Source organism: Grampus griseus (assembly GCF_964374135.1).
Source record: "Grampus griseus genome assembly, chromosome: 9".
NCBI lineage: Eukaryota > Metazoa > Chordata > Mammalia > Artiodactyla > Delphinidae > Grampus > Grampus griseus.
The window spans coordinates 23,439,493-23,582,181 of record NC_139003.1 but is presented as its reverse complement, the minus strand read 5'-3'; the positions used below and the strand labels follow the sequence as shown (position 1 = coordinate 23,582,181).

The 142,689-nt window shown below is 49.6% G+C and overlaps 3 protein-coding genes and 1 pseudogene across 5 annotated transcripts; 1 reads left to right on the top strand and 3 right to left on the bottom strand.

Moving 5' to 3' along the window:
* Positions 1-40,655: 40,655 nt before the first annotated feature.
* On the bottom strand, positions 40,656-72,316 carry RBM28 (RNA binding motif protein 28). Its single transcript, XM_082661899.1, has 20 exons — positions 72,122-72,316; positions 68,422-68,580; positions 68,027-68,121; positions 67,530-67,605; positions 67,007-67,099; positions 65,713-65,784; positions 64,896-65,079; positions 64,582-64,724; positions 60,961-61,030; positions 58,552-58,661; positions 55,846-55,919; positions 54,921-55,056; positions 53,874-53,938; positions 51,879-52,037; positions 49,858-50,007; positions 49,471-49,545; positions 46,043-46,302; positions 45,370-45,469; positions 42,707-42,858; positions 40,656-42,033 (listed from the first exon to the last, which is right to left on the bottom strand). Exons 1-19 carry the CDS (start codon positions 72,237-72,239, stop codon positions 42,724-42,726), a joined length of 2,274 nt encoding a protein of 757 aa, XP_082518025.1. The 5' UTR covers positions 72,240-72,316; the 3' UTR covers positions 40,656-42,033; positions 42,707-42,723.
* An 876-nt stretch (positions 72,317-73,192) lies between these two features.
* On the top strand, positions 73,193-73,747 carry LOC309827068 (chromobox protein homolog 1-like; annotated as a pseudogene). The gene has a single exon. The product of its transcript is annotated as a chromobox protein homolog 1-like (transcript).
* Positions 73,748-79,696: 5,949 nt separating this feature from the next.
* On the bottom strand, positions 79,697-88,216 carry PRRT4 (proline rich transmembrane protein 4; the record flags this gene model as incomplete). Its single annotated transcript, XM_082661436.1, has 4 exons — positions 79,697-81,937; positions 86,930-87,049; positions 87,375-87,479; positions 87,565-88,216. 4 exons carry the CDS (start codon positions 88,214-88,216, stop codon positions 80,112-80,114), a joined length of 2,703 nt encoding a protein of 900 aa, XP_082517562.1. The 3' UTR covers positions 79,697-80,111.
* A 20,249-nt stretch (positions 88,217-108,465) lies between these two features.
* IMPDH1 (inosine monophosphate dehydrogenase 1) lies at positions 108,466-125,375 on the bottom strand (the record flags this gene model as incomplete). Of its 2 annotated transcripts, XM_082662187.1 has the most annotated exons (16): positions 108,466-109,283; positions 109,955-109,971; positions 110,541-110,624; positions 110,766-110,909; positions 111,209-111,353; positions 111,449-111,592; positions 112,581-112,676; positions 112,903-112,993; positions 113,638-113,837; positions 114,669-114,756; positions 114,908-115,114; positions 115,422-115,496; positions 115,640-115,741; positions 118,870-118,918; positions 121,011-121,109; positions 125,206-125,375. In XM_082662187.1, the coding sequence occupies 16 exons, from the start codon at positions 125,373-125,375 to the stop codon at positions 109,183-109,185; spliced, it is 1,812 nt and encodes a 603-aa protein (XP_082518313.1). In that variant the 3' UTR covers positions 108,466-109,182. The 2 variants fall into 2 exon arrangements, with proteins under 2 accessions (XP_082518313.1, XP_082518314.1); XM_082662188.1 differs by lacking the exon at positions 109,955-109,971.
* Positions 125,376-142,689: the final 17,314 nt, after the last annotated feature.

Below are 142,689 nucleotides of genomic sequence, written 5' to 3'. Positions count from 1 at the left end.
GGGTTCTCTGGGGTCTCTTATAAGGGCACTGATCCCATTTATGAACTGTCATGACCTAATCACCTGCCAAAGGCCCTAGCTTTTAACACCATCACATTGGTTGTTAGGATTTAACATATGAATTTGGGGGGAACACAAACATTCAATCTGTGGCCTCACCTTACGATAACTGACTGGAGGAAAGGTCAGGCCAAATCAAAGGAGTCTGAATTATTGAATATTTTCTGCGTAAAAAGTCTTCTTACAAAACTGGGACCTAATGTTGGCATTTCTTCCTTTCACTGAACTCCCACAGCCTCTGTTTGCTCCCGTGCACTAGCTCACAGGGAATCATTTTCGCACAGGTTTCACTGACACATCCCTCCTGCTCTGGGCCGTGAGCCTCTGTGGGCAGGTCACCCCGCTTGTTGTCTGGCTATAGTGTCTGGCACAATGCAGACCCTCCGTTCTTACCTGGTGACCAAAGGAATTGAGACTCTTGTATAACAAGTCCACTATGTACATGTAAACCAATTCTGCAAAACACTTGAAAACAGTCCTGGCCGTTACAGGTTAAACTTCTTATTAGATTCCTGCTCACTCTTAATTTGCTCAGCAAACTTCTTTTTGAGTTCAAAGATATAGATCCAAACCAACTGTGAAAGACAGCTTTGAGGCAAGGACAGAAATTTGAATACGACTTCTGTTTTAGATTATGACAAGGAATTATTGTTAATTTTCTTAGCTTTGATTATGGCATGGTGATTATTTTTAAAAGCTTTCTTATTCATTAGAGAGTCAAACTGAAGTAGTTTAGGGGGAAATACAATGATATCTGAGATTTATTTTTAAATACTTCAGGAAGAAATATATTCTTTTATATGTTATGTGTATGTATACATATATATGTGTGCATATATATATATATATACATATATATATGAATTTAAATTAAAAAATCAGCAAAATATTGATCATTGTTAAAGCTGGGTGGTGAGTACCTAAGCGTGCATTATACCAGGCTCTCTACTTTGGGATAAAATTTCCAGAATAAATATTTTGGGGGAAGGGTCACTCAGCTCAGCCCCTCCACTGTGTGGGCATCTGCATTCTTGGAAGGAAGGAGGTGGTGGAGGGAGGACGGAGAGTCAGGATACGACGTGCAGCTGAGCTGCATTTAACTTCACGTTTGATGTCACTGGCTGGCAGATGTCCTAGGGTCTGGGGAGGGGGGGAACAGTAGACTGTCAGAGCGGGTGTGAAACACCGAACTAAAACAGATATTTAGCAAATCAAACAAGGAGAACGTGGTAAGAGCCAGCTGAAGATGCTGGGAAGGCAAGTCCTGATGCTGGTTAAAAAAAAAAAAAAAGCAAAGGAGTAGAAATCAGGGCCGAGAGCTCTGCCTCATCCCTGCTGGGCCCCAGGGTGACCCGTGGAAGCCATGGACCTTCCCTTCCCCTTCCCAAGGAAAATCGAGGTGCTCCCTCCATGCAGTTTCTCCTGCATATTAAACATACTGTATATAGAGAGAAGCCCTCAGCCCGTTTGTGAAGGAAAATGGGATTCTTGTCTCTTTTCCCCACTTAAGTTATCGTTAAAAAAAAAAGAGGGCTTCCCTGGTGGCGCAGTGGTTGAGAGTCTGCCTGCCGATGCAGGGGACACGGGTTCGTGCCCTGGTCCGGGAAGATCCCACATGCTGCGGAGCAGCTGGGCCCGTGAGCCATGGCCGCTGAGCCTGCGCGTCCGGAGCCTGTGCTCCGCAGCGAGAGAGGCCACAACAGTGAGAGGCCCGCGTACCGCAGGAAAAAAAAAAGATACTTCATGCCTACCTTCAGAACCTTGTCCCTGGGACTCCGGATCAGGCCACAGCCAGGGGCAGGCTCATCCCTTTTCCTTCAGATCCCTCCCTGCGCAGGGGCACTACTCACCCCACCACCTCCCCACACCCTCCATATGAGCTTCAGGAGGTTCAAGGCGTGCAGAACTGGGCAGGCTGAGGGCCCGGTTTGGAAGGTACACGAGGCTTCCTTCCCCCATTGGGCCAAAGCCAGGCCCTGGGCACTGAGTGCCGCTGAACCCCGGACAGGGCCTTCCTGTCTCAGGCCAGCATTTCATCCCAGGCAGATGTCCCCCAGAAATATCACAGGTCAGAAAACCAAGCCTGAATTTGCTCTGACTTCCCCACCCTTTCTTGGCCATAAGTCCTGAGGAAATGCCAACCCTCACAGCTTCACCTTTTCTGTTCATAAAATGTGTGTGTTTATCTGAGGGAGAACCAGCAGGTGCAGCTGCAGTCACAGGAAGCAGAGCCTTCCCACCCCCAGTCGGGAGAGAGTCACGGAAAGGGAAACCCCTCCCTTCCTCACGTGGGCTCGGACCTTGCATCTGACACAAAATCTGGAACTGGTCTTCACAACCGGTAATTATTTGGAGATCATGGACACAGCCCAGGAAACGCCCTCCATACTTGAGGAAGGAGGGATCGATGACCTTCCTACCCTTGGGGGAGCGTGGCAGGGTGTTCATTATTTATCCCATGTATTGGATGATGCAGCCGAGGCTTGAAGGTCTCACAAGACTTGCCCAAAGGCTCCCACCTGAAGATTAGAACCTGAGCCTTCAGACTTGCAACACCCAGGCTGGATATACATACAGCACTCCCCCCTTAGCCGCAGTTTCCCGAGGTTTCAGTTACTTTCAGTCAACTGGGGTCTGAAAATACTACATGGAAAATTCCAGAAATAAACAATTCATGAGTTTCAAATTGCTCACCATTCTGAATAGTGGGATGAAATCTCTCGCCCAGGACGTGAATCATCCCCTTTGTCCAGTGCATCCCACCAATTACTTAGTAGCCATCTCAGTCATCAGATCCACTGTCTCAGTATCGCCGTGCTTGTGTTCAAGTAACCCTTGTTTTACTTAATAATGGCCCCAAATCACAAGAGTAGTGATGCTGGTAATTCAGATATGCCAAAGAGAAGACATATGGTGCCTTTAGGTGAAAAGGTTGAAAGTTCTGGACTTAATAAGGAAAAGAAAAAAATCGTACGCTGAGGTTGCTAAGGTCCACAGGAAGAACGAATCTTCTACCCATGAAATTGTGAAGAAGGAAAAAGAAACTTGTTATAGCTTTGCTGACATACCTCAAACTGCAAAAGTTATGGCCACAATGAGTGGTCACTGCTTAGATAAGACGGAAAAGGCATTAAATTTGTACAATAAGATATTTTGATGGTGAGAGAGACCACATTCACATAACTTTTATTACACTATACTGTTAAAATTGTTTCATTTTATTATAATCATTGTTGTTAATCTCTTACTATGCCTAACTTATAAATTAAATTTTGCCATAGGTAGGCATGTATAGGAAAAAGCATAGTGTATACAGGGTCCTGTACTATCTGTGGTTCCTGTGGGCGGTGGAATGTATTCCCCCCCACCCTGCCCTGCCTTACCTTTCCTGTGCGGCTAAACGAGTGCTCAAACCATGTCAAAAGGAATCATTCTCTATCTCTCAGCTCTACTTTCTTCAACATTGGCATCATTCTTAGATGGTAGCAAAGGTGACCACAAAAACTCCAGGCTTCCACCTTCCAGCTTGGCAACTACGCGGGAAAGAGAACATCTCCTTCCTAATTGTTCTAACAAAAGTCCCAGGACTGACTCTTCTGGGACCTGGCTTGGGTCACATGCCTATTGCCGAACTAATCACTGTGGCCAGGAGCATGTAGTATTCTGATTGGTCAAATTTGAGTCTTTCCAGAAACTGGGGAAGAAGGCAATGCTACTTGGAATGAGAATAGGGAAGGGGTAGTCTCCCCCCAAAAAAGAGGGTTCTGGTACCAAAAAGAGAGACAGGAATGGACTTTAGGAAGACAGAAGGAATAGCTGATCCCCTCCAGGAATGCTCTGAGCATCTCTGTCCTGGCTCCTCTGATTCCTGACAGCCTTCCAGAGCATTATTCCAGTTAGGGTTTCTTTCTGAGAAAGGGAAGAGAAGAAACTCACTTTGACCCCTTACTTTTTTGTACAAAGATCTAAAACCAGCTCCGACTGGCCCTTAACTTCAACTACACAGCATCAAATTTAAAAATAGCCTTTGACCCTGGACTTAGAAAAGGGTGGAATGATTGTCCTGGGTGCTAAGAACTTCTCCTGATAAGAATGGGGATCATTTTGTTATTGGTTATCCTGGACTGGGCCTTGGTATGAAGTCATCCAAGTTGTCATTGCTCTTATTTGGGTTATATTATTGGTCTCTCCGCTTTGTCTGGGGTCATGCTTTTTCCACTGGGAAAATTGCTTCCTTTTTTCCTCCCTTATAGTGGAATACCTGCTGCTGACACTTTACACTGTCAGGCACGGTGGTTCTGGGCACGTTACCATAAGCATGATGATCTTAATGACTCCTTACAGGAGAATAGCACCTTGACATCTAGAAAAGACTTTCACACACATTATTCCATTTGATCCCCACAATAGCCAGGGCAAGGGGGTATAGTATTACACTCATTTTCTTTAGATACAGAAATGACTCAGAGAGGTTAAGTGACTGGCTGAAGGTCACAGAGCTACGTTGCCTTGGGCAGCAGGAAAATATGGGCAGGAATAAGCAGGCCTTTATTCATGGGTTCATTTATTTAACAAGATTAGACTTTATTGCTGCAGAGTTAATCAGAGCTAACTCCCCAGTGGAATTAGTTTGCGGTATGCAAACTGCAGGAGCTCAGAAGGACCGAAGTACAAACACTGGGCCATGGTGACCCCAGCAGCAATGACTAGAGTGCTGCCCAGCATGTCGGCACTTGGGGGTCACCCACAAGCAGCTTCAGCCCTGCTATGGGACTCCTCCTCGCCTATCCAGCTCCTTCTCTCCTCACAGGGGCTGGTAGCTGGTCCAGGGATGGGACTGGGGCTTTGGTCACAGAGAGGGAGGGGACAAGTCTAGCCAGGCCCGGAGTGCTGGCGAAGTCTCAGGTTGAGTGGAAACTCCAGCCTGATATGCTGGGGGCTTCCAGTCCAAGGCCTCTCTTCTCCCGCACCCACCTCACTGCCTTTTCCCCAGGGCTCGAACTCCTCGCTGACAAGCCCCGTCAGAGAGACAGCTGGCGGCCGTCCTCGGCCTCCTCACAACTCACAGATTCGGCTCATCACCAAAGAAAGGAAGGCGGCAGGGTGGCCAGAGGAGACAGTGCCTCCTGTCATGGGAGGAAGAGCCTCTGGGGAACTGGGGACCCCCCCATTCTTTTGTCCTACCCCTAGAAACCTCCAGGGAGCCTCTCACCCAGACCCTCTGCCTGCGTCCTGAGCAAAGCATAGGTGGCTGAGGTAAATGGCGCCCCCTGCAAAAGTGGGCCCTGACCCCCCCCTTCCAGCCCCGCCCCTGGGGCTCATTGGCAAAGTCCTGGGCCGGCTGGCAGGAGAGGAAGTGACCCGGCCTCAGAAGCATCCGGGAAACCCACTCTGTGTTGGCCCCAGACTTCACAGTGGGGCTTAGTAGATCAGAGAGCTTTCCCAGCGTTGTTTGAGGTGAACAGGGCAGGGCTTTTCAAAGTCTGCGCGGGCCGGAAGAGAAAGGAGCCAGTCAGCTCAGCCTGCCCTCCCCGGCTTGAGCGAAGTTTTCCCTGGGCCATCAGGCTGCATGCTGCTGGGAGACTTCTATTCTAGAAGGTTCGCCAAGCGTCAGAGAAAAACAGCGGATGCCAGAAACTCACCCACGTGAAAGGATTTGTTTTCCCCTATAGGAGAAAAATCCAATCACACCTTCTCCCAGTTGGAATATCTGCAATTACCTCCCCGCCCATAAGTGGGAAAAGAAAGTCAGGATTAATCAAATGACATCACTCTGGGAACCCAGTGCATCCCAGCACCAATCTTTTTGAAAGGCCCCATATGGGAAGACAAATTCAATTTGTCTTGTCTAGGGGAAAAATGAGTTTTAAATATGTTGAATCAAAAATGATATCTTACATACCAGACATTAGTGATCCAGAATGAACGCCCTGGGAGAAAAATTACCCTGAAAATTGCAAGTAGTCAGGTTGCTGAAGAACTGGGAATTTATGCTGCAGTCCAAGCATGGAAAGTCCACTCGGGACACCCTCATGTCCTGGGCTGGGCCCTGGAGGACTGGGTGCCTCAGACAGAGCCCTGGTTCCCAAGGGCCGGCCTGGGCAGCTTCCCTCGGGGACACCTCCCACCCACCTCCCAGAGACCTGAAGCCTCAATGTCTTCCAGCTGGGCTGGGATGCCATGGCCTGAAGAACCCTAGAGAGCCAGCCTGGCCAGAGCCAGGTGTTGAGGGAAGGCTGAGGAGAGAGAGAAAATGTCCGGTTTCCACTGTTTTCCCAAGCCTACTGGACACTGATGCTATTAAAAATCTAGTTTACAAACCCTGGAGGGTACTGGTTGTTCTCTTCCAAGACAAGCTGGTGGAGTAGAAGGCTCCAGCCGGGAGATCTGGGTTCTAATCCTGGCTCTGCCAATAGCTGGCTAGTGCAAGTCTCTTCCGCTTTCTAATCCTTAATTGATAAAACAAAGAGCTTGGTTTAAATGATATCCAGGATCTCTTTCAATTTCCTAAGATATTTTTCTTTCTTTTTGCTCTCCTTTTAAGAGTGTAGAGCATGGTGAGTATGAGCAGTCTTTCAAATCAGTCTGCTTGGCTCTAAATCCCAACGCTGCTGCTTTTTAACTGTGTGACCTTGAGCAAGTAACTAAACCTCTCTGCGCTTCCATTTTCTCTTCTGTTAAATGAGGATAACAGTAGCCATCTCATAACCTTGTGAAAGGTTAAGGTGAATTTACATGTGCAAAAGGCTTTGCGTAGCTCCTAGCACACAGCTATTATTTACTGAGCAACTACTGTATGCCAGGCTCTGTACTAGGCATTGTAGATGCAGAAATGAGCCAGAGAGACATGGTCCCTGCCCTCCAGGATGTTACTGTCTCCTATCAAATGCTGCCCAGGAAGCCCCTCTGTCACAGGCACCTGTGTGTAGCCCCAAGGGTGGGGTGACTCCTGGCATTCTGCCTTTGGCGTGGGGTTGAGCATGGAGGAAGCCCCCCATTGGTCCCCAAAGCACACATCAGCTATCTGACCTCTCAACTTTTCCCTTCCCTGCTTCTTTGTTGCTTTTGCACTCCTGATTCCATTTGAAGTCTAACTTCAAAGATAATAGAAGTAAATAAAATCTGCAAGAGGGGACTTCCCCGGTGGCACAGTGGTGAAGAATCTGCCTGCCAATGCAGGAGACATGGGTTTGAGCCCTGGTCCGGGAAGATCCCACACGCCGCAGAGCAACTAAGCTCGTGTGCCACAACTACTGAAGCCTGCGTGCCTAGAGCCCATGCTCCGCAGCAAGAGAAGCCACTGCAATGAGACGTCCATGTACCATGCACCGCAACGAAGAGTAGGCCCTGCTCACCCCAACTAGAGAAAGCCTGCGCACAGCAACGAAGACCCAACGCAACCAAAAATAAACAAATAAAAAATAAATTTATTAAAAAAAAGAAATCTGCAAGAGACGTTCCCCCTCCTCCCCTATCCCTTTCTCTCTCTGATTTTCCTCTTGTTCATGTTGCATCACTTGGTCTCACAGCCTCGCTCCACTTGCCCCATTTGGGGAGCTTCGAGATTCCTTCGTGACTTTCTGCCCTCCTAAGAACACACTCTGGCCTCGCTCTTCCTAGAACCGGACACGGCCATAATCTCCTTGGTTAGTGAGGACACTGGCTGCGGGAACATCCAGCTTTGTTTTCCCAGGGGACAGGGTTGGAGGCTGCAGAAAACGCTCTGCTCCTGCACAGTCAGCAGGGCGGGTAATAGGGATCAATCTGGGCACTGTCCGATGCAGATGTGTCCCCAGCCCAGGAGGGAGGATGAGCAGCTGCTGTCTCAGGGCCCAGCTGCGGCCCACAGGCGGGCCCAGGGAGAGGGCGGCGCTGGCCCAGAACAGGCAGCCCCAAGGGGTTCTGTGCAGCATCCTGGAGGTCTGGAGCTCCCTGCCCAGCCCTGCCTGGCCAGGAGGACTGCTTGATGGATGCCTTTAATAGACATGTTGGGGAGCTGGCAGGCCAAGCGTTTATGCCCAAATGCACACTGGCTGTTTAAGGAATTCCCAAATCCCTCGCTGGAGCCTAGCTTATGAAAAACATTTTTAGAGGAATCCTGTGGCCTCTCTTGCCACTGTGCTCATCCTTGGGCTGCCGGGGGGTGGGAGGGTTGGGGGAGAAGTGTGAAGGGCAGCCCTTTGGCCAATCCTGGCAGGTTCTGGGTCAGGCCAATTAAATGACGGCAAGTGAGGAGCTGGGGCACAGAAAGTTGTTTGGCAAACATTTCCTGAGCATCTACTATGTGCCACGCACTGTACAGGCTCAGGAGAAACAAGAGCAAATAATAGCAAATAGAGGAGCTCATTCTCCAGCTGGGCAGACAGCTGCACAGAGGCAGAAGAGGCTGGCAAAGTTGTGAGAAACACACGAAGGTGATCTTTGGGGTCCCGGTGTCCCTGCCATACCCCCCCACACACTCCCTCACTTCTGCAGGTGCCAGAATCCTTTTACAAGTAATAGTGACCAATGAAGTGTTCTTTCCAGCATGATTTGTTTAGAGAGGAAATTCTTGAAACCTCCAAACTCTCCAGCAGTACATAGAGTTAGGGACCTATAACAGCAAAGTTTTAGGAATCTTGACAGATGTGGGGAGGGGAGGAATTTGGGGGTGGCCCTCAATAAACCACATGCAGGCCTGAGTCAGGGGATCTGGGGTCTTGTTCGTGGCGTCCTGTCACTTTAGCTGGGTTAGCTGGGGCAAGTCACAGCAGCTCTCCAGCCTGCCTCTCTGGTTTTCTGTGCTGTTTAGATGGAAGAAAGAGGAAAGCACAGAACCTGGGGCACCACCGGCGAGTTCCACCTGCGGGAGCCTTCCTGTTCTCACCCCATAGCGGAGATGCACCCCGTCCTCACATATCCAGGTGTGTGTGTTCTGCTGAGTTTTATGCAGAGTACTGTTCATGTTTCTTTATATGTAAATAGTTGTTGAAATAATCCAATATTTAATGAGGATAAACAGCAGAGAAAGGGCCTTTATGTTGAAGTGTGTGTGGAGGGGGATGTCTGTGACAACCACATTTTGTAATCCTGTGTCAAGCGTCTGAGAAGGCAGCTTCAGGGCCATCTAACACTGGCTAGACGGGAACCAGGTTGCCCTGGGACCTGGGCTGGGGACGCCGTGGTTGCCAATCCTTTAAGCTGATTTAACCCTGATTTTTGCCCAGCGCCTAGTGGCTGCCCAACAAACGCTGGCCCACCCTCCTCTCCCAGACATGCCATGCTGGGTCCCGGCAAGGCCTCGCGCCCTCTCCCGGCTTCCACCGCCAGGTGGCGTTTGGCCAGGGAGGCCCAGTCTGGTCCTGCGCGCCCAGGGCTTGGGATCGTGAACTTCTCCACCACCTCTGCCGCCTGCCTGTGCCCCGCCCAGAAACCGCTCCGCCGCGGGACAGAAGCCGTGGGTTCCAGCTCTGCCTGTGGACTCCCAAACTCCGCTGAAAGGGGCAGGCCAGAAGCGAGGTCTGCGCTCCCAGAGAGCAGTGCAGCCATGGGGAGGGTTAACAAGGGCCCCTCCCACTGGGATGCCAGATGCCGGATTCTAATCCTGATGCTGGGTGGCCCTGGGCAAGCGTGTTCACTTCTCCGGGCCTCAGCTTCCTCATCTGAAAAACCCACATGCTGGACTGCATTTTTTAGGTCTATTCTAGATTAATTATTCTATGATTCCACACATAAATGTATCAGGTGGGAGGTGAGGCCCTTCTACAGCCCCAGCCAAATCATCCAGCGGCCGCAATAATTTGCATCTGAGCCAACGCACCAATATAACACGTTTGGAAAACAGTTTTATTCCTTGTGCCAACTTAGGTCTGTGGGTAGTGGCCATCCCCAGTTCTGTGTTGAGAAGGAATCTGAAGCCTTATCTGGGTCCAGCAGGAAACAGGATGGTTCAGGGTTAAAAGCTGGGCTCAGAGGCTGCCACCTTTACCAGTTGTGTGATTTGGGCAAGTTACTCAATCTCTCCCAGCCCAGGGGATGGTAATGTGCCTGCCTCCCGGGTTGGCTGTGATGATGAATGAGATAATGCATGTAAAACTGCTCGCAGGGGTCTGGTGCATAGTCAACGCTCTGCTAGAAGAGCCAGGGCTGCCTGTGGTGGGCGTGCCAGGGGTGCTTTACCGACCGCATTATCTTTTTCCCCTCTTCCCAGGGCTCATTTCTGGCTGATCAGGGGCGCTGTTTCTCTTAGAGGGCGATTAGGAATCCCACAGTATGAGAGTGGAATCGGAGGAGACAGCCCACCCCCAAATCCTCATGAAACCTTTGAGTTGCTCCTTTCCTTTCCCTTTTGTCCTGGACGGGGTTTATTTCCAGAAACGCCTTTGCGACCCCACCCCCTGCTCTTCAGGGAACCCACCCTGTGCCCCTTTCTCGGGCCGAAGGGGCGAGCCGGGTCTCAGTCGCCCCTCCTCCGACCCGGTCCCGGAGGGTCTCAGGCTTGCCTCCGGTAGGGGTCTTCATCCTAGATTCCTGCCCCCGGCCTCGGGAGGCACGGGAACGGCCAGGTTTACCGTGCATCCCGGGCAGGGGCGCAAAATGCGCTGCCGCTGGCCCCGCTGGCGCCCAGCCGCGTGCGCAACTTGCTGGGTCTCCGGAGAGAATTCCACTCGATCAGCAAATTTCGTTTTATTGTTGGTTTTGTCTGCTGGCTTTTCCCCAGTTTCTCTTTAACCTTCTTCCCTTGAGTCAGCAATGCTTAGCCCAGCAACGCAGATGGGGCAAAGAGGAAGCGACGGGCCCGGGGCGCCCCCAGGTCCCTTTGCCGCGTCCCCCAGGCCAGCCTGGCGCTGCGGCGACCCGCGCTTCTGGCCCGTTTTTCCGCTCACACAACTGAACTCTGCCCCGCCGCCCGGGGCTGGTGCAAGGGCACTGGCCGGGGAGGGCAGGCGCCGGTCACCTGTGGTCTCGTGGGTGCCCCGCCTGCCGGCCTGCCTGCTCGGCAGCTCCCTTCTCTGAAGCTCTTTCCCAGTGCTCTGGACTCGGATGACTTCGGACCCTTCAACACAATGCTTTGTATTTAATGCACTTGTTCTCAGTGAAACTCTAAGTCCTATTATCCCACACTGTTACTGTCAGCAGCCGAACTGAGCACTAGTAATATAATCATAATGGGAATAATTTTTCAAACCAGTAATTTTTCATCTGAGCTTTAAGATCTGAAGGGACATTTGAAAGGATCCCTCACAAAAATACTAGGTTGGCCAAAAAAGTTCGTTCGGGTTTTTCCTGTAACGGCTTACAAAAACCCGAACGAACTTTTTGGCCAACCCAGTATTACCCTACACTCAGGGCTAAAAGTCTATCGGTAAATGTATTTAGTATAAGTACGCCCCATGCAATATTTGGGACATATTCATACTAAAAATGTATCTGTTGTTTATCTGGGGTATACTTATACTAAAAAATGATCCACTGGTTTTTTGGGGTTTTTTAATAATAAATTTATTTATTTATTTTTGGCTGCATTGGGTCTTCGTTGCGGTGTGAGGGCTTCTCACTGTGGTGGCCTCTCTTGCTGCAGAGCACAGGCTCTAGGCGTGCAGGCTTCAGTAGTTGTGGCTCATGGGCTCAGTAGTTGTAGCTCACGGCTCCAGAGCACAGGCTCAGTAGTTGTGGCGCACGGGCTTATGTGCTCCGCGGCATGTGGGATCTTCCCGGACCAGGACTCGAACCCATGTCCCTTGCATTGGCAGGTGGACTCTTAACCACTGTACCACCAGGGAAGCCCTGATCCACTGTTTATCTGAAATTCACATTTAACTGGGTGCCCTGGTTTTTTATTTGCTATATTTGGTATATAATCCTAGCCCCATGGGCCCTGAACTGATGCTGTAGAAGGACTTCACCCACCAAGAAATCCCCACTCCAGGCACAACCATAAAACCCCTAGCTGTGGGGGACCTCCCCGCCACCAGGTGGCCTTTGTTTCTCCCCCATTTTACTGAGTGTGCTCACCCGGGATCGCTTCTTCCTCCTCCTCCAATGCTGCAGCCTCTTCCTAGGCTCACAAAACCCCAGCCCACCCGTGCCCAGGTGAGCAACTTGCCCCCCAGCAGGCAATCCAGGATGCTGCAAAGGCCAGGGGTAGGGGGCTCTGCTGAGTAAGCCAATCCCGCCAGCTGGGACTTATGCAGCTCGGGCTTCTTCCCAAGGCCTCCACTAGAGACAAGGGGGTCCCTCCCTCATAGCAACATTGGGATGGGGGTGCTAGAGAGCAGTGAAAAGGACTTGGAGTCTAGAGACTTTGATTCCGCCCCAGCTGAATACCGGTCCCAGCGTTCTCAGACAATTCCAGACATCTGGAGCCTCCATTGCCTCATCTGCAACAGGGCTAATAATACCTAGCTGACCCCACTGGGGTGAGAGTGAGAGGATGTAAAAGCCTCAAGAATGAATAATGGATGAAACGTGCAGATCTTCAACATTCCTGCTCCCTCACTCCCACCCTCCAATTCAGGCACTGCTTGGGCAGCATTTAAACTTTTATCTTTTTTTAAATTTATTTTTGGGTCTTCATTGCTGCGTGTGGCCTTCCTCTAGCTGCGTAGAGCAGGGGCTACTCTTTGTTGCGGTGCATCGGCTTCTTATTACGGTGGCTTCTCTTGTTGCAGAGCACAGGCTCTATCTGCACAGGCTTCAGTAGTTGTGGCACTTGGGCTCAGTAGTTGTGGCTCGTGGGCTCTAGAGCACAGGCTCAGTAGTTGTGGCACGGGGGGTTAGTTGTTCCGCAGCATGTGGGATCTTCCTGGACTAGGGCTTGAAGCTGTGTGCCCTGCATTGGCAGGAGGATTCTTAACCACTGTGCCACCAGGGAAGTCCCAGTATTTACATCTTTTTAAGAAATATCCCCCAGTGATTATTTGACAGAGCCCTAAATGACAATGATCAAGGTCCAAATGGGCCACAGAACTGAACCTTCTGGAAACAAGGCCCCCAGCACTTTTGTTTTTTTGGCTGTGTTTGGTCTTCGTTGCTGCGTGCAGGCTTTCTCTAGTTGGGATGAGCACGGGCTACTCTTTGTTGCGGTGCACGGGCTTCTCATTGCGGTGGCTTCTCTTGTTGTAGAGCACGGGCTCTAGGCACGCGGGGCTTTAGTAGTTGTGGCTCGTGTGCTCTAGAGCACAGGATCAGTAGTTGTGGCACACGGGCTTAGTTGCTCGGCGACATGTGGGATCTTCCCGGACCAGGGCTCGAACCCGTGTCCCCTGCATTGGCATGAGATTCTTTTTTTTTTTTTTTTTTTTTGTAGTATGCGGGCCTCTCACTGTTGTGGCCTCTCCCGTTGCGGAGCACAGCCTCCCGACGCGCAGGCTCAGAGGCCATGGCTCACGGGCGCAGCTGCTCCGCGGCAAGTGGGATCTTCCCGGACCGGGGCACGAACCCGCGTCCCCTGCATCGGCAGGCAGACTCTCAACCACTGCGCCACCAGGGAAGCCCCTGGCGTGCGATTCTTAACCACTGTGCCACCAGGGAAGCCCCCGGGTCCCCAGCTTTGCTTTCTGACCTATTGCTGACTCGGAGGACAGATGCCCAGCCTGTAGGGGAGCTCTTGGCATTGACGCATCCTGCAAACCTCCCCAAGGTGACAGCTGCCTTTTTGGCAGAGGACCGGGGAGTCCTTAGCCCAGCCTCTAGGATTCCATCCTCTCCTCCTTGGGCCCCAGCACGGCTCTCGGAGCACAGCTCTCTCATGGGGCACAGCCCCCTCCTGGGGCACAGCCATGAGGCCCCACCGTGCCAGCATGGACAGGAAGGGCAGAAACTGTGCAATATGCCAGGCTCTGGGGAGAACCTCATCCTGGCTCTGCAGAAACACAGCGGGAGTCGGGGTGCTCTGAGCTGCAAACCTGAAAGCTGAGACCTGTCTGTCTCCATTAACTCATTCAGCAGACACATTTTGGGCACTTCCTTCTCCCCCAGCACTGCGGATGGGGAGGCAAAGACAAACACAGGAGCTTAGAGCCTGGTCCCTCATGCTTTGTCTCTCCTGAACGTCTCTCCACAAAACCTCCACCACAGCTCTGGGCTGGCAGCTTTCCCTCCTAATGTGCCAGTTTCTCTGAGATACAGGGTCTTGTCCAAAGCCCTTTCCTGCACACCCCTAATTCCATCCAGCTGTCAGAGAGGAGAAAGACAGGGAAAGAATAAGCGGCTGCGCAGTGAGGCTGACTTACCAGTGGACTCTGACAAAGGCCCAAGAGACCTGGATTGACTTTTTACATGTAGCGTATGTCTATTGAGGGCTTTTATGTGCTGAGCCCTAGGGATACAGGCGTAAACAGGAAAATGGGTCCCTGCCCTGATGGAGCTTATGGTCTGGCAGGAGAACAAATTAGGTAAGTCATAACAATCTAATAATAAATTAGTAATAATAACAATATAGGTCATAACAATGAGATAAATAATAACAGTGTAATGAGGGTTAGGCTGAGAGAGGTGAAATTGCTGTGGCATAAAGCAAGGGTCTCAGCCAAACCTAGGGGTCAGGAGTCTGGGTCAGAAAAGGGCTCCCCAAAGAAGAGGAGAGTGAGAGCTGAAGGCTGAGCAGGGGATCTCCAGGTAGAGAAAGAGACAGAGTAACAGTGTTTTTGAAATTCCCAGGGCAAGAGAGAGGCTCTGGAACCTTGGAAATGTTATGCTTGTATGATTCTATTTATATAAAATGTTCAGAATTGACAAATCCATGGAGAAAGAAGGTATATTCGTGGTTGAGTGTGAGGGGGTTATAAAGAGACTGCTAACGGATTCAGGTTTCTTTCCGGGGCGATAAAAATGTTGCAAAATTAGGGGGCTTCCCTGGTGGCGCAGTGGTTAAGAATCCACCTGCCAATGCAGGGGACACAGGTTCGAGCCCTGGTCCGGGAAGATCCCACATGCCGTGGAAACTAGGCCCGTGCACCACAACTACTGAGCCAGTGCTCTAGAGCCCGCGAGCCACAACTACTGAGCCCGTGTGCCACAACTACGGAAGCCTGTGCGCCTGGAGCCCGTGCTCTGCAACAAGAGAAGCCACCACAATGAGAAGCCTGTGCCCCACAACAAAGAGTAGCCCCTGCTCACTGCAACTAGAGAAAGCTCGCATGCAGCAGCGAAGACCCAATGCAGCCAAAAATTAAATAAATGAATAAATAAATAAATTTATTTTTTAAAAAAAGAGTAGGGGCAGTATCTTACAAACAACCCAGTAATTGCACTTTTGGGCATTTATCCCAAAGAAATTAAACTTATGTCAAAAACCCGAGCAGGAATGTTCATAGCAGCTTTATTCTTAATAGTCAAAAACTTGAGACAACCCAGATGTCCTTTGATGGGTGAATGGATGAACGAACCACTGTGCATCCACACTGTAGAATGCTACTCAACAATACAAAGGAACGAACTAGTGACACAGGCAGAGACTCGCATAGATCTCCAGGGCATTATGCTGAGTGACAAAAATTCAGTCCCAAGAGATCACCTGCTGTATGATTCCATTTATATAATATTCTCAATATGACAAAAATCATAGAAAAGGAGAACAGATTAGTGGTTGCCAGGTGTTGGGGATGGAAAGAGGGAAGAAAGTGGGTGTGGCTTTGAAAGGGCAGCAGGAGTGATCCTTGTGGTGATGGAAATGTTTTGTATCTTGACTGTTATCATCCTCAGTATCCTGGTTGTGATACCGACTATGGTTTGTAAGATGTTACCATTGGGGGAAACTGGGTAAAGGTACAGAAATCCTTCTGTATCATCTCTTACAACTCCATGTGAATCTACAGTCATCTAAGAACGAAAAGTTTACTTTAAGACATACATTTTAAAAAGGTGACACACTGTATGATTCCATTTATATAGCACAGCTGAAATGACCAAATTATAAAATGAACAGATTGCCAGGTGCCAGGGTTTGGAGGGCGGGTGGAGGAAGGGCTGTAGCTTTTAAAGTTTAGCAGAAAGGATCCTTGTGATGGAGCTGTTCTGTATCTTGAGTGTGGTGATCCCACAAATCTACACATGCAATAAAACTGCTTAGAATTAATATACACACACCTGCACAAATGAGTTCATGTAAAACTGGTGAAATCTGAGCAAGACCAATGGATTGCATGAATGTCAATTTCCTTGTGATCTGGTACCATAAGATGTTATCATTGGGTATAAGGGGTCTCTCTGTATTATTTCCTACAGCTGTATGTGAATGTACAATTATCACAAAATAAAATATTTTTTAAATTACAATCAAATAAATTATATTTTAAAAGACAAACATGGACTTCCCTGGTGGCACAGCGGTTAAGAATCTGCTTGCCAATGCAGGGGACACGGGTTTGATCCCTGGTCCGGGAAGATCCTACATGCCACGGAACAACTAAGCCCGTCAGCCACAACTACTGAGCCTGCACTCTAGAGCACGTGAGCCACAACTACTGAGCCCATGTGCTGCAACTACTGAAGCCCGTGCGCCTAGAGCCCATGTTCCGCGACGAGAGCAGCCCCCGCTCACCGCAACTAGAGAAAGCCCGCGCGCAGCAACGAAGACCCAACGCAGCCAATAAATAAATAAATAAAAGATAAACACTAAAAACCCATCACTTCCTAATGATTTCACTCCATCTCACTACTACTCTGATCTTAAGGGTATTATATCTGTGGTATCTATGTGGTGGCTAAGTAATGTCTTGGTAGCTTGAAATGGGCCACAGTGGGAGTACTTATACCATGAGAATCAGCAAACACTACAGATCAGGGCTTTCCCCATCCCCTGTTGGAGCCTGTTGTAAGACATCTCCCAGCACACCGCTGGGCTGGCCGACTTATCAGAGTCTGAGGGGGTGGAGTAGTCTTTGTGGAGGACAGAAGCAGGAGCTGACTGGAGGCACAGACTAGTGAGACTTCTGGGCGCCGTTGTGGGTCCAGCTGAAGGTAGAGACCGGGACTTCACGGGGCCCCAGCCTGCCCAGCATTATGGAAAGTCGTTGGGTGCATTTGTTGAGGGTTGGATTTTTGCCAGTTGCTTTCAAGGGAAGGGCAAGAGAGAGAAGGATTTTAAGATATAGACAACTAGTGCTTGGAGCTGGAGCATGGAATCTGAGCTGGGAAGGGAGGCATGTGAAGGCAGTGGGGACTGGGGGATGGGGACAGTGTGGAGGCATCCTGGGCCGGCGGTCTCGAAGGACCTGATGAGCAGGGTGTTATGGGCGACCAAGCAGGTGAGCCGAAAGAGTGGGGCTGCAGTCAGGGGGCGCAATGACTGCAGGTGTTATCTCAGGGGGCAGGGTCCTGGGCACAACTAAAGCCCACAGCATGGGCTGCAACGGAAGAGAGGGCCCTGAGGATGAGACGCCAAGGATGTGAGAGGCTGGCTGGACAGGTCATTTCCATGGAGGCTGGTGTCTCCAGGGATTATGGCAGGACTTGGAGCAGAGAAAACATCAGAAGAGGGAAAAGTGAAAATGCAGAGGGAGGGAGGGAGAAAAGGACCCAAGAGAAAAAAGCCTGTTCTTCAGGGAGGCCAGAAAGGGAGACTCATGTGTAAAGCTGGAGGATGTTTGGGGGCATCATTTAATGATATTAAATGTCTCTATTTTAATCAAAAAGGCTAAAAGGCTTAATTGAGAATCTAAATTACCCCAGGGACCAAACTAAATTCCTGCCTTTGCACTTCTTAAATTGTCATAAAAGTCTGAAATTATCAGAGTGCATCCCAAATTACAGGACAAAGGGTAACCAAGAAAATAAAGAGTGGCCGGGACCACCCTCCTATTGCCCTGGGACCAGCCCTGCCGGGAGCTGACCACAGCTCCCAGACATGAGTGTCTACTCGCTGGGCTAGTCTGAGGGAGGAGGCTTCAAAGGGGGCATCAACCAGAAGGCGGGAGCTGGGGCCAGATCTCAACTAGACAAGTCTGACTTCTCCCAGGACCCAAACGGGGACCCAGGAAAAGCTCCGCTCAAGCTCCGGGAGTGAAAGCATGGTGGGAAGTTCTGTCGAGTTGCAGAAACCATATCTTTCTTACTCATGTTTATAGTGCCTGGTCCAGTGTCTTGCACATAGTATGTCAGCAGGTGCTCAGTCAGTGTTTATAGAATTAAGGAAATTTTATTTAAAAAGAGAGAGAGAGTTTCAATCGATGGATTGGGAATGCGATGTGTTTCCCAGCCAGCCAGATTTTAAATTTAAGATGGGAAAGGGAAGGAGATATTAGCATAACTAACTCTTCACTAGTGGACTTCCAGCTCTCCATGAAAGGTTTTCTTGTCGGTGGAGAAAAGATGGGAAGAGCCTTTCTTCTTTCTTCTTTCCTTTCCTTTCTTCTCAATTACCCCAAGGGGCACCGGTCAGTTCGGCGAGCCGTGCTTGTGTCACCTCTCAGTTAACCCCTCAGCTAGGTGTGCAGGGCACTGAACTGTGCACTTTCCAAGGACCCAAGCCCGTTTCAACTTCACCACAGCCCTTGGAGGCAGGGATGCTGTTATGTCCACTGTATCAACCAGGACCTTCAGGTTCAGAGAGGCCCCTGGATGATGCCACTGGCCAAGGGTGGGCCTGGGACACCAACCCACCTTCTGCCCTCAAAGCCTGAACCCATCACCCCACACCTGCCCCCCACACACACACCTGCCCCCCCATGGACCCTGAAACTGAAGCAACAGCAAGAGGCCCTCTTCTCACTGACTCAGAGCTCGCTCCCTGTGACCCCTTTGGACAAACACCTGCCCCATCTTGTCCCAGAACTTGCGCCAAATCACGTTCTTGTTCTACAGGTAGAGGCAGGAGATGGAAACATCCGGATTCCGCTGCCAAAAGAACTTCAACCTGGGGGCAAGGGAGGGGTGGAAGGAGGAGAGAAGTATAGGAAATGACTCAAAAAGAGCTGAACTTGGAAAAACGGCAGAAAAATCTCTCCGGTGCCACAGAGAAGTAGATTTTTTAACGAAGCTGTGCTAAAGGACTGAAAAATTGCTTATGAGCAGAGGGCAGCGGCCTAGGGAGCAGTTTGACCTGACAGGGCAGACAGAAGAACTGCCGGGTAGGCAGTGAGAGAGTGGCATGGACATATATACACTACCAAACGTAAAACAGATAGCTAGTGGGAAGCAGCCGCATAGCACAGGGAGATCAGCCTGGTGCTTTGTGACCACCTAGAGGGGTGGGATAGGGAGGGTGGGAGGGAGGGAGACGCAAGAGGGAAGAGATATGGGAACATATGTGTATGTATAACTGATTCACTTTGTTATAAAGCAGAAACTAACACACCACTGTAAAGCAATTATACTCCAATAAAGATGTTTAAAAAAAAGAATAACAGTCTTGGGGCTCCTGAATTCACCTGTGGGCCCCATTGTCTGGGGAGTCAGAGTAGAGTGACAACAGCCTGATGGCAGTTCGGGACTGGAGGGAGGGGAAGGGCGGAAGGTATTCATTCATTTGTACATGAGTCCAGAAGCCTCCCTCTCTTTCCTGGGAGGAAGTGCTATTTCTTTCCCATTTGGCTGGCCCTTTGGCACACAAAGCCGTCTCTGCACTTACTCACTCGTCTGGACTGGGGATCAGGTAACTTCATGAATTATTTTTGTCGATGTGGATGTTGTCGCCAAGGAGTGTTTGCTTTTTAACTGAGTTTGGGGATTTAGAAAGGAGTGAGTATGGGGTTCTATTTCATTTGGGTTTTACCTGTGGCCTTGCTCCTGGGCAGCCAGGGAGTCCTGTGGCCTGTGGTTTTCCCCGGCAGCTCCCCTTGGCCATCAGAGGGGCTGCAGGAGGCAGAGGAAGCCTGGCCTTGACATGGCGGCCACAGGAACCCACCCACAGGCAAGGGCCTCCCCTGCTGCACGGGCTCCCCTGCGGAGTCAGCCTCCTCCACACACCCCAGCCTCCATGCCTCTCTCTGCTTCTCCCCCAGCTTGCACAGGAGCACGGGATGGGGCCGTGTCCCCAGGTGCGCTCACAGAAAGGACCCGGCAGCTCCCGGCGCCCGCCTCGGCTGTGTGGAGAGACGGAGGGCCAAGGAGCGGTGGCACAGAGGGAACCAAGGCCCCGTTCTCAGGTGCCTGTCCTTTCCCCCCGCTGCCTCCTTTTTGTCTCACCCAGTGCTCCTACGGTGGGGGACGCTATAGGAGTCCCCAGCAGCCCCGCCTGGCCCCGCAGCAGTTTGACTCTCCCGTTTGCAGGGGCTGCTCCACATTGAGGAGGGGAAGGCGGCCGCTGGCCCAGCTGAGGGTCAAGCGGGTGATTGAGGCTTGAGGCGCCCAGGCGCCCTACACTGACTTTTCTGGGAGCCAGGAGATCCCAGTACTGTCTGAGCCCTCATGGTTTACTTTCTCAAGTCTTTTCCTTATCACAATGACACACGCTCATTGTAGAAAATATGAAAAATGCAGAAAACTATAAAGATGTTGAAAAACGATTACTAAGCGTCCATTCCCTTGGAAGCAACCACTAGTAAAACGTCAGCGTGTCGTCTTCCAATCTTCTCTGCTGTTTCTTCTCCTTCACGTGGTTGAGCTCATACTGTACTCCTAATTTTGTGCAGTGCTTGTTTCTCTTAACAGTAGGTGATAAGCCATTCTCGATGACATTAAACATTTCGTAATGTTATTTTAAAGGCCAGCTGTGACGGTTCATTTACTTCCATGTGTCCGCTTGACCGGCCATGGGTGCCCAGGTTAAACGTTATGTCTGTGTGTGTCTGTGAAGGTGTTTCTGGATGAGGTTAGCGTTCGAATCAGCGGACTCAGTAAAGGACATGAATAGAACAAAAAGTGGAAGAAAGAGGAATTTGACCCTGTTTTCTGCCTTACTACTTGAGCTGGAGCATCTCATTTCATCTTCTTCTGCCCTCAGACTGGGATTTACACCAGTGGCTCCCCTGGGTCTCAGGCCTTCGGACTCGGACTAAATTACACCACTAGCTTTCCTGGGTCTCCACCTTGCAGACTACAGACTGTGGGGCTTCTCAGCCTCCATCATCACATGAGCCAATTCTCCATCATATATCTTGATGACAGATAGATAGATAGATAGATCAATCGATCCATCTCTTGTCTGGAGAACCCTGACTAATGCAAAAGCTGTCACTGAGCCACCTCATATATAAGAAAGGAGAAATACTTTCCACCTCTCCATGGATGGATTAGCAAAGAATTTGCAGCCACCTTTAATCCACCACAGCAGGTGTGTGAATGCTATGGTGCACCACTGTGTTCACCAGAGAAACAGAACCAATAGGAGATACAGATATAGATACAAATACAGTTATAGATCTCATTTACAATTACTATAAGGAATTGGCTCATACAATTATGGGGGTGAGAAGTCCAAGATTTGAAGTTAGCATGCTGGAGACCCAGTGGTGTAAGTTCCAGTCCTGGTCTGAGTCTGAAGGCAGAAGTCTGATGCCCCAGCTCAGAGACAGTCAGGCAGAGAGAAAGAATCCTTTACTACGCAACATTTTATTTTATTCCCACTTTCAACAGATTGGATGAGGTCCACCCCCACTGGGGAGGGCAATCTGCTTTACTCAGTCTACTTGGATTCAAACGTTAATCTCATGCAGAAACACCACACTCACAGACACACCCAGAATAATAGATAAATAAATACCTGGGCACCCCGCGAGTGAGTCAAGCTGACACGTAAAATGAAGCATCAGTCATCCAGCGCCTCCTTCCAGATGAAGGCATTTGTTTCCCTGCTGGCAGTGTTGGCTGCTCACAGCTGGGTGTCTCCGCAGAAACAGTCCTCTCCCAAAGTTCCACCCCCCTCAAAGCACAGCTCCCTCCCAAAGCACAGCTGGTCATGTGAGGGGTTCCAGAGCCCAGCCCCCTTACCTCTATTTGGGACAACTCTGAAGAGCCATCCCAGCTTTAGATCTCCTCATGGGATCAGCTGGTGACTCTGTTGTGATTACATCACAGTTCAACTCTCCTGCTGCCCAATCCTCTTCCCTCACTCCCTGACAGATGCTGCTTTCAAAGTCCTCCCTAATAACCAGACACAGATCTCTGCCTCAGAGTGTTTCCCACCAACCTGACCTAGTCAGAGAAAGAGGAGGCCGAGCTCTGACTGGGGCAAGTAGCCATGCAGGCAGACTCTGAAATAAAATCAGAGCCTTCTGCAGGCAGTGGGATTTGGGACGCTGCAATCTGAGGGAGAAGTCGAGGCCCGGGGTGGAGTGGGTAGAATGAGAGGATCAGGAAACAGGTGAAAACAGAGTAAACATTGACCTAACCAATCTGCTAATGTTAATCACTTAGGCTGTCTCCAATGTTCACTGTTCTAAATAAAAAGCATTGCAATACATGCCTTGATTCCTAAGTTCTTTTGTTCACAGTTCTGATCACTTTCTTAGGACAGATTTTGAACAATTATGAATGAAAGACTGCAAGTTTTTTGGAGGCTACCAGAACTTTCCAAGACCCCTATTCACACTGCATTTACACAGCATTCTCCTTCAGCCAAACTCCTAAGAGACCTGATTTAGGGAAGGTCATTGACTCAGCTGGAGAATTAATTATTCATCTGAACTGGTCTGTGCAAAAGGCTCCAGAGAGCCAACAAGAATAAATTGAAATGCTATTAGAACTCACAGGCGAATTTAATAAAGTGTCTGCATGCAAAATTCAATAGCTTCCTCATCAACTACCAATAACCAATTAGAAAATACAATGAGTGTGGGTGGATGGGAAGGTGGAGAACATAGTCAAAAAACAATTAACAGTAACAAAAATACCCAGGATTGATTTTACCAACAAGTGTGGGAAACAGGAAAACTAGATCTTAAAAATGTACAAACTTTTCTAACACACATGAAATAATTAATTAGACAGAAAGGCATGGCATATTCCTAGGAAAAATGAATGTACTGTAGGGTTAAACTGTAAAAAAAGTGAATGTACTGTAGGGTTAAACTATAGATTAAACACAGTTCAGTCAAAAGTCCAAAGGGGTTTGTCATTTTCTTGTTAAACATGCCACAGTTGTACTAAAGTTTACTCAGAAGAAATACATATGCAAGAGTAGCTAAGAAAAAACTTGAAGAGGAATGAAAAGGAATTTTGCTCCAAAATAATCAAATGCTATGCAGCCATGAAAAAGAATGGAATATTTCCAAGAGATGTCATAGGCCCTGTTTGTTAGCAAACATGAGGAGAATGGCGTCCCTGAGCTCGTCTTCTGCCAGCATCCTCATGAGCTCCTCTCGGGCCTCATTCACACGCTCTCTGTCGTTGCTGTCAACCACGAAGATGAGGGCTTGTGTGTTCTGGAAGTAGTGGCGCCACAGAGGCCGGATCTTGTCCTGGCCACCCACACAGTGAAGCTGATGTTCTTGTATTCCACAGTCTCCACGTTGAAGCCTGTAGTGGGAATGGTGGTCACGATTTCACCCAGCTTCAGTTTGTACAGGATGGTGGTCTTTCCCGCAGCATCTAGGCCCACCATGAGTATGCTCGTTTCTTTTATGCTAAAAAGGCCCTTGAAGAGGTTTGCAAAGATATGCCCCACGCCGTAGACCCGTGGGAGCAACTCTGGCCAGAGAAACCCTGGTCGGCCGCAGCGCAGCTGCTGCTGCGAGGCAGGTGCTGGTTTCGCTCTGCGAGAAGTTTTAAAATGTTTCACTGCCATCCAAAGACCACGTGAGGATGAAAATGCCCTTCCTTTTCTTACGTAATGTGAAAAAGAGAAACCTTTCTTTACCCTAAAAACACTTGGTGTACCTGGCAAAAAGCGGGTTCAAATAAAAGTTCCATAAAAGGCCCCAGAGATAGAGCCCTGGGCCAGGTCGGAGCCCTGCCCTGGTCCTAGCTCAGCGGCCAAGGGATCCTAGGAGTATCATCCTGTTTCCATCAGCTGTGAGACAGGGTGGGAACAATTGCCCCTCAATGATCTAAGCCAGGATTGTTATGAAGATCACCTGAGATGACAGGAAAGCCCTGCCCAGCCAGTCTTCATAAGAAAGGAGCAATGTCCAAACCCAGAGGCCCCCAAGGAGGCACCACGATCACAATGCTGCAAAACTGGATTGAAAACCTGTCACAGCCAGACCACCTTCCCTCAGGTAAGCTTCATCCACTTCTCAAATGACCGGGCTGTCGCCACCCTGCCTGGGAAAGGTCAGGAAGGGAAATGAGAAGGGGAGAGATGTTTTTCTTCATTCTGTCTCTCCCATCCTGAGAAAAGCTTCAAGCCAGGAGGGGATGGAGGAGCCCACCATCCCTCCCCCTACTCACCCCTATGGGTCTTGGCTCCCGTTTCCCATGGGGTGGACGGCCCCAGGAACCCCAGGCTGAAGTTGATTGGCAGCCCCTCAGCCCTGCCTTTGCCCACACTCCGCTATTTTGATCCAGAGGCCATGGCTGTGGCTCTGACTCTCTAGGCCATAACATCGCGGAGCTGGTGACAGGCAGGGCAAAGGAAGCCCATACTCCTTCAGGGAACTGTCTTTTTTTGTTTGTTTTTTTTTTGTTTTTTTTTGCGGTACGCGGGCCTCTCACTGTTGTGGCCTCTCCCGCCGCGGAGAAACAGGCTCCGGACGCGCAGGCCCAGCGGCCATGGCTCACGGGCCCAGCCGCTCTGCGGCATGTGGGATCCTCCCGGACAGGGGCACGAACCCGCGTCCCCTGCATCGGCAGGCGGACTCTCAACCACTGCGCCACCAGGGAAGCCCAGGGAACAGTCTTTTGTGCAAAGGGGGAAACAGGCCCTGAGGGGGGCAGGCCAGGTGGCAGCGGAGATCAGATGAGGACAGAGCACTGGCCCAGGTGTCAAAAGACCTGGGCTTGTATCCCAGCCTCATCCCGTGCCATCTTCCTTGTCTGGACCTCAATTTGCCATGTCTCTGAAAGAGATCGTGGTCTCTGACCCGCGTAACACATAAGTGTAATGTCGGATCTTAAGAAACGGCACTGCGAAACAGAGGAAAGCTTCAAGTGAGCTTTATTAGGGAGCGCTCCCGGGCGAGGTTCACTGATCCGAGAGAAAGGGGCCAGAGAAGTCGCACCTGGGCGAGGATTGGGCAAGATTTTATAGGGGAAGAATGGAAAGGGGTGTGGTGAATCTGGGAGGGCGTAGGGTATTCCTTATTTGGTGGTCTTTTCGGGTATCCTGGGGGACCGTTGGTCCCGCCCCTCGAAAGGCAGGAAGGCTGGGCCGGGTTCAAAGTCCCCAGGTCAGTTCCTGGAACTGGGTGGTCCGGAGAGTTTCGGTCTGATGCAACCTGTGAATCTGATTGTGTTCCCCTGCCTCGGGCCAGTTGGCCTTACATCCCGACAGACATCTTTGGTGTAATGGGGTGGCGTTCTGATCTCTGGCTACTTCTTGCTGAATGGGGGCGTCGAAAGGGGAGTCGGGCGACCAGAGGTCCGAGGCTTAGGGGAGGCCAGTGGGGGGGTTCTGTCGGAAGCAAGGTGTAAGGGCCGAGGAGCATTTGGGTTGTGGCCACCCGAGAGACTTCCTCCATGCGCCTGCGAAGGAACCTAAGAAAACAGGGAGCAAGCATGAGCAAGATACAGATGATTGGTGTTAAGATGATTGGCCTAAGATTGGTGTTAGCCAGGTATAGAGGGTGGATCGCCACCAGTCGGGAATTGGGGAGGCAGACTGTTGGTGTTTGCGTTGGAGTTCTTCTCTTAAGCGATGGAGGGTTTTACGTTGTCTTCAACGAGTCCTGTTTCATTGATGTAATAGCCGCATTCCTCCTGTAGGAAGAGGCAGGTACCTCCTTTGTCGGCCGTCAGGAGATCCAGGGCTCGTCGATTTTGGACGGCAACTCGGGCTACTGAGGTGATCTGGCGCTGGAGAGAGGAGATGGAGCCGGCGGAGGCTTCAATGGCTAGCTGGAGTTTATGTTCTAAGTCGCGGGCTGTTGAAACACTATGTGTTAGAGCTCCCCCGCGCCCCGCCGAGGCCTGCAGCGACCAGGGAGGAGGCGAGAGAGATGCCTGCGACCAGAGGAAGAAAGATGGCTCTTTTTCGTCAGGTAAAGGGCGGCATGATTAGCAAAGAAAATTCGGCTTGGCTATACAGTGTGAGTTGTGGGACGAGAGTAACAGGGATACATGGGAAGGGGGAGGAAGAATTGATCTCTTTTGTGAGGGAACCATTGCACCACAAAAACATGCCTGGTGGTGCTTCAACTGCTGTGTTTACCGTGAGGGATGAGTTGCAAAGAAACCCAGTATCAGCTAGATTTGGGCGGCTGCCGTAACAGATGGTGAGAGTTTTTCAATCAAGGAGGCAGGAGGGAAATCGGGTTAAGGCGAGGGGAGAGATCAAGAGAAATAGCTGGGTTTTCAATGAACAGCAGGTGGAACTCCTGGATGTGGGAGGGGCCCAGGAGGGAGAGAGACTTGTGGCCTAGGAGGTCGGCCAGCCGGTGGGAGGAAAACACGGTTAGTGGGTGGGCCAGAGTCAGTTTGAGTGTTTGTGTGGTCCGAAGGCATGGTTGCCATCCCCGAATTGTTGGCTCTAGCTGTTTGGAGAGGTAAGCCACGGGGCGGTAGGAAGGCCCTACAGGCCGGGCAAGGAGTCCAGTGGCTATTCCGGCTCGTTCATCCACAAAAAGGTGAAAAGGTCGGTTTGGGTTGGGCAGAGAAAGGGGAGAAGATATCAGAGCGTTAAGGAGGGTGAGAAAGGCCTGTCGGAACGGCGGAAGGAGAGGTGAGGGGTCCTTGAGGGGTTTCTTTAGCGGCTAGATATAAGGGTTTAGCGAGGAGAGCAAAGTTAGGGACCCAGTGCCGGAAAAATCCTATAAGGCCCAAAAAGGAGAGAATTTGTTCCGCTATTTCCGGAGGCTGGAGTTCACGGGTAATCCGGGTGCGGTCGGCTGTTAGACCTTTTGTGTTAGGGGTAAGGTGGAACCCCGGGTAGGTTACAGAAGATACAGATAACTGAGCCTTGGCTGGGGAGACCCGATAACCGCGAGAGCCAAGGTAATTGAGGAGATCTGCAGTATGTTGTCTTGAGAGGCTGAGAGATGGGCTACAAAGGAGGAGGTCATCTACATATTGAAGGAGTGTGCTGGGGGTAAGGGAGCAGGAAGTGAGGTCCCGTGCCAGCGCCTGACCGAAGAGGCGAGGACTGTCGTGGAAGCCCTGGGGAAGAACTGTCCAGGTGAGCTGACTGGAAGTATGAGTATCCGGATCCGTCCAGGTAAAGGCAAAGAGGAAATAGGAGTCGGGATGTAGGGGGATAGTGAAAAAGGCATCTTTGAGATCCAGAACCGTAAAGTGGGCTGTGGATGGGGGGATATGGGAGAGCAAGGTGTATGGGTTTGGTACTACTGGGTGGAGAGGAATTATGGCCTCATTGATTAGTCGGAGGTCCTGGACCAGGCGATAATCCCCAGAGGCCTTGCAGACAGGCAGGATGGGGGTGCTGCAGGGAGAGTCCGTGGGGATAAGGAGTCCCTGGTTTAGGAGTCTGGTGATGATCGGTTGTAGGCCCCTAAGGTGAGTCTCAGAGATAGGAAATTGGGGCCTTGATGGAAATCTGGAGGGGTCCTTTAGGCGGATGAGGACAGGGGAATGGTGTATTGCTATTATGGGCTTAGAAGTATCCCAGACTTGGGGATTGATTGGGTTCAGTGTGATTGGAAGAGGGGGATAGGAGGGGGAGGGTTCTAGAGACAGGCTGAGAAGAGGAAGCAGGAGTTGGGAGGAGGGGACCTTAGGGTCAAGTCTAACCAGCTGGAGGGAGGCCCCTAAGTGGAAAAGGACATCTTGGCCTAGCAAGGGAACTGGGCAGGGTGGTATGACTAAGAAGGAATGAGTAAAAGGGAGTCCTTCGATATGACATGGGAGTGGACCGGTCTGGAGTGGGAAGGATGATTTGCCATCAATACCCATGACCGAGATCTGGGAAGGAGAAACTGGCCCGGAATAGGTAGGCAGGACCGAATAGGTAGCCCCCGTGTCCACCAGAAATGAGATGGACTTACCTGCTACCTGTAGCGTTACCCTGGGCTCGGCGAGGGTGATGGGGGTCTTCGAGTCCAGGCGCCGTCAGTCATCAGCCAATCCCAGCAGCTCGAGTGGTAATGCCGTTGGGTCAGCCTGCCCCCCGCGTGGAGACGCTGAGGGAGGGCCAGCGTCTTCTCGTCTTATTGTGTTATCCCCGCCTCTTCACGGGGAGGTCAATTTCACTGATTAAAAGTAAGAGACAGTAAAACCCTCGTGTGGCCATTCATACAAGTCCTTTGTAGAGAACAAGTGATTATGCTACCTTTCCACGGTCAAGATACCGCGGCTTTTTAACGATTATCACTGGGCAGGCAGTGCCTCTAATACTGGTTATGCTAGAGGTGATGTTTTTGGTAAACAGGCGGGGTTTGTGTTTGCCGAGTTCCTTTTACTTTTTTAATCTTTCCTTGGTGCACACCTGTGTTGGGTTAACAGTATGTTTAATAAATAGTTTAGTGTTGGGTTATATTTATTGGCTGTTAACTATCAGTATATTATCAGTCACTGATATAAGCTTGTGCGAGGAGAAAATTTTTCTTGTTACTCATGTTAACAGTATTTCTTCTATAATTAAATAGATTAGTCCAATAGTCAGGCTAGGAGTTATTTTATTTATTGTTGAAATTAAAACTTATTTTTGTTGTTGAGCTTGAACGCTTTCTTAATTGGTGGCTGCTTTTAGGCCAACTATGGTTTAAGTTTTATATTACTCTCTAGTAAAGGTTGTATCCATTTCTAAAAAGCTGTACCTTTTTAGACTAACAATTAAACATACGTTGAAACTTGATATGGTTTTTAGTATTGTTTAATGTTGAACTGAAATTCCTTTCTTGGACAACCAGCTATCGCCAGGCTCGTTAGGCTTTTCACCTCTACTTACAAGTCTTCTCACTATTTTGCCACATAGATGAGTTTGTTCTAGTTACTGCTTATAAGTAGCTCGTCTGGTTTCGGGTAATTTAACTTAAGGTCTCTTTGCTAAATTATTACTAGTTAAGTCATTATGCAAAAGGTACAAGGGGTAAGCTTTGCTTTTTTCTACTTTTAATAATTCTTTCATCTTTCCCTTACGGTACTTTCTCTATAGCGCCATTGATATTTAAATTTCTATCTCCTATACTTTAAATGTGTGGTAAATGTTTTATTTGATTAACTTATAGTAGTAGTGATGGGGAGGGGTATGGGCTAGATATAGTTCAAGATGTGCACAAGTTGTGAAATCTTCTAGGTGTAAACTAGATGCTTTATTTAAGCTACATCTTGTTTATCCAAGCACACCTTCCGGTATGCTTACCTTGTTACGACTTGTCTCCTCTCGTACGCTTGCTTAGCATGGGTTAGTGATCTGGGGCTTTTCTATGGTACTTGAGGAGGGTGACGGGTGGTGTGTGCATGCTTCATGGCCTTATTCAATTAAGCATTCTATTCTTAATTTACTGCTAAATCCTCCTTTAGTTTTTAGGTTTCATAAAAACTTTCGTGTGGGTTTAAGGGGTGTTCTTATTATAGAAAATGTAGCCCATTTCTTCCCAATCCATAGGTTACACCTTGACCTAACGTTTTTATGTGCAATAGTTGTGCTTACTTTCGTTCCTTTTTCAGGGTTTGCTGAAGATGGCGGTATATAGACTGAAGTAGCAAGGATTGGTGAGGTTGATCGTGGTTTATCGTTTACAGAACAGGCTCCTCTAGAGGGATATGAAGCACCGCCAAGTCCTTTGAGTTTTGGGCTGTTGCCGATAGTACTCTGGCGAATAGTCTTGTTTTAGGACTATTTAAGTTTACGACTAAGCATAGTGGGGTATCTAATCCCAGTTTGGGTCTTAGTTGTCATGTACTCAGTTTATGGTAAAGTTACTTTCGTAGTTTAACTTAATTTTAATTATGGCTTTTTACAGCTTAATTAAGGTTTGGCTTTATTTTTGTATTGCTCCTTGACACTCTTTACGCCGGGTGTCTATTAATTTGGGTCAGTCGTATGACCGCGGTGGCTGGCACGAAATTTACCAACCCTAGTTAGCATGGCTAGGTCAAACTTTCGTTCATAGCCTAATTCTTGTCACTGCTGTATCCCGTGGGGGTGTGGCTAAGCAAGGCGTTATGAGCTACTAGCGTAGTGTGCTTGATACCCGCTCCTTTTAGTCTTTAATGATTTGGAGGGCATTCTCAACTGGGATGCGGATGCTTGCATGTGTAATTCTGCTAAGAACTAATAGAAAGGCTAGGACCAAACCTTTGTGTTGATGGGGCAGTAATGCCCATCTAGACATTTTCAGTGTCTTGCTTTATAAAAATTTAAGCTACATTAACCCGTGGAGTAGAAAATTATTTGTATAATTTCATTATGGGGCTTGTGTCAGATTTAGTATTGATTTATTTAAAAAAGTGCGCGTAGATCTAGGGACGAAGCAGTGTAGGGGGGTGGTGAATATTAAAGCAGACGATCAGTTTTGTGAGGGGTAAGGGGGGTTTAAACCCCTATGAGATAGAGTTTTTTGAGCCCGGGGGGAATAATAGAGTACTATGTCCTGTAACCATTAATTAAATAACACCTGTTGGTTGTGCTAGTCCAATCACAAATACACACAGGCCCAGCTACAATTTATCTGACTGTGACAGGGCCTTTCTAAGGCCATAGCTGAGTCGATGCAGGCCCCCCCCCCCCAAAAATAAAAGATACCAAATGTATGAAACCTCAGTTATGTGTGAGCATGGGCTGATTAGTCATTAGTCCATCGAGATGTCTTATTTAAGGGGAACAAGTGGGCGATTTTAAGTTAAGATGGTCCTGAAGTAAGAACCAGATGTCTTATAAAGATCACCGTTAGCTACCCCCACGAAGTATGGGCCCGGTGCGAGAAGAGGGATCGCTGCTGAGCGGGTTGCTGGTTTCACGCGGCATGGTGATTAAGCTCGTGATCTAATGGAGCGGCCATAGGATATAATGGAAATAAAATTGTTAGGGGACATATAATATGTACGAGTATGCATATTATGTAATATGTAAAAGTAATGAAATTTAATACGAGCTTTAACTTACCGTATGGAAAATAAATGAATGCACAATAATACATAGCATGTACATATGAATATTTACAAGGAGAGACTAAAATATTAATATGCATGTGTATATGTGTATGTGATATGTACAATAAAATGTTTTTAAAACAAATTACTTTTAATACTGACATAGTACTATAATGTTATGGTAACTCTACAATAAGCTTTTTCAAGGAATAGTTTATGTAGAATTCCAGCTTTGGGTGTTGGTGGTGAGGTTTAATGTCTCTTCCTTGAGTCTTAGGGAGGAATGGGGTTCTCCTTTTCCGGTTTACAAGACCGGGGTATTTTGTTATACTACAAAGACTCTTCATTTTAAGAGTTTATTTTCAATAAGGCTGATTGTTGGTATTAGCACTAAGATTAGGAGAAAGTATGGGATAGTTGCTAATTGGCCTACGATGATGTATGGGTGTTCTACAGGTTGGCCTCCGATTCATGTTAAGGTTAGGAGGTCTGCGATTAGAGTTCAAAATAAGAGTTGGCTAAAGGGTCGGAATATTATGCTTCGTTGTTTGGATGTTTGAAGTATTGGAATAAAGATTAGGATGAGGATGGAAAGTAGTAGTGCTAGTCCTCCTCCTAGTTTATTGGGAATTGATCGTAAGATTGCATATGCAAATAGGAAATATCATTCTGGTTTGATGTGTGCAGGGGTGCTTAGTGGATTTGCTGGAGTATAGTTATCGGGGTCTCCTAGTAGGTCAGGTGTGAATAGAGTTAGTGCTAGCAGGGTTAGGATCAATAGTAAAGCACCTAGGATATCTTTGATTGTGTAGTAGGGGTGGAATGGGATTATATCTATGTTGGATGGGATTCCTGTGGGGTTATTGGATCCTGTTTCGTGTAGGAATAGCAGGTGAACAGCTACTAATGCTGTGATGATGAATGGGAGGATAAAGTGGAAAGCGAAGAAACGTGTTAGTGTTGCTTTATCTACAGAAAACCCACCTCAGATTCATTCTACCAAGGTAGTGCCAATATAAGGGATTGCTGATAGGAGATTAGTGATAACGGTTGCGCCTCAGAATGATATTTGTCCTCAGGGTAGGACATAGCCTACGAATGCAGTGGCTATAACTATTAATAGTAGGAGTACGCCAATGTTTCATGTTTCTTGGAATATATGAGAGCCATAGTATAGGCCGCGTCCGATGTGGGCGTAAAGGCAGATGAAGAATATAGAGGCTCCATTTGCATGTAAATAGCGAATGAGTCAACCGTAGTTAACGTCTCGACAGATGTGTGCGACTGATGAAAAGGCAGTTGAGGTGTCTGGCGTGTAGTGTATTGCTAGGAATAAACCTGTTAGGATTTGTATGATTAGGCAGAGGCCTAGTAGGGGAGCCAAAGTTTCATCATGAGGAGATGTTAGATGGAGTGGGAAGATCAATGAATGCGTCATTGAGAATTTTTATTAGTGGGTGTGTTTTTCGGATGTTGGTCATTAAGGTTCTTGTAGTTGAATTACAACAATGATTTTTCATGTCATTGGTCGTGGTTGGAGTCCATGTGAGAATAATGGCAATATATATTGTTTTTATTATGAGCACTATTTTTGTAATTAGTCTTGTGGGGGTTTCTTCAAAGCCTTCACCAATTTATGGTGGTTTAGGGTTGATTGTGGGTGGCGCTATGGGATGTGGAATTGTTTTTAGTTTTGGGGGTTCGTTTTTAGGTCTAATAGTATTTTTGATTTATTTAGGAGGAATGTTAGTTGTGTTTGGTTATACAACGGCTATAGCTACTGAGCAGTATCCTGAGGTTTGGGTTTCTAATAAAGTCGTACTAGGGGGATTTCTTTTAGGTTTGGTGGTAGAACTTTTAGTGGTGGTGTATGTTTTAGAGGGTGGAAAAGTGAATGTTGTGTTTGAGTTTAATGGGCTAGGGGATTGAGTCATTTATGATACAGGGGATTCTGGATTTTTTAGTGAGGAAGCTATAGGGATTGCTGCGTTGTATAGTTACGGCACTTGGTTGTTGTTACTGGATGGTCTTTGTTTATTGGTGTAGTGGTTATTATGGAGATTACTCGGGGTAATTAAATAGTAGCATACAAAGGGTTATAGTGATGAGGAAAGATAGGAAGTAGAGTTTGATAAGCCCTTTTTGGTTTGAAGTTAGTGTGGAGGCCTTTAGTTGAATGACAGCTATAGTTTTTGGTAGAATGGTTTCTGTTCAGGCCAGGTCTAGCAAGGAGGTTGCGAATTTCTGGCTTATTGTTAGGACTAGGTGAGGGGGTAAGCGGTGTATAATTGTAGGGAAGTAACCTAGCAGGGTAGAGAATTTAGTAGAGTCTGATGGATAGGGATATTTTAGGTTTTTTGAGTAGGTGTTAATTTCGAATGCGAGAATAAAGCCTAGAGTTGTTACTATAAGGGCTGTTAGTTTTAGGTATAAAGGTATAGTTATTAGAGGGGTAGTTATTGGGGGTATGCTGTTGGAGAGGATGAATCCGGCGAAGATGCTTCCGATTAATAGGCGTGTCACGCTTCCAGTGGCCCGTTAGCCCGCAGCTGGGCCAGGGCTTAGAAGGAGGTCGGGGATTGGGACATTGGCGAGCCCAGTGGCCTTCTTTTCCGCATTTGAAGCAGGCCCCCGGCGGGGTTGCCTTTTGCGGACCCCGTGGATGCTGTGATCCATGGGAGATGGCCGGCCTTAGGGTGGCTACAAGAGCTTGGGTTTGGAGGGCCACCGTCTGGTGCATCCGAGCCTGTCGGCTGGATTCTGCCAAATCCTCACGACCATTATAGACTTTAAAGGCCATTTTTACCAGATCTCGAATAGGGGTTTGAGGGCCGTCTTCTGCCCGTTTTAATTTCTTTCGGATGTCCGGGGCTGATTGGGTGATAAAATGGGTGGCTAGGACCGCTGCCCCTGCCGGGGTGTCGGGATCCAGCCGGGTGTAGAGAGTTAAGGCCTCTGTAAGGCGATTGAGAAAGATAGCTGGATTTTCGTTAGGCTCTTGGGTTATCTCTTTTAGTTTTTCAAAATTGACCACCTTATGAGCGGCAGCCTGCATGCCAGCCAGGAGGCATTGGCTCATGAGGTCGCGTTTACGACGGCCATCTTGGCCATCCTGAGAAGTCCAGCCTGGATCGGTGCCAGGTACGGCAGTCGCTCCGACAGGCTTGGAGTTGTCGGTAAGGTGAACCTGATCTGCATGGTTTCGGGCAGCAGTTTGAATTCTTTCCCTTTCGTCAGGGGTTAAGGTAGAGGACAGAACCACAAAGATTTCGTGCCTGGTTAGATCGTAAGCTTGAGATAGGTAGCGAAATTCTTTGATGTAGTGGGAGGAGTCGGCAGAGAAGGAGCCTAATCGTTTTTTCAATTTGAGAGAGGTCCTGGAGAGAGAGAAAGGGACATGGACTCTGACCAGTCCTTCCGCTCCTGCTACCTCCCTCAGAGGGCAGAGGAGATTTGAATCTTGGGAGTCGTGAGAGCGTGTATGTGCACTAATTGGCGAAGCAAGGGGCGTGGGAGGAGAAACCGTCGAGGGAGGAGGTGGGGGAACGGTTGGAGGGGCCGGAGCGGGTTCGGGAGGAGGAGGGACCGCTTCAGGGTAGGGGGGAGAGGCGAGAGATTTGGGAGGGTCGGTTAGTGGGGAGGAATCCAAGGGGATTGAGGTTTTGGATGGAGGATTTGAGAGGTAAAACAATTGACGTAAACGGAGGGGCGGGAGCGCAAATACCAGAGGGCCTGAACATTGGGGACCTCGGACCATTTGCCCGTCCTGCGGCAGTAATTATCTAGATCACGGAGGATGTTAAAATCGAAAGTCCCTTCAGGATTGATTTTCTAGAGGATATTGTGGCCAGGCCACAGTGGAATAGAAAATAAGCCGTCAGCAATGGAGATCTTGGGAAAAACCGAGGGCTGTAAATTTGGCTAGGAGGCACCCCAGGGGCGTCTTGGGATCTGGTTTCGATTGTGAGGTTCCCATGACCCCCAGTCTGTCCCTGAGTGAATGGAGAGGGAGAGAGGCGTCCCTGGTCTCAGTCTCCAATTCACGACAGGTCGGAGGGCGGTCAGGCTATTGGGACGTCTCCACAGTTGCCCGAGGCCCGGAGAGAGGACGGAGGAGTCCCTGACTCGGCCGCGATTAGGGACAGGGAGTCCGGTGGGCAGGGACTCTGGCGGTCGGGTGGATAAGTAGAGGTTCCCTGGTTGTCTCCTGGGGGAGGGGAGGAGCGGCCCGCGCCGTAACCCAAGGGGCTTGGTACCCCTCCCGGGTTTCGGCACCAAATGTAAGGTCGGATCTTAAGAAACGGCACCGCGAAACAGAGGAAAGCTTCAAGTGAGCTTTATTAGGGAGCGCTCCCGGGCGAGGTTCACTGGTCCGAGAGAAAGGGGCCAGAGAAGTCGCACCCGGGCGAGGGTTGGGCAAGATTTTATAGGGGAAGAAGGGAAAGGGGTGTGGTGAATCTGGGAGGGCGCAGGGTATTCCTTATTTGGTGGTCTTTTCGGGTATCCTGGGGGACCGTTTGTCCCGCCCCTCGAAAGGCGGGAAGGCTGGGCCGGGTGCAAAGTCCCCAGGTCAGTTCCTGGAACTGGGTGGTCCGGAATGTCTCCAGGGTAGTTTCTGGAACTGGGTGGTCCGGAGAATTTCAGTCTGATGCAACCTGTGAATCTGATTGTGTTTCCCTGCCTCGGGCCAGTTGGCCTTACAATAAGGTGGGTCTGGGGTCTGATCTGACGAGGGAGGTTGCTTTCGGACTGCCAGCAGACCCCGCTGGCTTGGAAGGAGCCGGAACACTCTGCCTCTAAGTTGCTGTTCCTTTCATTTGTGGCGTTACCCACCTCTGAAGTAACACAGGCCTACTTTGCTCCCTAGGGCCCTGAGGCGGAGCTGGTGGCAGCGCCATGAGGGCTGGACAAACTCACATAGTCTGGCAACTGATGGCCACCACACTACTGGAGGAAGGATGTTTGTTGGGGCGCTTTTAAAAGAATATTATCTATAATTCTGACACCAATTACAATTTTGCATCCAACCCCAATGTGTGTGTTTTTCCCCACGCTACACAATTCTCCAACTGGGTGTCCTATGTTCCAACTCAATGCTGACACTATCTACCTGGATATAGTGTCAGATTCCACAGGTTAAGGGCTGGGTCCCCCATGACTGACCCCCACCCCCCAAATTCAGAAGCCAACCACAAGTTCAGGTTGTTACCTGTGCTCCTGACCAATCAGAGGTTCCAGTGACCCCCTTCTAATTTGCTAGAGCAGCTCACAGAACCCAGAGGAACATTTTACTTACTAGATTACCCATTAACTATAACTCAGGACCAGCCAGATGGAAGAGGTGCACAGGGAAAAGTATGGAGAATGGGCAGGAAGCTTCCATGTTCTCTCCAAGTGAGCTACTCCCCCAGATCTCCTTCCACATGCTCACCAACCCAGAAGCTCTTGGAACCCTGTTCTTTCTGGGGTTTGTGGAGGTTTCCTCAAATAGGTGATTGATTAAATCATTGGCCACTGATGACTGAACTCAATCTCTAGCCCCTTTCCCTGCATGGGAGATGGGGTGGGGGGCTGGGAGGGCCATAAATTCCAACCGTCTAATCGCTGGGTTGGCTCCAATGGCATCCTTAGGGGCTTTCCAAAAGTCACCTTATTTAACATAACAAAAGAGACCCCTATTACTCTGCACAGGAAATTCCAAGTGCTTTAGGAGCTCTGTTCCAGGAACAGGGACAAAGGCCATATATATATTTCTTATTGTAAATCACGATATTACATTATCTTATAAGAAGGGTGCATCTAAATCCCGTCCTTTCATTGCAAGTAGTATAGGAACAATGTTCTGGACTTCTTCCTCCATCTGAGGTGCCAACTGCCATGATAGGGTCTTTCCCAGTGTGGGCTAGAATACAAAGCATCTTTCCTGCAGTAGCTTCCAAAGGGAAAACCCCATCAAAAGCCCAGTATTTGAGTATCTTTTTGTTGAAAAGTGCATGCAGACAATGGAGTGTCAGACCGAGGAGAGAGGAGAGGGAAAAATGGAGAGAAGTTGAGAGTGAGAAGGCAACGCTTGAAAATGAGCTGCTTTTACTAGGGTTTTTGCACATACAGCCTTTAACGTCCAGCCCTGTGCATAAGGGCTGGGAGTCCCTCGGGCAGAGGGGGACAGGAATGCGATGGGTTCTGGCCACAAGGCAGATTAAGCAATATATGAGGGGAGCTGCTGGTAGCCTGAGGCCCAGACAGTAGTGATGGGAAGATGAAAAGAAAAGGAGTGACAGGAACTGACATTAACTGAGCACCTACTATGAGGAACGAGGCTGAACTAGACAGAAAAAAGAAAATACATTAAATGATAGGCTGTGTAAGGTCGGATCTTAACAAACGGCACCGCGAAACAGAGAAAAGCTTCAAGTGAGCTTTATTAGGGAGCGCTCCCGGGCGAGGTTCACTGGTCCGAGAGAAAGGGGCCAGAGAAGTCGCACCCGGGCGAGGGTTGGGCAAGATTTTATAGGGGAAGAAGGGAAAGGGGTGTGGTGAATCTGGGAGGGCGCAGGGTATTCCTTATTTGGTGGTCTTTTCGGGTATCCTGGGGGACCGTTTGTCCCGCCCCTCGAAAGGCGGGAAGGCTGGGCCGGGTGCAAAGTCCCCAGGTCAGTTCCTGGAACTAGGTGGTCCGGAATGTCTCCAGGGCAGTTTCTGGAACTGGGTGGTCCGGAGAATTTCGGTCTGATGCAACCTGTGAATCTGATTGTGTTCCTCTGCCTCGGGCCAGTTGGCCTTACAGGCTGGGGAGAATTCACTGCAGCAGGTGACTGTCTGCTACACCCCTCATCTTCATCATCCTCAACAGCCAATCACTAAGGACACCATCGGCCACACCCTGGGGCTGGGATTGCCATCACGGGGCTCCATCTACTTGCGGAAGTAAGATCTAAAGAAATGACAAGTAAGCCACAGTCGCATATGCTGTCAAGTGAGTAGACGTCAACCAGAAAGGGTCAGGGACCAAGGGAGGGACCACAATGCCCTGGGTTGGATGAGGTTCCCAGGGAGAAATGCTGGATAGCACGTGAGTGGAGAAGGACAGATTGGTGTGGACAAGGCACAGCAAAAAGAACACAGGTGGTGTGCTCAAGGGATTGTGACCAGCAGTTTATTATTCTTTTTCTATCACTTTGTATTTTGGGACCCTTTCACATACATCACCTCAGGAAATGACTCTGTTGTCCTTCACAAACGCAGCTCCCTGGACCAGATGGCCTTCTGTTCCAGTGAGTTCAGTGGAATTAAACGAACTCCTACTATGTGTAAATCATTGTTCAGTATTGCAGGGTACATAGAAAAGTGTAAAATATAGTCCCTGCCCTCAAGGACAGAAAGGATTTTCCTTCCATCAAACGGCCAGGGAAGGAGATGCCGGGGTGACTCTGCAGCAGTGAAGTATTCGTCTGACAAAAGGCAGCAGGCTCTGGACAGCATGGACGAGCCTAAGGAAAACTGGATTTGCCATCTATCAAGATGCTCCATTTGGGGGTTGTCCAAAAGGTATTCTGGTGACTCTGCAGTTTCCTTCTCAGAATTGGTTACCAGGCTCAATCAGTCTGTGCCCTTCACGTTCTTCCCACTATATTACTTCATAAGCACAGAAGCCTGTCTGCAGCCAAACACCAGCTCAGAATCAAAAGCTAAAGTAACTGCAGATGTACCTATAACTCATCCATGTCTAGACCACTGAATAACACCCCAATCAATGAGCAGTCTCAGACTCTGCAATTAATCCTGGAAAGGACGAGACATCGGGACAAGAAAGAAAGAACCAAAATAAGACAATGCATGCATGCAACTTCTAAATCAGTCAACCTTGGGCAAAGGGAGGTCTGGAAATTTTCACTCTGCCTGAGAGAAACAAAGCAACCTCATCCTGGCCCTTTAAGCGCCAGTTAGGACTGAGTGAGAGAAAGCACAGTTGAGCAACATCTGAGACAACCTGAACTACAAACTTATCTTGGGCATCCTCAGTCTGATGATGTGGCTACTACCATGATGGAGCAGTCCATGGAGAAGTTTCAGGAACTTTCCAAGTTGAGTGGGCAGAGTTGCCACTTATATGACAGAATTGGCAGATGCCTGTCAGTCACTTCTCAAAAAGTGAGTGGGAGGAATATTAAGCAAAGAACTAGCTACGTGGATCAGCCAAAGGGCCTATGACTGATGATTCTGGGTGGCCAGCACTCACAGAGGCATATTTGACCTCCTGCTTCCTCAGATGACTGAAGATTAAATACATGGTGAGAAGGGGATCTCTGGAACCTTGAGGTTCTGCACTCTGAATTTTTAGCTGGAAAACCTCTTTTCAAGGCAAAAACATAGCAAAGGACATTTGGAAGTATTTCGAAGAACGAATTCACATGCACTAACTTTGTAACAGGAAGCTGCAGATCTCACTTCAAGACAGCTGAAGCAGAATCCTCGCTGCAGGTGAAGTCTAGAGCAAGGGACTGTACACCCTGGATCAAAGTAGTCTTCAAAACTACCAAGTCTCCCATCTACCCCCCTCCACACCCCACCCCCCCACCAAAAAAGCAAAGAAACAGCCAGGACACAATCTTAAGACTCTTTATTTAAAATAAGTATCTCTGGGCTTCCCTGGTGGCGCAGTGGTTGAGAGTCCGCCTGCCGATGCAGGGGACACGGTTTCGTGCCCCGGTCCGGGAAGATCCCTCATGCCGCGTGAGCGGCTGGGCCCGTGAGCCATGGCCGCTGAGCCTGCGCGTCCGGAGCCTGTGCTCCGCAGCGGGAGAGGCCACAACAGTGAGAGGCCCGCGTACCGCAAAAAAAAAAAAAAAAAGTATCTCTGAGTCAGGCTGCTGTATAACCAATTAGGAAAATCTACTGAAACTTGAGTTTTGATCAATGGCCTTCAGTCTTGGATGGTTAATGAAATGTTTGTTATTGTTGTTGCTTTTTAACCAAGCAGTCTGTAACTGCACTTTCACGTCTAATTCAGAAAACTCCATTTCATGAAACATCAGGCTCTGAAGTGAAGAAATGAGCATGATTCTCCTTGCATGAATACTCGCGAGGCAAGCGTTAAGAAGCTGCCCAGATAACCCATGGTGGTGTCCCAGCGGAGGACACTGTACAAGCAATCTGGTTGTTGAGTAAGTGGATGATTCATCTTATTACTTTTTTAAAGAACTGTGCAGTGTGTGTACTTTTAAACTGTATTGTAAATCACACATTAATTTGTTCCACATAGGAACGCCTACACTGAGAATCATTACACTTTTTCAGGTCAACATTCTTTAAACATTATTTTAGCTTGTTTTATGTTATTAACTAGTTAATTATTATTATTGCAAATGACCTTATATTCTCTTTCTTAAAGGTATGAAGTGAGTGGATACTGGCCAAATAATTTATACACATAGGTATTTGGCTATGTTTGTATCAATTAATATAAAAACCATAAAATATACCCATTTTAAAATCGTATCTTGTAAACCTTTAGAAATAAATGTTACATAAAAAATAATTTACTCCTGTGCCTACCTTCTTTATAGGTAAGAAGACAGACCAAATTTACATTTTCTTTGTCCTTTTTCTTTAAAAGTATATATTTATTTATTACATTGCCTGCAGAATTACATTTTCTCTTGTCTCTTTTCACTGACAAAACTGATAGGGGTTCTGGCACACTATCCAGCTCAGATATATTCTTGAGTAATAAAGTGAAGACAATATTGAACACGAATTCACCAAAACTGCCTCTGTGATTTAGTTCAATGCAAATCCTTTATGTGCGCAGATTATATAATCCAATTTGCTATTTTTCTTTTGCATCTTTAAGCTTTCTAAATAGTTTCAAAAGTAAACTATCAGACATAAGATAATTTTTTGCAAAATTATATTCACAAATAACCATATGCTGAAAGTTATATATTAAGGAGTGACTTTTTAAATGAAAATGATACTAGTATGTAGATTTTTAAATATGCATAAAAAATGGAGTTTTAATGGGCAAAAATTAGCAGCTTAAATAGTAATGGGATGAACAATAATTTTGAGGTTTAAGTTTTGTTTTCCTTGGGATTCTTATCATATAGTTGTATCTTAAATACAGATTTAAGAAATTTAGAAAACATGACATCATTATATGATAAAAGTATACGGAGAAATGCAAAATTGTCATTGTAAACGTTCAGCAATATATTTTTTTTAATTTAGTGATTCAAACATCATTTAATAAAATAAAATAAAGGTTAAAAAAAAAAGAACAGAACTGTGCAGTAACGTTTCAAGCAGCTGAATGATGTTTTAAACACACTGGGCTGCTACACCTGCCAGAAGAAAAAGCTGGAGCTAAGAAAATCTGGCAAAGCTATCTGAAATGAACCCAATTTTTATCTATCCTAAATGTTCAGATTATTTTTAAATGTTAATTTATAGATATTTGTACACTACCGGAAAAAGTGTCTGGTGAGCAGACAGCTGGCCAAGGGAAAGCAGATCAGAGGCCAGGCAGGCTGTGGATCTTCTACTTACACCTTTAATAAAGTGTCTGACTCCCCCACAGAGTACAGGCCATCCTAGGGCTGATGGGTTGCCGAGCTGCTGCCGGAACACTTCGAACTCCCCAAGTCGCACTGTCTCAAGGTAACTCTGGAGATACAGCCTCTGTCCTTTAGTTCTCTCCAAAAGGTTTCAGTATTTTCATGGTCTCTCTTTTACCCATCTTTAAACCAATTAAGGGCATTTCTGAGCATTCATTGGTTTCCCAAGATACTGCAATGAAATAGCCATATCCCTAGGTCAGCAATGGTTCTGAAGAAAGCATCACTTATTATGGCACCAGACTGGACTGGGGAATTAAGAGCTTTGTGCTGTATTTCCAACTCTTTCTCTGGCCATGCTCACTGCTCTCTCCACCACCGACCACCTCTCTTGAGTCCTCAGGAGGAGGTGCTGGAAGACAGGAAATGCAGGTTAGCAGCACCCAGGCTAGTGTCTGTGGGCCACTGCCAACTGATTTCTAGTTAACTACCAACAGTTACCCACTCATTTGGCAAACAATTATCAGGTGTTGCTCCTGGCCAGGCCCCACGCCCTCAATTACTTTCCAAGTTTCTCCCACCCTCAAAGACTAGGTTGGAAATCATGTTTCTCTGCTCTTTCTTAATCGATTCCTGCAGTATGTAGGACTACATACCTGAATTAGAGTTAGGAATATCAAAAATGTTTATAAATAATAAAGGATTCCCATATATTAGAAAGGAGAGTCTGTTATTCAAAAAGCCACAAAATATCTCATTTAGAGAAGACACTTAACAAAATATACATCTTAAAAATTCAGCAGTCAAGAATGCTTTTTATAATTGTTTCCATTTGAGCAACAGAGAATTAACATGGATAAGAATTATAAACACAACTTCACACAAAATATGCAAGAAGCATCACGTTTTTCTGAGATTCCTCTTTGTGGTTATCTAACCACACACGAGGGAGGGACCAAAGTTCAGATGTGCCCCAGTCGCAGTGCCCCAAAGTGGCAGTGCACTCAAGGAGTTTCCTTCCCTCAGTAAATGACATGGGGGAGGCGGGGAGGCTTTACCAAGAAGCACACAATCCAGCTTCTTACCCAGTCTGCTACCATCATCAACTGTCAAACCATTTGCTCCTCTTTGCAAGAGGAGCTCCTTTAGAAGGTCCCAATAACTTCTGCTTATATTGTTCGACCAGCTGGTTGAAGCGAATTTCTGTCTTATTTCCCTTAGCTTTCTTCCTAGGTACCTACAAATGAAAGGCAAGGAAACGTAAGATAATCGGTTTCAAGCATTAAGTATTACCTTACCCTTAGGCCAGCCAAGGGAGAAAGTAGGTTCAGAAATCTTGTCCACCACAAGAGGGACTTCCAGGCAATGACCCCACAAGAATCATCCATTGGTAAGAAATCAGATCAGGAGTGCCTAAGAGAAGGGCCCCACTAAAGTACCGTGTTTCAAAGGCCTCTCCCCCTTCAATTCCCAAATGTTCACACGAATCTCCTCCAAGATGAGTCACAGCCCCAAGTCTGGATGGTCTTGCTTGTTGCCCTTTCCCTCACCAAGAATTACAGGGTTTCAAAGAGAGCTCTATAAGATAGTCTGATGGGTCAGAGGCTTTCCAGAGACACAGATTTCTTGAGTAGGATGAGAAGCTAATGCTCTTGTACCCTTTAAAGAAAGGAACTAGGCAAGGAAAAAAAGAAAATTTGACTTCAAATGATCAAGAATGTAGGACCACCACTTTCTATTAAGAACTAGGGCTCCGGGCTTCCCTGGTGGCGCAGTGGTTGAGAGTCCGCCTGCCGATGCAGGGGACACGGGTTCGTGCCCCGGTCCGGGAAGATCCCACATGCCGTGGAGCGGCTGGGCCCGTGGGCCATGGCCACTAAGCCTGCGTGTCCGGAGCCTGTGCTTCGCAGCGGGAGAGGCCACAACAGTGAGAGGCCCGCATAGCGCAAAAAAAAAAAAAGAACTAGGGCTCCTTGGAAGCTAATGCCAGGGTTGACGAAGAAATAGATAAGTTGGGACATCCAGTTGTACTAGGAAGTAAGGACACTATCAAAGACAGGATCATGTCGGAAGGACTCAGGCAGGAGTCAACCTGAAGGGGCTTCTGCTGGCCTCAGATGGGACAAGAGTAATGACTGCATCTGACTGAAACACATCAAGTACATAAAAACTCAGGAATTCACAATACTAAAAAAAATTGTACTTGTCATCTGAGGAGGTTGGTAGGGCAACAACTCATTACTCTGGAATCTGATAAAAGGAAAAGAACAAAATCAAGCATTTACCCTGCCTTTCCTACACAAATGATATTTCATGGGAACCAAACAGTTGACGAGGGAAGATTCTTTTTTTCTAGAATTCTTCTTAAAAAACACAAAAGCGTTGACAAAATTAGAAAATTACCATTCTGCAACTCGTATTGAAATACGGATCTAGATAGCAATCATCAGTGGGTGCTAAGACCCTTAGGTGGGAAGCTGATGGGGGACTTTACAAATGGAGGGATAAGGTAGACAATTCCTAAACTTACTGATGAATCACAGCATCACTAAAAAATGGGGCAACCAGACACTATGCACCTTACAGTGCAATGCAACAGAAAGCACACAGCACCACCTATGAAATACTCTCGCCAAGAAAACTGAACTTGAATCTAATCTAGCCTCTAGATCTAACAACCAGCTTGTAGGCAACATGGGGTGTTAGAGGAACAAGTTAAATGACAGCACAAGGAAGAAAGCAACTAAATTCAAAATGTAATACATTCTAAGGCTAAGGACCTGGCTTATCCAACAAATTAACTGCATGGAAAAAAGCAGGGTGGATGTAAGGAAGACTGGATATTATAGGGGGAAAAAAAAGATTTAAGAGATTTAAAAATGAAGTATAAGGAATTCCCTGGCGGTCCAGTGGTTAGGACTCTGCGCTTTCACTGCCGTGGCCCAGGTTCAATACCTGGTCAGGGAACTAAGATCCCACAAGCTGCAGGGCATGGCCAAAAAAAAATTACGAGTATAACATGGAACCTGATTCATACTAACCAACTTAAAAAATGTATTTTTGAGGTAACTGGGAACGTTTTAATATGGATTACATATTAGCTATTAAGAGCTTCTTATTAATATCATTAGATGTGATGATGGCATAATATGTGTTTGGGTATATGTGTGTTTAAGGCCTGATCAGCTCGAGATGAATTCTGAGATATTTTTCTGAGCAATATACCTCATTTCCACATGAGGCACATTTACAAGTGAAGTAGAATTCACTTTAATATATTCACAGGGTGGGGTGGGGTGGGGGGGTAGGTAAAACAAGATAATTGTTGAAGCAGAGTAACCAATACATGGGGTTCGTTTTATTATTCTCCCCACTTTTAGGACCGTGTACCTCCACATCCTCTAAAAAGCTGCAATCTTGTACCTAAGTGCAATCTAGAAGCCCTTTCCTTTTTTTTTGCAGTACATGGGCCCCTCACTGTTGTGGCCTCTCCCGTTGCGGAGCACAGGCTCCGGATGCGCAGGCTCAGCGGCCATGGATCACGGGCCCAGCCGCTCCGCGGCACGTGGGATCTTCCCGGACCGGGGCACGAACCCGTGTCCCCTGCATTGGCAGGTGGACTCTCAACCACTGCGCCACCAGGGAAGTCCTGAAGCCCCTTCCCTTTGCACAACTAATCACGGCACAAGCGGCTGCCGACCCCAGCAGAGCTGTGCCGTGCCAAAGCCTCGTGGCCTCCAGAACTTACCTGCTTGGAAGATAATTTCTGCTTCTCTTGCTTCCAGTGGTTTATCTGGGGGGTTGTCTTCTTGGGAGCGAGAGGCTTCATTTTGCCTTTGTCCCGTAACCTGAAACAATACGGTCAAGTGTCACCCTGAGTTCCTCCTCTAATTGGGACCCCTGAGATTTTTCTCAGCCCAAAAGATAAAATGCCTTTTCTTACTCTGGCTCTTTCTAAGCCCATGAGAAATCATGCTAAAAAGGGATACTGCAACAGAATGTCCTATGGCTCAACATCTGTATACTTCTCTTTTTGTTTTAGCTTAAAACCTCAAGGAAATCTCAAAAACCTTCATATACTTAACAAAAATTGTGTCAAGATCGACTTCTGTTGACAGCACTAATCTGTTGTCCCAAACAGAAACCTCAGGTAGACGGGCCTCAGCTGACAGAGAAGAGACCGCCATCAGGACAGGAGGAAGCTCTTCAGAAGAGAAAAATCATGAAAGCCCGCACTGGAAGGCTCCTCCGAGGCCCCCTCTGCCAGTCCTGTTCCGGCCTCCATTTGGTCCAAGAGTGACTCTGCTGGTGTAGAGATACTTCATGCGGGACTGGAGCACACTAAGCATCCCTTTCATCCAAACAAAGAGGAAAAAGGGCGAAGCAAGACAAACCCCCTGAGCCGCCATCCTGCCTCTCACCTAATTTTGGGGCCTCGGTGTGAGGGGAGGACCAGGACCTTTCTTCGCTTCTTCCCATCAGACAGCTCCACGTGCTCCACTTCGGCCTTGGTCTGGAACCCTGTCCACGAGACAGATCCTGCCTTCTCCTTCTGCTCCACGGGTGCCTTGCTTTGTTGAGGCATGTGGCTCTGAGCTGTTTTCTGTTGCTGTTTTTTCCCAAGCTCTGGTGGTTCTTGCTGGGGCTGCTCACCAGTTGCCGACATGGATTTCACTTTTTGCTGTATAAGACAAGGGAATGGCATTTAGTTACTGGGTGAGGTTATTTGCTGGAAATATTCAGAAGAGGAATGAGCTGGTGAGAGAAGGGGAATTCTTCCCCCAAATAGTTTGAGACTATAGGAAAGTGAATGCAAGTAGTTCACAGGCCCTGAAATAGTAACAGATGGTTACTGGGTGGGGGACACAAAACAACCATTTCCCTTTCCACATGCAGAAATAGGGGAAAAGTACAGGTATGTCCAAAACGCAAAAGCCAGTAGAAAATAGGCCAGTAGCATGGGACAATTACCAAAGGTGTAACAAATGTATAATGGGAATGAGAAGAAAGAAGAGAAATATTTGAAGTAATAAGAGCTAAGGATTTCCAAACTTAAGGACAGACACTAAACCACAGATCCAGGCCAAAAACCAAACAGGATATTAAAAAAAAAAGAAAAAAGTACACCTAGGCATATCATATCAAACAGCAGAAAATCAAAGAGAAAACCTTGAAAGAAGCCAGAGGTAGGGAAAATACATTACCTACAGAGGAACAAAGTTAAGATTACATTGGATTAAAAAAAAAAAAGATTACATTGGATTTCCCTTCAGAAACCATATAAGCAAGAAGAGAATAGAAGGAAATATTTAAAGTTTGGGGGAAAAAAATCACCAACTTAGAATGCTTTACCCGTGTAATTATCCTTCAAAAGTGAAGGAAAAACAGAAACTTTCTCAGACAAACAAAAATTAAAGAAATCTGGGAATTCCCTGGCAGTCCACGGTTAGGACTCAGTGCTCTCACTGCCGGGGGCCCGGGTTCGAGCCCTCACTGGGGAACTAGGATCCCACAATACGCACAGTGAGGCCAAAAAAAAAAAAACTTTAAAGAAATTTATCACTGGTAGACATGCCTTGCAAGAAATACTACATGAATGTATTAAGGGAAAAGAAATGACACATCAGAAACTTGAATCCATATAGAGAAAGGAAAAACATTAGAGAAAAGATAACTGAAATGAAGATAAGGAAAAGATGCCATGAGAAGGAAGACAAAGTATGTTACAGATTGATTTTGCACTGAAGTGGGGGAAGAAAAAGAAGATTCATGTGAAATTAATGTAGTAATAACAATGTTATTTTGTCCTTTTCACCTCAGAAATCTAGACAGGCACACTGACACAACAAAGATCTATTATATGCCTCTTATGTGCCAGTCTCTAAGTGGTAAGGGTACAGATGGACAGAATGAAGTGTCTACCTTTTAGCACTCACAGTCCAGTGGAGAAAAGAGACATTCACAAAGTAAAAAACTAAAAAAAAGTTTAAGGAACTTCATGAAGTACAAGTAATAAAGTCTTATCTCTTGAGAGAGGTGGGGAAATGCTACTTGTGGAATATGAGTATGGAAACTGAGTAGAAGTATCCTTGAGTCAGGGGAGAGGAACACTTTTACACAGAGAGATCAGTATGTACATTAAGTGTAGGCAACAAATAAGGCCACCTGAATTTTTTTTAAGCCAGTAGCTACAGAATCACCTCTGACTTAGGCAGTAAATAATTCTATAACTACAATAATAAAGCTGCCTTGAATAATAACCAGAACTCAGGTTTTTCCAACCCAGGGCCATTGAATTAACCACTGATACTGCTCCTCTAAAAGTCATGCTCAGGGCTTCCCTGGCGGAGCAATGGTTAAGAATCCACCTGCCAATGCAGGGGACACGGGTTCGAGCCCTGGTCTGGGAAGATCCCACATGCTGCGGACGAACTAAGCCCGTGCGCCACAATTACTGAGCCTGCACTCTAGAGCCCGCGAGCCACAACCACTGAGACCACATGCCACAACTACTGAAGCCCGCGCACCTAGAGCCTGTGCTCCACAACATAAGAAGCCACCACGATGAGAAGACCGCGCACTGCAAGAAAGAGTAGCCCCTGCCCGGCGCAACTAGAGAAAGCCCGTGTGCAGCAACGAAGACCCAACGCAGCAAAAATAAATAAATAAAAGTCATGCTCGTGATATACACCATAAAGACACCAAAGCTTGCAAATGTTTGGTATATACGCAAGTTAAGGTATAATATCAATGAGATCTGTAAGAGTTATGGTGTCAAGAATAACCTGGCCCTCTATGTCCTGCGGCAGGATGGGTAAGAGAGTGAGCAATGACTGTGTGCTGACTGTGTAGTATGCGAGACAACTTACACGCACTACCTCATTTAATCCTCATCAACCATGTAACATAGATGATGTTAATCCTATTTTTACAAACTAGAAACTGAAGCTGAGAGAGGTAATAACTTGCCAAGGAACTCAGAAAGGGGCAGAGCCTGAGTTTGAACATGAATATTCTTGTTCCCAAAGTCCCCGTTCTTTCCTCTATGCCACACTAGATTAAAAACAGTACTAAAACTGTCAGGCACCACACTTCTGGAGGCATCTAAGAAGAAAACAGAATTATGGAGAAGAGAGCTGAAATCTACAGGTAATGTAAAACTTAACCTTGGCTATTAATTTTGACACGTACCATCACCAAACACTGCAGTACAAGCACTGCTGATTGGTAATAACATCAGTCTGATTCTCCTCTCTCCTTCCTCCCTGTTCTGTGGAGCTATCACAAGCCAGGCCAGCAGAGGAGAGATGGCCTGCAGAGTTCTAGGAAACTAAGAGTAAAGGGTAACAAAGAACCTAATGAGGAAGAGACCTACTTTAAGGGAGCAGAACCACAAACTGCACAAAACAGTTTAAATATGGCCCTAAAAAAAATATTGTTTTAACTGAACTGTATACTTAAAAATAGTAAAGTTTATGTGTATACTACTACAATTTAAAAAACAAAGACAGGGGCTTCCCTGGTGGCGCAGTTGGTTGAGAATCTGCCTGCCAATGAAGGGGACACGGGTTCGAGCCCTGGTCTGGGAAGACCCACATGCCGCAGAGCAACTAGGCCTGTGAGCCACAACTACTGAGCCTGCGCGTCTGGAGCCTGTGCTCCGCAACAAGAGAGGCCGCAACAGTGAGAGGCCCGCGCACGGCGATGAAGAGTGGCCCCCACTCGCCACAACTAGAGAAAGCCCCAGCACAGAAACGAAGACCCAACACAGCCAAAAATAAATAAATAAAAATTAAAAACAAACAAACAAAAAAAAAACAAAGACAGAAAAAACATTTCAGTTCTGTACCAGGCTGCGCTGGATCCTCAGTTCCTTTATTTTAAGTTTCCTTCGATCTTCCAAAGAGAACTCCACTATTGGTCTCTGTGGCAGAAGGGGACAGAAAGTCATTCATTAGATTTCTTAATCTCTGCATGCAATGAGCTGAGATATCATCCCACCACTACCCTGTTTCTTACAAGTCAGAGGATGCTACTCACTTCACTCTACTTAAATGCAAGGGGCCAGTTCTGCAAGCAGTCTATCCAGTTTAGTGTTCCTTCTAATCATCTTATCACCTGAATCACTGATCACTCCTCCAACGCCTTGCCACTCTTACCCACCATACAAACGTCAGAGGGTTTTCCGCAAATGGCCCTCAGAGGAACATGTTCCCCCCCAAAGGATGAGGTTCACCTTCTGAGGCCCAAAGATTTCTGGATTGTTGTTGATGTGGCGTAGGGCTGCCAGGGCATGCTCGTGCTCCTGGAACTCTGCAAAGGCATAGCCCAAGGACTGACCGTTAATTTTCCCATGAGCTCCTTTAAGGCCTCGCATTACCCGACACTACGAGTAGAACAAGAAAAAGAATCAGTAATTAGAGGATAAAGATCCTTAACAGCTTCAACAAGAAACCAAGTTATTGGAACAGTTTTCATATATATCACCATCACAAGAGTTTTACTGGAATAGCACTTACGAATGTCTGTTTTATTAGAATACACCTACAGAGAGCACAAAATGAGTTAAACAGATATTCTCTTGCTTTCTAAGAGCTTACAGACATCAACACAGACCTACAAATAAGCATGTAAATAAAATAAACTTCCCAAGGAAAAATTATAATAGCTAACTGTTGACATGACAATACACACAAGCTAAGAGGTACGTGGTACTTGAGGTTGTATAAGTTAGCACTGAGGCTAAAAAGCCATCTGTGGATCTCCTCACTGAAGAAACCACTCAGAAAGGAAATTACTGAAGAAGGGAAGGATAAGGACCTGATGGCTTTAGATAAGAAAGACAATTCAGGTATGGGGAAGATCCTGCCCAACATATAGCCTCAGAAATACAGGAAGGAGCTTCAGCTGTCTTGGCTCAGAGCTCAGATCCTCTCTGGCACGATTTTTCCCTAAATCCTTAAGCTGTAATAGGCATCCTGGGGCACCGAGGAACAGTAGGATATTTGGGGAAAACTGACAGTTTACGTGCTTTTACTGCTGGAAGCTGTAGTTATCATGTAACAGAGAAGTCTAGGCATTGGGTACACACGGATGCTGCATTTGGTGTGTGTCCGGTATCTACTCTGTGCCTAGAACTGTGCCATGTACTGTAGGATAATCAAGAAAAGCATAAAATGAGGCTCCTATCCTCAAGAGGCTTACTATCTTACTGAGACACGATATTTACACACACGAAAGAATTAAAAATTCAATATAATGCAAATATTGTAAAACACACATACATTTCTCTAAATGATGGCAGGTGTTAAATGTGCAGACTCTTACTAAGGATTGTGGATGTTAATGAGAAATTACACAACTCACCCTTATGCCAGTAACAGTTGAACAGTTACCAAGTTTTACCAAGAGTGGTGTCGGCTACGTGCTGACATGTTCACATCCTCTCCTGGAATTCCCTGAATACCAATACCTTACATTTTGAAGAGGATTTCCAGGAGTAGGAAAATAGTTTATGGTGATGAATCAGAGCAAAGCAGATTCATAATATTGGCTAGGTTACTTATTCAATAAACACTAATCAAGAGATGGCTATGTGCCAGGTATTATGCCAAGAACTGGGAACAATGAGATAACGCCCGCTCTCTAAGGGCTCAGCCTGGTGGGGAGGAATGACTGGCAGACCATCACAGGACATGTAGTAGTCAGTACGATGACACAGGTACACAGGGGTGTTGTGGGAGCAGACGAGAGGTCTCTATGCACACAGAGCCTAACCAAGCCTTGGTGTGAATCCAGAGTCTGTCTAACACAACTGCTGAAGACCCGGGTGGCTCTCTATGCTCACCACAGGGCACTGAGGACTCTTACTACAGGGTAAGAGCCTACCTGGTAGTGAAATGCCCTTCTAAAGAGCAAAGCACACAGATTATTTTCTCAGCAAGAAAATTAACCTTACCGCACCTGGTATAAAGCTGAGAACACAGCAGGTATTCAATAAATGCTTGCTAAATTAATTCAGCAGGGCAGAGACTTCCTCACATTCTGCTGCAATTTGGTCAGATGTGAAAGGTAGTTCTTAGAAGAGGTCAAAAAAAAAATTTCAACCCCATAAAACCACAAAAATCACCAAACTCAGCCTTGTCTGCTGTGTCCAAAAGAAAATCTGTCAATCTGCCAGCACCACAGCCTGAACGAAATACTCGATCTGACCCAGGATGAGTACCTGAGTTCTGAGTGGGCAGGGCCAACTCTCACCTCCTTGATGCGCACCCCCTTCTCCCCTCTAGTGGCATTCAGCAGCAGCTTTCTGAGCTGTTTGTCATCCACGGCCTTTGGGAGATTGTGCAGGCACAGCCTGGTCCGGGAGACAAAGATATTCTGGTCCTTGAGTTTCTGATGCTTCAGCAGCTCAAACTGAAAGAACAATAAATTGTTAACAATACAATCCACCCTTTAAAAATACAGGCTCATAATTCTCCAACAGGAAAGAATCATGATGCCTATCCAATAACCACACATCTAGAAAAAAGGAGGGAAACCACCCACCCTGCAGCCTTATGATACTCAGCACAGGAAAAGAAAGGGTCAGGGAAGCAAGATGATGGTGGAGAGGTGATAAGATCATGGGCTCTGGAGTCAGACTGAATTAGAAATCCATCTCTAACTGGAGAAGCTACATAAAATTGTTTAAGCCTCAATAATTTCACCTACAGAGTAGAACTGTAGATCAAAATATAAGACCAATCTTTCAGTACTGATGTGAGGCTGCAATGAGGTAATACACATAAAATCCCAAGCTCAAACCCGGCCCAGAGCAAATAAAAAATAATACTGTAGTTAACATCTATGCCAAGCCCTTATCTACCCATCAACTCAAACTAATTACTTAGTCCTTCCAAAAGGAAATGGAATTTATTTAAGAATTCTTGATAGAATATTGTCTCATCTCAACTCTGCCACCTTGAGGCAAAGAAACGTCTCAACTCTCCCACCTTGAGGCAAAGAAACGTCTCAACTCTGCCACCTTGAGGCAAAGAAACGTCAATGGCCATAGAAACAAACTGCGTCTAGAGCCTCAACTATGCTACACAAAGCACTGGTCCCAGGGCAACCTGTCTCTAAAGTGAAAGGATGACATTCTTCCCCTGATTTGTTTGTTAAAATTAGCTCAGTAGAAGAAAGTTTGAAATTAAATTTTTTCTTTTATCAAGTCTCATTCCTGCTGCTTCTTGTTTGGTAAAGGTACTAACAAATCACAAAATAAACAAATACCCTGGAAATGAATATTAAAAGGGCTATTTGAAGGGGTTATCATGCTTAAATTGAACAGTCTAATTTTTCTCCTAGGAAAAACTGTGCCTGCTGTGACTTACAATGTGTATAATCTAGTGAGCTTTTTGCTAGAAAAATTCACTCTAAGGGAGAATTAAATGTGTCACTATCACATTGTGATCAGAAAAGGGCATACAATGCCCCCCAAATAACCATGATTTCCAGATGTTCACTACCAAAAAAAGTTGAGAACACTAGTCTAGAAACTGTACAGAGAAAAGACATGCTGCCTCTTGCTGTCACTAATTCTCATCTCTGTCCGTCATCTTCTGCACTTTCAGGTTCCATAGTTAATTCTGTTAATGATCATGCATCTTTATCATTCTAGGCTGGCTTAGCTTTTTGAAAGTAAGCTATACGGGCAAAAGTAAAAATTACCGAACAAATATTACTGAGCAGCAAAGGAACTCAATAGCATCAGTTATCAGTGGAAATCCCATAACATAGAGTCTTCCTACTGGAGACACCACCCTCCCCCCATCAAAACAGACATCTTAACTCTCCCTTCCAAGACCCATATCTACACCTCCTTCCCTACTAACTCTAGCCACCCTGACCTTCCTTTCTTATGTTATTCTGCATTTATACTGACACCTAATTATATACAGCCCGAGCCTCTAGGGATCTACTCCATGATCCAGAAGCAAACTATGTGGCAAACGTTTACTGCTGAGCATTAGGAAAATAAAGAATAAGACCCAGTTCCTATAATGGCATATAATGCTGACATGATATTATGTATAATGCTGGCTTAGTTGCTGTTTCACCTGTGTGCTTGTTTTCTAACAACAGTGTAAGCAGCACCTGTGACCGATACTTGCTTGGCTCTTTGATGAGCATCTCTAGCATTCAATTATTATTATTTATGGATTTTATTAAGTCATGCAGAACATGAAGACTGGTGCCTAATCTACTCACTCGTTCTCTTTTGGCCATATCAGCAGCACTCACACCCTCTGCAGCCTTCGTCCCAGCACGAATCACTGCAGAAAGAGGGAAAAAGGCCAAGACATCAGCAAGGGAATTTTCACTGAGCAATAAGAGGAATGTGATTTGAATGATGCAAGCTCTCTGTACAGGGCCCAGAGGACTATGCTGGCCAGGACATAGTGGCATCTGGGTAGGTCCAGAAATAGGCTACAGGGCTAAGTTCTTGTCTATGAGCTGCTCTCAAGGACTAAAACTCTGAACATTTTGTGATTTTGTTCCTCTCCTTCCTTTCCCTCAAAGAGTTTCATGTACATGCCCAAAGTCAGATGGAAAGGCCTAGAGGAAATTCTGGAAATAAGTACATTTTAGGCATCTAGAATGCAAAAATGCTCTACCTATAACCTGTCCTTGGAACTTCAATGCGCATGTATTTGGGAGCCATTACTAAGCAGTGAGATAAGCCAACCTAGAAAACAGCTACATCGTAACACAGGGCCTAGTCTCAAAGGCTAATGGTCTCCCATTTGCTAGTCCAGGCTGTGCAGCTGTGCAGCAGGTGGGAATATTGTGTGACCTAGAGGAAAGGATTCTCTTTTGTCTTAATTAAAGCTAATTCCTGATTATCTTTCTCACATTAAGGGAAAGGTACTCAGTGCATATTGAAAACCCATGAGTAATCCAAAAGAGTAATTTTCGTCATAATTTTCAACTTCTTCAGAAAACCTATCAGGAATGATGACAAAAGGCAAAGGTAATTTGAGTTTTTCCTCCCTCTTTGCCCTGCTAATCCTCTGACGAAAAGGTCTAAAGGCAAGCAGGCAGAAAGGAGAACGGGACTCCTTAATCCATGAACTGGGTGAAGCCTTCCTAACAGAAAGCCACATCTACTAAAGTGGATTAACAATATATCACTGTTAAAGAGGACATAGGGTTTTTAATTTGAAACATGCCCCAAACATACTATTGCCAGGTCACTGTCACAGCAAGGGGCCAGCTACTCAGAAGCCTGGTTCCCATCTCCCTGCCACCACTCACAGCCTTCTCGGGCCAGATAGAGGTTCCGGGTCCCAGTCGGCTTCTTCACCTTCTTTGTCCGGAGCTTTGCAGCCTCATCACGGGTCACTGCCAAGTCAACCTTAAGCTGCCGGCCATCCAGTTTAAGCCCACCACTCTGTAACAGATTGCAACCTCTCTTAAAATTCATGACGAGTAGAAACTAAGCACCTGACAAGGAACACCAAGGAAAGGGAAACAGCAAACTCCAATTATACTGTGGAGCCCAACCCCCAGGATGTTTTAGCCCAGCTGGTTGCAAGTAGATCACTGAGCCTAACAGTATCTAGCACAGCTGTGCAAAGGCCACATGTTCGTTTGTTTTAAGGGAGCTGATTAGTCCCAAAGTAGGCCCAAATTGAGGAAAATGATCTGTAAACTGGCAAATTTTTAGTATTCTAAAGAAAGCTAATGAAATGGTAGTATTAACTCTACTCAGGAGAATTTAAGAGACAATGGCAATACAGAGTAACTTATCTCAAAACAATTTATACTTGGTTATAGAAATCACAGAAAAATTCTCAATCACCCACACTTTCTCTCTCAAACATTTACTCCACTTCACAGATGGCCTTAATCCCTTCTTGTCCCAGTGTTTCATGTCATCAGCCTAGGATAGAGACTGACATACAGAGAGTGAACCGTAAATAGATTATTATACCTGTTTCCTCACCTGTAAAGTAAGAATGATTGTACTTACCTTATACACACCTACAGGGCTGATGTGACGATTAAGTGATGCATGTAAAGCTCAGTGCCTAACACACACTACGTGCTCAACAAGTGTTCGCTTTATTATTATTATACCACTGACAATAATAATAATAAGGCTTTGTGCCAACAACAGATGTTGCCCCTGGGAGCCACTACTGCCTAAGTTACAGAGTAAAGGAAATGTCTTCCTTACCTCGGTCTCTGGAGAAGCAGCTTCAAGGCATTTCTGAGCCGCTTCTTGAGTCATGAACTGGGCAAATGCACAACCTGCACAGAGAGAAAAAACTAAGTAGATCCCAAACACCCATGGCCCACCAGGAACCCAAAGACAACAATACAAATGGTGGCAGCCTGACACAAAGTGGAGGGGTAGCAGCATCCTTTTGTTTAGTACTATGAGACTTAACTAAGAAGCACTGTGTCAGGCACTGGAGGTTCAAAGACAGGTAAGATAGCACACTTGCTCACAATGAACTTTTATTATTACTTCCTTCATCTTTTCTAAGGCTTCTTAGAAACTTTAGTCTCACCATTCCACTCCTTAATAAGAAATATCCACAAGAAATCTAGAGAAATTCCAGCCTAACATTTAATTCAGTATCACTCTCTGTGTGCCTATCAGAGGACTAAAAAAATGAGGCAGCAACCACTTAACCCTGAAATTAAATTACAGATCTCACTGTCATCACAGTCACTGGGAGGCATTATATAAGGACAGATCTAGCTCTTAGAGTAAAAGTCCCTGGCCTCTACCCCATGAATACAGTTGTGAACCAGAAAGCCGTGAGCTCAACTCTTTTTTGTTTTGTTTTGTTTTCATGGATTCAACTCGACTCATGCTGTAGAATTTCCACACCTTTCACTGGTTAGAGGCAGGGCCAATCAACCCATCCTAATTTTCTGCTCTTGATAAAAAGCAGCTTATGTAAGAAAAAAATGTTCACCTTACAGTAAACACACACAAAAAAGAATTAAGTTCCATAATATTTTGTTAGTATTCCTTTAAACTTTAATTATTCCCTCATATATGAAAATAATGCCATATTTCCTGGAGCTACTGGAGCACTGATCTTTTGCCCCTCTAAGAATGAATGGCAGCAGACTAACTGAAAGGACACCTGTGGCAGGCCAACCCAAGGGTCGCCATCTAGTGAGGTCTTCCCTGCTTCCTCCAGGCAGAGCCAAGTGCCCCCCACCAACCCCCGCCGGTCCTCCACTCTCATCTCTATTACAGCACTGGTCAGGTGGCATCTTCCCCAAAAGACCTGAAGGTCTCTGGAAGAGGGGCCATGTTTCTTGGCTATTTCTACATTTGTAGCACCTACCATAATGTTCAGCATTAGTAGATACTCAATAGGAAGAAACAAGTAATAAAGAAAGAAATATGGGGGGGAAAATGTTTCTAACAGGCAGATTAGCCTGTTTGTCCAATATGAAGAAAATAGGATGAGTTCTTCTCTCTGAATGGGTAAGAATTTTACCATTGGAATTTCCAGGGTAACTACTGGGTTAAATCCTACCACCTTCCTAAAAGTCTTCAGACAATACTTAGCCCTTCCAGGCAGTGAAACAGCATGCTGACAGGAATGAGGTATAGGAGGAGGTTGTGTGAGGAGGCAGAAAAAGTGCCAGAAAATTTTAATATGAGCTCAGGAAAGACAATGCATTATGAAAAAAAAATAATGGAAACTATGCCTATTAAGACCATTAACTCTCAGCTAACATTAACAGACCAAGAAAGAGACTGAGCAAGTCAACTACAGACTCCGTTCTGAAAATGTCAACCCAATACACTACTGCACCCAGAAAGAGACAAAAGAGATCATCAAAGTCAAGCAATATCCTACAGTACTTGTAACATTTTATGCAATCCTAGTTGCCCATTTTCAGAAAAATATACTAGAAATGGAGACGGTCCAAGAAGCACAATTGAATATCAGAGCTGAACGCACGTTAACTGATTAGTTGAACCCACTCGTGTTACAGATAAGAAACTGAAGCCCACAGTGGTTAAATGATTGCCAAAAATCACCCAGCCAGTCTATGGTTTAGCTGGGATTAGATCCCTCATCTCCAGGAAGCAGTTCAGTTTTCTTTCCATTATACTACCTCATTTACATCTTTCATAGCTGAGTAAAAACCAAAAATGATCAAGTTTCATCAAACTGGAAAATAAGAAGGTTCAGAATGGAGGCAATTAATCCATAGGTAGGCTCCAGAGAGCCCCAAAACACTCAGAAATGGCATTTTTCTGAGGACAGGGTTCAGAGATTTTGCTAGATCTCAAAGGAATCAAGAACCAGAATGAATTAAGAATTCACTGCTTTAGTAGAACGACTGCAGTTGATAAAATCAAAGATTATGAACGGGTTGAAAAGGTGCTTACCTAACAACAGTATATTAGAATGAGGAGCGGTCAACCTTTAAGCTCAAAAGAAATAGCTTTAGGGGGGGAAAAAAAAAAACTAAGGCAGCACTCCTGCTACATAGTTTTCCTTCTGACTGTTGCCACTGCAACAAAGTTTCTGTCAGCTTCCATCTCTAACAAAAGCAACTGAAAAATATCCCAGCAATTTCAAGCAATGTGGAATGATTAATACCCATGAGATGCTATCACATCTGAAATTCAAAGAACAACAAATGAAATTCATTACCCTAAAGTAAATAAACAAGAGCTTAAAAAGCTGAGACAAAATTATGGCCGGCAGCACCATTACAGATGCTGAGCTTGACAACATGGAAGACAACCTCAGAATGTCCTTGGTGCTTCTATGGATCACAGAAACCTGGATAATGGTGGACCCCTCAGGGTGGCACACGCTATGCTCTCATGTAACCCAGTCAGTGCCCATGGCAGTGGTCTCAACCCTTTTGGGCCTGACCAGCTGACAGCAAATACCTTTAGAATGCTCTGTGTCTGGATGCAAGACAATCCGGACGTATTTAAGATCTCCAAACTGCTGGAGGAGCTCTCCAAGGTCTTCTTCCTCTGAGTCGAAGGACAGGTTTCTATGGAGGACAATCAGGTCACAAGAAAGGTCAATTACAAAAGTGAGATCCTACGTTCCAGTACAAGGTGAGTAAGTTAGACATCAACTGGAGTGGTTCTCTTGCTCATAACCACCCTTCCCAGGGACAGCACCAGGGGGTGGCTCCCACTAGCCAGGCCTCCAGTGTATGACTCTGCCTATAGGCTGTAACCGACTGACCTTCCTGTTAATCAAATTCTCCTTCCCAGGAATATAAAACGTGAACAGACATATACAAAGACCAGAAGTTTTGGATACAGATTCACTTCAAAACAGCAGTGTCCCACTTGAGGGAAGCTTATGGGGAGCTGAAAATGTTCTGTATCTTGATCAGAGTGATGGTTACACGGATATACATATATCCATGTATAAAGGTATATGTATATAGATGGTTATATACATGAAAAATGTCACTGATTGTACACTTACATTAAACACACTTTACAGAATACATGTTATACCTTAACGAGGGATAGAAAAAAGGATGGGCGTCTTCAGAAAAAAGACCACATAGCCTTCTGCAGCCAGGGTCCCAGAACCACCCAGATTTTCATCCCCTTCTTGAGGTCTGCTCTTTGACAACTTCTATTCCGTGAGCCACCCTAATGTTCATCCAACATAGCAGCCTTTTCACTTAAACTGGCCAAACTTAGTTTCCCTTACTACAACCAAAAGACTCACAGACAGCTAATGAAAAGTCAAATGTCTCTCAATGTCTCCTCTGTACTCCTATGAAATCCAGGTTTCAGTTAAAATTTTACAGAAGTCAGAAAATCCTTCAAAATAATAACTCAAAACCAAACATGGTAAAGTTTACTAGCTAAGCGCAAAAAAAAAAAACCTACTATTTCTCTCGATGGGATTAGAAAATGTTGGAAGGAGATTTTGTTCTACTAAATTTCAACACAGTGTAAAGATTCCTCTTTTCCCAGCTATGCACAGCCTTTCAGGGGTAAGAAAAACAGTCCCAAATAAATATCTACAATTTTACTTCTCTTATGCTAGTTAACAACCCCATAAACAGCTCTATCTTATGGAATAACCAAGATAAAAGAGATGTTCTGGAATAAGACATATCCTAGCTACATTATTTCTTCTAATTTGCCTCATCGTGGACATAGTTTTCTCTCTTCCATCCTTTACTTTCCTAAGTTCTTTTTTAATTAAAAGATGTATAAGGAATGGTATCCTTGGTATTGAGGTCACAGGCTTCTAAGTGTGACATTCCTTCTTTCCTGTTACACAGAATCCTCTACAAATACAAAATTATATGGAAATTACAAATAACACATTAAAAAAAACATGGAAAGACATGCTATAAAGAAAGAAAATGGGACATATATACACTAATATGTATAAAATGGATAACTAATAAGAACCTGCTATATAAAAAAAATAAATTAAAAAATTAAAAAAAAAGAAAGAAAGAAAGAAAATGGGCTACAGCACAGCATGTATAGGCTAAAATCATCTTTGTAAATATTTATGATGTTATGAACATGTGTGTGGGTGTTCCCCAAGCAGTGATAAGGTTAACTTTTTGCTTATTCATTTCCTATATTTCCCACAATAAACATAAATTACTTGTATAATGAAAACAATCTTAAAAGACTATACAAGAGAATAAAATAGACATCTTTAAAATAAGACCCAAATGGCCCTAGCACAATGGTACTTAAGAAAGGATGAGAAGGCATGCTTGAGGTATGCCGAAGATATCCCAACCTCCTGAAAACACCAACCTACTGCAGTCAGTAGGACTAAAACAGCAATGGCAACATGATACAACACCTATCTCCCTCCCTCAGTTTTCCAGGAAACAGATGGGATGCCTCACTATACTCTGGACATGACTGTAGAAGATTAAGTTAAGCATGAAGAGAGAATTCGTTTGGGATAAGTGGTATCACCCCTCCCCAGCACTCACCCTAAAACAAAGGCCAGAAGCAAGATGGTTCTAATAGTTGAAAAACTGATTTGTTCCAAATGATCCCACCCCAATTACAAAGAATGAAATCTAAATGAGGACAAGCTATAAAGACCCCTGCTATTTATCTTCTGTGTATAGTTCTGATTCTCCTACACATTTCTCATTGTGTGCTATGTTCCTAGGCAGATGTGCTAATGGTCTTCGATACATCTAACTTTTTGGCCTAGCTAACAGAATTAGTGCAAAAAGAAGACGAACGAAGAAAGGAAAGAAGGGAGGGAGGAAGAAGGGAAGAAAAGAAACCTATGAAGGCAACACAAACAGCAGTTCTCAAGATAGAAAGTCATACCTGATAAAGACAGTTTTCCCTTCATTCACATCAGAGGGTAATTTCCTCTTCTTCTTCTTCTTTTTCGAGACTTGTGTATCCAAAGTAAAAAGAAAAACAACAAACTGAAAAAGACTAGTACAAGCCTTACAACAAAGGCTTTTAAATATATAAAGATCTTACATAAATTAAGAACTCCAATTAAAAATGAACAAAGGATATGCAACTAAAATATATGAAGATGCTCAAATGCACTCATAATTAAAGAAAAACACGGCACAAGAAATGAGATACTATTTATCACCAACAGATTGGCAAACAACAAAAACGACAGATGAAATCCATTGTGGTAAGGGTGTGGGGAAAAAGAGAGATTCCCATATACTGTTGTGACAGTGTAAACTTTCTGGAAATACAAAATGTAAACATTTGAGGAGAAAAAATATATATCTACATTCGCATACACAAATATACATTATATTCTACGTAAGTGCATATACATTCATGTTTTTGCTTATAAAAACATTAACTATCCTTAGATACACAAGAAACACTGGTTGTCTCTGGGGAGGGGCCCTAAGTGGCTGCGGATTTGGGTTTAAGGGAGACTCATTGATTTTAAGAATAGACATAGGGGCTTCCCTGGTGGCGCAGTGGTTGCGAGTCCGCCTGCCGATGCAGGGGACATGGGTTCGTGCCCCCGTCCGGGAAGATCTCACATGCCGCGGAGCGGCTGGGCCCGTGAGCCATGGCCGCTGAGCCTGCGCGTCCGGAGCCTGTGCTCCGCAACAAGAGAGGCCACAACAGTGAGAGGCCCGCGCGCGTACCACAAAAAAAAAAAAAGAATAGACATATATGCTTATATATACACGGAAAATTTCTGGAAGGATACAAAAGAAATAACAGAGATTACTTTGGGGGACTATTGGGAGGACTGGTGAGGAACTTTTGAAGATCTTACATAAATTAAGATCTTACATAAATTTCTATATTATACCCTTCTGCACTATTTATATTTTTTGTACTGTATTCTTAATTAATTTTCTCTCATTATTATCCATCAGTCTTATAATTTTTTCAAGTGAAAGAATGGTAAGAGATAGCTGAATCTGGTTGTAGAATGCAAGGTCTCTCAGTTCCTTCAGAATAAAAGCTTCTTTGCTTCTAAGGTGTCTACTATTCTCTCCTCACAGAAAAGGCTTATTTCCTCAGATTTCTCATATGGTCAAATCAACATGCCAGACTTACAGAAAAGGGAGAAGGGAGACCTGATAAGTGAATAAAAACCTCCACCCAGACAAACTAAAGGACCACTTACTGACTGCTCCTCATTCTGTAATGACCTGCCTCCCTCAATAAACTAGTTGAGTTTAAACCCAACCTTCTTGATAAAAGTAGCAATATGGTTTGGTTACAGTTTTACAAAATGCCCCAGGAGGTCCTTTATCCCCATTTCAGTTCAAAATTGTTGTTTATACTCCACCACTGCCACAGAACAGTAACAATGATAATACTAGTAGTACAAGGCATTAGTCACACAAATAATTTAATCTTCACAACAACCCTATGTGGTTATTATCTCCATTTTATAGATGAAGAAACCGAGGTATAAAGAGGTTAAGTAACTTGCCCCAAAGTCATACCTTAAGAAAGGAGCAGAGACAGGATTTGAAACCCTCTGCCAAACAAGCTATTATTGTGATCTCTAGGAAATGTGGCATTTTATTTTCTTTTAACTCCTGTTCACCCAGTGTCTAGCACTGCAGGCACTCTGAATATTTGTTGTCTGAATAAACGAAGGTGTAGTAATAGTAAAAAAAAAAAAGAAGTACATTTTTCTCTCATGACAGGTTTAAATATCACTGTCACACGAAGCATCTATTCCAACCTTTCCAAAGAGCAAACACATGGGCATTTACATACAACACGGGAAGGGTGTGCACAGAAGTGTTCATTCATCAGGTCCAAATTGGTTCATCTACATTTTTAAAAAACTCTGATGAAAGTGCAGAAGTGTTTTTGTTGGTCTTTGCTTGTTTTCTTGCCAATCCTTTGTGACTGAAAGTAGTGGAACCAGATCAAAAGCTCCTAGAGAACAAGGATTTCTTTTTTCTGTTCAGCCCAAAGTTTAACATTAGTAGGTGTTCAATAAATGTTTCTTTTTAAGTGAATGATGAGGAAAGGAGACTTGATTTGCTCAACTGAATGGAGTAGTGGAATGCTCAGACTGCCTCCGCCTCCCTCCCAGTGACCACTAAAGGCAGAAGATTTTATCAGCAGCCAAGTTACATCTAACTTAATGAGACTCACACATTTTTTAGAAGATTGTTGGTGGAGGGGGTGGGGGGAGGGGGGGCACATACAAATAAGATTAGTAGCAACAAAGGCAACTAATACTGTTGAGAAGGTACTCTCCGCAATGTCAGGAGATGGGGACCTCTAACATCCAATCACAGATGAAGTAATATGGAAACTAGAGGCAAGGACTTCACCAGAACCAGACAATTAAAAATGAAAAAGCCAGGACTTGAACCCACATGATTTGACTCCTAAGCCCATGATAAAAGGCAGAAAAGACTGCTTAAAAGAACTGAGCTTTTCCAGATAAGAAATTCTGAGTTCAGTAGTTTGTTACTATCATAATGGATTATTTTATTGTTATTGTCAGTCTTCATCCTGGAAGGTGCCAGTGATTCAAGTACCTCTGATTCTGAGTAGAATATACTAAGCTGATGTTCTAGGGTTTGCTAACACTGCAGACACGCTTAAAATAATACCTCTAATCAATGAGGGGAAAAAAAACACCATCTTTGGGCTTTCAAACCTACTCCGTATTATCTGTTGTTTACAGACAACAGCATGGATGGAAAAATACAAGTGTTTCCCTTCCTGAGTTTGTTACATTTAATAAAATGTAATTTTAGTACAGAAGTAAATAAATTAAATTAATTAAATAGAACCCATTTTGGTGGTAGGATGCAATATCCTGTTTATCCAGTTATTCATTCAATTTGGGTAATTGAGAGAGACAGAGGCAGTGCCTCAGCATTAAGCTAGGTTTTAAATTCCCTAAGAATCTTAATCCTCAAACACTATTCCAAACTCATTAAAAAAAAAAAAAAAAAAACCTTTAAAACAAAGGAATATAGGGGCTTCCCTGGTGGAGTAGTGGTTAAGAATTCGCCTGCCAATGCAGGGGTCCCGGGTTCGAGCCCTGACCCGGGAAGATTCCACCTGCCGCGAAGCAACTAAGCCCGTGTGCCACAACTACTGAGCCTGAGCTCTAGAGCCCGCAAGCCACAACTCCTGAGCCCACGTGCCACAACTACTGAAGCCTGTGCGCCTAGAGCCCGGGCTCCACAAGAGAAGCCACCGCAATGAGAAGCTTGCGCACCGCAACGAAGAGTAGCCCCCGCTCACGGCAACTAGAGAAAACCCACCTGCAGCGACGAAGACCCAACGCAGCCAAAAATAAATAAATAAATAAATAAATTTATTAAAGAAAAAAAAAAGGAATATAAAGGTTTCATTTTCAGCATTTAAACATAAATTTGACAGGATACCTTAGGGTCCTATTTAAAAAGAGGATTGAGCTGAACTGATGCACATTTCTCGGTGACTTATTTTAAATTTAAGGCAAACCTTCCTCCTCTTGCTCTTCAGTGTTGGTATCACTCTGACCCAGGTCCTCTCCACCATCGATCCTGTCTCTTTCCTCCAGGTCGCTGTTGTCATCAGAATGCTCCTCTTCACTGCTTTCTGCAGGTGCTGCCCTCTTGACTGCTCTGCAATGGCACAGATCAGAACTAAGGTTCTGGGATGAGAGAGGGGCCTGCCTCTCCAACTTCACTGCACATGTCAATTCTGCAATGACGGGGGCAGGGAAGATATCATTTTCCTCTCACGGACAACCCTGAACCTTCCTCTGTTGTCTCAGGACACACTGAGCCACTTACCTCTTCTGAATTTGCACAGGCTTGGTCAGCTTCGACTCTCTATTCTCCTCGTCCTCCTCCTCTTCTTCATCATCTTCCTCATCATCATAACCACCATCATTCTCCTCCTCCTCCATATCCTCTTCTTCCCTGCCATTCTCTTGACCTAATTCCTGACATTTAGGTTCAGGCCTCTTCTTCTCACCTACATACATAGTTGGTAAAGAAAGTTAGAAATTCATTTAGTATCCAAAACAAGGTTATTTAAACAAGAGTAACTAATACCCCAAGTTCCCGGTTCCTTTGGTTTTACAGAAGCTCATATATTTTTCTTACTGTACATAATAGGAAAAAGTATGGGAAAAAAAAAAGCACAAAAACAAACAACAAAAACCCCTCATCACTGAGATTCCCTCGGAGGCTGTCCCATTCATCAGAAGCCTTAAGGTTAACGTGGCTCAGCAACTGAGCCTCTGCAAACAGCCTATCATTGTGCACCATGGCCAGCACAATGCATGCTCTGGAGCCCAGCCATGAAATTTAATCCCTGTGAGTTCTGTTCTCTGAGCTCCTGGTGGCTTAAAAGCCAATTGTTTTCTAAATAAAAATCAAGTTCTAAGTTTCCCTATTTTTAATGTTCCATCACTCCCTATTACGAAAGCTGGGAAAGTACAGCAAGTAGTAGGGACAATGAACTTGAGCCCCACTCTTCACATCCACATCAAGGAGTGGGCTTATATTCAAAAGATCCTGTTTTGGGACCAGATCACCAGATGGTACAATACAGACTGACAAACAGGACATAAAACCCCTCCTACCCAACACCACTGCATCTTACCTGCGACAGAGGCAGACTGTGTATTTTTATATTTATCCTTTGCCACAGCCCAATCCACAGCCACTGTCCGCCCTGTCAGACAGAAAAGTAGCATCAGAAAGGCCTTCTCTTTAACATTCTTATTTCCTATAAATGACTTCCTATTCGTCAAAGACAGTAATGGAACCAAAGGAGACGAAGAAACTGCGGATTCAGAGACTGTTGGTCCTAAAATAAAACTCCTGGTAGGTGTCTATTCTTTTAACCCTTCACCTTTTTATCAATGAACAGAAGTTTTGCCTTTCTACACAGCCACTACACCTAGAACAAGATAGAGTAAGAATCAGAACAGTGTTTCCAGTTAGACCAAGTTTCCAGTTATACTAACAAGAGGGAAAATAGACATTCTGGAATAACTGCGCATCACTCAGAAGTTAGGAAGTCTCCAAGCCAATCCCTCCTTTAGGCACTGTACCTGGTAAATCAATACCTAGAGTAACGTCAAAGTCAGTTTAAAAGCCCACAGGTGGACGTCCCTGGTGGCACAGTGGTTAAGAATCCACCTGCTAGGGCTTCCCTGGTGGCGCAGTGGTTGGGAGTCCGCCTGCCGATGCGGGGGATGCGGGTTCGTGCCCCGGTCCGGGAGGATCCCACATGCCGCGGAGCGGCTGCGCCCGTGGGCTATGGCCGCTGAGCCTGCGCGTCCGGAGCCTGTTGCTCCACAACGGGAGAGGCCACAGCAGTGGGAGGCCCGCAGGTTCGAGCCCTGGTCCGGGAATATCCCACATGCCACGGAGCAACTAAGCCCGTGCGCCACAAGCACTGAGCCTGTGCTCTAGAGCCCGTGAGCCACAACTACTGAAGCTTGTGCACCTAGAGCCCATGCACCATAACAAAGAGTAGCCCCCGCTCGCCGCAAGGAAAACCCAATGCAGCCAAATAAATAAATAATAAATAAATAAATTTATAATTAAAAAAAAAAGCCCACAGATGCTGAATAGTGATCATAACCAAGAGGGAGGAACCTGCTAATCCCACATCCTCTAGACAGCAACCTGCCTCTAACAGTCAGGGACAGTTTTTCATTAGGGATTTAAAAGGACACTCATCACCAAAAAAAGAAAAGAGAAGGACAGCATGGGTCCTTTACCTAAGATCAAGTACTAGGAATATTTCACCAAAACAAGCTTCAATATTAGCAATGAGACTCTCAACAAGGCAAACACCTTTTGAAAATGTAGAAAGTGGGTTACTGTGCTAATTTGCCTAAACACCAGAAATATCTGAGTCAATGGTATGGGCACAGAAAACTCACCTTTTATCTCTTTCATGTTCATGCTTTTGAGAGCCTTTCCTGCTTCTAGGAGGTTTTTGAACTGAACAAAAGCAAAACCACGCATCTTTCCATCTGTGTGCAAACACAACAAAGAAGTTAGAAGTAGCAGGTAGGGAACCAACAGACACTAAGAAGGATGTTACAGCAACCTGGACTGGCAAGAAGACCCAAATCCTATCAACCGGTCAGCCCCTTGCCCAAAGCACAAGCCTATATCCTGCTGAGGTTACCCTGACACAGGCTTGGGGAGAGCAATGCATTTTCTCAAACTGTAACTTGTCTTCTAAAAGTAGTTCTGATCTAACTAGCAATACCGTAAGGGGACTAAACACTGTTATTTGTCAAGCACTGTGCCTGATACTTTACACATATCATATCATCTGGGGCTCACAGAGTATGACCCGAACCTTGTGTTTCTGCTTAGTTCAAAGGTGATACAGAAAAAGACCATTATGTAAAATAACCTTAATCTAATCCACACAAAATAAAGGTTTGCCAGTACCTGGTTTCCTAGGGATGTTTACTTCCAGGACAGCTCCAAACTGAGCAAATACTGTCTTCAAGTCATCTTCTGAACACTGAAGCCAAAAGTGAAGAAAGAAAAAGAGATATTATCACAGCAAATGAACACAAAACATCAACTATTCAATTAGTTCATTAGGAAGAGCTTGAATATTTGCACTCCTTTTTAAATTTTGAGACTAGGACACCAAACATTTCAAAATAGACGACATCTTGCTTTGTACCTATACAGGCAAAAAGGACAGATATCAGAGAGCTTTTCCTTCCCTCCCTTTCTCAGCAGTAGTTTCCCCAAGGCATCTTCACAGTCTCTGTCCTTAATAAGTTTTTGTTTATACAGGCCCATTTTCGGAATTCAACAAGGCTAAAGTTCGTTCCCAGAAGGAATTAAGCCCAATTATACCATCCTGACCAACGAGCATGCCTTGGCTCCAACGGCTTTCAGAACACTCACTGTTAGTTTTCTCTGTCTCTTACCTTAAAGCTCAGGTTCCGAATAATTAATCTGGCTTTCTTATCTGCCACTTTGGCTTTTTTAGGCTGCAGCTCCTTCTTTGGGGACTTTGAATTTTCTAAAAAATAAATGGCAATGAAGTAAATCTGTGATCCCCTCGGACCCGAACATCACAGGAAAGAAGCTACTAGCAACAGATGGCATTTAACACAGGGTTAAGTATGGCAATGCCCAGGGACACCAGGTTTTCCAGACTCAGAAGTAAACAAAAGACTAAAACTAGTAACAAAATACACTGGATGATTTTGGACATCAAGAGGAAATTCAGGAAGCTTTTAGGCCTAGACACTACTCCCAGAGCCAATCCACTGCCCCCTCAATCCTGGGGGAAAACTCCCTTCAGCTACTAGAAACTCACCAGTTTTCCCCTTTTCCTTGGACTTATTTCTCAGTTTTTTCTTGGCAACAGTCACGGTGATCTTGCAGCCTTCGAAGGTGGTAATCTCCTTGAGGGCCCTCTGAACATCTTCCAGCATAGAAAAAGTGACATAGCCGAAGCCTCGACATGCCTTACTCCCTGGAACAGTATGGGGACGGGGGGAGGGGGGATTAACAGTAAGCCAAGATCCCTAAACCAGTAAATTCTCACAGCCCTAAACTAGCAAATATACAGCCAGGCCAGCCAGTCTGCCAAAATTCTCAAAAGAGAAAGAGACAAGGTTAGCATGAGTGGCCCCTGTCCCCTCTTTGTTCAGAAATTGTTAGGCTTCCTCTTCTAATGTGGTGTCTTTGCTGTTAGCTCCCTCTCTTCCTTCTTTCCTGATAATTTCAAGAATATGGAGGACCCATGATATGCATTACACCCCCGAAGAAGAACTCAACGTCAAACAGAACAAAACATCACCAGAGAAGGTAGGAAAGGTAAGTATGGTAGCTTCAAAAATTACAAAGAAATAATTCAGCCACCGCTCCACAGAACAGATCAGCAATGAATGCCAGGGGCCCTGAAAAAAGAACCTCAAACAATAAACATTACTTCAGAAGCCTGCAGACACTATTACAATTATTACCAAGCCCTAGAAATCAATATCAAATTAAACCTTTCTAAAGCGGCTGTAAACCTCTTATCTCATTTTGTCAGAACACACCAAGAAGGGAAAAGCCAATATCATCATCGCTTTTTTCCAAACGAATCATTTAAGACAAACAGTTGCAATTATCAACTGTAACCCACCTTTGCCCTTTTTGGTATTTTTTTTTCAGTTTAGTATTTTTGTGTAGTAAAATCTTAAGTAATTTACTGCATCAAAAAAGAAAAGGACAGACCAAGTAGTCTGCTTACTACCCAAAGAAGAAACAGAGCTCACACGCTCTCCTTTTACAACTACACCCCAATCTGCTTCTGGGTACAAGCCCTCTAACACAGGACGCTGATCCACGTAAACTGGTTAAAGCTGACACTTGGCACTAGGAAAGCGTACTATGATCTGGTGATCTCTTTTTCTCTTGAAACTCCTTCTCACAAAAGCCTGCCCACTCACCTTTCAGAAAACAAGAACAAGAAAAATCAGGGCCCTTCCTGATCAGTACAACCAAAAACGAAGCAGCTGAAAGGTGAAGGAGTTCAGTGACAAAACAGAAGCGTGTTGCTCACAAACACACCATGCATTGTTTATGTCTGCACAAAGCACTCTCACACATTTACTTGAATCTTTACGACAATCCTGTGAAATTATTCCCATCTTAAAGAGGTTAAGTGGCATGTCCAGGTCACCACTACTGGTAAGACCTCACCCCACACCCCCTCCCTCCTATCCCACTAAGTACAACATTCAGTACATCTGGCTGCCTGGACAGAAAAGCACGTTTTTTCTTAAAAAGGGAATAGCAGCTTCTGTTAAAGATGTAGACTACATACACAAGCAACAGGTAAGGTTACATGTAGCCTATATTCTGAGGACCCAAAAGGAGAATTCCCATTCAAAGGCCTGTTCCTCCCCGGAACACAACCAACCACTGTTGAGCAGCGTTTCTCAATTGTTTTGATAACCCACAGTAACAAACGTAACTTATAGTGGATCCAGGATGCAGTTTTTTACAAAACTGAAAAAAAAAAGTTTTATGAAAACTTCTCCTTTACCATGTATAGATATACTCCTATTTCATTAAAAAAATATCTCTAATCATGACCCACTCAAGGCCCACTAATGGACGATGATCTGCAGTTTAAGAAACACTGCTATACAGCACTCATTCTCATTCTCTCATTCGCCCATATCTATACTTAAAACGACAAAGAACCAGGCAGCTGCTATGGTTTGTATAGCAATCAGAGCCATGTCGACAATCCTAATTCTAATTTCTGTTACTAACAAAATAGAAGATAAGGACAGAGTGATTATTAGCACACTATTAGCCTGCCTACTCATCACATACTTGGACACCACGGGGGGAAAGAGAGGTACACAGGATGTTGCTTCCCTCCAGTTGCTCTCCTGAAAGACAAGGAGGTAGCCACCTACAGAGACACACTGATGACTTGGAAGGAAGCTAAATTTATGTTCTGGGCAACATCAGGTGCCCCTTGACACAGTCCAGGTAAGAGTAAGAAATGCTTCTACAATTAAAACACTTACAATTCTTCCTCAGTCTAATACATGCTAACCCTCCTTCATAGCGATGCCATAATCATCAGACAGAATGCAAAGCATATGGCAGTATTCCACAAGTCAGAAAATATCTCCTGCGGCTCAAGCCAAAACCCTTGGAGTCAGACTTGACTCCTCGACACTCTTTTTTTTCTCATACCCCACATCTGATCCATCAGCAAATTCTTTCAGCTCTACTCTCAAAAATATCCATATTGCAATCACTTTTTACCACCTTCACAGCTACAACAGCTGGTCCAACACCATGACCTCTCTCTCACCTGGATTACCACAAGAGCCTAATAACTGGTCTCCCCGCTTCTGCCCTATTCTTAGCAGCCTATTCTCAACACGGCAGCCTGAGAGAATCTTCCAAAATGCAAGCCATATCATATCTACTGCTCCCTGCTCAAAACCAGTGGCTTCATATCTCAGAGTAAAAGCCAAAGTCCTTGCAACCGCCTGTAAGGTCCTACATGATCTGGTAGCACCAGATCGCATCTGCTAATTCTCTTCCCTTCACTCACGGCATTCCAGTCACCCTGGTTTCTTCACTATTCCTCCAATATACTACACACACTCCTCTTCAGTATCCTTTAGCTTCCTCTGCCTAGGCTGCTCCTCCCACTGAGAAACACATGTTCACTCTCTCACATCAGAAAGGCTTTCCCTGGCTACCGCTCACCCCTCTACAGCTTCCCCACCACCACACACACACACATCTACAGAAACTCCCTATCCTTTTCCTCTGCCTTATGTTTCTTCTCAACATCTATCACCATTATCACTACATATTTTGCTTATGTGCTTATTGGCTGTCTTCCCCATCTGGAACACAAGAGCAAGGTTTTTGGTTTGGTTCTGTGCACTGCTGTATCCCCAGGACCTACAATAGTTGCCTGGCACAAAATACACATTCAATTAATATTTATGGAATAAATAACTGGGTGAATGAATAACACACTGGTTAAGAGCTCCCGGTCTGGTGATCAAATTCTGAATCCACTACTTACTAGCTGTATGAACTTAACCTGAAATTACTAAATTTCCCTAAGCCCTAGATTCCTCGTCTGTAAAATGGAGTTAAGTCTCCACCCAACAAGACCGATGGGGAAATTAAATGAGATAACACGTGGAACTCAAGCACCGCACGTGGCAATCAGTTGATTCTCAATAAGCCTTACTGGTGTTTTATTAAAAGTTAGTTATTTACTACCAAATAAGATCTTATATGTGAGCGCGCATAATAAACGGAAAGCGCTACATAAACTTAAGGGACTGATTTGACTTTCAGAAACGGCCCGTATGGATTCATCTAAAGCAGAATCCGTTTAGAAAAGAAATTCAACTTCTAAGTCCTTTCACTATGGGGCAGGTAAAGGATTATACGGGTCGCTTAAATTTGGGTGTCCTCGCCCCCATCCGGCTCCCAGGAACCCCAATTTTGTCCTCGACCGCCCCGCCCCCTACCTTTCTCAGTCACCACGAAGCACTGCTTCACCGGCCCCACCTGACTGAACAGCTCCTCCAGCTGCTCGCTGCGGGCCGAGGGCGGGAGGCGGCCCACAAACAGGGTCAGCCCGGCCATAAGGCCGAGAAACAGAAGCGCGCGGCTTCGCGCACGCGAGTCAAGTGACAGGTTTTAGTCAGAGGACCACGCCAAGTTGCCGGGAGACTCCGGAAGTGCTCTTCACTCAAAAGAGTCCGGAGGAAAACGTGGTAGAAGGGGGAAAAAACATCCCGGAAGGAAAAAATCGTGACGCCAGGGGGCGGAGCTTCTTGAGCGGGGTTCCACCCCTACTCCAAGTACCGCCCCCGCCGCTGTAAAGAAATTTGGCTTCGCTATTTCCTACACTGCTTACAATCTAACCTCCTGGAGATCGATACCAAACTCAGCAGGGCAGGCCGGAGAAGTTGGTTTTACTCTGGCCCTAACCCAGGATCTAACATATAATGGATGTTTAATAAATATTTTCTGAAGTGCCACCACAGACTCCCAGATTACGTGCATAAAACACAGCCAGAATACACATCAACACAAGTACGTCACGTACATCATTCGGACAATTCTCATGTTCTCAGAGAATATGAGATATCTGTCACACTATAACAGATAACTACAACTCTGCCTTTAACACTTCGCAGACAAATTATAGCTACTAAAGTACAAATAGGCACATATCATACATATTCTTTCAAAAAAATATTTACTGAGCTCCTACTATGTGCCAGGCACTAAGGATAAAATTGGTGAGCTAAAAAAGATGGGACCCCTACCCTCATGGGGTATACAGTCTCGTGGGGGTAGACAGACATTAATCAAAAAAAAAAAAAAAAAGAAAGGAGGGCCGTTGGCCGGGGCCTGCAGTACGCGCTTCAGTGAGGGGCTCAACCACAGTCAACCGTCTTGTTGCTTTACTGGTCGCCACTCCCACGACCGGCCCGACAAGACGCGCCTGGAGCGCAGAACAGATTTCCCTTGGGCTCGTGGGCGCTGCTCTGAGCAGCGTCACCCTTTATACCAGAAAGCTGGCGGGCACTATGGGGAAAAAACAAAACAAGAAGAAAGTGGAGGAGGTGCTAGAAGAAGAGGAAGAAGAATATGTGGTGGGAAAAGTTCTCGACCATCGAGAGGGAAAGGGCAAAGTGGAGTACCTCCTAAAGTGGAAGGGGTTCTCAGATGAGGACGACACATGGGAGCCAGAAGAAAACCTGGATCGCCCCGACCTCATTGCCGAGTTCCTGCATCACAGAAAACAGCACACGAGACAGATAAATCAGAGGGAGGCAAGCGCAAAGCTGATTCTGATTCGGAAGATAAGGGGGAGGAGAGCGAACCAAAGAAGAAAAGAAGAGTCAGAAAAGGCATGAGGCTTTGCCCAGGATTTGGAACCGCAGTGGATTATTGGAGCTACAGACTCCAGTGGAGAACTCATGTTTCTGATGAAATGGAAAAACTCTGAGGAGGTTGACCTGGTCCCTGCCAAGGAAGCCAATGTCAAGTGCCCACAGGTTGTCATATCCTTCTATGAGGGAAGGCTGATGTGGCATTCCTACCCCTCGGAGGATGATGACAAAAAAGATGACAAGAATTAACTCTGTTGAGTACCAGCCCCTGTCACATCTGACTGTGGGTTTCAAGTGGGGAAAGGAGTTCTACTTGTCTTGACACCATAGAGGTGGCTTGAGAAGATGTCCTTTGAAGAGCCAGTATAGTTTCTGTGCCCTACAGCAGCCCAAGTGCTTTAAAGTCACTCCATGCTGGTTTGCACACCCATCCCAGTGGAGGGGAAGAAGGGTCAGTGTTTCAAGGCAACCCATTCTGAACTTTGCTGAGAAAAGCTAAGGGCCTTCTATGAAGGACAAAACTTGCAGAATGGGATGTGGGAGAGCAAAAGATACTGTAGCTCTTCAAAAGAGCATCTCCACAACCCACAACCTTCTTCCCAATAGTGTTAACTCTGCATTTTTACAGCGTAGCATATATGTAGTTTTTGGCTATTACTGGTGTATTATTTGGGGTGGGAGGGATGGGGTGGGAAAGAAGGGAGATGGGTTAGGATAATTTTTGTTAAAATTTGGAACCTGATGGGGGAAATGGTGAAACAAAGGAAAGAACAACTAATAATGATTTGGTTCTGTGTCCAGAATATTTCATCCTTTCAAAAAATGTCATTGGCAACCTAAATGAGGACTGCGAGAGACTGTTTAAAAGCTGTGAATGCTAATCATTAGAGAAATGCAAATCAAAACTACAATGACATATCACCTCACACCATTCAGAATGGCCATCATCAAAAAATCTACAAACAATAAATGCTGGAGAGGGTGTGGAGAAAAGGGAACCCTCTTGCACTGTTGGTGGGAATGTAAACTGATACAGCTACTATGGAGAACAGTATGGAGCTTCCTTGAAAAACTAAAAATGGGACTACCATACGACCCAGCAATCCCACTACTGGGCATATACCCTGAGAAAACCATAATTCAAAAAGAGTCATGTACCACAATGTTCATTGCAGCTCTATTTACAATAGCCAGGACATGGAAGCAACCTAAGTGTCCGTCAACAGATGAATGGATAAAGAAGATGTGGCACATATATACAATGGAATATTATTCAGCCATAAAAAGAAATGAAATTGAGTTATTTGTAGTGAGGTGGATGGACCTAGAGTCTGTCATACAGAGTCAAGTAAGCCAGAAAGAGAAAAACAAATACCGTATGCTAACACATATATATGGAATCTAAAAAAAAAAAAAGGTTCTGAAGAACCTAGGGGCAGGACAGGAATAAAGACATAGAGAATGCACTTGAGGATACGGGGAAGGGGAAGGGTGAGCTGAGACGAAGTGAGAGAGTAGCATTGACATATATACACTACCAAATGTAAAATAGATAGCTAGTGGGAAGCAGCCGCAGAGCACAAGGAGGTCAGCTCGGTGCTTTGTGACCACCTAGAGGGGTGGGATAGGGAGAGTGGGAGGGAGACGCAAGAGGGAGGAGATAGGGGGATATATGTATATGTATAGCTGACTCACTTTGTTATAAAGCAGCAATTAACAGATCATTGTAAAGCAATTATACTCCAATAAGGATGTTAAAAAAAAATAGAAAAAGAAAGCTGTGAATACCTGAAACTTAGAAGCCAAGGTGTTCCCTGCCTGAGCTTAATGCTATTCCCAACAAAGGACTAAGCCTGTTAAGAAGTTACCAAAGCTGCCATTTGAGGGATGGAAACTGGTTGAGGAGGAAAAGTCTTATGGGAGTGTATACACAGACAGATCATTCTGTCTTTGAGGTGCTAATTCTTGAAATTGACAAGAAGACCCTTTTTTTCCAATTATGAAGTTATAAATATCAGCTTCTCCATCCAAGTCACTGGCTGAAGTATCTGGGGAAGGGCAGAGGGTGGTATAGGAGGTGGGAGAGGAGGCAAAGACAAGGTCTGGTGCTCTTAGGTGGAAAACTCTTGGAGCCTCTGTTTTTTGAACTTTGAAACCATTGGTGGCAGGGTTCAGTCACTGACAGCACAAATTCACTGAATCACTTCAAGAATTGAATGATTTCAGAAGCCCTGGTCTCAGGAGAAGATTAAATTTTCATACTGGGGCAGTGGTTCACTTTAAAACAAAACAAATTTTTTTAATCCTAAGAATTAACTAAAACCCAAAATGCTGTCTTGAATCATGAGATCCATCAGTTCTTGACATCGTCTAGACCTGCATCTAGAACTCCCTTGTAAAATCTTTTTAGGCAGGGGTTAGGTTTCTGTGAAAACTTTTGTTTAAATGTTAACTTCATACCAACATTGTCAGTTCTTGTCTTAATAAAACTATATAGATTTATTTTAAAAATTACAAATAAATCATAGCCTGCACCATGCAAGATCATGTGAGAACACACCCAGAACAAACATGACATCCAGCTTGCACACACAGACCTAGTACCCAGGTCCTCCCAGAGACAGGAGATCTTTCCTCAGGTCAGCTTATCAGACAGAGCCAAGGCTGAGGAATCTCACTGGCCAGGAGATCTGGGCGCTCCTGGATCCTGGAACACAGACAGTGTTTGCCATCCCATTGGGCCCAGGAACTGACCTGTGTGCAGGACTGCAGCACCCTGAAGAACATTTGTACAGGACAGAAGTGCCCAATGCCTTTTTTAATAATTACTTTTAAATGGCATAACCTGAACACAGGGTAGGTAGACAATTCAAAAAGTACAAAAGGTACAATGAAAAGTGTTTCCCTTTCTCCTCAAACCCCATCTACTTTCAGCACATTTTGGTTGGATGGATGTCTGGTTGATAGTGACAGGGGGAAAGGGAGAACGTTTAACATCAGATTTATGAAACCCTAGCTTTTAAGCATTTATTCTACGCTTAAAAGAAAATGGCACAGTTAGTTTTAAACACACAACTCAGCAGAGGAAGTATGGAAATAAAAAACAGATTTTTAAGGTCATGGGTTAATTCCATCCAGGAGAAAGAGAGACAAATAGACAAAGGAAATGGGATGGATCATTTGAATACAGTTGGTTTGGAATTCCACATTCCTCTCTTTTTCTTCTCCTCCTCTCTTGCCCCCTCATCACCTTAGAAATCAAAATTTCATACCCAAAGTCTAAATTGGAAGCTTCAGGGCCCTAGCTATATGGAGGCTTGCCCAGTCCTGGCTGCAGTGTGCACTGGGGAAAGAATCCTGAGAAGGCTGCTCCGACATCCCTTTGGGACACACCCTACAATGCTCAGTTGGAAGTACTTTGGACCAAAACCTTCCCTATAGAACAAAAGGAAACTGTGTCCCTGTGCCCATCAGAGGGCAGCAGCCACCCACAGTACGGAGGAGTTCTTTGCCCCTAGGGGAGTGTAGCAATGCAGCTGACCCTTTGTACTCTTCCCTACTTTCAGACCTGGCTCCCCATCTCAGTCTCCCAGCCTCAGCCTCAGCCCCATCCCCTCTCATCCATTTGTAACAGGGAAGCCATGTGGTTCTTCAATCAGGAACATTTGCTCATCCATCTAACCAGGACACATGCAGCGTTCTTTATTAAACAGCAGGAGTTGTGGTACCCTGCACCACATCGGCAACGTGGCTTCCAGGGGAAATAAACTGCTGGCCTCTTCTCATCCATCACTTGCAGGAGCCTGGAAAGGAAGTAAGAGAGGCGTGGGCTGTGCTCAGCCAGCCTCTCCCAAGCCCCATCCCCCTGGCTCCATTCCCGCTTTCAAGCCAAACCTTCTTATAATACCGCATACTTCTTGTTCTTAGCACTTCTCGCAAATGTAATTAATTACTTGTGTGACTGTAATTATTTATCTGATTAACTCTTTAATGTCTGCCTTCCCCCAAAGACCTTCAACTTCATAAGTTCAGGGCTGTTGTCCACCTAGTTCACCTGTCTACCCCCATCACCTAGCACATTGTAAGCATCCAATAAAATGCTTTAAAGAGATTGAATGAATGAAGGTGAGTTTGTTTCTCAGTCTCCTACAGTACTAAGAATTGGAACTGAGGGCGTATATATTACACCCTGGTCTACCCGGGCTCTTCTGGGAAACTGCTTTGGGTAAGGAAGGGCTGAGGCATGAGACAAAAGGGGAGGGTTGTCTCACGAAAGTCTCAGCCTCTTGATCAAGTCAAAGGGCTTAGGCGATTCTTGCTGAGGAAAATCAAAGAAGTGCTGGAGCTGGTGAGTAACAAGCTGTATTCCCCTGCCCGCTCCCCATCTCACCAGCCCCATTCAGAGCTTCCAAACAGAAAAGGAGTGTGTGTGTGTGTGTGTGTGTGTGTGTGTGTGTGTGTGTGTGTGTATGCGCGCCAGTGCCTGCTTCTGTGAGAGAGAGGCGGACAGACAAACATACAGAGAGACTGACTGGGGGTACGTGGGGCTTGGACTGCTTTGCAAGAGCTGTGTGCCTGAACCCAAGGACCCTTGATGGGGACAGTGAGTGAGTGAGAGGAGCTGGCAAGGTTTAGGACGAGGAAGAGATGGCAGAGAGGACTTGAGTGTGAGCAGAGGCAGATGGAAGGGTAAGTGGGCAAGAAAGGAAACAATTTCTCGGAGCAGCTCTGGTGCTGGGGCCGCTACAGCCACTACGACACCAGTGAGAAATGCCTGTAATTAGGAGGATGGCAGTTCTCTGGGCCTCAGCCCAGAGTGACGATGCAGCAAGAATTTCTGAGCCAAGCCGAGCCAGGTGATGGAGGAGACACAGTCAGAACCACTCCAGTCCCACTCCTCAGCTGTGCCTGCCCCAGGCTCCTCTCATTTTCTCCCCTACGATGACCCTCACTTGCCCCAAGCATCATTGGCTTCCCTCCTCCTTCTGAGATTCCAGGCTCTGGGTGCTCCTTTCAGCCAAGACAGAGCTTCATGCGTGAGGAGAGCAGTGCTTTAATTCTCCCACTAGTGCATTGGACCTGGTCTGGTGAGGCCCCTCCCCTCCCGGCCTCCCTGCTTCCCTCTCGCCTCCCTTGCTTCCCTTCTCAAATCCGCACACGCTGATAGGCAGAGTTGGAAGAAAAACCATTCCTATTCCTGTTTTTCCACTTCAAGCCTAGTAGGTCTGTCCCTGTAGGCTTCCCTGTGATGTGCAGGACATCTGCCAAAACACTGCCAAAACTTAGTTTTCAAATCTATGACTCTGTTTTAGTGCCACTCTGAACTTACCGCATTTTAGCCAAACGACAAATGCACACTACAGCCAAATGCTCTGGACAAGGGAGGGATTACAGAGTGCCTGGTAGCCGGATGTATTCATGGGTCTCTGCACTGTGAGTTCTGCTTTGGTGGGTAGGATGGGGCTGGGGTTTGGGGAAGACAGGCTTTCTCCAGGGAGGATCTGCACCTGTGGGAAATGAATGTTCTCCAGGGGAAGGGGGTTGTTAGTCCAAACTTGAAGAGATCCTGCTGGTAGGTGGAGCAAGTCGTTTCCTCTGTGAATTCCTCTGGGTACGTGGCAGGGAGATTGCTGCGAAACCCAGCTCAAAGTGATCAAGCCCTTGAGCTGTGTATCAACATTTCCATGAAGGACTTTGACACTAGCTGGTCCCTAACCACTTGTCCATCAGGACCTGAAGCCAGTTTCTTAGGAATGCAGACATTTCCACCAACGACTGTAGAGTTTCCACCTCATTTCTCAGGGCAGTGATCCAACTCTGAAAAGCCACTTCCCAGGGAGTCAGAAGGGTCTTCAAGGGGCCACTCCCAGGACCCTCACTCAGCCCAGATGGGCCATGGACCCGTCTATGGGGAAAGGTCATGCAGAGGACAAGACCCCTTGCAGTCAGGAGTGAAGGTCACTGGGGTCTGGGATGGACCCACCCCACCCAAACACTGCTTCTCTTCCAGTTCTGGCAGAACCATTGCTGCTATTGCCTCATCTAAGCTTTTCCAAGAAGGTGAGACCTTTCTCCTCTGAAAATATTTTATTGATAAATTAACTCTGAAAGCGCTTACCTCCCACCCTACTGCTGCAGAGTCTCCTAGATGGGCCGTGGACCCTTCTATGGGGAAGGATCGTGTGGAGCACAGGGAGTCTCACGCAGGGGTGGGATTTCCGGGCGTGGCAGAGGTGGGTGTGGGGACTGAGGCCAGTCCTGAGGTCGGCTGAGGACAGCCCCTCTCACTCAGCACCAGAGTGGGAAGTGGTGGTTTGGAGTGGAGCACCTTGGAGCTTTATTGCTGGTGAATGCCAAGGAAAAGTGGGACCCCTGCCAGCCTAGAATTGCAGCTGAGGGCATCAGTGCCCAGGGCTCCAGAGAAGGTGGCACTAGTTCCCAATCAACAGAACCTGGCTGCTGACTCACCCATCCAGGAGTCCCTGGATGGGAAAGGAAGCGGGGAGAGGTATCTGAGCCAGGCGGGATTGGGGAAGGGTTACAGTGTGCAGGTCTCGGGCAAAACAGGCGCCAGAAGGGGGCGTATTGTCGGGGCGGCGAGGCGCCCACATCTTCACAGGTCTATGGTGTCGCTGCCCATGCTCAGCTCGTCAATCTGTCGGCAGGCGTCCAGGAATTGCTCCTGCAGCAAGGCCTCTTCGGCCTGCAGCTCAGGAGGCGGCTCTGGGGAGTCGCGGGAGGGTGGGGACAGGGCCTGGTAGGATCCTGAGGCCGGGAGGTTAGGGCTGCTTCCTGAGGGCCGCGGGGGACTGAGGACGCAGACCAGCGGACAGCGAGGGGGCCTGTCCGGGCTGGAGCACAGCAGCATGGACGAGCTGTCCCGTGACAGTCCGCACAGCGAGCCGGATGAGGCGCTGCTGCCCGCGGGCCAGGCCCCGGAAGAGGGGAGCTCGGGGGCCGCGGGGGAACCAGGGGCCTCCCCAGACCTCCCAGTGGGCCCGGCCCCGGTCTGCGCCCCCAGCGAGGCGGTGCGGTAGAGGCCGAGCCCCTGCAGGGCTTCCCCGAAGGCCGGGCCCTGGAAGAGGCCGGGCTTCAGCAGGGCTTCGCTGCAGAGGGCCTCCTCGATGCTGCGCCGCAGGTTGATGGGGGAGGGCGGGCGGAAGTCCACGGTGTAATCGCTGCAGGGGGAGGAAGCCGGGGAAGGGGCCGGGTTGGCGGCCGCGCCTTCGAAGCCACGGCAGCCTCCTCCCTGGAGAAGGAGGTCGGGACCCGGCCCTGCCAGGGCGCATAGCTGCAGCAGCTCCGCGTCGCCACGCGCGATAGCGCTCCCCAGGGGCTTCTTGTCGGGGGGCCCGGCGACCCAGCCTCCGGGCAGCAGAGGGGCGGCGTGGCCGGGGGACAAGCGGAAGAGCTTGGCCCAGCAGCGCGGCGGCACGCGGGGGCTGCAGAGCGCCGGGTAGAGGCCCAGCAGCGCCAACGGAAGCGCGACGCCCACCTCGCCCAGGCGCAGGCCGAGCTGGAAGGCCCACCAGGGCCAGGGCCCCTCCAGGCCAGGTTGGCCGCCGTAGCCCAGCGCGTGCAGCACCTCGTAGCCCTGCAGGGCTCCGCTCAGCAGCCCGAAGGTGCCCGCCACTGGGGCCGTGCGCGCCGCGCGCCGCCAGGACTCGAGCGGGCCGAAGGGGCTGCGCGCCTGCGGGAAAGGAGTGGCGCCCTTGAAGCCGGACACTCCCAGGGGCGCTCCGGCCCGCCGACGACGACCCCCCAAGCAGGACAGCGCCAGCAGGAGCCCGGAAAGGAGGGCGGCGAGGAAGGCGTGCAGCCCGCGGGAGGCGAGCCGCAGGGCCCGTAGCGGGCGATGGGCGGCGCTCCCGAGGGCGGCGGCGGCAGCCAGCCCCAGCCCCAGGAGCAGCAGCGCGGCCAGGGCGGCTGGACAGCGCGGCGGGCGCGGCCGGGCCAGAAGCAGGCAGGCCAGGCCCAGGCCGGCGGCCAGGCAGGGCAGCGGGAGGTCCTGCAGCAGCAGCCAGGCCAGCGCCGGCAACCGGTCGCGGTGCCCGTAGGCGTCGTAGAAGAGCGGGAAGGCCCGGGTGGTCCCGGCGGAGAGCAGGAGCAGGTCCAGCAGCGCCAGGCAGGGGGCGCCGGGCGGACAGCGCCAGGGCAAGAGGGCCAGAGCCAGCAGCGCCAGCAGGGCCACGAGGCCGAAGAGCGCGCCTACCCCGTACACATGGGCCTCCCAGGCCAAACCCCAGCGAGCCTTGGCCTCTGTCCAGTCGGCCTCCAGGGTCAGGAAGAAGAGGGGCAGTGGGGCCGCAGGAGGCTGCGCTTCGCGTTCAGGCAGTTCTCTGATACTGCAGGACCCTGGCCCACATTCTGGCTGCACCGAAAGGTTCCCAAGGCTGGCGGGAGAGGGGTCATCCAGGCCAGAGGTGGAGGTGGTGGAGTCTGTGGGCAAAGAACGTTTGTGTGAGGCATTCCGTGCAGCCCTCCCTTGCCCACCCTACAGCCAGTAGCCTGTATGCCAATCGGAGAGTCCTCATAGCTTCCAGGAAGGACTTGTCTTAAATTTGAGACTCAGTGACCTTGCCGCCCCTCACCCTCCCCTCCCACATCAAACTCCTCCGGCTGCAGTTTCAGCCCTCATGCCCTACCCCCACCCCATCTACCCCCAGCTCCCTGCTTTGTTCATTACCCTGTGATTCCACTGAAAAGGGTTTTTCTTAAGAAGTCACAGAATTTTACAAGTGGAAGGAGCTGTAGAAGCCCCCTCTAGTTCAATCCTCCAGCCAGGAAGGAGGCTGCGTGAGAACAAGGATCGCTTTGCTCACATCTGAATACCCATGCCTAAAACAGTGCCTGGCACAGAGTGGGCACTGAGCAGATATTCGCTGAAGAAATGAATCCTCTTCTTTGCCAGATGAAGATATTGAGGCTCTGCTGAGAGGCCAAGTAACTTGTCCAAGGTTACACATTGGCAGAGCTGCAACTAGAATCCAGATCTGAGCACCAGTTTGAGCCCCTCTCCTTGATTTCAGAGGCGCTTCGTAATACTAGTTTGCTTATCTCTTGTTCTGCACCCCTGACTCCCAACTCCCATCTTGGTGCTAGAAGAAGCTTGCCCTGCCTTTTTTCAGCTGCTCCCCTTTCTCCCTGTCTCATCAGGAAAAGCCACCCCGCACTGCCCCCCCACACACACACACAGCAGGGGGAGTGATATGACTCTCCCATCCCCAGCACCCTGAGAAAACACAGCCTTCCCTATTCACTGGCCTTCCTGCCTGCTACACCTCCAACCTCGGCCTACCCATGGCTATGGTCCCCATCCTAACTCAACTACAAAGCCATTGGTCTGAGGCTCTTACAATGCCCCTTTGGTTCTCACCCCCTTTTACAGAAGGTGACATTGAGATGGACTCCCCTGGGTCTCAAGACTACCCTTGAACTCTGAGGAAGGAACATTTGGGGGGATCATAGCTTAGCGAGTGAGCCCCTCAGGTGCTCTGGGGTTTGCTAACTTAGGCTCCCAGCCCCATCCTGTGCTCTAACATCTTCCCCACATCCCTTGAGGAAAGGAAAGTCAAGTAAGAGAGTGTGAGGACTAAGATCCCTAATTCTACTCTCCTGGAGCTAGAGAGGGGTGAAAAAGAGTTAGACCCAAGGATTTTCCATGGCCAGGCAGCAAGGGAAGATGCTTCACGCTGGACCTCCCTCCCCCATCTAGCAGGCTTAGCAGAACTGCAGCTGCAGGGAAGGATGGAGGGAGAAAGATGGTGGAGAAGGATGGGAGGAGCCATATGGCGATGGGGAAATGCACGGGAGACAGATGTAGAATGAGGCGGGGAGGATCTCCTGACAAGCAGACTCTTGCCCCAACTGCCTGGCCATACCCAGCCATGCCTCAGCAGGACAAAACAGGAAGACTCGAGGCGCACCCCCATCCCTACCCCAGGCAGTGCCAGCTTGTGCTGGGGACATGGAAAACAGAGCAATCCTAAGAACAAGAAAAACGAGTGAGCGGGCCAGAAAGCAGCCCTGGAGAGAGGGGAGGGGAAGGTAGAATTGGGCAACTGGGAGGGCAGAGAGGGAGCTGCCAAAAAATTACATATATACAGCTGGCTGCCTACTGCCAATGGCAGCATGTTCCCTGGTTCCTGTCCCATCATATGCCTCAAGTCTAAAATGGGGAAGAGCACCTACTGCACAGGGCTGTTATGAGGATACACGGCCAGTGTGTGCAAAGCTCTTTGGAGAGACCGGTGCATCATAAGCATTTGATATACAAATGTTGTTGGTCTGATCATTATGGGCTACTGTTTATCACCCGTCAGTCATCGGTGTGTGTCTGTGTGAGTGTGACCATTTCTGGCCTCAAACTAAGTCTCGATTTAACTAACAAAAGGCTGTCTTCCCTTAGAAAGTCAACAATTAGTCAAATGAGTGAACATCAACGCATTGTCTCTCTGTGAACCCTGTTTAAAGAACACCATTTGGATGGACTGACCATCCCCAAACACCTACTGAAGACACAGCCGTGAGTTAAATGAGGAATCATTCAGCTGGGAACTGACGGCTTGCTGATTCGGTGGGGGGACAGGGTCAGTCTAACACCAGTGGGATCAAATAAACAAACATTCTCCCTCACCCCTCATTTATTGGTCCCCTCAGATACCCTTGCCCAAACCACTTCTGCAAAGTGGACGAGTCTCCTTGGTCTTTCCGGTCTTGGTGGGCTCTGCAGAGAGGCAAGGAGACCCCAGCCAGGAGCCCACAGCCTGCGCCAACCTGTTGCCCCTCATGCCTCCTCCTCGCTCACTGTACAGACAAGTGCAGCTCTCAGAGAGCTGCCCCACCTCACCCTCTTCCAGCTCCACTTCTCACTCGATGGCCACAGAAGACCCCATCTTTCACCTCTGGCCCAAAGCATTATGGCAACTAGAGCAACTTGCAACATTCCTAAGAAGCCAGAAAAAGAATGAAAACCAGGAAGTAGAGTACAGGCCCAGCTCAAGTGTCAGAGGAGAGAGCTCTGACCTAGGAGCACTGCTCCCAGGGGGCAGGGCAGGCCAGGTATGGGTGGGGACAGGTGAAGAAGGCCCAGCCTCTGTCTTTGACGGGTCCGCTTGACCTCATCCTCTGTCTCCCCATTTGAGGCTTCCACAGAAGGGGCCCTCGGTTTCCCCCAGAAGGTAGTGACTTCCTAGGATCCCTCTCCTGCGCAGGCCTCCCTTACAAGGTGGTCCCACTCTGGCCCTGTGACTCCTCTTGACCTCAGGGGCAAGAGAGGAGATGCGATGTCAATGTGAGTAACTGGTGCAGCCAGAGCAGACTGGGGAGGAGTTGCGAAGAGGGCCCGGCTCAATTTATGGAAAAGTCCACTAGCGCCCACATCAAAGGGCTGGGGAATCACTCTCTACTCTGGATGCCTGAAGCTGCAGCCCGATCAGTGGCCTGGCCCCATCCCTCCCCCCAGCCCCACCTCCAGGATCACAGAGGATTGGTACTCCTTGTAAGGGTGACATTCGAAATATTTAACCACTGTTTCAGGGAATCAGAACAGCTGCCAGCCAGGTGGTCAGGGAGGGGAGTGGCGCTCAGGAGGCTAAGGAGAGTGGGTAGTTATCAACTGGTATGGAAGTCTTCTACTATGTTAACGACCTGCACAACTGTTCAGCCCTTACTGGCTGAATGCAAGCTCTGTCCGAGGTGAAGCAGACCTAATGCAAGAGAAGAGAAGCCCTAGGCCCAAAGGTTAACTGTACCGAGGTTAGAAAGTTCCTAGAGAAGACACAGAGAGACTCCCTTTAGCCCCTAACTGCTTGCCACTACTCCCCACAGAAGGTGCTGGCAGGAACAAGGCTCTTTGGCCTTCTCTCCAGGAGGCCTGCAGCCCTCCGGGGTTTATCCAAGAGGAACAGCCAGGAAGAGGCTGGGTTCCTGCAGCCGTAGAGAGGAGGGGGAAGGAGGGCGGGGCCCCCAGCCGCTGGGCTGCCTCTGATATTGTCCAGACTCATTAAACCTGCCTGGCCAGCGCTGTCACCAAGGCTGGCAGACCGCCACCCAGCATCCTTCCCCTGAGGCCACAGAGCCTGCCCCCAACTCCACAGCAGATCCTGCCACTGCTGCACACTGGGCTCGATGGGGAGGAGACGGCAGGCTCCCCACCCACACGCCCAGGAGTGCTGAGTCCGCTCGGGAGGAAACGACAGGCAGGTGCTGCGTTAAGTCTGGAGCTGGAAGAAGCTCGGGCGGGGACCAGCGATTTCCACTGCTGCACCAGTTCCTAGTGTGGAGTGGCTGAGAGGATTCCCAGCCACAGTTAACCCTTTGCATGTCCCCCTTGGCCTCACCTACCAGAACGTCTCCCCAAGCAGCATGCCCTCTGCCTTTTGTGGTATGTGTTGTCCCACCACATTTAGGGGCCACGGTTGCCGTGTCTGAGAGGTAGATCTGGAATGTACTTGGGACACACCGGGGAAAGAAGCAAGTTAACAGACACTATTTAATGAGCTAATACTTTGTGCCCGTTACATTATGTGGAAGCTTTACAATAACAAAATAGGCACTATTATTAAACTCCAGACATAGGAGAAAATTTAGGCTCAGAGAAGTTAAATAGCCTGTCCAAGGTCACCAGCCAGTTAGGAAGGGGATTGGGATTCAAGTCTCAAAGCGAAGTCTCAGGATTCCAGAGCCCCTGGTCTTTCCTCTGCACCACCAGCTTGTCTATGTGCGTGTTCTGAAATGCTCCCTTGAACAAGGATGGCATCTGTCTGTGTAAGGTCTTCTCTTTAACGTCTTCCCAATGAGGGGCCCAACTCTGCCTATATCTGACAGCATGTCATGTCAGATCAGACGGCAAAGGAGAGAGCCCCAAGGTCGGAGTGGGAGGGTAGGGAGGCAGGCCAGGCAGACTGGAGTAGAGGGTGGGGTTAGTGCTGAGGCTGTGGAAATCATGAAGGAGTTCCTGTGTCCGTTTGCCCCTGATACATTTGTCTACATCCTGCTCTGCCTGTGATTGTAAAACTCCCAGAGGACCATTACTTAACTCTGTGTGGGACCATCCTCAGCAACACTTGTTCTCAGACCATTAATATATATCTCCACAGTGGTGATGAAGAGAATGGTGATGACAGTGAAATACAAGGATCCCAGACTGCCGATGAGTGGCTAGCATGTAGTAAGTGCTCAATAAATAATTGTCAGGCTTCCCTGGTGGCACAGTGGTTGAGAGTCCACCTGCCGATGCAGGGGACACGGGTTCGTGCCCCGGTCCAGGAGGATCCCACATGCCACGGAGCGGCTGCGCCCGTGAGCCATGGCTGCTGAGCCTGCGCGTCGGGAGCCTGTGCTCCGTGACGGGAGGGGCCACAGCAGTGAGAGGCCCGCGTACCGCAAAAAAAAAAAAAATTGTCAAGTTTCAATGAATTGGATACTTACCTAGTGATGCTGTTGCAATCAAGGCAGAGCTTAGGGAAGCAGCTGGGTCCAGTGGCCTTGGACTTGGGAGCTTTGTCTCCTGGGGGGATGGGGGCGGGGACAGAGTGGTGCCAAAGAGTCCTGCAAAGGGAGCACATAGGGCTAGACTGCCATCTTACCAGCCAGCGTTGGCCTCTGGAGCTTTGGAGAAAATCCTGTCCTTTCTCAGAGCCTGACCTATGGGAGCCGCTGTCCCAGGGATTGTAGCCACATGTGTACCAGAAGCTAAGCTACAAGGACCAAACCAGACTTAGTATGGCAAAGAGGGCATTTCCCCATAGAGCAGTGGCTGGTATCCCAGGCCCTGGGAGAAGGAATGCGAGCTGCCCTTGAGTCAAGGGAAAAAGGAGGTGCTGGCATTTAGGGGTGTTCCATAAATGCTTGTTGCGGTAAAGTAGACACTCACCTGGAGAACCCGAAATTCCAGAGGCAGAGCTTGGGGATGGAACTGGGTCCGGGGGGCTCAGGCCTGATAAGTTCCGGAGTGGGGACACAGTAGTGCCAAAGAACCCTGCAAAAGGAGCCCAGGCTGAAGCTTCCTCCTACCTGCCAGACTGCCCAGCAGGGGCGCTCCTTGGGTTGGGGTGGGTACTCACCAAAGGGTCCCAGGCGCCCAGCAATCTCTGCCAGGCTGGCCCGCAGGCTGGGCAGCAGGGGCAGTGTTCGATGTCCAAGCGTTGGGGCTACGCCTGCTCTCAGCGCCATGTCAAACTTCAGCTCCAGCTCACCCTGGTGGAGTCTGGGAGCACTGGATGGAGGTGCTGTAGCTGTCAGAGCAGTATCCCAGGTCATGGTGCCCATCCTGGGCTGGTAGGGAGCAGTGGGCCGGTCAGTGGGCCCAGCGAGGAGGGATGTGGACTCCAGAGGCCAGGAGGAGGCCCAGGGAGTAGAGCTGCCTTCAGCAGAGCTCCGCTCTGGGGGGGAGTTCCCGAGAGAGCCCACCAGGAGTTCCCAAAGGGGGCCAGTCCTCAGCCCACCGGCCACCTCTTCCTCTGGCTCCCGGCTCGGCCCAGGAGAAAGTGCCCGGGTCTCCGTGACAGAGCTCCCCCAAGCAGCAGCAGGTCTCCGAAGGTGGAATTTGAAGTTAAGCCCCAGGTTGAGAGACAGCACAGAGGCCTCACTCTGAGGTGGCGGGGCCAAAGTGGTGACATGGGCACCTGGGACAGAGGAGGCAGCCTGGGCACCCACAGGGACAGCAAGCAGGACCCAGTAGAACAGCCCCAGCCCCAGACAGCCATACCCCGCCATGGCCCCTCCTGGCCTCAGGCGGCCTGGGTAGGCAGGGGACTCAGGTCTTCAGCACCTCTGAGCACGAAGGTCCTGGAGAGAGGAGAGGTGCTATGAGCTCTGGCTGCCTGGGATCTGATGCCCCAGAGAGACTTCTGATCCCAGAGAAGCAGGTGGTGGGGACAGGACACAAAGGCTTCCGCCCAAGGAGAGTTGCCAGCTTCTTCCTGAACATTCAGGCCCCAGCACAAATCTCTTCCCTGCAGTTTCCCTTCTCTCCCAGCCAAGGTTCCTTCTCCCTAAGCCCCTGCCTCCCTCACCTGCTCAGTCTGGGGACGGGTCTGACTGCATCCAGCTGCCCTCATCCTTGACTGACAGCAGAGCGAGTGAGTGGACGTGGCTCCCAGACTCAGATCCCTTCTGAGTCTTCTCTTCTCTCTTTCCTCCCTCAAATATCTGTTGAGGCCTACTATGTGCTGAGCACCCTTCTGGTAAGACAACTGTGAACAAGCTAGCCCTCACAGGTGAGCCTCAACACAGTCCCACCCCAGCTCCGGCCCCCTCTAAGATGTTTGTCCGCTCACTCAGACCCCGGGAGCACTGGTCCCCGGAGGGATGCAGCACAGGGCGAGTGATCTGGCAGAGATGGAGAAGGCAGCTCTGGCCAGGGAAGCAGGGTGCCCTGGTCTGGCAGAAGCTCTGTCCCTTCAGCCTTTTCCCTCTTTCCTGCGGCTTGGCCGGCTCCCTATCCCTTAACCCTAGAAGTACTGGGGGGAGGGTCAGCTTGGCCATCTCTGGCTTCCGGGAGGGGGGGAAGATGGCTAGGCAGGCAAACTGGACAAGGGGCTGCTGCAGTAGACTCCTAACTCCCCGGCCCCCGGGCGCCTACATCTGGTAGGGGAAGGGGAGGGCGAGCCAGGGACGGAGGTGCACCCAGCACCCTTACATCACACACACGGCCACACCTAGCACCCATGACACACTCACCTACTCACCCTTCACACACCCCTGCACGTAAGTGCGCACACACGCGCGCACACACACACACACACACTTGGTCCTGCCGAGCCCCCTCCCTCCTACACGGGTTCAGACCCAAGCTCAGTGAGCTCGCAGCCTGCTCTGTGTCACAGGCACACACACACACCCCTACCTCACAGACACACACAGTATATACCGACACAGAGGCATACACACCCCTACACACACATTCGCACGCTCCTTACAGACACACAGCACACACCGTCATCCCCCGACATGCACATTCCTACACACCCACCCACCCGCCCCTACAGGCAGGCGCGCGCGCGCACGCGCACACACCTCCCTCTCCCGCTGCCCTGACGGCAGACGTGCTCCTCTTGCTCTCTCCCGCAGGCGGGTCTCCTCCGACAAGTCCCCCGAGAAGGGGCGGTCGCGGCGGCCCAGGCGCCCCGCTGGGCGATGCTCCACCGACTCTGGTCGGTTCTCTCTGCGCCCGACTCCCCCTTGGCTCGTCCCGGCCACCGCGGCTTCGCCGACGCGCTGCCCCGGGTCTGGCGCGGCCCGTCCCCGGCCCGCAGCGCTGGCCCCAGGCAGGCGGCCCGGCCCGGCTCAGGCTCCGCGCTCCCTCCCACTGCGCCGCCTCCAGGCTGCGAGCCTCGCTCCCCGGCAGAGCCGCGCGCCGGGCTCCGCGGCAGCCGCGCTCTGACCGCCCGCCTTCCCCGCCTCCTGCGCTCCCGCCCCTCGCGCCCGCCCTCTCCCCTCCTCCTCCCCCGGACCGCGGCCCGCGGTCCGCCCCCAACCTGGGCGGCAGGCGGGCGGGCGCGCACCGCAGGGCTGAGCCGCCGCCGCCTGTGTGCCCGCGTCCCCACGCGCGCTCATTCACCCGACGCTGCCGCCCAGCCGCGGCAGGCGCGGGCACCGCGTTCTCAGCCCGGCGCCGCAGCCGCACTCTCCCAGGGCGGCCCATCACACACATCCACTCGTACGCCCTCCCCAGGAAACACCGCGGGCCAGAGCACCACGCGCACGCTCGTGTGCACACACACGCGCGCGCGCGGGCGCGCGCACACACGGCAGCCTGCCCAGGATGGCACCCCCGACAAGAAGAACCACTATGTTTATTAAGCCGTGAGTGGAAGGTGTAATAAGCACGTCTGCACCCCTTATTTCATTAGTCCTCAGCACAACCCTGTGGGTGTCCCCATTTCACAGACAGGTAAATTAAGGCCCGGGGTGGGTGGGGAAACTCACGAACTTGCCCAAGATTACAAAGCTGGGCAACATGAACCCAGTCCCTCTGCAGTTTTCTCCATCACCTGGTGGCTTTCAACATTTGGAAGTGCCTCCAACACTTCACAGGTGAACCACCAAGTGTCAATTTGTGTGTAACATTTCTTTTTGCTAAAACTGATCTCTCAAAAATACTGAAGAGTTTCAGAAATGTCTCTCACCTTGTGAGAGGTGGCTTACAACTTGTTTCCAATAAGGGGCAAGAGGAGAACAATGAAGTCAAAGAGTGTGCAGTCCAGGAATATAAGAGCACGCAGGCCAGTGTTGAAGATAACTAAAGAGCAGGGCTGTCACTGTGGATATTTCATGGACCCTATCATGCTGTCACAGTGACTGATTTAAGTAGTACTGGCTCGTTTGTGCTGACTTGAATCTCTAAATCCCTCCCAAGGGCTTCCCTGGTGGCACAGTGGTTAAGAATCCGCCTGCCAATGCAGGGAACACGGGTTCGAGCCCGGGAAGATCTCACATGCTGCGGAGCAACTAAGCCCGTGAGCCACAACTACTGAGCCTGTGCTCTGGAGCCTGCGAGCCACAACTACTGAGCCCGCGTGCCACTACTACTGAAGCCCACGCGCCTAGAGCCCGTGCTCCGCAACAAGGGAAGCCACCACAATGAGAAGCCTGCACACCGCAAGGAAGAGTAGTCCCTGCTCATGGCAACTAGAGAAAGCCCGTGCACAGCAACAAAGACCCAATGCAGCCAAAAATAAATAACTAAATTTCTAATAAATAAATCCCTCCCAAAATGTTAGTATTTGAAAGTATCAGGCGGTTCCTTGCACCATACAAAGCTGTCCCAAAAATCCCAGACATTCTACTGTGTGCCGAGCACCATGCTGGATGCTTAGGTGTCTCCTCACTTAGTCCTCATCATAGGCCACACAGAGAGAAAAATGAGTGTCACCAGGTAACAGCCTTGGATGTTACCCTGATCCCCCTACCTTGCTGTTCTGCAAGGTTGGGGAGAGGGTGCTTAAAGAGTTACCCAGGGGCTTCCCTGGTGGCGCAGTGGTTAAGAATCCACCTGCCAATGCAGGGGACATTGTGGTCGGGGACATGTGGTCGGGGAAGATTCCACATGCCGCGGAGCAACTCAGCCTGAGCGCCACAACTACTGAGCCTACGCTCCAGAGCCCGCGTTAAAAAAAAAAAAAGAGTTACCTAGGGCAGATCTGTCTCAAGAATGGCTAGCACAGCACTTGGCCCAGGCACATGCTCAATGAATATTAGCAAAGTGAAGAACGAATGAATGAATGATTCTAGGGCCCAAATGGGCGATGGGCTGCATTTCAGAAAGGCATCCAGAACTCACTTTCTTATCACAGAATTCCCCCAATTGATGTAAGATAAACTCAGGCCACTAACTGAGCCCCTCTCCAGGAAACATCAACGATGAAGTCTGGCATTTATTCTGGGTCTCTAAACAAAATATTGCCAAGGGCTTTCCCTGGATGCACCCTCAGGGATCACTATAGGGTCCCTCCTCTAGTAGGAAATCGCCCTAGTCATTTAGGGGCTGCCTGGAGGCTGCATACTGGGATCCAGCCTCTGGGTTTCTCTCATATACTTAATAAAAGATATCCCACTAAATAAAAGTTATCCCACTAGAGACGCTTTCCTTGAATCCTCCTCATAGAAAGGCTCATTTCCTGCTAATCATGTTCAGTTAAAGACTTCTAAATGAAAAGACAGAAATAAACATGCCCCAGTACATTAAAATAACAATCCTCCATGACCAATAACAATCCTCCCAGTAATTATATATGTATGTATATATATATATTTTTTTGTTTGTTTGTTTGTTTTGTTTTTTTGCGGTATGCAGGCCTCTCACTGTTGTGGCCTCTCCCGTTGCGGAGCACAGGCTCCAGACGCGCAGGCTCAGCGGCCATGGCTCACGGGCCCAGCCGCTCCGCGGCATGTGGGATCTTCCCGGACTGGGGCACGAACCTGTGTCCCCTGCATCGGCAGGCGGACTCTCAACCACTGCGCCACCAGGGAAGCCCTAATTATATTTTTTAAAAGGGAAGCTAGGGTTCTGGGTTAAGATGGTAATTGAATGTGTACATCTAATTTCACTCCCTCCTAAAACCCCACTAAAACTTCCATAAAGAGATTTTTAAATCAAGAGATAAACCTACAAGGATAGACAGAACAGGGAAAAAGACAACAGTCACAAAATTTTTGAAGCAGGATGCCAGACCAGCCATCTGGTTATTTACTGACTTACCAGCCCCAAGGAAAAAGACATCTCAGCTGGCAGTGGCGAAAATTGAGAGCCAATTTGATCTACATGGCAAGGTTCTCAGAGGCACAGAAATTGGGAGTCCAAGGTACCTCTGGATTCCCAGAGGTGAAAGGTGGAAGAGGTTGCTAAGATAAGGACCAGGATGAGAAGTTAGATCCCTCCATCTCTCCCCCAGCTCCAAGCCCCTGGGCAACAGTCCTTCCCCTATGCCAGCCAGAGTCTGGGGGATTTTCCTCTGAAGAATGTAAGATACAAGGTGTCTGGGTTGGAGCACAGTTGTGCATGGAGATACCATACTGAAAAATACTGAAAACAAAGGGATTAAGTGACCGCGCCATATGGAATGCGGAATGCTGAATGCTGAGCTTTCTGACACCATCAGGGTCCGCAAGTGCTGGAAGCAGGACCTAGGCAGGAAACTGAAGACACCACTCTGGGGTATTTCACCAGTGCACGAGGAAAGACCTAAAGATACTGACATAAGAAACAGCCCAGCCAGCCCACCCTACGGTGGCAAACCCAACCTCTGAGCTCAGAGTTTCTGACTAGCCTCCCTCCCACCTACACGACCTTAATCACGGCCAAGTGTTACCAGACATCCAGGAAATTTTCTAATGCAGAAGACAGCCACAAAACAATCAGAAAAAAAGTAACTTGGAGGAAACAGGTTACACAGGGAGAAGAAAGTGTCAAAAAGACCACAGTTAATATCCTTAGAGAGATAAAAGATACTGCATCCATGAAACAGGAACAAGATGCTCTACAAAGGAACATCCAAAGATGTTTGTAGCAAAAGCAACAATTATGTCTAAAATCATGACAGCAGAAACAAAAACATTCAACACAGAGATAGGCAAATAAAGTTGATACAATCTCCCTGGAAAGTAAAGCAAATATACAAAGAGATAGAAAATATAGGCGGGGAGGGGCTTCCCTGGTGGCGCAGTGGTTAAGAATTCACCTGCCAATGCAGGCGACACGGGTTCAAAGCCCTGGTCCGTGAAGATCCCACATGCCCGCGAAGATCCCACATGCCACAGAGCAACTAAGCCCGAGCACCACAACTACTGAGCCTGGGCTCTAGAGCCTGTGAGCCACAACTACTGAGCCTGTGTGCTGCAACTACTGAAGCCCGCGAGCCCATGCTCCACGACAAGAGAAGCCACCGCAGTGAGAAGCCCGCGCATTGCAACGAAGAGTAGCCCCTGCTCGCCGCAACCAGAGAAAGCCTGTGCGCAGCAACGAAGACCCAACGCAGCCTTAAATAAATAAATAAATAAATAAATAAATAAATAAATAAATAAATAAATAAATAAATAAATAAATAAATAAATGTATTTAAAAAAAAGAGTAAAGGAGAAGCCAAAATATCATTATATTGTGAAACATTTGGAAAGCCATTAGAAAAAAAAATGTGATTAGGTTAAAGCTAAATATCCCCATCAATAGTTTTTCTATACAAGAATGGGGAGAAATATCCCATTCGATATAGGCAAAATGCATTAAAGAAAGAAAGAAACTTATTAAAAAATGAAAGGAACCTATGTGATGCAAACTACAGAACTTCACTGAGAGATATAAGAGACTTTGATAAATCCTTCCACAATGTATACATGTGTCAAATCATCACATTGCACACATTACATATCTTACAGTTTTGTCAATTTGTACCTTAATAAAGCTGAGAAAATAAAAGAAGCCTTGATCAATGGAGAAACCAACCTTGTTTCTGGATAGAACCTCTCAATATTTTATAAAATCATTAATTCTTTCCAACTTGATTCGTATGTTGAGCACTATTCCAATGAAAATATCAATGAGATTTTTTAAAATTTGAAATAATTATTCCATTGCCCGTCTGTAAGAATAACAGGCACAGGAAGAGAAAGAGTGGCAAACGGGATGTATGGCAAAAACTTGCTCCTTGGGTAGTGTGTATTGATTTACATAAATACTAAAATATAGTACAAAGCTACAATGATTTCTTTTTTATTTTTATAAATTTATTTATTTATTTTTGGCTGCGTTGGGTCCTCGTCGCTGCACGTGGGCTACTCTTTGATGCAGTTGCACGGGCTCTAGGCGCGCGGGCTTCAGTAGTTGTGGCGCACAGGCTTAGTTGCTCCGCAGCATGTGAGATCTTCCTGGAGCAGGGATCGAACCCGTGCCCCCTGTATTGGCAGGGGGATTCCTAACCACTGTGCCACAAGGGAGGTCCCTATTGTTATGCAATTTTTAAAGATTACTTTCCATTTACAGTTACTACAAAACATTGGCTGTATTCCCCGTGTTGTACAATACATCCTTGAGCCTATGTTACACCCAACAGTTTGTATCTCCCACTTCCCGCCACTGGTAACCACTATTTTGTTCTCTGTATCTGAGAGTCTGCTTCTTTTACGTTATATTCCCTATTGTGTTGTACTTTTTAGATTCCACATATAAGTGATACACAAAGATTTTTTTAAACTGTGATTCTGGCACAAGAATCAATGGGAGGGGAAAGCAGTGGGAAGAAGCACTAGCTAAGCAACTGGCCCATTTCTTTACTCCTCACGGCAGAACTCCAGTTGTCTGCACCATCGTCTCCACTTCTTTACCTCCTACTCCAGCCCGGCTTTCCATCCCCTTGCTCTACTGAAACAGCTCCTGTCAAGCCGTGTGTCAAGTCACGATGACTTTAGGTTGCCAACTGCAGTAGACGTGAATCTTCTTCCTTGACTTTCCTGAAGCAGTAGATGCCCTCCATCACTTACCCCTCCTCTATCGCTCACTCCTCTTGGCTCTGGAGACACTGCACCTGCCTTGCTCCCCTCCTTTGCCACTTGGCCTTCTCCACTTATAGTCTTGTCTAGGCAATTTCACCTGGTAATATGGTTTTAAATACCAACTCTGACCTCTAAGCTTCAGTCTCATATTATCTAACCACCTACCTGACTTCTCTGCTTAGCTAAGAGATGCTTCAAACTTGTCATGTCCAAAAAAGAACTCTTTCCCCCAATCATTTCCCACGAAAAACCAGTCAACCTCTCCACCAAAAGAACTTTTCCTCCAGTCTCCCTCATTCTTTCCTATTTTATGTAATACTACTACTTTTCCCTACTCAGTTGACTAACCAAATATCTAGCTGTGGTTTCTGATTCCTCTCTTGCTCTCACCCTTGCATCGAATTCATCAGCAAATCTAGGCAGCTTTATCTCCAAAAGACTTCTCACATCCATGCTCTTCACTGCTCTCTGCCGCCATCACTGTCTCACCTAGATTACTGCTTTCTGTTCCCAACCCCGGCAGCAACTGATCCTTTCACTGTCTCCACAGTTTTGCCTTTTCCAGAGTGTCAATTGGTTGACAGCGTATAGTTTGTAGCCTTTTCAAATTGGCTTCTTTCATTTAGTAATATGTGTCTAGGCTTCTTCCATGTCTTTTCACAGCTTGATAGCTCATTTCTTTTTCGTGCTGAGTAATATTGCATTGTCTGGATGCACCACAGTTTATTTATCCATTCACTTACTAAAGAACATCTTGGTTGCTTCCCAAGTTTTGGCAATTCTGATAGAGCTGCTATAAACATTCACATGCAGGGACTTCCCTGGCAGTCCAGTGGTTAGGACTCTGCACTTTTGATGCAGAAGGCACGGGTTCCATCCCTGGTCGGGGAACTAGGATCCTGCATACTGCCTGGTGTGGCCAAAACAAACCAACCAACCAATGGACAAAAAGAAAATTCATGTGCAGGTTATTGTATGGACATACGTTTTCAACTCTTTTGGGTAAAAACCAAGGAACACAATTGCTAGGTCATATGGTAAGAGTATGTTTAGTTTTATAAGAAACCACCGAACTATCTTTCCGTTTTGCGTTCCCACCAGCAATGAATGAGAGTTCTACTGCTCCACATCATCACCAGCATTTGGTGGTGTCAGTGTTTCAGATTTTAGCCATTCTAATAAATGCATAATAGTATCTCATTGTTGTTTTAATTTGGAATTCCCTGATAACATATGATGTTGAGCATCTTTTCCTATGCTTATGTACCATCTTCTTTGGTGAGATGTCTTTCAGATCTTTTGCCCATTTTAAAATTGAGTTGTTCATTTTCTTCTTGTTGAGTTTTAAAGGTTCTTTGTATATTTTGGATTACAGTCCTTTATCAGATATGTCTTTTGCAAGTATTTTCTCTCTGTCTGTGGTTTGTCCAAATACTACTGTTTAATCAGAAAAAAAAGAGCTCTTCAGATTCAACACAACACACATCACCCAGGCGAGTGCCTCGAAACCTTAAACACCTCCATCACCCAAGAATCCTATGATCTCCCTGAGTCCCACACTAGGATCCCCCTCACCTGCTCCCAGTGGCCTGGCTAGCATCTTCCCTCAGCCACTGCCCTGTCTAGCTTTCCTGAGCTCAGCTGTTCTCTCTCACTTCCTCTCAACCATGCTCTGAGGCTTCTTGCCCCTTCTCCCAGGTCTGAGAATGAGGCCACATTCCAGTGATACTCCTAGTGGCCAAGAACCAGCCACCTGAGAGTGGAGTTTGGTTTGGTCCTGAGAGGCAGAGGGAGGGAAATGGCAGCGTGGAAGGGCCATGGCAAGAATCAGTGAGAAGAGTCAGGCGTCAGGTCTGGGATGAGGGCTCCTCAGTCCAGCTGTGTGGGGCTGCCCTCTCCCAGGAGGTCAGAACACCTCCCCAGCACCCAGAAGGCCAGTGTCTACCGGTGACTGCCTGCTCTCTCCAAGAGAGATGAAGAAAAATGGGGGTGAATGAGAAGCAGAGTGGTGAGAGGAAGGAGTCTCGAGGAATGGAGATGGGGACACTCCTGCTGATGGTTCCTGGGGTGGGGGAGCTGGGGTAGGCTGGCAGAGGGTCCCTCCAGGGAGTCCCTGTGTTTCATCTCTTTGTGTCTTTAGCTCAAAGACACAAAGCTTTAGCTCAAAGATTAGGAGTGAATAGGGCAAGGGTCAGGGGGGTCTGCTGCACACATTGCTGTGTAATTTTTTTTAAAAAGAAGAACGGTGCTTTAATCTTTTGACAAGGGCAGCTGTTCCCAAATGTCTGCTTTGTGGGCCTCTATCTCCTTGTTTTCTGCAGTCCTGAGACTTAACTCTACCTTACTGTTTTCCAGTGTATCCGATTCCTCATTTGCAAAATGGGATAATAACAATCCTTCCTCGAAAGAGTCCCTGGGACCACTAGATGAGCCCACATATACAAAGTGCTTTGAATATGTAGCAATGGCACATTGAAATACTTATGGAAGTGTCTGCTACCGTATTACTACGGTATTATGGTTCCAGGAGTGACAAATAAAGCCTCTGGGGTGAGTGGAGGAGGTGAAGTTTGGGGGCAGTGTACAGAAGAGGCTCGTAGGGGATGCGGGTGGGGATAAGTAAGAGACGGAAGTGGCTAGGAGAGGAAGATTCCTACCCGGGGATGGGCTACGAGGTGCACTCTAGCCAGCAGGTAGAGAGAGGTGAAGAGCTTGCGGCTGGGCTGATAGGAGCTGTGATACCATCTGCAAGGCTGATCTGTTTAAGTTTTATAGGACAGAGTCGGCCCCAGGGAAAAGTGTCCTGGTTCTCACATCCCGGTGAAAAAGCACATGCCCTGCTTAGAGCAGAGGTCCCTGCCCCGCCCCTCCCATCCTGCCCAGACCCTTGGACCACCCAGGCTCAGGATAAGAGGGGAATGGGGCAAAAGGTTGAGGGCTGCACTGGGGGCCCTGCCCCGCCTCCCACACAAAGCTCGGCTGGGCTTTGGCTTTTGACAACCTGACGTCTTCCCACAAGTGCCCAGAGAACCCAGCTGTTGCCCGCAGCAGCCGAGCGGAGACCCGCGGCCCCGAGCGCTTCTGCCCACCACCCTCCCCGTCCTGGTGATGCCCCCAGCCCTCAGGTGCTGGAAGGACAGACTGGAGCAGCTGAGGGACCTGCGGGGCTGAGGGAGGATGACAAAAGCCACCGCGGCAACACCCATGTGCGGCCTGGTCAGGGTGTAGGTGGGGGTAGGCACCCCCTTCTCCGTCTATCGCCAGAGGAGAAGCCAGCAGGCCGAACGAAGGGCTGGCTCCCCCGGCTACCCGTGCAGGCCTCCCTCCTCCTGCGGCTGGGGAGGAACCTCACAGCAATCTCCGGTCCTCATCTCAGCCCTCTTCCCAGTTTCCTGAGACCTGATGCCTTCGTTATGTAAATGGCAAAGTTGATGCCGGGGACACGCTTCTACCTCACCTACCACAGCACCTGGGCCGGGCGGGGAATGAGGGAGGGGATGGGCTCCGCTGCCTGGGCTGCCCTTCTGGATGCCCTCGGGTCCCTTCCCTCGCCCTCACATCCCCTCCCCCTGGAGCGCAGGCCATGGGTACCAGTGGCCCTACTCCCACCTGATCTGGTTGCCTGTAGGAGGCGGGTTGGCGGAGCCCCTTGTAAAACTTTTCTAGGAAAAAGGGCACGCGTGAGGGAGCGAACCAGAAACACTATTGCCTCAGGCGGTTGGAGCAGATGCTTATAACATGCTTCTTGTTTTACTACGTGAAATAAGCCACTCATCAAACTCTACCAATAACAGTAATAGTAATAATAATGTGTCTGAAGCAGCCTCACTTGGGAACCGGGAGACCTGCGTTCCAGTCCTGTCTGGGGCAGAGCTGAGAAGAACATTCACCCTTCTTCTTTCAGGGCCTGACCGCTGCCAATAGGAGGGTGAGGTCACGTCTGCAGGACAAGAACAGGAAAAGCTTGGAGGGCGGAGACCCCCAGGAGATTCAGGGCACGCAGGCGCTTGGGAGGCGATAGGGGAAGGCAGAGGTGGGCAGTAAGTTGCTGAGGTGAGGACAGCCCACTTCATCCCGGCCCCAGGCAAGGCTGCGCTCTGCCCTGAGGGGAGGGCTGCACCCACTCAGACCCTCACAGCCAGTGGGAGGGAGGGGCAGGGAGTGACATGGGAGGAGGGCAGAGAGACCTACTGTGAAAGCTCAAAAAATACTGAATCAGGGTTTCCCTGGTGGCACAGTGGTTGAGAGTCTGCCTGCCGATGCAGGGGATATGGGTTCGTGCCCTGGTCCGGGAAGATCCCACATGCCGCGGAGCAACTAGGCCCGTGAGCCACAACTACTGAGCCTGCGTGTCTGGAGCCTGTGCTCCGCAACGGGAGAGGCCGCGATAGTGAGAGGCCCGCGCACCGCGATGAAGAGTGGCCCCCGCTTGCCACAACTAGAGAAAGCCCTCACACAGAAACGAAGACCCAACACAGCCATAAATTAATTAATTAATTAATTAAAAAATACTGAATCACTGACTGATTGCAGGGGAGAAGGGACCGCAGGTGGAGCCTCTAAACCCGTGCCATTCACAGTGTGCACCGTGGACCAGCCCCTCGTCCCAGCGACACCTCACAGCCTTCTTGGCCTTGGCCCCTGGTGCTGAGTGCGCCAGCAACAGTCCGGTTAAGAGAAGGGAGCCCCGGAAAGGGGGGGTGAGGGCCAGCCCCAGAGTAGGGTTTCTTGATCCTTGGAGGTCGAACTCCTGAGAATCTGGTGGAAATTCTGCTCCCGCTGCCCAGAAAAATAGACATACAACCTGACACGCATGGCAGGGGGTCCGCCAGAGCCCATCCATGAACCCCAACCCACAAAATCCTCTCTCTTCTTCCCATCCCGATATTGCCCACCTACCTACTCCTCCATGCACCATGCCAGGGCCCCAGGAGCTAAGACACAAGCCCTGCCTCTGGGAGCTTGCAGGCCAGACCAAGATGCACACCCAAGGGACTCAAAGCAAAAGCAGAGGGGCCCATGTGGGAGTTCCCAGGAAGGAGGGGCTCATTTCCAATCTGAGGAGGCAGCCTTGGGATCACAGCCAGCCCACAGGCTCTGGAGTTGGCCAGTCTCTTCATTTATACAGTGGAGATCAATGACCGCCTCACCGGGATGGCGTGGGATAGTGTCAACGGTATTTAGCGCGGAGCGAGGCTCAGGTAAACGTGCCATTGGCCCGGCTGGGCACGGTAAGTTGAATAACGGCCCTCCAAAACTGCCCATATCCTAAGCACTGGAACCTGTGACTCTCTTATCTTAGATGGCAAAAGGGACTTTGCTGATGAGACCACATTAAGGGTTTCGAGGTGGGGCCGTTATTATGGATTATCCAGGTGGACTCAATGATTACAAGAGTCCGTACTAGACAGAGGCAGGAGTGTCAGAGTCAGAGCAGATGTGACAATGGAAGCAGAGGTCAGAAAGGCAGGGAGATTTGAAGATGATGCCCTGCTGGATTTGGAGATGCAGGAAGGGGTCCAGAGGCAGAGAATTCAGGTGGTCTCTAGAAGCTGGGAAAAGCAAGAGAAAAGATTCTCCTCTAGGGCCTCCAGAAGGAACACAGCCTGGAGGATCCATTTTCATCTTCTTTTTTTGTTTTGGTTTTTTGTTTGTTTGTTTTTGTTTGGTTGTTTTTGTTTCTGTTTTTTTTGGCCACACTGCGTGGCATGCGGGATCTTAGTTCCCCAACCAGGGATCTAACCCACACCCCGCCCCTGGTGGAAGCACCGATTCTCAACCACCAGACCACCAGGGAAGTCCCCATTTTCATCTTCTGACTTCCAGACTATGAGATAATAAATTCGTGTTGTTTTAAGAGGCTAAATTTGTGGTCATTTGTTACAGCGTCCACAGTAAACTAATACACCAGGCCTTGCCAGGGGAGGCCAGAGCCTGATGGGGCGAGGCTGTGGTGCAGGAGGGAGGCCGGAGGGGGAGTTTTGCAGGGCAGGGCAAGGAGTGAGACTGCATTGGGAGGGAGGAGGGGCTGGGCATGGAGTGCTCAGCCCGTGACCTCACCCTTGGCCAGCCAGGCTGCCCTGGCATCCGGACGCCTGTCAACCCGAGGTTATATGCCTCACTGGGCCAGAAAGGGATCCCCGTGTAGCCAGGCCCCAGGCAAGGGTGGGGTGGTAGCAAAGAAGGCTGGTGCCAGGGGAGGGAGCTCAGTCAGCCCCTGGGGCTGCAGAGGCCACAGCGGTGGAGGGGGAGGCCAGCAGGGGTTGGCAAGGTGCCCTGTCACCCAGGGCCCTCTGCCAGCTCGTCCTGCTCTACCTCTCTCCTGTGGGACAAGAAGCACTCCCTTCCTCTCTTCTTTTTCCCTCTCCACCCCTGGGCTCCCCTAGGAAAGTGGGAGGAGGAGGGACTTGGGGGTAGAGAGCAAGTGATGGGGTCACAATCTCAGTTCAGTGGCTGAGTAGCTGGGTGACCTTGGGCGAATCTCCTTGTCTCTCTGAGCCTGTTCTCTCCTCTGGAATTGAGGAAAGAGTCTCCACTTCACGGGGCTATATTAAATGACACAATACAGTGCCCAGCATACAGTAAACCCTCTAAGTGCAGCTGGTCTTTGTGTTATCACATGTATACACGCTACTGCCCACAGATAGAACATCAAGTTTATCTGCCCTGCTAGGTGCCCAGTTCCTCCAGGGAACACGGTGTCCTGCCTATCTTTGCATCTCAGCATTGCTACAACTACTGGTGTGTATTAGATGATGAAGATGTGTTTTACCTATTCATTCACTCATTCAACAAGTACTTATGGGTAACACTGCTTTCGATGATGAAAACATATGAGGGAAAACAGACCGTATGCATATAAACAGAGAGTATGTTTGTGATGTGTTATGAAAAACAACATAGCAGGAAGAGGGAGTGCCAGCGGAGGGGGAAGCGGAGCGGTTTGCTATTTTGTACAGGGTGTCAGGGAAGGTCTGTCTCACAAGATGCTGCTGGAGCAGAGACCCAAGGGAAGTGAAGGAGTGAGCTCTGTGGATTTCTGGGGAAGTGGAGGGTTCAGGCCTGGTGGAAGCATTCGAGGACAGCAAGGCTGGTGTGGTGGGATCAGAATGGGTGAGGGGAGAGGGATAGAAGACAAGGTCTGCCGTAGTTGGGGCCAGATCACACATGGCCTTGCAGGCCATAGTAAAGCCTGGAGTTTACCAGGCTTTACTGTGGAAATTTACTATAGAATGGAATTGCTATTCTCCAGACAGGGTAGATTTAAGGAGGAAAGGTCTGGGAGGATAGTGAGGGAGTGTGATGGTTAATTTTATGTGTCAACCTGACTGGGCCATGGGGTGCCCAGATATTTGGTCAAACATTCCGGGTATTCATGCTGGTGTTTTTGGATGAGATTAACATCTGAATCTGTAAGACTGGGTAAAGTGGATTGCCCTCCTGAGTGTGGGCCATCTGCTGAAGGCCTGAATAGAACAAAAAAAGGCTAAGAAAGAATTTGCTCTCTTTGCCTAAGTCTTTGATCTGGGACATGGATCTTCTGCTTCCAGACTTGGACTCAGACTGGATGGCTCTCCCGTTCTCAGGCATAAATAAATGTAGTGCGCCTACCTCCTACTGGTTCTGTTTCTCTGGAGGACTAACACAGGGAGTCAGAAGTCGAGTGTTGGTTATGTTCAGCACGAGATCCTGGTCAGTGTCCTGGTGGAGACATGGAACAGGCAGAGACACGAGATCACAGGGACTGAGACCAGATCCGATCATTGAACTGAATTTGAATCCTCCCGATCTCTGTCTCTTGACCCAGCTGAGGCCGGTTTTCTCCTCTGCACAACTGCTAAAGTGGAATCCTTTCCTGCTTCTTCTCCCCAGAATAGCCCTGGGCTCCAGCTTTCTGTCCTGCTTGGAGAGCTCTCCTGTCCTTGGCTTCTCCAGAGGGTTCACATAACCTCCAGAAGCCCTAAATCCCTTCCCCTCCCCAACTCTGTGGTCTCTGACAGAGGGGAGCCCCCGCAAGGTGAGGGGAGCCCTGAGCAGAGGGGTTCCCCACCCAGGCCAGGAAAGGACAGCCGGGCTAGCAGGGGTGGATGCTCTCCTGGTCTCCCAACAAGTTCTGACCCCCAGCACCCCCCATGCCAGTTTCCTTTGGGGGCTTGGACACTTCACACCCGCCAGGAGGTGCAGTGGAATGGAGGGGGACATCCAGGCAGACCCAGCTTCCTAACCGGGTGTACCTCTTATCAGCTGGTGACCTGGGCGGGACACTTTGTCTCTCTGAGCCTCATTTTCCCCATCCATAGCAAAGGGATAGGTGTGACTGCCTTATAGGGTTGCTGAGGGTAAGATGCACCTACCACAGTGGCTGTTGCTTAGTAATAAATGACAGCAGGTGGCGGGGCTTTCAGACTCCTTTCCCCACCCCCCAGCCAGCCTCTCTCCTTTCTGAGAGATTAGGTTATTTTACCCCCATCCTGTCCTTCAGAAGCCAAATTTTACTATGGACGTGGGCAGCCAAGGAATGGTTGCCAAGGGCAGGGCTTTCAGAAAGGCTGCCGGTCGCCCAGGAAACTACCCCACTCGGGGTTCCCTGGGGTCCCACAGGTCGTTGGGTTCTTGCGCCACCTGCTGGGTGCAGTGCCGCACTGCTCCTAAAGCACCCAGACCCGGGAGTCCCGCATCCCCGAGCAGAGAACACTCTCTGCCCCGCCCCTCTTCTCCTCACAGCATCTCCACCATAAAAGGTCCTTCTTACTGTTTGTCCCTACATTTTCCCAGAGGCCAGAGGCACGGAAAGGAGTTGGAAGCACTGTGAACCACAGGGAGGAGTGGGAGCCACGTCCTTCCCGGAGAACGACGAGGACGCCGGAGGGCTCTGGTAGTGCGGGGTCCGAAGGAAGTCCCTCCCCTTAATTGATTTCCTGAAGCTCGGACTCCGCAGTGCAGACACACGTTTTGTTTCTCATTAGTCCACTTTCCACCAAGAGGGAGCAGTAGGGAGGAAGAGGTTAAAATTGGGGGTGGGAGAGTGACGTGCAGGGTCACAGCCAGGTCCTTACGCAACATCCCCTCCTGGCTCCCTCCTCCTTTCCAGCGGCTCAGCCCCTGATGCCCTAGTCCTGACTTATCTTTTCTTCTCTGGGGAGAACCTCCCTACCTACCTTGACAGCATGTCAGACAAACCCCTCGGAGCCTCAGATCATCCTGCTTCAGAGGGAACTCCCGGGCGCGAGGGGCAGAAGAGGGAGAAGCAAAAAGCCCTCTGCTATGAGAGACAAGGTCTCCTGGGTTGGATTCCTGCCTGAGGCAGCCCCTGTGCTTGGCCATCCTGAGGTCATCCTGCCCTGAAAGGTGAAGGGTGAGGTGGAGCAGCTGACGTGTGGGGTCAAAAGACAGGAAGCTGTTGGGGTGCCTGGGGGGGGTGCTCCTCTTTCCCCGGTTAGGATCACAAGTGGAGAAACCCAGGCAGAGGCACACAGAGAGGGAAAGGCTGGTGTCTACCCGTCCCAGGGTAATACTGCCCCTTGCAACCCACATGCCTCCTCCCTGACTTCAACTGAGCTGGGGATGTGGATGCCTTGGGAGCCAGACACCCTGGCTCCCAGCCCAGAAGCTGAGGCCGCCAATGGGCTTAAGACGGCGTGGAGCGGCAGGCTGGGGACCAAGGTCTCCCTGACCCCGCCCATCTTCCCTCCCGAGCTGAGCTGCCAGGTGGTAAAGGAGGAGGCTGATGCAGGTGAGTCCGAACCCTGCAGGTGAGGGGCACTGCCTTGAGGACGACAGGTACGGCGAGCGGGCGTAGTAGGGCAGGGGCCCGGGAGAAGTTGCATCCTTTGACCTTGGCACTACCCTCTGACCAGATGCCCTTACTCCAAACTCCCCTCAGCTGCAGGCAGAAGGGCTGCTGGGGGTGCACTGGGGTGGATAGAACTGGCCCCTCGACCTCCAGATGGGGGGCAGCCTGTGGGTAAAGCAGGGCGGGGGAACAGAGATGTTGGAGTTGGGGCGTGTGTGGCCCTACAAGCCTGGAGGGATACTGAAGGAGCAAAAAGCTCTTCATAAGAGTGGAGGGGGGCGCTGCCTCCCCACCAGCCCCCGGGGCTGGTCCCGCCTCCTCTCCAGACTGCACTTCCGGGTGTGAGGGGAGTGGGTGGAGGGAAAGGTTGAGGGCAGCTGAGTTGTACGCAGCTGGGGTGCTGACCAGTTCCTGATTGGCATTAGAACCACAGAAGCTTAAAGGGCCCCCAGAGGGCTAATCCGACCTCTCCTGAGCTACCCAGTCGTGCCATCGGAGAGCGATGTGTGGGGAAAGGTGGAGCCAGAGTTGAGGGCCAACCACCACTCTTCACCTGTCCTCCAGGGTGCACCAGCCACGGCCCCGCTGCTACCCCCACCGATGTGACGGCGACCCAACTCCCCTGCTCCATCCACCTGTACTGCAAGCCGGGCCCTCTAGGGCCCCGGGGGCCCTGCCCCATGCTTCTGCTCCTGCTATGGCTGGGGGCGCAGCCCGCTGCCCAGGCCAAGTACCTGCAGCCCTTCCTGGCCTGCGGCTGCGACGTGCTAGCCGTGGAGAGCACGCTGAGCTGCTTCCTGTGCCCGCACCGGGGCCTGCGGCAAGCTGCCCGAGTGCTGGCGCTGCTGTGAGGGCCTGGGGCACTGGCCAGCCGCCCACTGGCGATGCACGCGCTCTCCCTGGGTGGCTACACCTTTGCACAGATTCTCCTGCTCGTGGGCCAGGACCTGGGGCGCCACAGCAGCGTGGCCCAGTGCCTGAGGTGCCGTATTTTCGACAGCCTGGACCGCATGGCGCTGGGTGAGTGTGCGGGGCAAGGGTGAGGGGGCACCTGGGCCACACAAACGAGGATGGACTCCAGGCGGACAGGCAGTTCTGCCGACCAAGGGGTCTGTGATCTGCGTCTGTCCCAAATGCGGCTCTGGGTTTCCTCTGACCGTCCACCTGATGTGGCCTTCCTACCCGGAGCATCTGTTGTTTTGTCCCATCTGGGCCTCCCCCACTGTGGCTGAATTTACAACGCAGAGTGATCGTGTTGTCTGGGTCCAGCCTGGCGTGCCTTTATCTGCAGCCTCTATCAAGGCTAATTTACTAAGCGCCTGTAACTTTCCATACTCACTCACATAATCCCCACAGTGAGGCCATGAAGTAGGTGCTGTGCCTTCTGAAATTTTCTTAGGACACAGGCTTTGCAGAGTCTCAGAAATCGGGTACAGTTGACTCTTGAACAACACGGGTTTGAACTGTTGCGCAGGTCCACTTATATGGGGATTTTTTCAGTAAATACGTACTGTAGCACTACAGGATCTGAGGCTGGTTGAATCTGCAGATGTGGAACAGATATGCAGATGTGGAGAGCCAACTATAAAGTTATATGCGATTTTCAACTGCGTGGAAGGTCAACACCCCTAACCCCCACGTTGTTCAAGGGCCAACTGTAATTGGATGCACACAGGTTTCCTCTACAACAGTGATTTTCGAACTTTGGTAAATAGCAGAATCACCTGGTGCTGAGTGACGATTCAGAGGCCCAGAGCCCATCCTATTTCAGTGAGCCTGGGCCTCTGGGTTTTTAAGCTCTCTATGTGATTCTGATACCCACCACAATTTGAGGACCACTGTGCTCTAACTTCCTCCAGAAGGACCAAACTAATGCTAACATACCAAGTACAGGAAGGTTATTGTTACAAAGTAACCCATTCTGTTCCTCAGCTCTAACTGACCAACTACATCTAGTTCACAAGGAAAACTCATGCAGAGTGACTGGGAATGTCTCTAAAAATCCTTAGATCTTTTCCATCTCAATTCCTGGTCAAATTGCTTCCTGGATGGTTTCTGTAAAGCAGTGTGCAAGACAAACCATGAAACATGGCCTCGTTCTGGTCCATCCCCTCGCATCTTTTACAATCTCCTGGTATCCAGACATCCTTCTCCCACCCAGCTGGGTCACCTCAGACTCCTAGGTGCTCACCAAGGCCACAGATTCCAGGGCACAAGGCCTCTGGGGACTCTCGATGACCCAGTCACTTTGCAACAACTCCTGGAGCCATTGTTGAACCAGTTCTGAACCCACCCAACAGTCCAGCACTTTCCTTCTTGTCCCTGAAGATGCCACAAAGCTGGAAAATGCCACAGAGAGAGGCTGACTCCAGGCCACGTGGCTCTTTTAGGAAGGGCCTGGGAGAGGGCAGTTACTGGCCCAGGATGCCAAGAGTGGGCTGAGGGAGCCCCTCCCTGGCAGTCATGGGGATGTTTCCAGCTCTTCACTACCCACAACTAGGGCCTTCTGCCCCCTCTGCTTCCTGCCACCAGAGCATTCCCAGGACATCTTCCTTGCTTCTGCCCCGAATGGTGTCTGTACCTGGTGGGACAGCTGGGTGCCCGCTGCCCAACTACAACAGAGGCAGAGAAGGCAATGTGAACATCCCAGGACCCCCAACTTTAGGGATACTCAGCAGCCCATGTGTCAGTGCTGTCCCCACCAGAAGGCGGGTCCTGAGCCACACATGACAATGGGCACTAGCCCCCTCTCCCTGGTACCCACAGGTGTGTCTCAGCTGATGAGACCGCAGGCCCTGGGCCCGGTGGTCAGGGCCACAGCCATGCGCGCGGGCTGCACCGTTCAGCATTACGAGGCTGCGGTGAGCGCTTTCTGGCAGCCGCCCGCGAGGCCCCCGACGCTAGTCTTCTACAGCCACGACGACCCCCTCTGCGACAGGGCCTGCCTGCAGGAGCTGCTGGCCAGCTGGCAGCAGCCGGGCAAGCCGGTGTGGGCGCAGGCCTGGGAGACCTCGCGCCACGCGGCCCACCTGCGCCAGCACCCCCTGGAGTGCCGCAGCAGTCTCACCACCTTCCCAGGGAGGCTCGGCTCTGATGGGGCTCTGGGCTCCAGCTTACCACCAGGGGAGGGGCTCGCTGTCCAGCGGACAAGGGACAGAGACAGGATGGCGGAGGCGTTGAAACCTCTTGATTTATTCAGAGTATTTAACATACAATGACGCAACTGTGACCCCAAAGTGTGCAAACTTAAAGCCTTCAACTGCAGCTGAGAGGAGAGGGCAGGGACGGTCCACCTGGGGGTGGGGGCGAGCCAGGAACGACGGGCCGCCTCCTCCCCAGGGCCAGGGACGGGGCGGCCTGAGGAGCAGGGCCCGGATAGTCCACAGCTGAGAGGAGAGGGCAGGGACGGTCCACCTGGGGGTGGGGGCAGGCCAGGAACGACGGGCCGCCTCCTCCCCAGGGCCAGGGCCAGGGGTAGGGGGCAGAGACCTCCCTCTGGCCTAGGTCAGGAGCCCAGAAGTGCCACATGGCTGAGGGGGCAGCAGCCCAGGAAGGGGCCAGAGGCAGGGCCAGGAGAGCACCGATTCTGGGGTGGGGGTTAGGGAGGGAGGTGCCCTACAGGAGAAGCCAGGAGGGGCCACGTGTCCCAGGGGTGGGAGCCGGGCCGGAGCAGGCTGCAGCAAGAAAGACCTGAGGCAGGCGCAGGGCCTGAGAGCCCAGGCTGGCTGGGCTCAGGGGGACTGAAGAAGGGGGAACCCGGGGGGCTCCCAGGGCAGCCCGGCCTGGGAGCAGTCCTGACTCTGCGGGGGAAGCCCAGGGAGGGGCCGCAGACCCTCAGGGCCTCCCCTCCTCTCTCCCTGGAAAGGAGCTGGGGAACCAGTAGTGCAAATCTGTGGACCACTCAGTTATGGAGGGAGGCTGTACCCAAAGGGGGACCCTGGGGCATGACCCCTCCGCCGCCTGGGCCTCCACCACCATCCTCAGTACAGCCGCTTCTCATAACTGTGGGCACAAGGCAAGAGGGAAACTGAGAGTGGGTATGCGGGAAGGTGGCCTCACCACCCCAGACCCCCTTGCCCAGGCCAGCCCTGGGCCACCGGGTGGCCCCCAGACTCAGGAGAGGCAGTGAGCTGCAGAAGCCTCTGCCTGTCAGCCACAGGGGGCGGGAGGGAATGAGAAGCAGGCCACGTGCCTCTGTCCGCCTCAGGCCAAGGCTCCCGGAAGAACCATGCCAGGCCCAGGGACAGCCATGCTCCTTCTGGCCACAGCCGCAGCTGGTGGACTGTCCTCAGTGCCGGGGTGGAGAGACAGCTCAGGAAGGCACGGCCCATCCTCACAGAGCAAGGTCAGGCCAATCTGAGCCTCTGCTTCCCACGTCTCCACCCCACCCCTGAAGGCACTGTGGCCTAGGTCCCTTGTGGTCACTGGGTCCAGTCCAAGACAGGACAGCCTCAGGCCTGTGGTCAGGGACATCTCTCTGCACCCCGGGAGGGGACGGTTCCTCTGGAGGAGGGGCCACCGCCAGCTGCCCCCAGCATGATGCTAGTACTAGGGCCCATGTCCCACGATTACACCCCAGCACGCCCCCAACCCAACGCCCCGCCCCAGCCCAGGCCCCACCCAGACTGCCCCTGCTCTACTCTACGCCTGGCCCGGGCAGCGCGGTTACTTACACGGCAGAAAGGTATAGCTACGGGAGGATGGGGCAGAAAGAGACACAGGTTAGATGCCCGCCTATGCCTGGGGGGACAGGCCCTCTCGACCAGGGCGGGGCCGCATGCCTGCAACTACTGCTGCCAACTAGCACTGCCCCCGCCCACGGTCGCCCCAGCGCCGGCCCTGGCATCTGTCTCTCTGCCCTTCTCCCCGCCAAGGGCTCATGCCCCCAGCCTCCACCTGCCTGCCTGGTGCCGCCACCAGCCAGAGCCCAGCACCGCCAGCCCCTGCCACCAGCCACCAAGCTTCTGAGCAAGCAAGGGCTGGGGAGCCCAGGAGGGGCTGGAGGCCGCATCTCCCATGCCCGGCTCGGGGGAGGTGCCCGAGGGGATGGGAGGGCCTGCCTGCGTGGGGACTAAAGGACAGGGTTCAGGGTGGGCTGGGCCCTGTAGGAGGGGGTGATGGGGGTCATCCTGCAGCAGCCTCCATCCCTGGTGCAGATGGTCCTCGGGGTCCCTGAGACCTCGGCTCAGCCTCTGAACCACGGCCCCACCTGCCTGACCCAGTGCCAGCCAGCTGGGGCAAGGAGGCTGCCACACTTACGAGTGCAGGCCGTGGACACCACCCTCGATCTGAGCTGACATGGTCCGCTTCTCAAACTTGAGCTCTCCTGAGTACATCATGGACCTGCAGGCAGGGAAGTGGTGCGGGTCAGGGGCACCAAGGGTGGAGGAGAGAGAGAGAGAGAGAAAGGAAATGGGAAATACGGGGGCGCCAGGAGCCTCCCTGATGCCCCCCACCCGCTGCCCCTCTAGTCGTAGCACTCACCGCAGGACAGACAGGCTACGGGCACCGATATCCTGGCAGCCATGCTGGATGCCCGCTATGAGGTAGGGCACGAACTTCTGAATGGAGCCTTTGTCCTGGATGGAGCCCGAGACACCCTGCGCGATCTTCACCTTATCTCCCTCGCTGCACGGAAGGCAGGAAGACTGAGCCCCACCACCATGGCTCAGGGGACCCCACCCCACCTCTCGAGGGTACCAGCAGAGGGGCTACCACCCAGAAGGACCCCCAAAGCCGCCGCTCCCTGGGCTACAGCATAAATAAGCATGGATTCCGAGTCAGGTGGCCCCGGCACTACCCCAGGTCTGCAACGGGCCCTGTGCCTGGGGTTCCAGAACTGTGGCATGGAGACCGGGTGCCACCTGGGGCAGCCAGAGGCTAGGGTGGACCTGCAGGGCTGGGAGCTGATCCGCCCGAAGTAGCACCTGAAGTAGCGCTTCTGGCTGCCGCTGCACTTCTCCATGGCGTCCAGCGAGCCCATGCCCCGGTATTTCTTGAGCCTCACACCATCCGAGAAGAAGTACTCGCCGGGGGCCTCCGTGGTGGCAGCGAGCAGGGAGCCCATCATCACTGCAGTGGTCGGGGGGTCAGCGCCGCTAGCCCCATGGCCCTCCCAACTGCCCCCCCACCGGCCTGCCCGATCCCCGGCAGACCTGCCCCCTCACCTGTGGAGGCACCAAGGGCCAGGGCCTTGACCACATGCCCCACGGTCTGGATGCCACCATCGGCTATGACTGGCACCCCGAAGCGCCGGGCGTACTCAGCCACCTTGTACACGGCAGTGCCCTGGGGCCGACCACAGGCCATCACTGGGGACAGTACACAAGATGAAGGCGTCAAGAGCAAGGGGAGCCAGGTGCAGTACAGGCCCCTTTCTCCTTGTGCCCTGCCTCCACTTGGGAGAAGGGACAGGGCTGGACGTTAATGTGGCAGAAACATAAGTGGCAGCAAATAACACCAGGGGAGCGCACTCCAGGAACCTGGACCGCCCCACCTACAAGAGCACTACGGGGACTCCGGCGGCAGCATCAGCACTGGCCTCAGCCTCACCTCTCTCCAGGCACTAGTTCCCTTACAAAGTTACTAGAGTTAGGTACTCACAGCCTCCTTTGGGATATTGGCTTGCATTTCTTTAAGTTTAATTGTCCAAGGTCCTTAAGTGTTACATTTCTAAGCGAGAATTCTAAGGAACCAGCACTTATCTAAGGATGGATGCAAGGCTGGATAAAGGAGAAAAGAAGACTTCTCTGGTGGTACCTTTGTTTGTTTTGTTCTTATTGCACCCCAAGGTTTAGAACAACGCCCGACACACAGTAGGTCCTCAAATTAACATCTGTTAATTTGTGGAGAAGGCCCACATCTCACCTCAGGGGTCAGCTAATGCGAAGGTAGACAGTTAAAAGCAGAGGCTTAGAGACCAAAGTGGGAAGATGTTTTGGGCAGAGAAGACCAAATGGGTCATTCAGCGTTTGGGAGACACGACCAGACGTGACCAAGGGGCCAGATACACCAGTCTTGGGCCTGCAGATTGGACTTCCTTGACCAGAATCTGAGAAGCAGACTGGCACACACCCCAAACTCACGGTAGCCTCATCTTACACCTGCCTCCCCCCAAGTCAGTGGGCTAGACAGGCAGAGTCTGAGCCTGGGTCACCCCTGAACCCACCATCCCAGAAAGGGGCCTGGCTGAGTGAGCACTCCGCGTGCATCTGTGGAGCGAGACTGAGGCCCCAGGGCCTGTGGAGGGCGACTGGGGTGTTCTAAGTGGCAGTCACTCACTCTCCTACTGACACCCACCTTCCTGGGTGATGCAGATGGAGCCGCAGCCCATGCCCACACGTAGCCCGTCCACACCAGCATCAATCAGGTTCTTGGCCTGAGCTGCTGTCACCACTGGGGGGGAGGGGGAGTGGGAGAGGAGGAACAGTGTGAGGATGGGTTGCCCCTGCCCTGCCCGGGGGCTTCCTGGGACCCCAGTCTACACCTCCCCTTCACCTACTGTGACCAAAGCCCATTCATTCAGCTCCCTGCCCCTCCATGCCAAGAGCGATGCCATCACCAGGGAATGCCAAAGGACAGAGAAAGTTTACACAGTGAGGGGGCAAGGGCCAGCACTCACCATTCCCCCCAATCACCTGGAGGCGGGGGTACTTCTGCTTGATGTAGTGCACCATGGCGATCTGATACACAGAGTTCCCTTGGGATGAGTCCTGTGAGAAGGGGGACAGGAAAGCTTAGGCTTGGGGGCTGACAATCCTCACTGAGGGAGGGGGTCTTAAGTGGACAAATCCTGAAATTGTATCAAAGATACATGAGAACACACCTTTGTCTTTTTCTGGGAAGACAATGGACAGTTCTCGGCCGAGTCTCAAAGGGGCCTGCCTTCCCCCAAAGGTTAAGCACCGCTAACATACAGTCTCACAGCAGACAAAGCCTTTTCATACCCACAATATGGACTGGTTCTCACAGCAAAGAGATGGTGCCTGCGGTCGTATCCACTTCCCACCAACTCACGAACCAAACAGAATTACTTAACCTGTTGAGCCTCGGTTTCCCCCTGTGACAAGTGGGCATGGTGATCGTACCTCAGGGGGCTGTTGTGAGGACTGAGTTCATCTGCATAAACGCCTTAGTGCAGCGCCTGGCAAGTGGGAGGTGCTCACTGAATGTGAGTGGTAACTATTAGGGCCAAGTTATGAGCGCGAAGGGCCCCCAGAGGGGTCCCAGTTTGTTCTGAGCTGTCAGAGTACCAGCGACCCTCTCAGTTCTGACCCCGGGCTTAATTAGAGGTGAACCTGGTCTTCATAAGCCTCAACTCTACTGAACAGCCCCTGCTCCAGGGCAGTGTCCGTACCAGCACTATGACGTCGGCGCCCGCCTGGGTGAGCAGGTCCAGGCGGTATTTGTCATCCTCACGGGTGCCCACGGCCGCCCCGCACAGCAGCTGCTTGTGGGAATCCTTGGAGGCCAGAGGGTAGTCCCGGTTCTTCTTCAGGTCAGTGCGGGCAATGATGGCCACTAACTCATCTCGATCATTGACAATGGGCAGCTTCCCTGACAAGGAACGCAGGGGTGAATTGAAGGAGCAGGCTTCTGAGGGTGGGGTAGGGGGATAGTGAGAATGAAAATGGACCAGGCCAGAGATTCCACTGCAGTACCCAAACCAACCACTAGGTGACAGCACCCACCCAGGAAGCGCTCCTAGGGACCTGGCTCTCTGCCCAAGGAACAGGAAGCAAAGAAACCCAGTTCCTGGAGCTCTTCCTGCCCTGTGGCCTGGCCAGGCTCAGTGGGCAGCCCCTGAGCACTGGCAGCCTTTCCCCTGAAGGGCCACAGGCCACAGTGGTCAAAAAACTCCTAGCTAGGGCACAAACACGAGGCTATCCTGCAGGGAGGAACGTGTGTCCTGCCCAACACCACCCCAGAAAACAATCCAGTACGGGCCAGGGGAGCATTTCCCAGTAGGTCCCACAGGGACCTAATGAATATTATGTCAACAGCCTCAATGTCAAATAAATTTAACCACAAGACTTCTCAGAGCCTTTGATAAAGTAACGTACAATTCTTTATGCAAGATGGGGAATACAGAAAAGCAGCATTTTTCAGACTTATAAGAACACGGAGCCCTTTTTTCATGAGTGTTTCACAGGACTAGTCGTTTTGGGAAATATACTGTGAAGATGCCAAATAAGGGATGGGCTTTCCTGAGCCAGGAAAAAGACCTCAGAAGTCACGCTCCAGCCTGACATCATTCAAACCTTCCCTGAGGCCCAGCCTAGTTGCAGGGACAACCTGCAAGGCTGTGAAGGAACAGGGGGCTCTGGGGTACAGGGAGCCGGGCTGGGGGAGGGGGGGGTCTTGCATTTTCCGCCTCCTCCCTGGTACCTTTCTTGCTACGCTGCAGGATCTCGTTTGCCTCTTTCAATGTCACACCCGCTGGAGCCACCACCAGCTCATTCCGCGGTGTCATCACCTGTGGGGCAAGGAACATTTGCCTGCAGGTTGGCAGGTGAGAGAGAAGGGAGCCAGGCCTCCCTCTGGTCCCTGGTCACAGGCACCGGCCTGAGGCCCCGGGATGTGCGGTCCTCTCTGCCCCAGCCATGCTCTCCCTGCCCCGCGGGTACCTCACTGAGGAGGGTGGTGTGGTCCTTCTCGGCGAGGAAGTCGATGTCTCGGGAGGTGACAATGCCCACCAGCTTGCTGCCCATGGTGCCCGTCTCAGTGATGGGGATGCCAGAGAAGCCATGCCGGATCTTGGCCTCTAGCACGTCACCCACAGTGTGCGAGGGGCTCAGCACCACAGGGTCCGTGATGAAGCCCTGTTCAAACTTCTGCGGGCAGAGACAGGGGAAGGAAAAGGCTGGAAGAAAGCTGGAGGTGTGTACAGTCTGGCCACAGGGGGCCGAGGGTCTCCTGGCTGTGCCACAGGGGAGCCAGGGCCCGCCATGGGGCAAGAGGCCAGTGGGGAAACGAGGGCTGAGCCCTGCGCTCCCACTGTGGAGAAGGGCAGACAACACCCCACAGCCACCAGCCAGGGAGCGCACCGGCCCGCAGAGCTGGCAATGGGAGGTTGGGAGGGCCTGTGAGGCGGAGGCTGCCAGAGGGCATCTTCTTTCTCATGACGGGCCTGGTACTCGCCTTGACCTTTCGCACCTCGTTGGCCTGGAACTCTGGAGTGCAGTTGTGGTGAATGAAACCGATACCGCCCATCAGCTGGGGTTGAAGGGAAGAATGGTCAGAGCCAGGGGGCCAACCCTCCTCACTCTGCAAACCCCGCCTCTGATTCCAATTCCTCCTGACGCCCACCCCACTTGGTCCTCTTGGCCCTGGGGTCCCCACCCGGGTGCTCAACTCACAGCCATGGCAATGGCCATGTCAGCCTCTGTCACAGTGTCCATGGGGGAGGAGATGAGTGGCGTCTTCAGCGTGATCTTCCGAGTCAGGGCTGAAGTCAGGTCCTGAAGGTGGAGACACAGGCTATGTGAAAAGTTTTATCATTCATTTGACAGACATTTACTGAGCTGCTATATGTACCTGGCACCAGGACAGGCCCTGGGCATACAGCAGTGAGCAAGGTGCCTGAGGTCTCTGCTACCTCTTCCAGAGCTTATACTCGGAAGGAAAAATGACACACACGAAACGTGCACGAGGCGATTCCAGTTGGGGTGATGGCTCCAAAGGCAACAAACGAGGCAAAGTGACCACTGGAGAAAGAATGTGGGGATTAGGGAAACCTCTTTCCTGGGAGGCGACAGATGAAAACTAATCAAGAGAAAGTCCCCAAAGAGGGACTGTTGTTTCAGGCTGAGGGAGCTGTGTGTGAAACCCCGCCTCTGATTCCAATTCTCCCTGAGGTGCGTTTAAGAAAGAAAAAGCTAGTAGAGTGGAGGGAAGGGAAAGAGGCGGGAGCTGAGGACTCAGAGGCAGGGGGCAGGTCAAGGATATGCAGCCTTGAAAGGAGCCTGCATTCAATTTTGAGATGAGAATCCACTGGAGGACCTCAGGCGGAGGAGAGACATGATCTGATTTAAAGAGGTCACTCGGGTTCCGATGTGGGGATGGGATTCTCGGTGACCAGGCCTGAAACAGAGAGACCACCAGGGAGGCTGCTGACAGGTCCAGGTGGGAGATGCTGGGCACTGGGAATGTGGAGGCGTGGGAAGCAGTCTATTAGACATCCAATCCAGGGGAATAGGTGACTAAGGGTCTGCAGCTCAAGGGAGAGCTCAGGACTGCAAGGAGTTTCAGGAAGCATTTGCCTGTGAGTGGCAGCCAAGGCCAGATCACAGATTCCTCTGAGATTCAGGCCAACAGCTGTGGATCCTAGCCCTCAAAACTCTCAGACACAGACTTTGCTATGTAATTTTTTGGAGACACAAATGCCCCTGCGGTCCATTTCCAGACCCTGGCTGAGAACCCTGGCCCTGCAGTCTAGAAAACTGCCCCTTTTCCTCTCTGATCCTAGCACAGGAGAAGAGCCACAGCCTCCTGACATAGGCCATAGGACAGGGAGGCCCTTGACGGCCAGGGGGGCTTCTCCCATCCCTCTCTTCCTTGCACCCTGCCCAGGATCTGGCACAAAGCCAGGGTGCTCAGAAACGGAACAGCCAAACCAAGAAGGCTTCCTGGCTGCTGTCACAAGGGGAATACATCCAGAATAGTCCTCATTTCCCCCTGAAAAAGCTGTCTGGGTCAGCACTGGCTACACAGGCTGGACATGAGCTTCCCCAACGTATAAGTGATCCAGGGACACTCGGGCCCTCTGGCATTTCATGAGAATCAGACCTGAATACATATCAATGATAACAGCAACAGAAAAACTTTTTTTTTAATGTGTATTAATTTATGATAGAATAGTCTAACTTTTCCATGAAACGACTTACACCCATCAGTATTAGCCCCTGGGCTCCTGTAGGTTTGTCATATGTTAACTGCGTAAAGGACATTGGTCATTCACCTGGTTTATTGCTGAGCCCCTCCAGTTAAGGGAGGCACTGTTTCCTTGTATTTGTCCACAACCTAACTTCTTCTTTTTTTTTTTTTAAACCTCATCTCTTTTTCTTTTTTTTAATGTTTTTAATTTTATTTATTTATTTTTGGCTGTGTTGAGTCTTCGTTGCCGTGTACAGGCTTTCTCTAGTTGTGGTGAGCAGGGGCTGCTCTTTGTTGCAGTGTGTGGGCTTCTCATTGCGGTGGCTTCTCTTGTTGCAGAGCACAGGATCTAGGCACATGGGCCTCAGCAGTTCTGGCATGCAGGCTCAGTAGTTGTGGTGCACGGGCTCAGTAGTTGTGGCGCACGGGCTTAGTTGCTCCGCGGCATGTGGGATCCTCCCGGACCAGGGCTCGAATCTGTGTCCCCTGCATTGGCAGGCAGATTCTTAACCACTGTGCCACTGGGGAAGCCCCACAATCTAACTTCTTCAAACCCTCTTGCCAGTTCTTATATATCATGGATCCACAGACAAGTCTGTCCACCTCTTCCAAAGTCTCCATAATCTTACTGGCTTCTATGATGTCTTTGCTTAGCACTTCAGACAAAATCCAGTAAGTAATAAAGCAGCCACACCCACGTGCATGCCCACCTCCTCCCTGGGCCTTCCCCCCCCCCGCCCCCGCGGTACGTGGGCCTCCCACTGCTGTGGCCTCTCCCGTTGCAAAGCACAGGCTCCGGACGCGCAGGCTCAGCGGCCATGGCTCATGGGCCCAGCCACTCCGCGGCACGTGGGATCCTCCCGGACCGGGGCACGAACCCACGTCCCCTGCATCGGCAGGCGGACCCCCAACCACTGCGCCACCAGGGAAGCCCCTCTCTGGGCCTTTTTGAACCTCACCTCAGGCTCTGTCAGTGAGCCCTCTGGCCTCAGGCCAGGCCCACCTCTCAGGATATCCCCAAATCCCCATAGCTGCCTCTAACCCATTAGGCATAATCCACTGACTGTGCCAGTTTCTCTGACAGCACTGAAGGTTACATCCACCACATTCCCAAGAAAAGTCTCTCCCGGGAATTCCCTGGTGGTCCAGTGGTTAGGACTCTGCGCTCTCACTGCTGAGGGTCCGGGTTCAATCCCTGGTTGGGGAACTAAGATCCCACAAGCTGCAAAAGAGGCAAGGTGTAGCTTTTTAAAAAAAGAAAAGTCGGGCTTCCCTGGTGGCGCAATGGTTAAGAATCTGCCTGCCAGTGCAGGAGACACGGGTTCAAGCCCCGGTCCGGGAAGATCCTACATGCCACGGAGCAACTAAGGCCGTGCGCCACAACTACTGAGCCTGCGCTCTAGAGCCTGCGAGCCACAACTACTCAAGCCCACGTGCCACAACTACTGAAGCCCGCACGCCTAGAGCTTGTGCTCTGCAACAAGAGAAGCCACCGCAATGAGAAGCCCACGCACCACAACGAAGAGTAGCCCCTGCTCGCCGCAATTAGGGAAAGCCCGCGCGCACAGCAATGAAGACCCAACACAGAAAGGAAGAAAGGAAGGAAGAAAGAAAGAAAGAAAAAGTCTCTCCCACACCCCGCCCTTGAGCAAGAGATCAGCCTCTGGCACCACATACACAGCCCCTCTACCCCATCAGTGGAAGAGGTACTCACCACCTCATCAGCTGTGAAGTCTATGAATCCTGGGAGAATCAGGAAATCGCTGTGAAGAGAGGAGAGTGACTGTTCCTGGGTGAGGAGGGGTCCCTGAAAAGGGCAGGGCCTGCCACGCCAGGGGAAGCAGCACGGGGGTGGGGAGACGGGCAGAGCCTCTGAGCCCCGTGCCATGTCAGGACTGAACCACCCTCATGCCCCTCGCTAGCATCTTGTCGACTTTAGCCCAGAGAGCTAGAGCCAAAGGCAGCGTAAGCTCTGTGGTCCTAGGGCGCCACCAAGGCAGTGGGCCCCAAATGTCCATTGCCTTCGGGCTCAGAGTTCGTCTAGGAACCTAGACGTTCCCATAATGCTGCACACAGCAGATATGGTGCCTGCCCTTGAAAACTTCTCGATCTTGAGAGAGGGAGACAATAAATAAACACAGAATATACCTGAGAACAGTTTAGTAGGGCAGCATGGCATGAACACCACACAGCACAGGACAAGCTGCACAGCCCAGTGCCAGGGCTGCTGAGTCACACACGGTTCAGAACAGCACAGAGGGACCCCAAGGGGCTGAGTGCGGGGCATGTTCTGACAGAGCAGGCGTTGCTAAAGGTTTGCCCAGTTGGACGGGAGCAGCCAACAGACATGGCCTGGGATGGGAAAGGGGAGGAAGGGGCCTTATAGTTAGGACCAGGACGCTGGGGGCCCAGCCAAAGCATGGCAGTGGTCAACACTAGCGCGGAAAGGGAATGCAGGCCTGCGTGGGTAAGGCAAAGCACAGTGTCACTGCCCAGGAGCCCTGACAGGTTCAATTTCCCTGAAATCACAGGGCCTAGACAGACACAACCAAAAGCAAATGCCACATGGTGTTCAGGAACACCCCCAACCAGACTAAGCAAAGCCATCGGGCACCCCAGGGCAGGAAGGAAAAGCTATGGGGTGGACGGGAGGGGTGGGGTCTTTAATTTGCCCCAAGGCCTACAACAATTTCCCTAGGAGACTCCACGGAAACTATATCATAGATACTCTATCCCCCCTCATCAAAGACCACCAAAGAAATAAAGAATCTTCACTGCCCCTGTCCCTTGGCGGCCCTTCTTCTGTACAGTGAAGAGGCCTCTGTGGCTCACTTAGAGGCAGGGAAGAAATGCTGGAGTCTGGGCCTCTCGGCATTTTCTAGGTATTATATACACCCCTCACCTGGCCCACACCCCAGCTACTCTGACAAGGAGGAGGAGACACTCCTCAGGAGTGACTGGGTATCCTGGTGTCCAGGGAAACCGCCTGCCAAGCAGGAGTGCTTACAGGCAAAGGCAGGAACTGGCAGGAGACGGGGCAGGGATGCTCTTGGCTCACCAGCATCCTCACTCCACCCCAGTCCCAGGTCCTGATGCTCTTTCCTGGCATCACAGTCCTGCAGCCAACAGAAGAGCTAGTGCCAGGCCTGCAGCCAACAGGACAACGGGCCCAGGGCCCACGGAAAAGCACGTTACGCCAGAGGCAAATGGATAGGTCTTGTCCTCCTCAAAAATCCTGGGTGAGGTGGGCTTGGGTGGGTGATAGTCAAAGAATACTCATGCCCGAGGGACACCAGTACTAACTTGTAGGCAGCCAGGGGCACAAGTGAAAAGACGGCTGGACTGGACGGTGGAAAAAAAGAGCCATCCCATCTGCCCAGCTGGGCATCTCCTGGGGGCAACACCCAAGCAGCTGCCTTAGCTGGGCTCCAGGGCCCCCTCTGCCCTCGTGGTGACGCTGGGAGTTGAAAGGGTGTCGTGGACCAAGGTCTGGGAAAAGTCTCCATTACTCCCACATCTCGCGTTCCCACACGCCCCAAGGCCCCTCCATGCGGCCAAGATGCCCGTGAGAGGAGGAAGCGGGCAGGCCGGACCCGGATCTAGCCAGAAACGGGGCATGGCACCGAGGGCCGCGATGTCGCTGTGCCACGTCCGTCTGCTCTCGGCGCGGGCCGCCTTCCTTCCCTTGCCCAGCCCTCCTCCCCCGCCCCCCGCCCAAGTCGCTCGAATCGGGCCGGGGACGCGGGCGTCACCAAGGGGGGAGCTGTGCACGTGCAGGGCAGGGGCCGGGAATGGGGGGGGATCACGGCGCGTTAGTGCGCGCACCCAGGTAGGGCCGAGGCCCCCAGCGCTTACTTGTAGGTGAGGCCGTCGGCGTTGGCGAACAGCTGCTGCGCAGTGAGCCCATCCTCGGGCACGTAACCGGTGCCGCCGCTGATCAGGTAGTCCGCCATGCTGCCAGAAAACACCGCGACCCGACATAAACACCCGCGCGGGCCACCCCGCTACCGCTGCTGCCGCTGCTGCTACTGCTGACGCCGCGCCACGGCCACGCTGCCGCCGCGGGCAGGGAGGGCCGGGGGCGGGGGCTGCGGCAGCGGCGGGGCGGGCCCAGGGCGCCGCCCTCCCCTCCCGCCCCTCCCCCGGGAGCCCGCCGCCTCCTCCGCCCGGAACAGCACAAAGAGCCCCGCGGAGCCCGGCCCAGCCGCCGCCGCCGCGCGCACGCCCAGGACCGCCTGCAGTGGCACAGCGGCCACTCGGGACCGGGGCGGGGGAGGACGTGTGGACCCAACGGGAGGAGGGGGCTGAGCCAGGCCGGGACACGCCCCCTCCACCGCCCCACGTCCCGCCTCCTAGGCTCCCCGCAGCGCCTCCCCCAGGCCCGCCAGCATCCTGGGCCACCCCAAGCCATACGACCCCGCCGGCCTGAGTCTCCCCTGGCCCTACTCCCCAGCCCCAGGGTTACCTCTCACACGGTTTACCTTTCCCAAGACTAAGGCTCAGACTTTAACCAGGGCCTGGAGCCCTGAGGAACTGGTTTGGGCTGACAGCTCCCCAACGCAGCAGTTTGAGGTTGTACCCTCCGGGCAGTGCACCCGCCCGTGCTCCCCACAACCGGGCATCAGTCCTACGGGTCAGGCACCCTTAACAATGACAATCCCTGACCTTTGGGTGGCCTTGGAGCCCTCTGCAGTTTACAGGCGTTTTTCATAAATGATCACATTTACTCTACAATCTACTAATTGCCAATTATTAGGTGTCCCACCCCACCCCTGCTTTACAGATGCAAAACCTACAGTTCAGGAGGGGTTGGAGACAGGTACTACCCCTGATCCAATGCTTCAGTCTTACGTCCTGTCTCATCCCCAGATCAAAAAGTAGTGTGGATACCGTAGGTTTTAACCCCAGAGGGGAAAGTTTGCTTTTATTTGGGAGGGTAGCGTGGTGGGAAGGTGAGGGAGGATCACAGGCCTGGCCTAGGCAAGTATGTATACATATAAATTAGGGCAGAGGCTAGGGAAGTTTTGAGAATTTCCCAAAGCAGACATTTGGTGGCCCTGGATGCCCAGCAAGACCCAGATTTCTACATGAAGGTAGTAAGATCAGGTAGCAAGTTGATTCACATGGGAGGAGGTGGGGTGTCAGCGGGCAGACCCTCCCTCTTTGCGTGACCAGAACTACTAACGCTACTGCCTGACCAGAAGCCAGAAAGTGATTTCCACCCCTCCCCCACACCCTCTGCCCCAGGCCCAAATGCCTCGCTCTCCTCCCTCTGTCCTCCTATGGTCCCTACGGCTCATTTCTCGGTGAAGTGAGGGAAAGCCGGGCCAGGGACACAGTCCTCTCTCTGGCAAGGCGGCTGTCTGTGGTACTCCTTCCATCCCCAGCCCTCGAGGCTGGGTTTGTTTACCTCTCACCAGTGTGGTGGCAGCCAGGCCCAAGGGAAACTCCCTGGGATGCCCAGCCCCCCCAGTGACGCTCGGGGACCCTGCCAGGAAGACACAGCCTGTTCCATCTGTGTGCAGAGGGGAGGGGAGGCTTCCCACAGAGCTGGGGTGATGAGGCCTGTGAGGCTGAGAGTGCTGCAGGGGGCTCACAGATGTCCACAGTGCCCTCTTTCTTACTGGGGGGGACCAGAAAAATCACAGGCGCCCAACCTTCCCTCTCCACCCAGGGAGCCCCAAGGAGGCTCCTGATGGGGGCCTCTGGAGGCCCTCTGGTGTTGAGAAGGGGGGAGAGGGCCTGCTGGGGTTCTTTGCTGAGTGGGGATTGGGGCCAACTTGCTAGGGATGCCTGGGACGTACTTGATCCCTCAGCACTCACAGACTCATCCGGAGGGCCTGAGCCATATGGGGAGGAGGGTTATCCTGAGGGGACCAGCACTAGGACCTCCTACCGGCCACCTGGAGGCAGAGCAGTGAGACCAGCCACAGAAAGCACCTGGCCACTCAGGGCTGTCCTGGGCACCTTTCTAGCCATAGAAGGATGGGGCTAGGATAGCATTGCAGGCACAGCACACGGGCTACCCCTGTGGTCTCCCTGAGTCTCTGAGGGACCTGCCCTGGGCCACTATCTCCTGCAACTAGGGTACTATTCAGGGTTCCACCAGGGCTGGGGCCCAGGACAGCAGCTGGGTTCTGCCATCTCAGTTGACCTTAGCATGACACCTGCCCCAGCGTAGAACTCAGAACCAGAGGAGGAGGCTGCCAGGCTGAGTTGTGGGGAGAGTCCTCTTCCTGGCGGCCACAGACCTCACAGCCCCATACCCGTCTCCTCCTGCTTTGACCTGTGTCAGGGCTCCTCATTACTCTAAGCTGCTGAGCTCAGCCCTGGGTTAGGCTGTCCTCTTCCAGAAACTGTTAATCCCCCCCCCAGCTTTCCTCCTCCCTCTTCCTGATCTTCCCCCCCCCCCCCCCCCGCTGCTTCCTCCATGGGGAGGAGACACCAGGCAACCAGTGGCCTCCTCAGCTCGAGGAAGGGCTGTTGGTCCCCTGAGGCTCCACACCTAGCAGCTGCGAGGGCAACGGAACAGAACAGACCCAAGCCCCTTCAAGCCCCTTCCTTAGGACAGGGGGGGCACCCATAACCAGGCAGGGAGCCCAGAGGTCTCTTTCTAGTCTGGGGCTATTTGAAGGGACAAGATTTCAAAACACTTCCGAGGGGAGAGGTGGGGTGGGGGAGTGCTAATAACACTGTTGACCTGGGTTAGGGGACATAGCTTGCCCAAGTTCAAGCCAGAGAGCAATAACTCTGGCCTCAGACCTAGACTTCTCACGGAACCCTGTCCTCTTCCCACAGCTTTAAGCTAGTGATGGCAGATGGAGGTCTAGCCAGCAGGTTTTGAATCTCATTACACCACCTGGCTGGGTCTCAGGTTTTACACAGACTCTTCAGAGTCTGGTGGGGGTGTGGGGATAGTACAGGTGCAGAAGTACAATCTGGAGAAGGGATGCTCCTGGTGTTCTGAAATGATACTTTTGCAATACCTTCTCCAACCAAGGCACTGCTTCCATCAAGGTCCCGTGTGCCCCAGCACACTCTCTCACCTCCTGTAGCTTCTCTCTACTGCCCTGGACCCTGAGCCCCAGTAGCTGGATTTCTAGGATGGGAGGAAGGATACAGTTGCCAGAACCACTGTCAATTCTAGAGAGCCAGCCTGCGGGGGCAGGAGGGGCCAGCCTTCACCCAGCAGCCCCTTAAGCCGTTAAAAGTTCTTACATAAGAGGCCAACCCCTGGGCAGAGCTGCAGGGCTAATTCCCCCAGACCACCGCCCACCCCACCCCCCCAAACCCAGCTTCCAGGTCACCTCCCCAAGCTGCTGAGCACCAACAGATGGGACAGGGAAAGAAGTCCAAATCCTCTGGACCGGAAGGACAGTGGGATTGCATTTCAAGCTGCGATACAATCCAGAGATTAGCCACTGTCTCCTTTTCAGTCAGTCCCCTGGGGCCCAGATCAACACCTCCACTCTTCCTCCAGTGACCCTAACAGACCCCAGCAGGGTAAGGGCAGAGGGGGTTTTGAATCTTAGGAGAGACCCTGGGGTGAGCTGCACTGGCCGCCTCATCAGACCTCAGTGAATGGTGAGGAGGGGACGGTGTCCTCACTCGACTCCGAGGAGGCCCTCCATCTGGACACCTACACCTGCCAGGAAGACTCTGAAGATAGTTCTAGGAGGAAACGGCTAAGGAGGAGTAAGCAAAGTTGGACATGGACTCCAATACGCTCGGTTTGAACCCCAGGAGTTGGAGCCACTTGGCTCAGGTGTGTAGTTGAGGTCAGATCCAGGACTAAAATTTTAGGGATCGTTCTTCCGACCTGCTCCCCGGTGCAACACAGCACTGAACCTTTTCCACACTGCCCGCCTGCATCCCCCAACCAAAGCTGGGTGCGGGGCATCTGAGCCCGGTTTCAGGAAGTGAGAGCTTGAGGCGGTAAGAAGGCATGGGTGGTGGGACCTACTCTTCCCCTCCCCCGCAGCGCTGCCTGGTTCCCAGAGCCGCCGCGCCCGCCCCGGATGCGCCCCGCGCGCTCTGCCCTGGGCGTCACCTCTCAGGCTCGTAGCCGGCCTGCAGCAGGCGGGCGCTGTACCGCTGCGCCGCCGTCTCGTGTCCCGGGTGCTGCCGGGCTCCGGGCTCCGGAACATCGGCGGCTCCGCCTCCCTGCAGCGGCGTTGGGAGCTGCCCCGACCCGGCTGGCGGAGCGCGCGGCTCCTCCATGCGGACGCCGCGGCTCAGGGCGGGTGGGCGGGAGCCCCTCCGCCTAGAGGCTCCCCGGCCCGGGCTAGGGAGTGAGCGCAGCCCAGTCTGGTCCGGGGAAGGGGCGGGGCCGCCGAGGCGGGGCCTGCGTGCCGGGGGCGGGACTCGAGTGCCGGGGACCTGGTCGCTCGCGGGAGGGAGTCCGCTGGGCTTTCCGCGCTGGCAATGCTCTCCCACCGGCCACTCTACGCGGCTGCCCAGATTCAGCTCGTCTCTCCCATCCCCGGATCAGCCACAGGATACTGGGAGACGGAAGTGGAACTGCAGAGGACCTCCACCCTTTCCCGCCGTCCAGACCTTCCAGTTTCTCCTGGCCCCTTCTAAGGAAAACCAGAAAAGAGCGCAGAGTATTATCAGAGGCCAGAGTTTTCTTCGCGTCTTGTGTGGGCGCCTCTGCCTCTTGCGAACGAAGGCACGGTCCTTTGAATCGCCTCCTACCGGCCAGCCGCAGACCTACCTTGCTAGGGCAAGATAGGCGGGGAGATTATCCATCTTCCTTTGCCTACTGCCCCCTTTGCCTGCTCAACACACTCCTTTAGACAGGAGGAAAACAGATTTTCCTTAGCCCTTACCTGCCACTACGTGAGGAAAGAACAAATAAGACTGCAGGCTCCTTAAGGAAAAGGGCCTTCTCTTCCCTTGCCTGGGGTACCCCATAACCAGGGAGTGGGGTTGAGCACACAGGTGCTCAAACTTCTTCATCTACTGACTAGAAAGCATACTTTTTCCTCTTTCATAATTGTTATGACTAGCAACAGTGATTGAGCACCTAGCAGAGTTGGCAAGTAAGAGTCCTTGCCCTCGGGCAATTTCTTTAAGGAGACAGAATAGATAGAAAATAAACAGTTGACAATTCTCATACTATATATTTTTTTTTCACAAAAATCTGACAATCTGAGGGAGCAAATGGTAAATGACTGTGGGCTAAGATGCATTTTAAGGAGGCAGAGTTAAGGAGCAGACTTTTCAGCAACTATTTCACAAAGGAAATTGAATTTACACAATGGTAAGATCTTGGATTTTATCCTGCCTGGTACCTTTTCCTATACATGTACACACCCACTCCCCAGATTCGAGATCAAAACAATTTCTCTAACAGCTCAGCCACACGTGAATGCCATTATAGACAATTATTTTTGCTACAGCCTGAATGTTTGTGTTTCCTCAAAAGTCATATATTGAGGCCACTGTCACCTTCTGAGATGGCCCACACTCTGTCTGTGGAGTGTGTTTCTCTCTAAATAAATCCACTTCTGGGCTTCCCTGGTGGCGCAGTGGTTGAGAGTCCGCCTGCCAATGCAGGGGACACGGGTTCGTGCCCCGGTCCGGGAATATCCCACATGCCGCGGAGCGGCTGGGCCCGTGAGCCATGGCCGCTGAGCCTGCGCGTCCGGAGCCTGTGCTCCGCAACGGGAGAGGCCACAACAGTGAGAGGCCCGCGTACCGCAAAAAAAAAAAAAAAAAAAAAAAAAAAAAAGATTATTACCATGTTCCTGCAGGTATCGCAAAGAGGCAAGGGCAGACTAAGACTAATCTAAATTGTATGCAGTGATAAAGTCATTTTTCTGGTCCCTATTTGTGAACTGATCATTCTAGACACAGAAAGAGCCAAAACACAGGTTTATGACTGTAAACAGGAGAGGTAGTATATCAAAGATGACTGGGATTGGGAGTTAGGTGGGCCTTGGTCCAAATCTGTGTTTCTTACATATATTATATTATATATAATTCTTATATATATATTATATATAATTCTTATATAATTACCAAAGTCACAATCTCTCTCTGAACCTCAGTTTCCTCATCTTTCAAATGGAGTTACAATATGTATCTCATAAGGTTGCTTTGCCATTAGTGAGATAACACAGGTAAACTTCCCGGCTCACGGTAGGCTCTTAATAAACAGAATGATTATTTTAAGCTAAGTAAGCTGTGGCTAAGTTCTACACTTTTGACCCACAACTAAATGCAATGTATTATAATTTCTATTACATATTCATTCAATAAATGCTCATTGGGCACCTCCTATGTGCCAACTGGGAGTGCATGCTGAACAAGATGGTCATTGTCTCTGCTGCCGTGGGCCTTAACGTCCCCTGGGGCAGAAGACAAACAGGCAGTGGGAGTACAATGTGCAGAGGGTTCTGACAGGGGAGGACCCCTCTCCACACAGCCCAGACTCCTGGGCAACGCACAGAACATAGCCAGTTGTTCTGAGAAATAAATGAGTCAGGGTCCGCTTCAAAGATCCCTGGAGGTAGGCAGAATATGAAAAATAAATGACAAACACATACATGGTGAGTGGGCCCCGGCAGTGACTGAGACCTGGTCTCACTTACAGAGTGGCTCTGTCTTTTCTCCAGAGTTTGTTGGCTACAAATGAGATTTACCAGCAAACTATTCATTAAAACAATCACATAACCTGAGGGCCTCAGTGTGTCATATGAAGGGATTTTACCTGTAGTAATTTCTAGACCGTGGTTCTCAGGACATTTGTGATGTCTGGGGACATTTCTGAATGTCATAACTAAGGGGGGGGAGGGAGTATATTACTGGTGTCTGGTGAGTAGAGGCCAGAGATGCTGCTAAACTCCTACAGTGCATGAGACAGCCCTTCACAACAAAGAATTATCCAGTCCCAATGTCAGTAGTTGATATTGAGAGACTCTGGTCCAGAGGAACTATTTGAAGAAATGGGAACAAAAGAAAAACTACTTAATTTTCCTAAAGCCACAGGACAATGGACTGTTTTGGCTTTTTGTACGTGAAAGAGTTATGTATCCTCACGGGGCCTCCTCATCTGAGAAATGAGAGTATTAGATTTGATCTTGTAGGAAGTCCTTTCCAGTTTGAAAGTTTATGAATCAAATACATTTATAGGATTAGGATGCAATTAACATGGGGCTATAAGATTGAGGGATGGTGGTCAGTCCAGGTGCTAGTGTGTCTGCATTTCTTTACCTTCCAGACTTCCTGAAGTCAGGTGCATAGTCCATTCATCAAAAACGTATGGAATGAGGGCTTCCCTGATGGAGCAGTGGTTAAGAATCCTCCTGCCCTTCCCTCGTGGTGCAGTGGTTAAGAATCCGCCTGCCAGTGCAGGAGAGACGGGTTCGAGCCCTGGTCCGGGAAGATCCCGCATGCCGCGGAGCAACTAAGCCCGTGTGCCAAAACTACTGAGCCCCTGTGCCACAACTACTGAAGCCTGCACGCCTAGAGCCCGTGCTCCCAACAAGAGAAGCCACCACAATGAGAAGCCTGCGCTCAGCAACGAAGAGTAGCCCCCACTCACCGCAACTAGAGGAAGCCCGCACACAGCAACGAAGACCCAACGCAGCCAAAAATAAATAAAATTTTTGAAATTACATTTTTAAAAATGTATGGAATGAGGGATTTCCCTGGCCGTCCAGTGGTTAAGACTTTGCCTTCCAATGTAGGGGGTGCGGGTTCAATCCCTGGTCGATCCCACATGCCTCACGGCCAAAAAACTAAAACATAAACAGAAGCAATATTGTAACAAATTCAATAAAGACTTTAAAAATGGTCCACATAAAAAAAAATCTTTTAAAAAAATGTATGGAATGTGACTTCCCTGGCGGTCCAGTGGTACGACCCTGCGCTTCCACTACAAGGGGCATGAGTTCGGTTCAATCCCTGGTCAAGGAACTAAGATCCCGCATGCCAGTGCTGTGCAGCCAAAAAATAAAAAATGTATGGAACACCTATTGGCAAGGTGCTGTGCTTGGGTGTTAGAGGGGTGCAAAGAGGAATTAGATACAGCTCTTGCCCTAGAGTTACCTACAATGTAGGAGGAGGGAAAAAGCAAGGATAACTATAAGACCAAATCAAAGACCAAAATTAATTGAGTATATATGCATCAGACACTAGGATAGACACTTGGCATACTTTTCTCATCAATCCTACTTCCCATTATTTATTATTTTTCAGGCAGGGAAACTGAGGCTCAGGCAGGGTAAGCAGCTTGTCCACAGGCAGAGAGCAATGATTGGTGGGACCCAGGAAAGGCCCTGGGCCTGTTTCCTCCAACACCTGAGGCTTTAAATATCTTCCTAGTAACTCTCATCTTCTCTTCCCTCGTAGGGAACCTGACACCATCAGCAGAGAATCTAATACAAGGTATATAGCCCATCGCAGGGGACTTCAAAAGATAGTTCAGATTATTTTGTGATTCAGATTTTGATCTAAGTATCACTTGAAATAAGTGGAGTTTAGCGTGGAAATATTTTTATTGTGGGTTCCATTTATTATAACAAAGTTTCTGCAGTTGATAGAGCAAAGTTCCTTGCCAACAATTGTTCCTCAAGATCTGATGGTGGGAAGAAAGTGGACTGACCTTTTAGAAGCAAATATGAATATCTCCAACCCATAAAAGCGTAACTTAGGCCAAAAGGTAGCTATCATAATAACTTCTACTTGCACTTTTAACATTTGTAAAGTGTGCATTGATTTGTTCAACAGATAATTATGGAGCACTTGAGGTGTATAATAGTGTGCTAGGCACATTAGGGCACACAAAGGAATCTAGCCTGGAAAATGAAATATTAAAAGCTAAATAACAATATAAAGTAATGGTTCCCAGCTGGGGACAGTTTTGTCCCCAGGGTTCATTTTGAGATGTCTGAAGACATGTTTTGGTTAGGGATGCTCCTGCGTGTTCTGGAATAATACTTATGCAATTGGTGTTTTTGGTTGTCACAGCCAGAGGGGTGCTATGGGCATCTAGTGGGTAGGGACCAGGGATGCTGCCGAAACCCTAAAATGCACAGGCTAACCCCTTACAACAAAGAATTATCCAGCTCAAAATGTCAATAGCACTGAGGCTGAGAATCCCCAATATAAAGCAATTACATTCTCGCTGGTAATGCCAACTATGTTTAGAGAAGTTGCAAGAAGAGACCCAACGCTACAGCTGGAGGAATCAGGGACAATTTCACAGAGGAGAAAGGACTTGCCTGGGTCTCTGAAGGAGTTAGGATTTAGGAAGGGAGGGGGCCTAGAGGGGACATTCTGAGGAGGGAATATTGCATGGGCGAAAGTGCTGAGGGTGAGGTGAACTAGGAGGTTTTGGGAACAGTGAGCAGGCCATCCTGGATGGAGCATTACCTCCACTCCACAGTCTGGGGGTTGGGTCAGGCTGGTGGTGTCACATCTCCAGGTGACAGATGAGGAAACCAAAACACAGAAAGCTTGAGAGCAGATCCTGTGATGGTCTCTGAGCTGGAGAAGAAGCCAGTCCTCCTGTCGCCCAGGCCCTGGGCTTTCTCCACCGTAGTCCCCCTCACCTGAGCCACGGTCCCACCCTGGACCGGTATCTGCCATGAGACGCATCACCCAAACAAAAGCTTCCTTCTGTCCTGAATCCAGCTGTCCTACTCTGGAAGATCACTATTTCTTTATCTGAAAGGACACCCTGTAGAAATCTAAACACACACACACTCACACACTTCTAAAGCCAGAAATGGAGAGAAAGGCTGGTAGAAAATGGAATCACGTTCTAAAGAACACAAACTCAAAATTAATAGTCAGTCAACAGACTAGCTGGGGGAAGAGCAGCCAGGTGCTCAATAGAAACAGAGCAGCTTCTCGCTGGCTGTGGTGCTGTCACATGGTCACCGTGCCCGGGAGAGGGGGGGCGGGGAAGCGGGGGGCAAAGAGCGGGGACAGGTAGGTCTTAGGTAGGTCTTCAGAGCAGATGAAATGGGGAGAAAATCTCACCTGGTGGAGGGAAAGGGAGAACCAGGAGTTTCCCACTCAGACACTCCGAGGAGACTAGACCAAGGTGCTGTGAGGACAAAGGCCAATGCTGATCTGAGGAGGGAGGGTCCAGGGTCCTGGGGAACCATCACAAATCCCCCTTCCTGAGTCTGTTCTGACCACCTGGAGTCTTTCCTCTCCAGTGTACATTTAGGGAAGAAAAGACCCAGAGGCAAAGCATCTGGGAACAGGGTCAGAAAAGGGTGAAAAGGAGAACAAAGGGCGGCTGTTCTAGGCTAGTTGAGATGATGCGGGGGCCTGGGACTTGGGGAAAGCACCAAGTGGATTGCCAGGGGCAGCTACAGGCTTCACAGAGTCAAGGAATCATTCACCCGTGCCCTAAACATTGAGGAGGAGGGGGGTGAGGTCAGAGGAGAAGGAGCACGCTGGAGATTAGATGAGAGGTCCTGCGGGAGGCAGAGCCCCAAACCTGGGTCTCACTCCCACGCCTGCCGGCCATCCACATCCAAGGATGGGGTCCACGGGAGGAAGCGGGACCCCGGTGCCGGCATCATGACTCTTCTCCCTCACCCCTCCTTATCCCAGCTCTGGCCTCCAGGGCTTAAATAGACTGATAGCTTTGCCATGTGTCGCCCAGTTATTGATTGCTTTTGCATCTCCAGTGAGGATGAGGTTCTGGTCATGCAGGGTTGGTGCATGGGTGAGCGTGGAGCGTGGATTGGGGTGGTGGGTGGAGATCACTGGTCCAGGAAACATCTATGCCAAGACCACAGCAACTCCTTGTGCCCACGCCCACAGCATCCTCTGCACTGGATCCCCACAGAGATGCCCTTCCCCTCACCCCCAGGGGCACAGGTGGCACCAAAATCCTGTCTTTGAGAACAGTCTGTCCACCCTCCCACGCTTTGAGTTCCAACCATTTCCCAGCCTGGCTGCATAAGAAAAATGTAAGCGATGTGCAGACTGCACTCTTCTCCTGCCTGGGCGAAGGCAGGCCCCGACATCATCACAGCCACAGCAAAGCCCGGCCTTCACCCCAGCCCACTCCTGCCTCTTGCCCGGGGCTTGAGCAGAGGGACGCAGGGCACTGGTGGGGCCAGTTTGGGCCCAGGGTGTCAGGGCAGGCCCCCTACCCTGGTCACCGCATGGTGTGGCCTGGGGAGTGGCTACTGTGGGTGCTTCTCAGTCCCCAGGGTGCTCCGAGGGAACCGAAGGCGGGAAGGGGATGATGTGCCCATCCAGGGAGGGAGGGTCATTGGGGATCAACTTTCCCAAGCTTGGAAAGAGCCCCCTCCCTCCCTGCCTGCCAGCCCCTGCCTCTTGCCTCCTGCCAGGTCACAGTGGGCAGTGGGACAGAGGGCAGTGGAGAGAGGTGAATGGGGCCTCCACCTCCTCCTTGGACTGAAGGCCTGGATGTTGGGAGGCGGGGAGACGAGGGGGAGGGCCCAGTCACAGGAGTGGTAGCCCCAGGCCCACCTCACCTCCCCAAACCTCCCTCCACCCCCAGGCATAGCCTCCCACTTGCCTAATCCGTCCACGGGTACCACTGGGAGTGTCATCTCCCCACCCTGCTCCCAGGCCTTGAGACCCTGCTGGCTCCCACAGGCTGTACTCCCTCCTGCCCCACCCACCCACTCTGTGACACTATGAGGGGATGCTTGGAGAGGAATCATCTGCTCTCCTGTTTCCACCCCTGCCCCCAAGTCCTCCAGCTCTGACCCCAACTCCGTCCTCAGGGTGAGGGCTGCCCAGGCTCCCTGCTGGAGACTTGGGCCTCTTGGCAAATCCCCAGGGCCCCTTGCAGGCTTCAGCCCCACCTGGTTACCTGCAGGCAGGCCCTGTACCCACAGCACTGGCTTCCCCTCCCTTAGGTGCAGCTGGACCTCAGCCCAGAGCCGCTGGGGAGGCTAAGCCACCAAAGTACCCGGAAGGGCAGCTTGGGGGTGAGGTGGGGAGGCAACAGTTCTCCCCCTCAAAGGTACAGAGGTGGGCCTGAGGACCCCAGGCCAGGGTGAGAGCGTGCTGGGATGCCCTAGGCTCCTTCTCCCTCCGTACACTGAAGAAAGGAAAAAGGGCGTTATATCTGCAGTGCTAAAATGCTGGGAGATACTGCCCTGTTTAGCTTCCAGCTAACAAAAGAACCCTCCCAAGACTGAGAGCATATTTAGGAAGTGGTTCGGAAAGCTTACATCACCACTGACCTGCAGCCTAGAAACCTGAGCCAGCTGGGGGAGGGACCCTGGAGCGGGGTGTCTGTGACAAGACCTCCGAGCTCACTGGCAGTTCTGCCATTGCCACCCTGGCATGGGGCTGGCACGGGGAGTGAGTTCCTGGCACCTGGCCCCAGCCCTGGGCAGTGTGTCCCTAACATCGCGAGCAGGTGGGAGCCGCTGCGGCCACGCTGAACCAGGGCCTCTCTGCACGTGTGTGTCCACTCCCCGGCCCATCACACCTTGGCTTCTGCTTCCGGTAATTCATCATTTGTTTTTCTGAAGCTTGATTGTCATTGTGACGGAAGATATTAAACAAAAGGTGAGGTAACTAATGAAGTAAGTTACTTGAAAGAGGTTTGACAAATGTCAAGAGCTGCACGTACACGTTATTATTCTTAGCGCTTCCAACCATCAAGGAGTGTCGTGAGTCCTTGCCAGACTCGGAGGGATCTGAGAGTTCATGTGATCCAACTCTCTCATTTTGCAGATGAAAAACGTGAGGCTCAGTGAAGTGGTCTTCCCAAGACCACATGGAGGGGTTCAGCCAGATCTAGTATGCTGGCAGGAGCTAACTGTCCACTGAGCGTCCAACGCTATGCTATACTTATATTAAATCATTCTACACGACAAACTATCAGGTAGAAATATTCATTTTATAGATGAGGAAACTGTCTGAGGAAGGGTTTTTTTTTAATAAATTTATTTATTTTATTTATTTATTTTTGGCTGCTTTGGGTCTTCATTGCTGCGTGCGGGCTTTTCTCTAGTTGCGGTGAGCGGGGACTACTCTTCGCTGCGGTGCGCAGGCTTCTCATTGTGGTGGCTTCTCTTGTTGCGGAACACGGGCTCTAGGTGCTCAGGCTTCATTAGTTGTGGCGCACGGGCTTAGTTGCTCTGTGGCATGTGGGGTCTTCCCGGACCAGGGATTGAACCCTTGTCGCCTGCATTGGCAGGCAGATTCTAAACCACTGCACCACCAGGGAAGCCCCCGCATTACTTTATGCTGCCCCTTTGTAGCCAGCTGTACCCCTGCCACCCCTGGTCCCTGGCAGCCCCTAATCTGTTTTCTGTTTCTATAACTTTGCTTTTCCCAGAGTGTCCTATAAGTGGAGTCATACGATATGTAGCCCTTCAAGTCTGACCTTTTTCACTTAGCATGATGCAGTTGAGATTCATCCAGACTGTTGCCTATATCAGTAGTTGCTTCAACCACAGGTTGTTAATCCACTTATCATCTGAAGGACGTTTGGCAGTTATGAATAAAACCTCTAAAAACATTCACAGGCAGTCGGCCTTCTGTATCCACAGTATTCAACCAACGGTAGATAGCTTGGTTGGAAAAAAAAAAAAAAACCTCCAGAAAGTTCCCAAAAGCAAAACTTGAATTTGCCATGTGGAGTCTATTTACATGGCATTTACATTGTATTTATAACTATTTACATTGTATTCCGTAACATAAGTAATCTAGAGATGATTTAAAGTATATGGGAGGATGTGCTTTAGGTTACATGTAAATACTATGTTATTTTACATAAGGGATTTGAGCATCTGTGGATTTTGGTATCTGCTGAGGGTCCTGGAACCAATCCCCTGAGGATACTGAGGGACGAGGGTTACAGGTTTTTATGTAAACATAAGGCTTCATATCTCTTGGGCAAATAGGAGTGGGATACACAGCGAGTGTTGTTTAATTTTCTAAGAAACTGCTAAACTATTTTCCAAAGTAGCCATAGCATTTTGCACCCCCAGTTCTAGTTGCTCTGTATCCTTGCCAATATTTGGTATGGTCAGGGGTTTTTGCTTGCTTGCTTATTTTGCCATTGTAATAAGTATGTATGAAGAGGGTTTTAAAATTTGCTTAAAATCATACGTATAGTGAGTGGCAGAGCTGATATTTAATTGTAATCTATCTGTCTCCAAAATCCATTCCCCTTCCTCTACACATACTGCTCCTTAAATAATCCAGTTCCTGTACCTTGACTCAGAGCAAGTAGCTGGTAAACCCACTCTGCCAGTCAGAACAGCCTAGGTCACACTGCAGTAAGAACAACAACAAAACCCAAACCCCAGTGACTTCAAATAACAAAGGTTTCTTTCTCATTCATTCTGCATATCCTCTGTGGGTCAGATGGGACCTCTACTCCATGCCCTCCTTACTGTGAACTCAGGCTGATGGAGCAGCCACTAGCTGGAGCTTTACCACTTGCTCTGCAGAGGGGAAGAGAGCTCGGAAGGGCTCACAGAGACGATTAAATGCTTCAGCCTGGAAGTGATACCATCACTTCCACTTCCACCAGATTGGCCATACCTAGTCTATGGCCACCCCCAATCACTAGGGACCAGGGACCAGGCAATGCCATCCTGGCATGTGGTCAGAAGGCAGAGAAGAGGAAAAATCTGGTGAACAGCGTTAATACCTACTATATGTATTGTAGATAATCGTTGATCATTCAGAAGATGCAAGGTAACGCTAAATGAAAAGGGGTTCATATAAAGCATCGCATTATTCTAAAGGTTAGTCTTATCCAAGATTTTCAACATGCTTTTCACAGTTGCCTCAGAGAGCCTTGGCTGGGTGCAGAGGCCCTGCCACTACACAGGCAGGCCCTCCTGCTAATATTTTCCCTGGATTCAGGAAGAGCCCACATGACTTATAAACATAGTTTCCATTAAGGCCAAGCAATGGACTGAAAATCCAACCCTTCAGCCCCTTACTTTGTTTCTCAGATTCATATTGTTATTCCAGCCACTCCCTAACTCCCCTTGATTTGTGACTATGGGCAAGGACCTTCATTCTGAGAGTAGCTGCCAGGTACCCTCTGAGCCTCAGGGTCAGAAAGCTATAGGGCAGCTCAGGTGGGCTAGAGCAGGGAGCTGTGGGGAAGGATACCTCCTCTACATGGTCCTGCCTAAGTCCTTGGACTAGACCTCAGACAGTCTCCAAGCCAAAGCTACCGGGATTAGAACAGCTGAGTATGAGTACTAGAACAGCTCACGTGAATTACGGTGAGCTGGGCAGACAGAAGGCCTCCCTCATTCCCCCCACATCAGCTGTGTGCCCATGAGCAGAAATTCTCTGAGTTGTTTCTTCATCTGGAAAATGAGGAAGATCATGACCTCTGTTAACTTGCTATGAGGAATAGTTTGTAAATGAAGCATCTGGCACATAGTATTTGCTTAATAAAGGTAGCTATTATCACCATGATGCTTAGAGCTAAATAGAAGCTCTGTGCATTTTCAGTCAGACTCTGCTGTGAGTGAGTTCTAGCGACCTGGGACTTGATTTCCCTTGACCTTGGGGTATGCTTAGAGTGAAAGGATGGAGTATTATTGTTAATTGGTTAAAACTAGTGCTTTGTCTCCTAACTATTGAAATAACTATTTCACTGTTATTGTTTTCATTACATGTGCACACCTAATTTGCATGGCTGATATATAAGCCCAGTATGAATAGAGATGTAATTAGCAAAAGTCCAAATGCTGATTAAAAAGAAATCTAGAGAAACTTTTTCTAAGATCTACTGCCAAAGAGCCTTAAGCAAGTAAAAATTAGCTTTCATGTCTTTTACAGTTTTTACATTGCTGTTCAGGTTTTAATTTTCGAGTTTGTAATTACTGAAACTTTATGTATTATGGTATAGTGGCTAATAAAAATAAATAAAATCTGTGAACATTCACTTCAACTTTTTCAAAACAAAATGGGTCTGTCTGATGGTTATACTCAAACCCGTCTGGGGCTGAGACAAGGCTGCCCCCTTCTGGAATTTTCCAATACTGTAATGATTCCTAAAAGAGGCAGGCTGTGGGCCTTTCACCCCAGCTGAGAAGGGGCCCATGTGTTTCCATCATTTCAGCTGTGGGTCTAAAGGTCTCTCCATGCTACACAGAACAGCAGACACAGTGGCCCTCAAGTTTCCTGGGGTTTTGTTACTCGTTGAAGAAAGCGATCACATTTTCTACTTCCCCACGATACACTGGTGTAGTGCTGTACAGTTTAAAGAGCAGTTTCACGCACTTTACTTCACACGTCATAACCCTGTGAATTAAGACTGGACAAAAGTTTTTGTCATTTTACATAGAAGAACAGAGGTTAAGAGACAGCAAGTGATTTGCCTAAGACCACACTACCCCTAAATGGGAAAAAGTTCTAGAATCCAGGACTTTGGTTACCTAGGCTTGTGTTCTTTCTGCCTAACCATAATAAAAATATGACTTTTATTTTTTAAATAGCCTATTTACGATGTGACAGTTCAGTGATTCTCAGCTTCGGCTGAACATTAAAATCCCCTGGGCTACTTTAAAAAGTAATTCCCATGCCTGGGCACCACCCCAACCAAATACATCAATCAGACTCTGTGGGTAGGGTTCCAGGCATCCATGAGTTTCATTAACTCTCCCAGGTGACTCCAATGTAGAGTGTCAGGCGCCATTGTGTAGGTACTTTATAAACACCTCAGTTAAACCTCATTACAATCCCATCAGCTAGGTATTGTTACCCACGTTACAGGTGAGGAAACCAAGGCACAGAAAGGATAAGTCCATTGCCCAACTCACCTTGGATATTCCCTATTACCACAATTCCCAAACTGTGTGTCACGGTGCTCCAAGTTGTCACAGTGAGGTTCCACAAGTTATTTGAAAATTTTCAGGGATAAATTACTCGTCATCTGTCAGGCATCATGTGCACTACTTAGCTGAAGGCAACTCACCGCTTCTACAGTAGATGGCGCTACATGCCTTCCAATGACGTCACTTTTTTTGCAAAACTGGATTTTTCAACATGAAATCAGTGTGAAACAGGAAATGAGTCTGGTGGTGTTCACTCTGATTCCAAAGTTAGAGAAGCAAGGCAATGCCCAAGAGTCATAGATATCCCATTAGTAACTGTGGTAATTTAAGAATGAATTAAAATATTTTCTCTTTCAACTTTTGTGTCATTTTTTTCAAATGGCTATGCTGTTAGGACAAAAATATTTATTAAGTTGTTCGGACCTGACTACTTAATAAAGGGAAATTTGTGGCATTTGGGAAAAAAGGCACTGACACACCAAGGGCATCCACTCTAATGTCAAAGTCACACAGTGAAGACGCAGAGGGAGGATTTGAATTTGGTCAGTCTGAACTGATCCAGAGCCTGAACACTTAACCTCTCCTCTTTTTTAAAAAAATATTTACTTATTTATTTATTTGGTTTCTCCGAGTCTTAGTTGTGGCATGTGGGCTCCTTAGTTGTTGCATGCTAACTCTTAGTTGCGGCATGCATGTGGGATCTAGTTCCTTTGACCAGGGATTGAACCCAGGCCCCCTGCATTGGGAGCGTGGAGCCTTAACCACTGCGCCACCAGGGAAGTCCATAACCTCTCCTCTTAACTGGGCTCAGTCAGTGCTTTACTTCTGTGTCCTGTCCTAGATGCCAAACCTTAAACACTGAGTTAGGAGTCAGCCTGGAAATGGTAGAACAGACATAAATTGAACATTACTATCAGGACCACAAATTATGACCATGTCCTTTGGCAAGTTACAGAATGTCCTGAGCCTCAGTTTCCTCATCTGTAAAATGGGGATAGCAACATCTACACTACAGTTGTTGTGAGGATTAAACAAGATAAAAATCATAAAGCATCTGGTATAGAACTGGTACTCAATAAATGTTCTTTCCCTTTCTTCCCTCCTCACTTCCATGACAGACCTGGAGGCAGAGGGACACACCAGTGTCCACAGAGGTGTGAAACACACACATGTAATCTAACCATCTGCCTGTGCCCAATCGTCAACCTCAAGTACATTGTATATACACACATATATACCTATAATCACAGCACCTTGGCGATTAAATCAGCACAAAATAAACTGACAGAACAATGAAGCAAATAAAGTTCTTGAACTCACTCCCCTTTCTCCACATGGCCTCCATGAATAGCTACTGCTATGGAGAGATCCTCTGCCAGCCCCACGGTATCATGCAGACTCAGTCAGATCCATGCCACTCTGCCTCACCAGTTGCCCAGTATATCACTGTACATGACGCTGGACCAAAGGGCTGCTCAGGACCTAAAAACATCTTCCATTTCATCTCAACACACACACTCGCCCGCCATTGGTTCTTAGCAGCGTCAGCCCCCGAACAGATGACCACCTTCCCAACATGTTACTCACAGGAGGAAAACCCTACAACCAGCCGAGGTACCTGAGCTTTCACCTTCAGATATTATTTCTTTGGGCTTGAAGGCTTTTTATAAAATAGAACTCTCTCTGTAAATCTTACGTCTTACCTGGCAGGTGGTTAAACTTCAGGTCAGCTTCTGGGGAGGAAGTGAAAGAAGAATCAGTGTCCCAAACACATTCATCTCATACACATCTAGTGAGCATCTACTATGTGGTAGGCACAGGGGCATGGGCATGAACAAAGTGCAGTCACTGCCCTCAAGGCTTATGGTCTAAAGGACACAAACTAGGAAACAGGTAATTACAAATCCCATGTGATATACGTTAATACAGGAAGGAAGTATAGGCATATGGGGGCACATAAGAGGGACAGAATCCAGACTTAGAGAATCAGCAAAGACTTCCTGGAAGAAGTGAGATCTAGATTGAAACTTAAAGGATGAAAAGGAGTTAGCCAAGTGAAAAAGGCGGGAAGCATTCCAGGTATAGAAAGCAGGAGTACACAGGATAAGGTCCAGGGATAGAAAAGCATAATGGGAATTAGGTGCCTACAATTGTGCAAAGGGTTGGGACATGGTTATGACCTGCTTTTGAGTCTTTTCAAGTCCAAACCCAGGAAAAATTTTCATGTAACAACTATTTACTGAACTCCCACCACGTGCAAAGAGTCTTCGCTGATGTGGGGAGGGTGTGTGTATGTGAGGAAACCTACACACCACGACAGCAGGAGCCCCACATTAACCTTCCCTATCTTGCCACGTCTGGACACCACCTCCTTAAGACTCTCATGATCCCAGGCTGGCATCCTACGTTGATGGCAGGCCTGGTTTGAGTCTTGGTTCTTATGTGTCCTATGGACATGCTTTGCATTCTGGCAGCCCTGATGAGAGAGTTCCAGCCTCAGGCCGGGCTTGTTTTATTCACCCCTCAGCTTCCAGAGGCAGTGGGTCAGAAGTGAGGGGACAAGGCTTCCCTGGTGGCGCAGTGGTTGAGAGTCCACCTGCCGATGCAGGGGACATGGGTTCGTGCCCCAGTCCGGGAAGATCCCACATGCCGCAGAGCGGCTGGGCCCGTGAGCCATGGCCGCTGAGCCTGCGCGTCACGTACCGCAAAAAAAAAAAAAAAAGAAGAAGAAGTGAGGGGACAAAGCAAGGTGGCACTGCACCCATTCTGAGCTTGAGAGGCCTGGAGACATCTCATTGCTCCTATCAGAAACTTAAACACAGGGAAAGGTGGCAAAGGTGATATTTACAAAAGTAGCAGAGGGTTGGATGCCAGCATTCTGACCACAGCTGAGGAAAGGACGTGGCTTATTCTATTTAAACCTTTGACGTTCCCAGGTTGTGCAAGGCAGAAGGTTGGGTGTTGTCAGAACAGCCAATCTCAACATGCTTGCTAACTCATGTCCACGTGGAAGCTCCTGGCATGATGTCCTGGGCCAGTCCGGATGTCCACCCCATCCTTGACTCCAAGCACCTAAAACACACACCTCACCACTTTTGTAAAACACCAAACTCACCATCTTTAAAAAAAAAAATTATAAGCAAAATCAGTCAGGATAGAAATGGTCCCCAAGGAGACAGTGCTTCTGAGAAGCCACTGAAGGCTTCAGGCCTGGCTGCTCAGTCCTTGACCTACTTGTAGCCAGGAAAGACCTATGCCCTTCCCAGCTTTTGGAAAGAGTCACTCTGGCCTTGCCTGCCTAGCCCAGCTTTGCTGACCTCATGGGTGCAGGTGGAGGCTTAGGAGGACCTTTCACCTCCTTCCTGCCCACTCATTTCCCTGCTGCAGCCAGGTCCCTACAGAGTGCAGGCAGACACCTGTCACACACAGCCTGACTCCTCTGATGTGTGTTGGAGAGGGGGAGGGGAGGATGGTGTGCTGGACAGGGGACAGGAGTTTGACAGGACTCTGCCACCCTACAGGGATTTATGATTCTGGCCCACCCAGGTTTGGGGGGCTCCCTAGGGCACGGGTAGCTGTGTGGCCATCTTCAGGAAGGTGGAGCAGCTGCCTCACTGGGCTCTAGGACCATTGCCTGCTGGAGGCCCCTCCACGAGAAGGACAGTCTGGACCCAGAGGGGTCTCACAGACAGACCCCTCTGCTAAGCCCCAGAAGAGGGCAGACCTGGTGCCCCCAAGCCACCTCCGAGCCCTCCTACCCTGCCCCGCCCAGCAAGCAGGAATACTGGTTCCTGCGGTAGGTCGGTGAGGGCGGGACTCTCCCCGCCTCGACGTCTCTGTTCAGGATAAAGGTGAGGACAGGCTCCTTCCCCTTAGGGCAGCCCAGAGCAGTTTCCGGCTGAGTCAGTTTCGCGGGGAGAGCGGCTCAGGCGAGCTCAGGGCTCGGCTCGCCAGCAGGAATTTGCCCACTCCCCTCTTCCGGCTCTGGGCGGCCCCTGGCTTGCCCCTGGGCCCCTGGCCGGTGGATGGGCGGATGGACAGACGGCCGCGGGGGAGCCCCGAGCACCAGCCTGCTAGAGGGGAGCCGGGAGCAGGTGGGCGAGTGCGGGGTCCTGGGCCCCTCGGATTGCCGGAAGCCAGCGCTGTCCAGCCAGAGAAGGGACTCCTTGACGCCAGCAAGTCAGGGCCCTGCTTAGATTTCCCTTCCCACCTGGGACAAACTTAGTATCCTCCAGGCGCTTGCGTTAACGAGTGATATTTCCCCGATCAGGACTCTCCTAGTAAAGTAACTATTGTTGCTAAAAGGAAGAAGTTGTTGCCGCTGATGGCCCCTTCCACTCTCAAGAAGCACGAGGAAAAGATATCTAGACACCTGAGGCTTAAGTATGAAAGGGAGCGTAAGGGACAGTTAAGAGTATGGCTTCTAGCATCCTGACCTGGGTTTGAGTCCTGGCTTTGCCATTTTTTGAGCCGTGTCACCCAAGGTGAGTTTCTGTTGTTTCTCAGAGGCCAGTTTTTTCACCCGCAAAATGTATAATAATTCTTATTGCACCTGTTCCTCTAGGATTGCTGTGAGGATTAAAGGAGACAAACGTGGAACATGCTTAACACGGTGCCTGGCACATAGTACCAACTCAGTACGTGGTTGTAAAATGTGCCTTTTATTGGACAGCACTTCATCCCAAAGAGTGGGGATTTCACACAAAAGGAAAATATATTTGAGCAGGCGGGTTTTGTATGGCCGCCCAAATCACAGA

Excerpts from the sequence above, each read along its gene's own strand:
- RBM28 (XM_082661899.1), bottom strand. The coding sequence starts at position 72,239 with ATGGCCGGGCTGACCCTGTTTGTGGGCCGCCTCCCGCCCTCGGCCCGC. Across the intron at positions 55,057-55,845 it reads CTGCTTCTCCAGAGACCGAG|AGTGGTGGGCTTAAACTGGA; the intron begins GTAAGGAAGACA and ends AATCTGTTACAG. Across the intron at positions 52,038-53,873 it reads ATATGGCCAAAAGAGAACGA|TTTGAGCTGCTGAAGCATCA; the intron begins GTGAGTAGATTA and ends TTGTTCTTTCAG.